Source organism: Mustela lutreola, chromosome 1 (genome assembly GCF_030435805.1).
Source record: "Mustela lutreola isolate mMusLut2 chromosome 1, mMusLut2.pri, whole genome shotgun sequence".
Lineage (NCBI taxonomy): Eukaryota > Metazoa > Chordata > Mammalia > Carnivora > Mustelidae > Mustela > Mustela lutreola.
This window is the reverse complement of record NC_081290.1, coordinates 154,294,618-154,438,796: the sequence shown is the minus strand read 5'-3', so window position 1 is coordinate 154,438,796 and position 144,179 is coordinate 154,294,618. Positions and strand designations below refer to the sequence as shown.

The following is a 144,179-nucleotide window of genomic DNA, read 5'->3' as shown; positions in this document are numbered from 1 at the left end:
TGTGATAATGGTAGCACAAAGTGACCGTCCTGGTAGATTACCAAGGGGAAAATTGGGGTCTGACGTGAGCTGAGTGATTCAGAACAGGACAGTGAATGGAAGAAGGGGAGGACATACCTGAAAGAAAACAGCATTACAGATGTCTGAAAGGACCTCTCTAAAGTCATGCCTAGATATCTAACCAGCTCTGGGTAAACAGGGTTGATGCTCCCTCATCCTTAACCATCCAATTAGCCACTGTTTATTGGATTGTTCACTGACTCTCATAGGTGACCCTTCGATATGTCCCTTCTAGGGCCTCTAAGGACACTGTCTGTACCTTTAGGGCTCAACTGCATTCTACTACAGATATTTTATGCATAATTAAATCCTTACTGACTCTAAAACCCCTTTTGGCCAAGGTAAGTCTGATTAATCTTTGTTTTCCCCAACAAGGCCTAACATGGTGCTTTGTTCTAAGAGGGTACTCATGAGGTGTTTATTCCGGGAATGACCATAACAGACAGGTTTAATCTGCAAGCAAGGTTTCACTGGGGGAAACACAATATGAACCTCACATGGCTTTAATGGGGTATCAAACACAGAAGCTTTAGGGATGATATAGGGCTTAGGACACTCCAATTCTAATTGTTTACTCTAGTCCCCGTAGTGACTGGGCCAGATGTGCACATGTGACCTGAGCAGAATCAATCAGAATCCTTCCTTGAGATTTGACACATGGACTCCAAAAAAATGTTTCTTCCTTTTGGATCATGAGCTGTAAGGACATGAGAACACTCAGAGGTTCCCAAAGCATATTTATTATCATGTTGAGACCCTTTTGTAAGAATCAAGACAAGTGTATGAGGAGGGCAAAGGCTGGATATGGAGAGAGAGACAAACAGAGCTTGATGGCATTGACATTGTGGTCTTGCCTGGAGTCATTACAGCTCAGACTCAGTAATTATAGGTTGAATAGTTTCCCTCTTTTCCCAGTTAGGTTGGTTTGAATTGGATTTTTTATTCATACCCAAGAGTCATGACTAATGTCATGTCTGGATCATTAGTGAGAGTAACTTATTCTGAACCTCACTTAGCAGTAGAAAGAATCTCGGGCAGATTCTATGGAGAACAGTAGTAATTTGGTATTATGTAGTCGTGAATTCCATACTCTCAGAGGTTAACTCAAAGCTTGGGCACTTGGGGAAGGCCAAAAGATGCTTAGGAGCTTGGGAGTCATAGATCAGCAAAATGCCTAAAGGACAGTGATGGAGTTAGCTTCAGCCATTGACATAGGGAGCGGAGGGAGAGATGGGGAGAATGAGAACACTGAATGGACCAGGATAATAAAGTCTCAGTATACATGGAAAGCAGGCCAATGTGGGCAGCAGAAAAAAGAAAATCATGCCAAAATGAGTAAGGATGGACAATGAGTAGACACTACACCAGACACCAGGATAGCATCTATCTCTCCCACCCTTCATCCACCCATTTTATATGCCAGGCATTATGTCACCTGTCAAGGTTATCCTAGTGACCATAATGACATAGCTCCAGCCCTCATAAAGTTTGTGCCTCGTAGAGAAGACAGATATTAAAGGAGTAATTATATAGCAGTCCACAGTGGTGGAGAGCAGGGAGCAGGGGCACCTAACCTAGTCAGGGAGTTGCAAGGAGGCTTCTCTGAAGGAGTTATCTTCAATCTATTTAAATTCGTTTGGATATAAAAAGTTTAGATGTGATAACCATACTTTAATCTATTTCTTGTTAAAAAAAAAGGGGGGTCTATAATCACAAGACGGCTCTTATTAGATACTGTGCTTGGTATACAGAAGACACTGAGGAAGTTTCATCTGTTCTTACTACCCAGAATTTCTGGATCAGTCAGAGAAGAAATGCAAATTCCCATCCATTTCTATGTCCGTAATTTTGCCTCACATTCTGCTTAAGACTGATTAAAGTGTTGGGGATGTAGAAAATAGGGTGTCCTTTGTCTTGTTGGGAGAATCCCTTCAGTTCTACAGATGTTCAGTGAGATGCATGGGGTGGCCACTCACTCTGACTGCTAGCAAATTATTTTTAAATGAAATATCTTTATCTTGGTATTTGAAGACATACTTTCGATTCTATGTAAACAGTTCTCTAACCACTTTTTAGATAAACCATACGTAGTCAGGGGCTACATATTTCAGTTTCATGAAAGAAGCTCAAGAGGCATTTTATTAGGTGCCAACTATATGCCAAGGCTGATTTAGGCACTAAAGATAGATTGAAGACACAGTGTTGCCTTGAGAAGATTGTGGGGAAGAAGGGAAACAACCTGAGCATTATAACACGGGGCAGTTTCAAGGGAGAGTAGATACTTTCAAGAGTTGTAGAAACAGAGGAAGGAGTGATGAACTCTTCCTAGGGAAAGGATAAGGAATAACAATAGGAGGACTATGACATCATCACCAAGGGGTGAAGGCATTCCAAGCCAAGGAGTACCACTGGCAAAAGTCTGGAGACTCAGTGGTGTCCTGTGGCTTCCAGTTGGGCTTTATGGGGAGGAGGTGGGAAAAAAGTTGGAGAAGCAGGTAGGGGGTAAATGCTCTAGAGTCTGGACTCTGACAGTAAGGAGGTCTTGACAGGATTTTTAAAAAAGATTTTATTTATGTATTTGAGAGAGAGAGCGTGAGAAGGAGGAGGGCAGAGGGAGAAGCAGACTCCCCACTGATACAGGGCTCAATCCTGGGACCCCAGGATCATGACCTGAGCTAAGGGCAGATGCCTAACAGACTGAACCACCCAGGTGTCCATCCTGAAACATTTTAATTAGGACCTGAGGTGACCAGAGTGGCATTCTGGAAAGATCACGCAGGCAGCCCTATGAAGGGTGGACTGGGGAAGGGACATGTTGGGGCTGAAGACCGCCTGAGGGTGATAGAAATAGCCTAGATGAGACCACCTAGATGGTGGCCTGTCCTAGGGTGGTAGCTGTGGGGATGTCGAGGGAGGCTTTAGTAAAATCGAGAAAGAGTGTTGCAAAAGTTTGGATGTAAGGCTGGAAGGAGTTGAGAATGGCTCACAGGCTTTTGGCTTAGTGACTTGGAGAACATGGTCAGGACATTGTGGAGGGTGTAGAAATGGGGCAGGGTGTAGGAAGAAGCCAGGCTGACTTTCCTGGTTGGGCTTCTGTTCACCTGGATTCCCTGGGTGCATACATGGAGGATGAAGGGTACTGGGGTAGTCACCAGAGTGTAGGTGATCCAGGCAGGCAGCGGTCTCAACAGGGGAGCCCCCTGTCCTAAAATAGCTCTAAGAGTCATATTGGGAGGGAAGCAAACCATCCAGGGCCAAGGAGGAATGGCCAGACCCTGACACATCTGCCGTGGGAGAGCATATGAGCTTTCCAAACCTGCGAGTACTTTCTTAGTGTGCTCGTATGAGCCCAGCTGTGGACATGGGCAGGGACACTGATCCTGGGAGTACTTTCAGGGACTGAGGAGGCTCGGAAAGTCCCATTGTTTTATCCACTTTCTCTCTCCGAATAAGAAACAAACGACAGATCATTTCAAGTGTGCCAAACAAAGCAATACATTTATATATTATAAAGGGATTCTATTTCCTGAGATCCAAAAAAAAAAAAAAAAAAAGATTACAAACTCTTCAATTACACCTTGTTCTCTAATTGTGCTGTTTTCCTTCAAAACTGACCACCACCAACCAGGCTAACTCAACACGCTTCAGCTCAAAGCTGAAGATTGGCTGAGCCTCTCTGGGAAGCTTCTTGCCTCAACTGAATGAATTTCCCTTGACCTAACCCTGTTTTATCACTAGTATTGCACTTTCATTTCTGTTTTCCATTTCATTAGGTAACATAATGAAGGAAAATATGCCAATATAATACAGATAATTGTGGTAACGTGCACGGCCAAACCGACAAAAATGGTGACCGGGCCAAGAGTCGTCTGCAGCCAGGCAGCATCCCCTCGCGAAACTCCAAGTTCTTTCAAGAAATACCATACAAACGTCCAAGATAGGCACAGGAAAAGACATTCTTAAGTATCTGTGTATGAAAGCATGGGGTATATGAGAGCCAAATATATAAAATTGAGGACCAATAAATTTACAGATTTATTTTTATAAAAATTTTTTCTTTTCCATCACTTAAAAAAACGAGTAGACTATCCAAGTCTCTCCTTTAAAGATTTTATTTATTTATTTGACAAACAGAGATCACAAGTAGGCAGAGGCAGGCAGAGAGAGAGGAGGAAGCAGGCTCCCTGTGGAGCAGAGAGCCAGGTGCAGGTGCAGAACACAATCCCAGGACCCTGAGATCATGACCTGAGCCGCAGGCAGAGGTTTAACCCACTGAGCCACCCAGGCGCCCCAAGTCTCTCCTTTATGCAGTTCATACTAAATGTCTTTTACCCTATTGTGATGTGTCAGTGGAGGGGGGGAAGGAAACAGAGGAAGGAATAGAAAGCAAAACACAGAGAGATGGAAGGGGGAAAGGAGACCAGGCACTTTCCCCACCAGCTGTGTTCTCTGTCAGAAAGGTCAAGGTCATGGACTGGACTCACCCTGGCCCAGTGCTGCTCCAGCCTCCTGTGAGGTCTAACACAAGTCATTTCTCTCTGGGTTCTTTTTTTGCCAAAGGAAGGATTTCCATTAGATCTTGGGCATAATCCTAGGACTTGCTATGTCCTAAATGGTATTTTAGGTGCTAAATAAAGTATTTTCTGGTGGAAACTGAACTGGGGAGGCCACTGATGCAGGGGCATCTGACAGAGTGGAAAATGGGTCTGAGGAATAGCCCTGACCATGAGGATAAGAAATTGGCAAACTGAATCATCAGACCCACATAAATGCCTTCCTCTGCCTCAATCCCATAAAGCAGGATCATCGTGTAGGTCCCAAGACAGAAGGTGGAGAAACTGACTAGGCCAAGAAAATGACCAAGTTCTCCCCCAGTCATCAGGTTGAAGCCCCACGGGACACAAGTCCCTTGTGCACTCAGAACTTCCAATGACACTTTAGTGACACAGCCAAAGATCACCACACATCTGAGGAAAGTTTCCAACCTCAGAAACAGAGACCAAGACAAACAGATACAACGAAGCTGAAAGTAAAAAGCAATGTGAGGAGCAGAAGAAAACTTTAAAAGAATTATAATTAATGTATTTTAGGTGATAAGATGTTGCCTTAATGAAATAAGACTAGAAGCTATGAAAAAGCAGGAATCAGAAAACAAGAAAGAGCTATTAGAAATTAAAATACAGAAGGAAAAAAAGGATTTTATAGGAGGGCATGAAGATGAAGTTGAAAAACAATTTCCCCAAAGGTGGAACAGAATGACAAAGAAATAGAAGGAAGCAGATGAGACATTTAGATTATCAGTTTTCCAATATCCAATTAATAGAGGTCCTAGAAAGAAGGAATAGAGAAGATGGGCAAGAGAAGAAATTAGCCAAGAAATAATAGGTGAATTTTCCCCAGAATTAAAGGTGGTGCTTTTCCAGATTAAAAGCCTGCTGTCTGGGGCACTTGGGTGCCTCAGTCTGTTAAGCTGCCTTTGGGTTAGGTCATGATCCCAGAGTCCTGGGATCCAGCCCCTCACTGGGCCTGTTTCTCCCTCTCCCTCTGCCACTCTCCCTGCTTGTGCTTCTCTCATGCTCTCTCTCTGTCAAATAAATAAATGAAATCTTAAAAAACAAAACAAAACAAAACAAAACCAGCCTATTGATAGATATCCAAGACAAGGAGTGAAAAGACACATTAAGAACTATCACCATGAAACATTCCAACAACAGGTATAGAGAGAATTTCCTAAGAGCCTCTGGTGACAAAACAAGACAAGGTCCCATACAGAGTCTCCGGATGAGGAACGTGTGTCTTGAGAAGTCTGACAAGGGAGCAATCCTTTCAAAGTACTCTGAAAAAAGGATTTCCAGTCTAGGCTTCAAATCTTACCAAATAAAAAAATGTGCCCTCTCTGAGGAAGGTACTGAAGGAAATGCTCCAGCAAGACAAAGGAAAACCTTAACAAAGTAGGGGAAACAGGGTCTAGGAAACAGCGTTACGGCAATATTTTTATTGTCAGAATAATCGCTGATAATTATTTTACTCTAATATAATTCTGTACAACTAGTGAAGGATGAGAGAGAGAAGGTAAAAGGGTTGTGCAAAGGTGCTAAGTTCTCATCTGCCATATGAAAAAGTCATTAGAGGATGTCTAAAATTGATCAATAGAAACAGCAGCATGGCACATTATTCAGAAACAGGCAAATGCCAGAAGCAGCCCTAGGAGTGGACCGGGGTTTGGCTGCCTCTGGGGAGCAGGACAGGGTACACGGACGGGATGGGGAGCAGGAAAGAAGTTTTGCTGTTGTTAAACATCCTTCCATTACTGATTGACTTAAAATATAAAAACTCTGTACGCGTATTATTTTGATAAAAAAAAAAAAAAAAAAAAAAAAAAAAACCAGTTCTGAGACTTGATGAAGCAAATACACCTATGAGCAATGAAGTCAGACAACACAGTGCCCCCGCCTGGAGAGAAGTGGGGGGCCACCCTGCATGCCCACCGCGCCTTCGGTGGGGGGCGGTGGTTCTCGGGCGGCAGGTCCGAGGCTGGTGAACACGCAGGTCCCGCCGCGGGGTTGCGGGCGTCTGCCAACCCGAGGCGGACCGGGGAAACTTGAACCGCCGCACTTGAACCTGCGCAGGGGCGGGGCGGTCTCCGCCACGAGCCACGCCCAGTGGCTCGGAGATCCCGAGACCCCAGTGCGTGCCGCCCGGAGCCAGCGCCGCAGTCGGGACTCCAGCCCGGCAGCCCGGCACCTCCCCGCCCCCCCGCGCCCCCGGGCCCCGCCCCTCCCCGCTCCCGCGGCGCCCTCCCCGCCGCAGCCTGTGGCCGCTGGAATCCCTGTCGCCCCGGGACTCAGCTGACAGCGGACAGACAATGGTATTTCCCATCAGCCTGGGTATCAGGAGCCGGCCTTATCCAGCGGTGTTTTTCTATTAGTCTAACACCCCATTGTCCACCCCTTATCACTGAAATGTTGATGTCATGCCTGGCTTGGAAGTGGTTTCTGCATCGCGGCGCTCGGAGAGCTCCGCTTTAATTGGGGGAGGGGGAGGGGTGGAGGAGCCCATTTATCAGAATTCTCACGAGAATTCGCCCCTTTCCTCCTTCCAGTGGGGCCGCTGAGGGCGCCACGGTGGGGTGGGTTCCCAGCCACAATTTCTGGCCTTTCTCTCTGTCCCTGCCTCCCGACCCCGCTGGCCTCCCTCAAAGCTGAAATGCTGAGGAGGGTGGCCAGGATGCTGTGGACCGCTTTTGTCCCTATATGCTTTGGGCTGTGAACCCCTCTAATGAGCTCTGGGTGGGGAGGGGCTGCCGCTCTTCTCTGAATCTCCTTGCAGCCCCGAAAGGTCCCCACGGAGCCCGTTCTTAGTAGGAGTCTTGGTAAATATCTGCAGAATTAAACCAAAGGGCAGCCAGCTGGGAGAGTCCAGTCTGCGAGCAGATAGAAAACTCAAGACCCCATCTCCCCTCATCCCAACAACTGTTGCCCCAGATTGTGCCAATTCCCGAGGAAAGTCTTAAAAATATGGTCTGCGCTGACCTTCCTGTGCTTAGTCCTTTTCTGAGTCTCTTTGTTCACAGTGGAGGCCTGAGCACAGGAGACTCTGTGTCTGTGTGGTGTGCTTGGTTGCTGCAAATCTGGTTAAGAGAGAAAGCGGGGAGCTCTGGGATGGGGTGGGCCCTGCTGTAGTCGGCTTGAGCAGATGACTTAACTTTTCCAAGACTCAGTCTCCTCACCCACTAAGCAGGTACTGCTCCAGGGATTGTCCTGAGGCTGGAACTGCAATAATCACGGGGCTTAGCTGGGGGCTTGCCACATGGTATGAGCACATTAAATGGCGTCTGTTATGAGTACAGCTGTTTGTAGACTTTGCACAATGGTGTGGGGACCTGCTGAGCAGGGCAGAGGAGAGGAGCCAGGGAGGGGAGTGAGAAGTTGTGCTCCTGGGTCCCTCCTTGGAGAGCTGGGGCAGAGAAGAGGAGGTGGGCTCCTGCCCTTGAGGCCAGCCTGCCGTGGGCTCCTGGAGAGCGAGATGAGCCCACAGGGCCTCCAGTTATTGCCTGGACTTTAAACAGAAACTGAATGCCTACCATAAGCATTTGGAGACTTCTGTCCTCCACGGAATCGAAATTTATATGTAAAAGATCTGTGTTGAAGTGCTCCTGAGAAAATGGAATTCGGAATGTGGTTGGCAAGCTCCAGGTAAAGGTAGTTTCTACCGGGGCACCTGCACCTGACTGGACACACACTCAAACCCTGTAAGCAGGTCCTGCTCTGTGCAAGAGCGCAGGGCTCAGTGCCTCCTGGATGACACTCAGGACATCACAGAGCTCTCAGGCCACCCAGAGGCCAGTCCCCTCCCCACAGCTTACCACAACTGTTGAAACTCTTCCCATCCCCCTACCTCCTCCCCTAGGCCAATACCCTAGAGCTCAGGGGGTCCATGTGGGAATACCGTTCCACTTGGCTGGTTCTGGCCAGACCTGTGAGGCGCACCAGGGAGGAATGCTGTGCGGATGTTCCACTAAGGAAGCTGGGCCCACAGAGAGCCCGAAGTCAATCCAAGGACTTTTGAGTCCATGTGAACTTAACTCACAAGGGGCTTGCTGGGGTCTCATGTGCACCGCCATCCTGGGGACATTGGCCCAGACATCAGGATGAAGGGGACCAGAAGGCCAGGGTAAGGGGTGCTCCTCCTCGACTGCAATTCCAGACCGCATGGTTTCTGCATTCTCTTTCCTGACAGGCCCCTCCTTTGGTAGGTCCAAAGGAGAGGGGGAGGAGGGATGGTCTGTGTGGATGGGAAACGGTGTTTGCAAGGGCTGCTTTAAGCCAAGTGAATCCTCTCGCCCCAGGGGATTTGAAGGGCTCCTCTATGTCTCAAATCTGTCTTTCAAGGACTGGGTAAAATTCCACCAAATTCCCTTTGTCCCATTTTAAGGGGCAAATATTTCCATATGGCCCAACACACAATGTCATCAACACTTTAGTGGGGTTGAGTAACTTCCATGCTGTCTTCTAAGAGTGCAGATGACGACTGTAAGTACTGAGGAGAGAGAGGGCACAAGAGAAAGTGGGGTATAGAAACAGGGCACAAGCTACCCACTTGGCAGTTCTTCCACACCTGTCACTTTTTTGTTGTTGTTGTTGTTGTTCATGGGTGGTTTCATTTGTGGCGCATGTATTCCTTTAGTTCCTTTGATTCAAGGCGACATTTCCTGGGTGTCTCTGTGCTCAGCCCAACACTGAGGCTCCCTGAGCTTTGAGGGTCTCAGTGTGTGGTTTTCAGGAGGTTTGAGGGTCTAACTGGGTTTCGTTGAAAATTCTCACATACTTTGAAGTGTCTCCTCCCTTTCCAGGTAAATGATAGCATTTAGAGAGTTATCAGGGCTTTACCAATAGCACGTTAGCATACAATGTCTGGTTCGTCCCCTTTCTCCTTTCCCCCTTCTGCCGGTCTTTCACCTTTCCCCTGTGTCCTTATGGCCTGCCCGTTTGCATGGTAAATCAAGACTCACCCAACAAGTAGGTGGCCTAGAGGAGGACATGCCGTATTCTGGCTCGATGGTGCACCCCCCTCCCCAATTTTTATCTTCCACAGAGCTTTTAACAACCCTTAGTGGACTTTGTTACTATCATTCGCTCTTGTCTCCACCTCTAGGTCGCAAGCTCGCTCAGGGCAGGGACACGTCACTCTCTGCTGTGTCCCCAGGTCTCATCAGGGGGCTGGCCCACAGAAGGTGTTCAAAAAATATGGGCTGAAGGAATGCCTAAGCTGATGAAGACCGGGGTGTTGTGCAAAGACCAACGATTCTAGGGGAGAAGGGATGGTGTCTGGAGTTTCGAAGGCAGGTTTCATAGGGAAGACAGAGCCGGTGTGAGCTTGAGCAGGGAGGGTGCGTGCTGCACAGCAAGGTGGCTTCTTTCTACATCACAGCCTCCCCCATCAGGAGCCAGAAGAGATGTTGGAGACGACCATCCCTGAAGCCACTTTCAGGGAAGGAGAGGAAAAGACCCTTTTACCTGATCACTAGTGGTGTACCAGCTGCTCACCCTGCTGCCTCTCAGCTCTCTTAGCCAACACAAGTGTGGCACGTTAGGTTTCTAATCACCCACCCTCCACCACCCCGTGTCTACCGCAGAGGAGACTGACACTCAGGGTGGTGAGGAACTTGCTGGAAAGTGTGGGGCTTGCCCTGGGCCTGAGAGACAGGTCAGCTCTCAGACCCCAAGGCCCCAGGCCAGCTCGACCTAAGTGGATGCTTGTCTCAGGGTCTCCAAGAGTCCTTTCTTCTCTCCCTGTTAGCACTTCCTCTGTGCTTCCGCCCCATCTTCCTCGTCAGTCCCTCCGGTGCTCCTCCCTGGCTCCGGGGGTCTGCTGCCTGGGGCCAGCCTCCCCTTTATCTTGTCTCCCCGTTTCCACCGCTATCAGCCATTATCTGGCGTTCTCCCACCCTGGCCGGGCAGGGCAGGAAGCCAGCCTGCGACTCTCCTCTCTTTGCTCTCCATCCTCTTCCTTCTCCAGAGACAAAAGCAAAAACAGCCTGTTAACAGATCGGCCATTTCCCTTGGCTCCTTGACTCCCATTTCCCACTCTCATTTTTTCAGTTTTCCAGCTCACTGTCGTGCTTCGGAGCTGCACCCTGAGGCCTCCAGGCCCAGGCCTGTCACTTCCTCTGGGACAGTCGGCCAGGAGGTCAGCACCACCGGACCCAAGGCTATCCCCTCTGCAAAGCCCCCTGCTCCCTCTTATCCTTGGTGAGATCAGCCCTGCCCCAGCTGGTCATCTGGCTGTCTGCGCCAAGGATGGGGCGGGACAGTGCTCTGGCCTTCCTCATTAGCAGGCTGGCTGGGGCTCTGATTATAGGCATGGGAGGGTTTTGTGTTTTCTTTTTTCTTTCTTTCTTTTTTTTTTGGTCAGAGAGCATCACGCATCCATTTATTATGTCGCCTGACTGTGCACTTCCTACGCGGCTGCTGGAGACCCAGAGAGGAGCAAAATACGACCTCTGCCCTCCCATAGTGTAGAATTTGTGGGAAGTGGGGCGGCCACTGGACTGAGATAGAGTGTTCTATCTAATGCACGGAGGCAATTGCTAAGTGCACCAAGAGGGGTGAAGGCGAGAGCACCCAGAAAGCTCAGAGGAGGGAGAGGTGGATACCAACCAGGATAGCTGGGGTTTATCAGCCCTTTCTCCATGGGCAGCCCCCCCAGCCAGTCACTGTGCTAAGCACTTCATAGTCGCCTCGTTTCCTCCTCATGGCAAATCTGTGCGGCAGGTGTGATGATCATCCTCATTTACAGACAAGAGCCTGAAGCTTAGGGTAGGGAAGTTAAGTAATGAGCCCAACAGCTGATTCATGGCTAGAGCCTCATTTTCCTTGAAGGCCCAGTTCAAATGCCTCCTTCCTACCAGCTTCATCCCCACCTCTCAAGCCCCTTGGTGTGTGTGTACAGCATGCTGAGCGGGAGAGGGAAGTCTGGAAAAATCTCCCGCTGAAGATGTATAAGTGCACTGAGTCTCTCTTTTCCGCATCTGTAACAGCACTTTCTCCTAGGTTCATTGTGAGTTTTGAACCATGCCTACAATGTGCTTAGCACAGTGACTGGCACAGACGATATACCAGATAAATATTAGCTGTGAGAATTTTGGTAATTATTATTCACATTACAGAAAAGGTATCAAGGGGAGATGATTCGACAGACAGGGATTTAGGAAGTGGATTGTTGGGGTTGATGCAACATCTGTGTTTCAAAGACCGTGCCATTTTTGCCCCGGGCGCCATCATCTCTGGCAAGAAGACCTGTCCTGGATACGATCCAGAATTTGTCTTCCCATTTTTCTCTCAAGTTAACCATAGGTCTCCCCAGTGATCAAAAGAAACCTGTTAGTTTCAAAGATGTCTGGGTCCTTAAGAACTCTGAGTCCCTTCTCCTGTGATGATTGAGCTTCCTTTTATCCCTTTTTTGTCTTATTCTCACAAAGTGCACATAACCTGAAACTTACCTCTTTAGTTATTTTAAAGTGTACAGTTCAATGGCATTAGGTACTCTCACATCCCCGTGCAACCATCACTGCTGTTTGTCTTTAGAACCTTCTTCAGCAGCACAAACTGAAAACCCATCCACATTGAACATAAACTCCCCACGCTCCCTCTTTCACAGAGGCCCTGCCCGCCCCCATACTGCTTTCTGCCTCTAAGAACTTGACGTCTCTGGGTACCTCATATACGTGGCGTCATATAGGATTTGTCCTTTGTGATTGGATTTGTCACTTTGCATCAACTTTCTCAAGGCACCTTCCTGTTGTAGCTTGTGTCATGATTTCCTTCCTTTCTAAGGCTGAATACTACTCCATTGTATGGACAGACCATACTTTGTCCGTTCATCTGTTCATAAGGAACACTTGGGTTGTCTGTACCTTTTGGCTCTTGTGAATATGGTATACAAGTATCTGTTCAGATCTGTGCTTTCGACTGTTCTATCGTATATCTAGAAGTAGAATTTCTGGGTCAAATGGTAATCTGACGTTTAAGGTTTTGAGTACCTATCATACTGCTTTCCATAGTGGTTGTACAATTTTATATTCAACCAGCAATGCACAGGGTTCCTGCGCACCCACGTCCTCGTCAGCTGCCTCAAAAGACAGTTTATTTTCTCTAGGGGTTGGTGTGCCAGTCTGATGGTCAGGAAGTTCTTTTATCCAGAGTTCAAATCCTCTTGTGTCCTTTACAACTGGCCTTTTGTGTTCTTTACAACTGACCCTGAGGATCAGCCAGTCTAAGGCGGTTCCTTCTTCCGCTAGGTGTCTGCCTTCAGAGGTCTGGACCAGCCACTGGCCTAGCCATCAGCACATGTACCCATGCCCTGTGCCTCACTGCCAGCCCCTGCCCTGCTCTAAAGGATGCTAATTGTGGGGTGTCCTCGCTGATGGCCTCTGAGGCGCCTCCTGCCCTGAGTGGGCGCAGATGCCGATAGGACAGGGGGACTTCACTCCCTTTCTCGGGGAGGGTGAGTTATTGGAGGGAATGCTGGCTCCTTGAGGACTTAAATCATCTCTTGACTCAGACAAGAGCCCTTTGCCCCCCAGGAGAGCATTACTCATCCCGGCACCCGCGGGACCAGGCTCTGTGTCAGGGGAAAGTGCTGCTCCTATTCCCCTCGCTCAGAAACTCATAAATCATCCCTATTAGAATTTCAGCTCTTCAGATAGAAAAGGAACAGCTGGCCAAGACAGGTCTCCCAAGTGCTCTAACAGTTTGTTTTGAGGGGTGGTGGGGGTTGCCCCAGAGGAACTGGTGACCCCAGGACTCTGCCAGGACTCTGCTTGGACTTCTGTCAAGGCCAGCCAATTCTCCCACTGCTGGTCCCAGGCAACCAGAAGGACTTTACGCCCAGCATCTCCCAGGACTTGAATGGCTATGGAGGGAGTTCATGGAAAGCCCAGGTGTTCTGTTCGTGGTCTAGCCTTTCTGCCCCTAGGCCAGCACTTACCTGGTCAAGGCCAGACTCAATATTTGTTGTACAAATGTTGAAAACCCCTGCTCTGAAATAACATGGTTCTCTCTGTGCCTCAGCATCCTCAACTGTAAAATGGAAGAAAGGCTGAATTATCTCCATGGCTCCTTCCAACTCTAACATTCATTGACACCAGCCATCCAAGAGTTCCTTGTGGATTGGCAACAGGTCAAAATCAGCTGGTGCTGAGGTTTGTTGGCTGTTTCAGTGGGAGCAGGAGATTGGATTCTCTGTGCTGGAAGGTCCATAAACTGTGAAGATAGCACCAAATGCATGTACAGCCACTTTACAGAACTGACCTGCTATGTGTTTTCAGAGATGCCCAGTGGGGATTCACAGAGAGATAAAGACCTTGTCCTAACAGTGTGAGTGTGTAGTGTGTCTGTTTAGTGTGTTTCTTTTGAGGCTCAGGAATTCCTGACCAGAGATACAGCTTAGTGTTCACACCATTGCTGGACTATTGAGAATACCGCTTCCAGCACACCTATGGATGTGTGGGGCAGGTTAGCCAGGTGCTCATGCAGAGTACTGTGGAGCCCCAGATTATAATCTTGACCATGGCTGCAGGCTGATCACACAATCAATTCTGGTTGATTTGTCTCCAGAACTCCTAAGGGACTGAAATAGCACAAATCATTCCCACCACCTAGTAAATAAGGTCTATCAGTGGGTCTGGGACTGTGAGCAGATGGAGGAGAAAAAAGTACTGGTTTAGAACCAGAATGCTCTAGTATTTACCCACTCACTGGCTGGGTGATTTGGTGAACAGGGTGGATGGATTCTGCCCAGCTGCTCCACACCTACTCCCCCTCTCCTGCCCCCAAACCCGCATGAGGTCCAGCAGTGTCTCATATCCCAAACATTTCACTTTTACTTCGCTTTGTCTGAGTTGGATTTTGGTCACTTGAAGCTAAAGGAGTTATGAAACAGAAGACCACATCACCTCTAGTACCTCATTGACTCGAAAATAAAGGTATTGAGGGGCACCTGGGTGGAGTGGTCGATTGGGCATCTGACTCTCGGTTTCGGTTCAGGTTGTGATCTCAGGGTTGTGAGATCAAGCCCTGCTTCGGGCTCCGTGCTCAATGTGGAGTCAGCCTGAGACTCTCTCTCCCTCTCCCTCTGCTTCTTTCTCCTGCGCACACACACACTCTCGTAAGTAAGTAAGTAAATAAATAAATCTTTAAAATAAAAGCATTGAAAGGGGTGATTACTGAAGTTTTCTCAGCTCTGTGATTCTACTTTTGCCTAAGACAAGGGAGAGAACATTGTCCATTTCACTTAAAGAACTTACAATTCAAATTTAAAAAATAAAAAATAAAATCATTTTTAAAAAGCTGGAAAAAAGGAAGAGAAAAAAAGGAAACTTACAAAAAATCTAAAAGCTAGGTCTTTTCTCCCCTCAAAATCTTGATATTTACTCCTAGGGGAAGGTAGACAAGGAGTTAACAATTGTTGAGTACTTACTATGTGCCAGGAACTTTTCACTCCTTTACAGTTCACCATAGCTATTTGAAGTAGCTGTTAGTCCTCCATTTCACAGATGGGGAGACCAAGGCACAGGGAGGTTATGTAACTGGCCCAGGACCATAGAATTAGTGAAAACCAGAGACAGGATTTATATTCTGAACTGTTTGATTCCAGGACTCTGGATTCTCTTCCTCATAGGGGATAAGGTTTTTAGTCACAAGTGATGCCACCAGCATTTTTATATTGGTAGGGAAGCACCCCACTGACCTGGTCTGATTCTGAAGGCAGGAAGTTTGGCCTGGATATACTGTCACTGAGTTCCTCATCAGCCCTTCTCAGAAGCTGTGCAGCAGTTGCTCTCCACAAATGCTAGATTTATTAGTGCATAAAGCAATTTTTAAGCAACTGAGTTCTTCTTCCACTGGCTTTTGAAAATCCTACTTCTGGCTCTCTCTTTTTATCACGTGGTACGATCCTGCCTGGACTTGAGCTTCAAACTTGGGTGAGATGTGGCAGGGATAAAAACTCTGGGAAGAAAGACAGTGCCACTTCCAAGAGGTGTGCGCTGGACCCCTGGTAAAACCCTAAGAAGGATGGAGAATGGCTTCTGTCCTACCATGATCCCACATGGAACTTCTGCTACATGCCAGGCACTTTGTGTAGCTTTACTAATCTTTTTGCAAGATGTTAATGTCCCCACTTTACAGGTGTCAAAATAGAGGCCCAAAGAAGCTCTGTTTTGAGATGGCTTCAAAGTCCATGCTCATTCTGACATACCATAGGTGCATCAGCATGGCCTGAGGATGCCTGGGAATTCCTGCATTGGTGAAGATTACCTCTTGCTCAAGATGTAGCCAGGGTCCAAAAACTGGAGCAGACAGGCCAGGTCAGTGATGGAGTCTGCACCTTTGGGTGTGGGAGATCTGGAACTTAGCTAAGGCCCCTCCTTTGACCACTGATTTCTCTGGTGCTTCATTGCGGTTTTCACAACCATCAGTCATGTCTACATAACATCTTAAACATGTTGAAAAAGCCACTACTTTTGGAAAATGTTTTCAGAGAGTACTAGTCTTCTGTTCTTCAAAATGAACACGTTAGGTCCACCATGATTGTGGACTTTTGTGGTCTTTTAAATCTCAGAGTTTCCTCTGAGAGGTCGCTCCAAATGTTCACCGTTGGGACTTGCAGGCTGAAAGTTCAGTCATCTAAAGCCCCTCAGCCCAGCCTCCTGTGGAGCTATCCAAGGTCCTGCAAATGCATTGACCTGTGCTCCGTTTAATCTACCTATGTTCTTGGGCTTCTTCCCTTTCTTGGCTTTGGACCTCATGAAACCTTTCCTGTATGGCTTATACTTACTTTCTAAGCCCTGCTGACATGAACTCACCTGACCCCATCCATGGTGGCCTTGACTCCCAGCCTCCAAGCCAGTCCAGGGTTCACTCTTAACTACCACAATCCCTGCTGATACTCAGTTGACCCAACTGCCCAGCACTGCGCACCATTCTATCCCCTACCTCCTCCCAAGACCACCTCGTTTTGTGGGTTGTCACATCTACTCTGTGTGTCTCAATACATATTGAGATAATTGATTCTTTAAGGAAAATCAGCTAGAAGAATGTGCTTCCATTGAAATACACAACCTTGTTTTCTCATGAGTACCAGAGCTCTGCTGTTCCGGTTTTGGCATTGCCCCAACCAGCTGTGTGACCTCAGGCAAGCCATTTAAGCCATGCATCTCTTTATACTTTTTGTCATTCATTTGCTTTCTCATCAAATATTTACTGACCATGTATCATGCATTATGCACTAAGCTAGGTGCTGGGGATCCTACAAGGAGAAAGATAGAGTTTTTGTCTTCAAAGAACATACAGTCTAATCCTGGAGACAAATATGTAAGTGGTTAAAGGAAAAGGAATGTGGTAAACTATTACAACAGTAGGAACAACGTGCTAAGGGTATGCACAGGCCAGATCTGCACTTGCTGTCCCCTCTGCTTGGAAGGATTTCTCCCAGACACGTGTATGACTCACATCCTCACTTCTGCCATTCTTTGGTCAATGTTTTGTTATCAGAGAGGACTTCCCTAACCACCCTATTTGAAAGAGGAAACCCACCCTCAGTGGGCACTTCCCTGAGTCTCTCTTTTGCTTTATTTTTCTCCATAGCATTTATCATCCTCTGGCAGGAAAGGGTGCTTTCATCTGTAAAGTGGAAGACTGAGCTATGGATCCCTGTAGTGGGTTGAATGGTGACCCCAAAAGAGATGTCCATGTCTTAGTGCCCAGAACCTGTGAACTCCCTTATTTGGAAAAAGGGTCTTTGCAGATATACTTAAGGATCTTGAGATGATGTCAACCTACAAGAGCTGGGTGGACCCTAAATCTGATGACAAGCATCCTTATGAAAGGGGGAAGAGAAGATATGGACACACAGAGGAGAAAGCCACATGAATGCAGAAGCAGAGAATGGAGTGATACAGGCACCAGCCAAGGAATATCTGGAGCCACCAGAAGCTGGAAAAAGCTGGGAGGGGTTCTCTTCTAGAGCCTCTAGAGATAGCATGGCTCTGCAGAAATACTGACTTCAGACTCTGACCTTTGTAGCTGTGGGAGAATAAGTTTCTGTTGGTTAAGTCACCAAGTTTGTGGTCATTTGTTACGGCAGTCACTGCATGGAAATCTGATGTCTATATATATATTATCTCTGTGATCATCTTGAGGCTAAATGGCCTGAAGCCTGAATAGTTATACTGGGCATGCCAATCGACAATACCAAGCCTTTAAATGATTCATCAGCTGTATTTGTGGAAGTAGACACTATTTCAAGAGGACATTGGGTGCTATTGGCCACCCACATGAGCCACCCTGGGCAAATATGCACAGCAAGTGGTGGTCTCTTGCTCTTCCCAGGATGAAAAGAAGGATACCTGGTCATCCGGCCTTGATGGGGACATGGATACCTACCAGTCTTACCTACAGATTAAAAAAGGGACACTTTAATTATAGCATGGTTTATATAGAAGAAAAAAAAAAAGAAAAACCTCCCTTAATTTCTATAAGCAAATAGTTATATAAACCATACAACATTCTTACTTTTGAAATCCTATGGAGGGACACCTGGGTTGTTCAGTTGGGTAAGGCTCTGACTCTTGGGTTCGGCTGAGGTCATGATCTCAGGGTCATGAGATGGACCCCCATTGTCAGGCTCTGCACTGGGTGTGGGGTCTGTTTAAGATTCTCTCACTCCTGGGTGGCTGGGTGGCTCGGTTGGTTAAGTGCCTGCCTTCACCTCAGGACGTGAATCCAGGGTCCTGAGTTCGAGTCCTGCATTGGGATCCTTGCTCAGCGAGGATCTCCCGCTCTCTATACCCTTTTCCTCCACTCATGTGCTCTCTCTCTCTCTTGCAAAAACGAAAAAATAAATAAAATCTTTAAAAAATTCTCTCTTCCTATGCTCCTCCTTCTGCTCTAAAATAAATAAAAAGTTTTTGAAAAAAATCCTATGCAAAAGTCTGTATTTCTAGTAGATGAGAATAGTATGTTAAAATAGCATATCCCCAGCATATTAGTATAGTATATTAGAAATACACTCTATTTCTAAATGTGTGCCTACATGCATGTAAATCCCTTGAAAAAGGTCTGTCAGAACACATGCTCAGCTGATAGCATCTGGCATCCTGGGGAGGGGACAAGATGGAGGGGAGCTCAAGAAGCATTTTTACTTCATCTGCTTGTTTGAATCTTTTAACAATGTTTCAAAGCATTAAAAAGTTCTTTTATTTCAACAACATCAAGAAGAAGTAAGAAAAGAAATGCACTCAGCTGAGAGCACGATGTTGTGATTACCTGTGGCCCTGCAGGCAGTGGGTGTGAGTGGGGTGGGACATGGGGTTTGTTGCTCTCTGACGCTACGGGCTCATACATTTTGCCGCCCCAGCGAGTTCTCTGGTTCCTCGTCATTCCGATGGTGCCTTAATGTGAAACCTGTGAAGGGACAGAGTCCTAGCACCTAGGACAGAGTCCTAGGACCTAGCGTCTTCTGGACGCAGAAGGCTGTTCCGGCAAGTCTGTGGGGCACTTTCCCTTCACCCTCCATTAGGCAGCCTGTGGATGTGCTTCCTGAAGCAGCCTGAAGCACCTGCAGAGACATTCCTCCACTCTAATGTTTATGAGGAACAGCCAGTAACAGTCCCACCAGAGCCCACTGCACTCCGGGGGGCACCCAGGTAGGTTTAGAGTGGAAGCATCTCATCTAACTAACCATGCGGCATTGGGTTGGACCCCGGGGGTAGTTACAGACGAGGGCCTCAAAGAGAATGGAAGCCACTGGGCATGCGCAGCTCTTGTCCTCTTCCTTCGTCCCATTGGGGCGCTGGGTTCCAGGGATGGAGTCAGCTCTTCACCTCTCCACCAGATGCCGACCTGAGGGTAGTCTGAGGATCACAGGACACCTGGACCACAGAAGCATTGCTGGGAAAACAGAAAAGACTCAGGCTGTCGCGGGGTGGGGGGGGCCTTTTTGAAATTGGGCATTGACTGATATAAATTGTTTATTATATTTTGAGACAAAAGATAAAATGAGCTGAGAATACCGCAAACGGTCTTCTTGGGTCTCCTTCAGTAAATAGAGAAGTCTCATTTGTAACCAATGTCTGTTGCTGATAAGCCACATGATACAACACTGAAAAAGATCACATTTTTCTCAGGAAATCTCCCAGCTCTTTCCCCCACTCTCTGCTTCCGTGCATTGGTACCTTTCTGAGCAAATGTTGTATGCCTGGAATAAAGAGTGGTCCACAGCCAAGAGGGGCTTAAAGAGACATGACAACTACATGCAATGTGGTATCTTGGACTGGAATGCTGGAGCAGAAGAAGGAGGTTAGGTAAAAACTAAGGAAATCTGAATAAATATGGACCTCAATTAATAATAATGTATCAATATCAGTTCTTTAATGGTACCAAGTGTATCATATTAATGTAAAATATTAACAATGAGGGAAACTGGGTAGGGCGGTGTATGGAAACTCTGTACGGTCATTGCAACTTCTCTGCAAATCTAAATCTATTCTAAATATTTAATTGTTATTATTTTTTTAATTAAAAAAATCAGGCCTGGCTGCCTGGGTGGTTCAGTCCATTGAGGGTCTCCCTTTGGCTCAGGTCATGATCCCACGATCAGTGGGGCGTCTGCTTCTCCCTCTCCCTCTGCCCTTCCTCCTGCTTGTGTCCTCTCTCACTTTCTCTCTTTCTCAATCATAAATAAATAAAATCTTAAAAAAAAATCAGGCCTGGCCTGATTTAATAGATGCCTACTTGAAGATTGCACATAATAGTAGGGCAAGGTGAGTAGAGTTGGAAATTGAAGGGGTTTATGATGAGTTTATTTGAAGTAAGCTTTGAGTGCTTTGCTCTAAACATTCTTTCTCCGTTGTAGTTGACTCCTATCAACTGTGTGAAATACTATTATTCCCAGTTTACCGATGAAGAAACTAAGCTCCCAGAGGTTACCTGGTTTCCCATCATCCGCCCCAGTTTGCGTTTCATCTGCTCCTGTAGTCTGGGTAATTTCCCAAATTTGCCATGTCCCTTCGTGTGTCAGTGTCTGCCAAGCCCTCAGTCCCTCTTCTTCCCTGCCTGGTCCAGCCTTTTCCATTATTTTAAAACTTCTTCAGGTGGGGCGCCTGGGTGGCTCAGTCAGTTGGACATCTGACTCTTGATTTTGGCTCAGGTCATGAACTCTGGGTTATGCAATCCAGTCTGCTTGTCCCTCTTCGTCTGCTCCTTCCCCCGTCACCCACCTCCCCTTCCAAATAAATAAATAAAATCTTAAAAAAAAAAAAAACCTTCTCAGTTTTCACCTCCTCTGAGAAGTCATCCTTGATGTTCCCATGTAACTCATCATCCCGTACTCTGTGCTCCTCCTGAACCCCACCCCCGTCAATGAATTCTTTCCTTGAAATGATCTGCCCTTGCCTTGGACTGTGAGCAACCTGAGGTCAGGGGCTGTGTGTCTTTCAGCTTCAGATCTGCACTGTGTGGCCCAGTACCTGGCAAACAAAGGCTGGGCCATCTGTAGCTCTTGAATTGAATGAAGCTACTCTGAAAGGATTATTGGTTTGCTCAGGCTGCTATAACAAATGACTACAGATGGGGGGGCCAGGGGGAAGGCTCAAACAATGGAAGTTTATTTTTTCCTAGTTCTGGGGGCTGGAAGCCCAAGAATAAGGGATCAACAGGCTTGGTTTCTTCTGAAACTTCTGTCTCTTGGCCTGAGAATGGTCACCTTTTGCTTGGGTCCTTGCATGGCTTTTTCTCTGTGCATGTTCATGTTCTCATCTTCTCTTCTGATCAAGACACTAGCCATATCAAATTAGGGCCATCCCATGACCTCACTGAATTTCAGTTACCCCTTTGAGGACCCTATCTTCAAATGCAGTTGTATTCTGAGTTACTGAGGGTTAGGATTTCAATGCAGGAACTTGGACGGGACGCACTCAGCCCGTAACTAAACCAGAGCAGGCTGTGGGGTTGGATGGTGGTGGGGAAGGATCTCAGGTGTCCGCTGTTTAAAAGACACAGGTGAAAGGTGGGCAAAGGCCTGAATGTCGCTCATCTGGAATCCAGAGGGCATTGGTGCTCTTCCAGGACAAAGGCTGTGAGAGGGGCTTATATTGGGAAGACCATCTGAGGTCATGAGCTGAAGGAGCTACAGAGCAGGCTTGTTTTTATTTATCACCACTAACAATTGCTTCAGCCAGAAGGGGGATCCTGGAAACCTTCAGTCTGCACTGTGCTTTCTGGCCTTGACCCCATGGCTATCGTGCTCACAGTCTCCTTCTCTCGCTCCCCTTTCTCTCGCACTGTTACTTTTGCCTGGTCCAGCCCACACAGCACGCAACATCTTCAAGGCCTCGCGCTCTGGGGCAGGAGGAGGCCCCGGAATGGAATTTCAGACAAAACTTGCATTAGCAAGCTACCTTCTCAAGGGCAGGGAGATGTCTCAGGCAGCAGCTGCGGCCGCCCAGGGAGAGATGGTCCCGACAAACCACCCAGTCTGAGGAAGGGTCCGAGAGCCTCGATCTCGAGGGTGCAATCATCTAGGACCCTGGGAATGCACAAGGATGTTTGCAGGACCAAGGGCAGCTGGCAGCATTTTGCAACTGCTGGTTTCGTGCCATTAACATTGTTACTAAGGAAGTTAAGTTTTGTTTTATGAGACCATGGTGATTTACGGAGCACGTGCAAAATGCCATCTGGTTGGTGCTTCCTAATCTAGAGTTGCCTCACAGACACCCCCCCCCCCATTTGGTCTGCACACTAAAGGGTGGGACAGATTTGATGGTCCACACCGTCAAACTGAAACTCAGCATAGTTGCTGAGCCTTGGGCAGGGTTGCTCCATTGTTGGGTGACACTTTTGCATCCGGGAGCAAGCCCTTTGGCTGCCAAGGTGGTGCTCTCGGCCTGCATGGGCTTCTTTGATCCCCTCTATAACCTTGACAGGTCATTCTGCTGCTTTTCGTTTCTCAGGTGAAGTTGATGTTTGGGGGTGACGTGGGACTCAGGACCATGAGGGTGGTTGGTGTCAGAGTTGACTTAAAGGGACTCTCCTGACTTCAGATCTCGAGCACTTTTTATTCCATCACACCACCATACCTGAATGGGACCCAGTGGGTCTGGGACCAAGCCCGCCCTCGGGGTAGTTACCATGTGGCTGCTTGAGATGATTGGTGACCAGAAGGAGGGGGAGTGTGCGTGGGAGAGTACACACTGGCCAGGGGACGAGCCCATCCAGCCCCTGACCCAGCTGCCACATCTCTTCAATGAGCTAGGGACTGTGCTGGCAGGAGCTGCTGGGCCCACAGACGTAGGAGATCCTTGCTTTCCCCCAACACCTGCTGCTGGGGTGACCACTCCTGGGAAGAGGCAGAGGTCAATGGAAAATAGAACATGGACTCAGGAGTCAGTCTGGCCCCAGTCCAAATTCTGAGGCTACCACCGATGAGCTGCTTCCCTCCTGGGCATTAGTTAATTGCGCCAAGCCTCAGTTTCCCCTCCTGTAAAATGAAGGCAACGATGACTACTTCTTGGGTCTGCTTTGGGGATGAAAATGGGATCACGTATATATCAATTATCCAGCTCTACACCTGATGTGTCGTTCGTTGAAGCTTAGTAATGGCAACTAACAATATATGACTAGCATGGGCAGGGGGGTGCTTCCCTGATGTACCGTCCTGAGAAAATGTGCTGGTGCCTGTGGCTCAGAATGAGCTCTCGGGTTGATGTGCATGCCTCTCTGTCCATCTGTCCTCCCTCCTTGCTGACCAAGCCCCAGAGGCTGTGCAAGCCCTGGTTATTAGCTGTGGGACCTCGGGCGAGCTACTCACTTCTCCGTCTCCTTTCCCTCATCTGCAAGATGAGAATGATGAAAGTCTTTGCCCCACAGAGTTTTAGGAACCAAATGAGGCCACACCTGTAGAAATTCGGCACAAAACAAGCTTCCAGTATCCATGTGAACCATCATGAGTCTCATTATTATTCGATGTGCTGACTCAGCAGTCTTTCCTGGGGTCAGGCTGAGAGGATCGGGGTGCCTTGTCTCTGTTCGGCTGCGGGGGTGGGATGGGGGTGCTGTCATTGATCGGTGAGGTGTGCTGAAATTGAGGGAGGAGCATGAAATCTCTAAGTCTCCCTTTCTGACGGAGGAGATCCGCAAGACCCTGTTCATCTAAAATGTGGCTATTTCATGGGTCTCCGTTGTCTTCTCTATCAGTGAGGGAGTTGAGCTGGCTGACCTCTGAATTCCTTTTCAGTTCCATCATTGTAGGACCCCAGCGACTCTGCGCTTTGGCTGAGCCAAACATCACCCCAAATGCTCCTCTACAAAAAGTTGGCTGCAGCTGGGAACAGGAAGGAAACCAGCTCCTGCCTGGCTCCTGCCTCTCAGGGTCCTCTGGGAAGCAGCTCCACGACTCAGCAAACAGTTCCTGATTGTCAGAAGGCTCCCTTCCAGCCTGCACACACACGCCTGGAGGGAGCCCTTCCCTGCTCCCTCTGCCCCCCATCCCGTCCACCCCCGGCCTGGGGGACCCAGCCCAGAGGTGAGCAGCAGGTGAGACTCCCTGCAGGGCCTCGAGAATCTGGTGGAATGAGGGAGGGCTGTTGAGTCTACCGGTGTGTCCATGAAACACGGTGCTCAGAACTGTGCAGACCTAAGGAGCCATGGACCTTGACTGCCAAAAGGGCCTGTGAACAGGCTTCCGTCATCTTCCCAGAGGAGAGAAACATGGAAAACGAAGCATGGTCTAGAGAAACAATGAACATCTGCTGAGCTTCCACTCTGTCGGCACGATGTGGTTTCTCAGAATACAAAGAGGGAGAAGACAAGGAGTCTACTGTCTAGGAGACAGACAAGTTGCTTATTTTTTAGAAAAAAATTTTTTTTTATGTTTGTTTCCTCCAGCTCGAATATTTGCTGCAGGAGAGCAGCGATTTCCTGCCTCCTGTTCGCCAGAATATTGTTTGGACCTGGCAGTGAGCCTTGCACGCGGCAGGCATGCAACAGATACCGATGAACTGAATGGAACGATGACAGTATTACAGAGTGAAAGTGAAAGTGTGATCAAGGTTCTGGGGGAGTAATGGAGAAGGTAAAAGCCAGAGAGGTGGCAATTGGACTGGGTTTTGAGGGATTAATAGGAGTTCATCAGGGAGTAAAAGTAACAAGAAAGTTTTTTTTTCTTTTTTTCTTTTCAGCTAGATTTCATGATGAACGTTCATTCTATCGATGATGCTTATGAGACCCTTCAAGTTATGATAGGAGGTAAAGGTGTGAGCCATAGAGAAATTAAAGTAAAGGAGGGAGGGATATTAACAGCATGCCTTCGACATGCCCAGAGCTGTGCTAGACACTTAATGCATGATATCTTACTTATTCCTTCTAGCCCTCCCATGAGATAGGCATTTGACGAATGGGAGTGCGAGCTCAGAGGCCTTTAGTAATTTGCACTGGGTCTTGGAGCTCACTAGGGCTGGAGGCTGGATTAGAGCCACAGCTTTGCACCTCCAAAACTCTTGTTCTTTCCTGGGGAGCCTGGCCTCCTTCGAGGCAGAGAATCTGGTCATCTTAACCATGGAGTGAATATATTAAATGCCCCACCAGAATCAGAGCTTTGTCTTAAAACTCTAGGGCCCCAAGTCCAGATCTGGAAAATAAACTCTAAAAATTTTTCATTGAAAATAAATGTTTTGTGAGCCTGTTGCCTTTCTATTCTGATTTCTTCCGGTCTGCTCCTCCCCCCGCACTGTTCTCCCACCAGCACAAGGGCTCAGAAACACTCAGAATCTCCAAAAGGAGGCTGGAGAAGCTATATCCATCAAGACCTTGAAAGGCCCCAGAGCAGGTTTGAGGGGCAGGAGAGAGGGTCAGGGGGAGCCTAGTTGTTCCAGAAGGCAATCACAGCCTGGAGGTCCCTAGCCCCATTTCCCTGGAGGGGAGGGCCCAAAGTATGGGGGTGGAAAGGGAGAGAGGAGTAGAGAAGGAGGGAAGATAAGCCAGTGGTCATTTGTCTTTTTAATTGGCTCAAATGCTGGAAGGGGAGCTGTGTTGTTATCCGGGCTCTGAGGCTGGACTGGGTCCAAGCGCCAGGCTTCGGGCCGGCGCAGTGGGAAGCTGCAGAGGGAGGCCCTGGTCTGCCCTTCACCCGGGAGGGGCCCCTCGGGGAGAAAGACTCAGGAGACAGGGTGGGAGGCAGCAACACGTGGTCAGAGGCGGCTTTTGCTTCTCTGGCATTTCAGAAATTTAAAACAGTAATTCAGGGACTGAAATAGACATATTTTAAAGAATCCATGGTATCTAAAGGCCCCTCCTACTTCATTCCTCTGCCTGTGGATGGAGCCTGTCCACTAGCTTGGTCTGGAGGTGTCTCTGGGGAGAGAGAGTTGGGGAGCAGTTTGGAACTTAAGAGTTTTCTGTTCCTAAAACTCCGACACAAAGTACCCAGGATAACAACAGTCCTCTCTCACTTTTGCCAGCTGACTTACACCTGCCATGCCCTGTTACTTTTCTTACCCCATCTGCGTCTCTGCCACAATCTGGTGAGAAAGGCGAGACAGGTATAGCTGTCCTGTTTCCCATGTCATGGTTGAGGGGACTAGAGCTCTGAGTGGCTAGGTGACATAGGCAAGGACACCCAGCATTGCAGCTGGGACTCAAATATAGGTTCTTCTAATTCTGCACCTGTGAGCTGGCTCTTCAAGGCTGTCCACCCCCCAGAGGAGGTACATGCTGGATGCCTATTGTGGTGTGATGGTCCCTAACGGTGGTGGTACAGCTTCTAGGGACAGATGGCTCAGTTCAAGTTTCCACTCAGAGCACATCTCAGCCTGCCAGGCATTGTGGCAGAAGGAAGGATGTCCCCGATGTAGGGAGGGAGGGGTTCCCAGGGGCATGATGGGTCTAGAGAGTGAGGCACATGGGCAGGGAGGGGACGGGGGAGATGATGGGGTGCTAGTTGGTATCAGGGTATTCAGAGAGCCAAGAAAGCAGATTGAGCTGGGTCTGAGTGGGTGTTTGTGTGCAAGGGCCCTCAGGAAGGTGAAGACTGCCTGTTGGACTGGGTCCTTCGAGGTCTTCCTTCAAGGAGACTTTATCCCATCTCTGGCTAAAGCATAGATCCATTGTCTCAGTACATTTAACCCCAAAGCACCCAATTCAAATCTCTGAATCCAAAGGAGAGAAGACCCTTTTACTTTCACAAGTGCTCCTGCCCCCTCGTCTGGTGAGCCAGCAGCTTCTGGCCAACTGGGAGTCCCTATACCTTCACGCTCCGGGCCCGGGCTTGGCTGGTCCGCTATCACCCGGATGAAACTCCTCCTGACTTCTGTTCCCCTACTGGTCAGCTGGCTTCCTGCTCCTGCACTTTGTCTTCCAGGGCACTGGGCCCAGGGAAAGGGGGTGGGGGGCAGAGCTCATCTCAAGATGGGGGAGAGTATGGCCCAAGGGAGTGGCCTGGCCCAAGAGAGGGGGCATGGATGTCTTCTGCTCCCGAGCTTCCGGAGGATGGGAGAAGAGGGAGTGAGAAGTGGAAGAAGGCGGCAGGTGGTGGGATGGTGTGCCTCGGCCTCCTGCCCACACTGCTCCTGCAGGGGCTGGCGAGTTAGGCAAGGACGGGATAAGGGCCTTGGCTCTGCCTCTTGTGTTGCCGCGGGAGGGACCGCCTCTCAGGGTGACGGACGAGGGAGCCAGCGTGGGGAAGGCACGTCAGAGAAAAACCTTTGCTGGCAGGAACGCTTAGCTGTGGAGAGGCTCTGGGTTAGTCCCGTGTGCTCTGGAAGGGACCCGGATGAGGGGGCTAGCTGAGAGCCCCAGGGGGTGGGTGACCCTCCGTGGAGGTGGCCCGGCTGAGGGAGCCAGACTCGCAGCCAGGACAAAGGTGGGGCCCCATCCACCCTGACCAGGCCCAGGAATGGAACGTTGGCTCGTCAGCCCCCACTCAGCTCTCCAATCCAAGGCGGGACCTGACCGGGGCAGACCCATGTGGAGACAGAGAGCCTACAGGACTCCAGACCCCACTGCAGGTTTCAAGGGCCCAGTACTCTCTCCTGGACACGACGTGCAAGGCACCTCCCTGTCCCCCCACCCCTCACCCCAACTCCTCCTCTCTCTACCTGATCTTTCTAGGAGCTGCCCTGTGTGTGGACTTCGGCTGCTTCTGTGCCCTCAGGCTTCTGCTGGGTTTGGGTTATGAGGGAAAGTTGCCCTGTCAGACAAAGTGGTTTCAGAGTTCAATACCAGGGCAAGGACGAGATATGTGCTGAGCGGATGGCATTTCTGTCCTGTCTTATTTACCCTCAGATCCAGGCCTTTGCTCCCTTGGAACAGGCCCATTGCATTCCGTATCCTCTGGATCTCTCTGGTTCCTGGGCTTCAGGAACACAGCCTGCTCCTCATGCCCCAGACCGAGGGTGGTGTCTTCCTGCGCTGCTTACTCTGGGGCCCTCCCTGCCCTTTGTTAGGCTGGGAGCAATTGCATCACCTAATTAACCACTCCTCAGTTTTAAACCCCACTAAAGCCTCAGAACAGATTTCTTCTTCCCCTGGTTCCCCTTCGCCTTGGATCCTGACTGGTGCATCCCCTGTGGGCAGTCAATGCGGATCCCAGTTTACAAATGACTTTAAGTGAAACTGAGGCGTTGAGTGACTTGATCAAGGTCACACAATCAGCTGTGGACACGTTGGGATGTGGACCTGGATCTGGGGAGTCTGCAGCTCAAGTCCTTGTCCTCACAGTGGCCGGCAACGGGGCCACCAACCCCCGGCCCCGCCCCTGCTCACGCTCCCGTGGTTTATAAAGCCCTTTTACAGAGGCTGTTCCCCTTGATCATCATGGTCTCTTTACAGGAGGGAATGGAGGGGGGATTAGTAGTGTCACACTCCACTGAGGACAAGGTAGAGGCTTAGACACGCAGGATGACTTGCCCTAGACGAGCGACCATAGGGAAGAATTCAAACTCTGCTTCCTGTTTGTGAGCGGAGAGAAGCCCCCACATGCCTCCACTCCGCCTCCTGAATGCAGTCCCCGCCCACCTCTGATCTCCAAATAAGCCCAACTTTTAAAAGATATTGTGGTAAAACATACACAAAATAAACTTGACATTTTGTCTCTTCCCGAGTGTCCAATTCCGTGGCAGTGAGAACATTCACAGTGTTGGATACCAGACCCCACGTCGGTGTCCAGACTGAGCCCATCTTCCCGAACTGAAACTCGGCCCCCATTAAACACTCATTCTCCTGGCTGCCTCCCCCAGCCCTTGGCAACCCTGTCCCACCTTCTGTCTCTCTGAGTTTGATTAGGAGGAGGAAATCTTGTAGTATTTGTTCTTTTGTGCCTGGCTTCTTTTATTTTGCCAAGGTCCTCAAAGTTCATCCATGTTGTAGCACGGGTGAGACTGTCCTTCTTTTGGAAGGCTGAATAATATTCTGTCATAAGGCTAGAGCACAGTTTGTTTCTCCATTCACCTAGTCATGGTAGCCTGACTTGTTTTCGCTTTGCCAGAGGTCACCTCCTCTAGAACCCCGCACTCTACACAGTTGCTGAATACGTTCGGGACTGGAGGATGAGAACTGCCCAGAAAGTTGCACTCCAGAAGCTGGCCCTCACCCATCCAGCATCCCCAGATGGCCTAAAATGGGACAGACAGCAAAGGTCTACCTGTTGCTCAAAGCTTCTGCCAAACTCGGGCGTGGAATATTGTATCCCTGTCGCTTAACATCATTGTTGGAAGTAACGGAACAAGTCAAACAGATAGAATGGCCTTTTCTGCCAAGAAGGAAATGTCTGTCTCGAGTCCAAGTCAGATACTCTACTGGGTCGGAAGCTGCTGGAGGGTGGGGCTGGGCCTCTTGCCCCCACATGGGTCCCCAGCTCAGCCCTCAGAACCTGAGGGAATGAGAAGACTGGGCTTGCCTCTCCTGCTTGCTCCTGGTGGCTCCTTTCCCATTTCTGGGAAAATGATAAAACCGGCTTGTTCTTTAGCAGGCGTCCATAATTCAGTATCACAGACTCCCTCCATCCAATCCTGAATGAAGCAGCAAGGGTTGGGGCCCGAGAATGAAGCACTAACATAGGAAAGAAGAGAAAAAAGGCAGAGCAACGAAAGAAAAAGGGGGTAAGAACAGGGGCTAAAAGCATCTGGAACTGTGAGATGCTTTCTGAAATTTAAGAGGATTGGTCTAGATACTTAAGAAATTTTTGTTTGTTCTTATAAAATAAATTTAAGAAATCACTTTGGCTTTAGATGACACATGATCAACCCCCTTCTTATGTTGAGCCTCCTGAACTTCCTTCTCCCATGCCAGAGCAAATCAAAGAAAACAAAACCTGTAGTCCGGGGGACGGCGGGGGGGGGGGTCTGGGGGGGTCTGGGGGTGCTGGGAGAGTGGGGCTCCGCAGTGAGTGGTGAGTCTATCCACTACGTGGAGTATTGTGCAGTCTTCCAGCAGGTGGCAGTATTGAGTCTGGGAGAAAGATGCCATTTTCTAACTTCTGTAAATACCCTGGGTGGGTTGGTCAGTAGCCTAGGGTTGGGTGAAGGGCAGCACTTAGACTTTACCTGATTTTACTTTGCCATTTGACAGACGTAACTTTTCAGTGAGTTAGGTGGAGGTAGATGACACTCTTTCTTCTCAGCACTAGAGATAAGGAGGAAGACCAAGGCGTAGATGGTAAGGGAAAACAAATTTTGGCCCAACACAGGAAGAGCTTTATAATAATCAAAGGTGCCAGTGATTTGTAGTAGGGAGGTACTCATCACCAGAAGTACTTGAGCTTAGGCAGATGGTTCTTAGTGATACTGCAGAAGATCCTCAAACCTTAGATGAGGTTGGGTCAGATGGTCCTTCAGGATCCTTCCAAACCAGAAAGCCCACAGTTATTTCCCTAAGAGGAAAATGATGGCAAAGTCCTGAGTTTATTGATGCCTCATTGACTCACTGTCCCTAGAACATATAGGCACATATGATAAATAGGTCAGTAGATCCAGTAGCCTTATGCAACAAATAAGGGTCAGAGAATTGGGATCAGAGCTGTTGCTTGCTCAGCTGAGCAACTTGTGAGGCCCCCCAGTCACCTGGCTGATGGTTAATGAAGCCCCTTCCCACCTCCCTGCTGCTTATCTCCTCCCCGTCTCTCTGCTGTTTCGTTACCCTTTCTCTGTTGTCATCTTGAAACTGGGTGTGCATTCAAAGAAACCCCACCCCCAAACACTGGCCAGCAGCACCCACCAGACAGAGGATGATCAGGGCAACAGTCCCCCAAACTCTCTTTTGCTGTTCCTTTCTCTCTCAGGAGATGGGGCAAAGCAGGAGTGACACTGAGGCTTCGTAACAGTCTGGAGAGCTGGCCTGAATCCAGCCAAGGACTCCAAGTGTCCTAAAAATACCAGTCCCCAGCCCCATGTCCTCTCCCAGCCCCCACGTCCAGAAATGCTGACAGTAACCATATGCCACCACCGAGTCAGTCAAAGCAACCTTGGCAAATGTCAGCCACAGTTCTCTGTAATCTTCAGGGAGGTAAGGCGGTGCCAGAAGTGATTGGTTTCTTTATCCACGTCACCCAGATATAAACAATATCGGGGAATCATGACAGGGAGATCCTTCTAGGCCAGTCTCCCTACACCATTTCTCCCTGAGTGAAGTTACCCTCTAGCTCCGGGCCCTAATGGCCCCTGGGGATTGCAGCTTATTACTCTTATCTGCTGGAGGCAAAAGCACCTCAGTGAAAGACATTTTCGGTGCCCTGTTCTGGATGTCTCGGTAATCCTCTCATTTATGTATGTAGACAAGGAGATCAAAGCCCCCTGGGGATGCATAAAACATGTCAGGGCTGGGAGCCGTACATCCATTAAAGCTGACAAATGCCTTGTCCAGTTGATGGGGAGCCAGATGTTTGCTCTGCGGGACAGGAGTGCCACAAGGAGCGAGGCAGGTGACTGCAGCATGCAGGGGTGGGACAGGGACCCAGAGACACAGGGGCTAAGAAGAGGACTGGAGCCAGGCCACGCCAGGGCGTGCGTGGGGCGGGGGGCAGCCTCCCCCAACCTCCACGGGAGTCCCTGGTCTTCGAGGCAACCTTAGGAAAAGTGCTGCGCAAAAGAGCCCAGAGACCCTTTACGTGGACCTTCCAGAATCAACAGGCATGGAATAGGGATGGGGAATCCTGAAACAAGAGAAGGTAGAGAAAATAAATAAGGAAGAAAGACAAGAAGAAGAAGAAAAAAAAAAACCCAATCTTAATGTCATTGCTATTCTCTTTCACAAATCACAAGAGCGTGGGGTTCGTTCGTGGTCCTGTGTGTCCCTGTGGTAGCTGCTGTCATGTATCCTGGTTTTTCTGCTCCAGGGCAAGAGTGTGGTCTCTGCAGCCCCACTGAGGAGAAGAGCCTTCCAAGAGTTTCCGCACAAGTGAAATTTGTCAGTTTGTTTTGGCTCTCTGGGAGGTCACTCTGCAAAGGCAAGAGCAGAGTGTCCCTGTGGGGGCTGGTGGCTCTTCTGTCCTTTGAAAGAACACAGGCTACTGTTCAGCCCCATATAAGGAGAGGTCTTAGGCAGGCATGTGTGTGCACGTGCATACACGGATACATACATGTATGTGTGTGTGTGCGTGTGCATGTGAGAGAGAGGCAGACAAGGCAGGGACAGACAGGCAGACACTGGCATCCAGGAGCCATAGCTGCTCCTACTCTCCCAGGACCAGGAGCACAGAAGACATCATTCATAGGTTTAGGAACCAGCAGTTGGAACTGTGGAGCTCTTCTGGTGCCTGCAAATATCATTCTGGCTTCATAACTCGTGTGCATTCTAGGGGAGCCTCCTAGTAACAGTTCAGTCTCTTTTGGCTAGCCAGACCTGGCTTCATGCTGCAAGTCTCACGTGGAAGTCCTACCTGTGGACCTGTCAGGGACGCCTTGCCTTTAGTTTGGCAGGTGCTCTGCCCATGATGTGAAGAGCACAGTCACTAGGAGTCATGGGTTTTCAAAATGCTCTGGCTTTGTCCTTGGTCCCTGGCTCCCTCTGTTTCATATAGGTATCCTTAGTATTTCTAGAAAGACAAATGCCATCAGTGAGTTCTCTGTCGTCTTCATGCAAAGCAGGCAGGATCTGCTGTCCCCAGTGTACTTACATCTGTGCCCATAGACCTTGTCTTAATCTTGAAGCTAAGGAACTAATGGCACAGGTAGCTGCTGCTTATGGATGGCTTCATCTGGAAATTGTAACACATTTCCCTGGAAAAACCCAGTAATACTTCCAATCCTCCCAAACCCCTGGATCTGTTAAACCCAGTGCCTCAAATGCCATGGTTTTGTAATGAAAAGTAAATGCTATTGCAAACCCATAATTTAAAGGAACAAAATGAAAAATTTGATAAAGAAGTCTGTTTCCTGCTGGGTCCTAAGGAGACATAGATTTAATCAGAAGTGGAGAGGTAGGTGGAGACCAATTAGTGCTCACCTGTGAAGATGGATGATATCGTTCTGTCTTATAAAATTATCCTTAATTCAAACCTCATACATTTTCCTTCCACTAATACAGACCCTTTGCTATCTTTTCCCAACTATGATTGGGATCATTTAAGAAAATGTCCTTCTGTCCCAAAGCAAAACGCAGAAAAAGAACAAGAGAAAATAAGATCAGAAACGGGGGAGGGAGATTTCCTCTGAGATAGCTTGGCAAGGGCTCAGGCGGAGATGCAGGGTTAAGAGAGGACAGAGGACGTAAACATGAGCAAGTGTCTGATCTGGAGTGAGCTAAGCTTTGGGTGGAGACTCAAAGAATGTTGCAAAGGGATGAGGGCACAGTGTTCATGCTTTCTTCAAAAGAGAAATAGGATAGGTGCCTGGGTGGCTTAGTCAGTTAAGCGTCTGCCTTTGGCTCAGGTCCTGATCCCAGGGTTCTGGGATCAAGTCCCAGATCAGGCTCTTTCTTCCTCTGCCCGCTGCTCCCCCTGTTTGTGTTCTCTTTCTTTGACAAATCAGTAAATAATTAAGAGAGAGAGAGAGAGAGAGAGAGAGAGAGAAAGAAAGAGCCGGTCTCCCAGTTTTTACTGTCAGCCACCAGATGGCAGCATAGACCAGAACAGTTTTGTTGCTTTCTTCCCAACCTGTGGAGGCTAAGGTGCCGCTCAGATCAGGACCTGCCTGATCTCCAGCATTCGTGAAGTTCCTCCACCTCTCAGCGAAGGCCGCTTAATCACCCCCTGAACCCCAAGCTTCAAAGTCCATCTTGATCTTAGTTACCAGAGTTTTAAGGAGCTCCGGTTTTCATGTTTACCCACTGATCTTATTACAGTATCACCAAAGCTTTTAATTTTTATCCTTGACACCAAGTTCTCACTTGTTCCCCAGTTTCCACTACCCTCTTTTACCTCCTCACCACTACTTCCTCTTTTTAAAAAAGCTTCCCTAGATTATTGTTGTATCTCCATGTCATCTCTCCTTCCTAGGAGAGGAACTTTCTGACGGTCACTCACTGCCTATGTAGGGAATGGTATCCATCGTGGGACTGTTGACTTCTCTGATAAAAATTGCTTGCCTGGATGCTGCCTTTGCCTGAAATGGTAGGTCTTGTCTCAAGTCCCTCCCATCCCCTATGCAGGATCGTCTCTTCAGCATCTGCTCTTCCCGATCTGCCTCCATGCAGACAAACATCTTGTGCTGTCAAGATCATGAGGCATGACAATTGCACGCTTAGAACCTCACTGCTGCTACATTACCTTTGGGGTGGAGCCCATGTTTCTTAAGATGGTGGATGCTATGATCTTTCCCCATCTTCTCCTCCAGCCATCCCTCTCCCCATTCCTTTGTGCACACCCTTTTCTCTAGTCATACAGAAACTCTTTTCTGTCTCCTGGGTAGGTTCTTTTTGCTTGTGTTTCCAAGTACCTCAAAAGCATTTCCTTCTTTCTAGAACATTCTTCTCCCCGTATAAGCCTGGCTGGTTCCCTACAGGAAGCCTTCCCTAATTGCCTACCTGGGGTAGGTGTGTCTCCTGCACCTTATGTTTTCTCTATTCCAACTCCTATTGAGTTGTTTCGTGAAATTACACAGCCCTTGCTAAGCCAGTAGCCCATAGCATGCAGCATGAGTTTCTGGTGGATGGGGACTGCTCTCCTGTGTTTCTGCATTCCTGGTGTCGGGACAGCAGAGTCCATCTTTGTGAATGGACATCAGCTGTTTAAGGAATCATGGGGGAGGTCAAGGGTATTTGAATGACATACTTAAACATTTTCCTAAATATATTCCAAGAAATTCTATTTCCATAGAATGATAGATAATGATGGACAGAGGCTTTTGTAGAAAATTAGTTTGGAGAAATGTTATATGGCAAAGTGAAACAGACTTCTTTATTAAAGTATTTTTTACATTTTTTAATATGCTAATATGTATTACTCTCTCAAGAAGTCTCTGATTCTATAGGGCTGTAGAGCACATCATTTGGGAATATCTGATATAATTCCTGTATCAATTCTCATACGAAATATACTAACTGGAAGACAGCAGTATGATTACTTTTGTGGGAATAAATTACCTGCCCATAGTGATATACATTCTGCTTATACGTTTAATTAACCATGTACCTACTACACATACTGTCTTCTTATAATGCCAGTTACTCATAATCTTTAAGATCTATGGAAAACTGATTAATCTTCAAATAAGGCAACAGAATACTAGGAGATCAGGCCATTTCAGCATTTGCTTATAGTTTCGACCAAACTATTCCCTCACTCAGGAACCCTCTTCCTTCTGGTTGCCAGAAAGAATTCATTTACTTAATTTGTGAGTTTTGACTATTTGTTCATATTTTACCATGGTGTCCTTTTGCTGCACAATTATTTCTCTGGGTCTCCAATGAGACTTAGTGGTCACTAACTGTCCTCCCTTTTTGACTCCTGGAAACACACGCTCATCAGAGAGAGGTTCCAAAATGGCAGCTCACACCACCCGGGCTCTTCAGAGCCATGTTCATTTGGCCTCACAGACTCTGAGAATTCCACGACTTGGAAAGGGGACTTCCTGAGGCCACACAATCCATCTCCAGCCTCAGGGAAGACCTCATCAATCCTCAGAATATTTTGTCTGGACTGACAGGACTTAAAAGGTGGCCGAGTCCTATTCTTACCCACTCTCTATCCTGAGCCGAGCGTGGCTCCCCCCACCTGCTTCTCCCAGTTGCCTCTCACATCTCTCAGGGGAAAAGAATGGGCTGGGTGGGTGTGGGAGGTTTAAATCAGAGCAGACTAAAGTGTGGAAGACTACCCCATCAATCAAAGAGCATTTAAAACGTAACCCTGGGGATTAGCGAGACCTCTTCCTTGGAGGCCTCTAAGAACACAGACACTGATTGTCTGAAACATATCTTACTACAGGAAGGAGCATGAACAAATGGCTTCTGATGGTCCCTTCCACATGGGTCATCAAGACCAAGGCAGCTAATCTCTGTTCTCTGATGAGGATGGGGAAGAGAAGTTGGTGGGAGGAGTGGGAGGTAGGAAAAAGGGCATATGGGGTTCCCACTGTGTCATTCATTCATTCATTTATACATTCATTCACTCATTCACTATTTTCTGAGGACCTGCCATGTGCCCAGCACTGCTTAAGGCCCAGTGAGCGAAGTGGCTGACTCACTCCAGACCTCTGGAAAGCTGTTCCAAATTCTGAAACAGAGATAACAGGTCCAACAAAAATTTTTAGGGCTACTACTTACCAACTTAGGTGCCAACTTTAAATTTTCTTTAGTTTTTTTATTGTGGCAAAATATATATAACATAAAACTTGCCCTTTTAACCATTGTTAAGTGCACAGTTCGGTGACATTGACATTGCTACGTAACCTTCACCACCAGCCATGTCCAGAGCTCTTCACCATCCCAAAGTGAAACTCTGTCCCCATTAAATAATAACTCCCCATCCACCCCCCTCCGCAGCCCTAGAAACCACAGTGTACTTCCTGTCTCTATGAATTGACTACTACAGCTGTAATGATACATTATTTGTCCTTTTGTGATTTGCTTCTTTCACTTAGCATAATGTTAGGATTCATGCATCAAAGGTTCAGCCCTATTCCAGCAGAACTGAGAGGCAGGAAATAGGAGGCAAGAGACCCCAAGGCAGATTCTGAACTCCTCTGAAGTGGGTCTTGCAAGTTCTGGGGAAGAGGTAGTCTAATGAAGGAAACAGGAAGTAGGACATGAAATTACCTTGACGCTCACTGTCTCCCCTCAAGGTGGGTGAGGCCAAATGAGCACAATATAGAACAGGAGCCCATGGGCAGGTGCAAGTCCACCCCTAGAGACCACCGAATTTCAGGTCTCACCTGGCTCCAACATTCTCACACAATGCAGTCTGCAAACCTGCTAGGCTAGCTGTTGTGAGCCTGGGAAACTCAGTCCTGATTATCAGATGGGGATTTTCCAGACCTCTCATTTTCCCATCCTAGAGTCTCTTTGCCTCTTCTTTGTTGCTTACTTTAAGACACATACAGAGGAAAAGAAATGAGAGGAAATGCAAACCGTTTCACGGAGATTCTTACAAACGGTTCTGACCAAGGTGAAGAGATTGAAATCAAGGAGACTGAATTAAGTATCTGAAGTTGTTGATTTCTTAATCCATCACTCGGCAATTATTTCCTGACTCTCCACGCTCTCAAAAGGAGGACTCTGGGTCAAAGAGCCTGGGATCCTGGGTCTGGTACAGGGGAAGTTCTGAGGCAGGGAGCAAGGCCAAGGCAGTATGAAGAAGTCCGGGGAAGTAGGCTAGGTGATGGGGAGAGAGGAGAAGACAAAGTTGGAGAAAGTCCTCGAGCCACTGGGCTCCAGAACAAACATGGTGGAGGGAAACAGGCGTAAAGAGCTTCAGATGTATTCATTTAACAAGTATTTGCTGAGAACTTACAATATGCCAAGCCCTGTTCTAGGCCAGGGAGCAAAACCAGCTGCTCTCACGGAGCTTCCATCCATGTAGTTTGCAAATGTTTAGAAAATGTGTGATGATTTCTAGAAGCCAAGATGGGTTCCCTCCGACCTGATGGGTCAGAATCTTTCCTTTCCCCCCTCCTTCTCTTTCTTCTCTTTCATGTATGAATTAAATGTAAACTAATTAATTGTTGGGTTGTTAAGTAGGTAGAGAAGACATTGATTTCTTCCTTGACATCATTGATTTCATGTGGGAATGGGAGGGAGAGGCCAGGAATCGAGAAGACACTGGCCTTGGGGTAGGATGCTCAGTGGGAAGTAGGGGTTGAACCTCTTTGTCACCACCATGACATTGATCTGGGTCGCCTAGGGCCTGGCTGATGCCAGAGCTCAGAAGTCAACAGGATCGTTCAGAGGAAAACTGAAGCAGCCTTACCTTGAAAGACTGCTCCATGTTGGTGGTTTACAATAAACAAGGCAGGGTTACACAGGGGTACAAAAAAAAACAAAAAGAATGGCTCAAAATTTTTAGAATTACAAGAAGCTGGAAGATGTGCATGGAGTGGAGGCTTAATTCACAGGATGAAGGAGATGGGAAGAGTATCTAGAAGAATGGTAAACAGAGGACAAGAATTCTGATGTCAGAAAGACCCACATTATGGTCCAATCTCAGCTGGTTGATTATTGGTCTAATGAGTCCTCAGTTGTCTCGTCTATGAAATGGGGATAGGAACATTCCCCACTGCAGAAGGGCAGCATTAGGTAATAGGACCAAGCTTCAAGGGTGTAGTAACCACTCAGGAAGTAGCAGGCACCATCATTTTCATGGTCACGGTTATAATTAAGTCATCTCCCCCGGTAGGCCGGGTCGTGTGTGACTGTCATATGACGTCATATAACACCTAGCATGCGCTGCACACAGGGAGCCTGGAAAAGGAAGTCAGGGCGTCTGCCTCGTGTGGATGTTGGAAAGAGGGTTACGAAGCCAAGCACGTGCGGGCTTGAGCATGCAGGATATGGGCCCCGCACGTCAGCTACTAGCACTGAAGGAGGAGCCGGAGGGATGGAGCCTGCCTTCAGCCCCAGGGCTGCACGGGCCCCCATCTGTGGACTTCCCACCTCACCCTTTCTGTGGACCAGGAAAGGGAGGCGGCCCGAAGGTCAGGCTGGGGTGAGTCCCAGCCCAAGCTACTTTGGGGAGACGCTTGGCTACTTGAACTTCTAAATGCAAATAACTAGTAGGAACCTTAAATTTGTGAAGCTTTTTCTTGTCCCTCACCTCATTTTTATGAGATTGGTGGTGCGGACATTGTCACTGTGCTCCACATGGAGACCAGGACATTGAGGCGTAGAGGCTGAGGGCCTGCTTCAAAGTGCACACGACTCAGAATTACAGATGTGACTAGCCTTTATAAAGTAGGAAAGTATGCCTGGGCCACTCGGCCACTCCAGCTCTGCAGGGACCTCTCAACTCCAAAGTTTTGTAATTCCATCATTTTCTCTTCACTGAGAGATGTCACAGACCAGGCTGCCTCCGTGGCCCAATGCAGGCACCCTAACATCTTGGGAAAGGATGTTTAGAGAGGGCAGAATCCCTCGCAGGATGATATTGACTGGTACTGACTGCTTCTCTGTGCTGGACACCACACAATCCAGTGCTCACCGTCCTTCCAGGCTAGGTACAGAAGGTGTATTATTCCCTATGTGCAGAGGAGGACCCTGACGGTCACAGTGGTCCCGAAGAACTCAAAGGAGTATATTAGAGGCGCAGTATTTTGGGGAAGGAGTCCTCGGAGAACATCCCTTAGCCCACCTTGGACACACCTGGGGGACACTGGGTCCTTGGCACAGGCTCTTCTATGACGGGATGTTACCATTCTCCGCCCGGCCCTCCTCCCCCAGGGACCGAGGCTTCCAGCAGAGGGCGACGTGCTTCCTGGCTCATCCAGATTTGCTGCGGTTGCTGCCGGTCCATCTCAGTGTTTACACCGCTGTCTCTGAGATGAGAGCCTCAAGCCTCCCGCACAGTCCCTCAGCAGCAGGGAGCGGGGAGAGATGGAAGATGCCTGCCCAGCTGCTGGCCCCAGGCTGACCCTCATGACCCCAGAGTTATCAACAGGGAGAAACTGCCACGGTGGGCCCAGGACCACCAACGATGAGGCCAAGACAAGGCGGCGATGGAGCAAAGGGGGAAGATAGGGGAGGATCACTCAGGCCCATGGACCCAGGCCTGGCTTCACATGAGCACTTTCTAAATGCCCACTGCCTTAAGGCACGCTACCCCAGACACTGGCAACCATCTACTGAGTGCTTGGCAAACATTTCTCCACTTACCCTCTCAACGGCCCTCAACAGTTGGTTGCCTTTATTAGCCAGATTCTGCAGCTGAGGGAACAGGCATGCGCATGCAGCAGAGCGATGGGGAACGCTTGCGTGGGGTCACGCCTGGGAAGTGACAGTGCTAGGATTTTAATCCCAGTGTGTTGGCCTTTACAGTGCTCACCTCACTCTCCTGCCCTGGACTGAAGCCCACACCAATTCCCACCAAGACTTGATTTGTATCAAAGTCTGGGGTCAGGAATCCTTGTGGGACACAAGGACCTCAGAGCGAGAGGGGAGGTAAAGATGGAGGGTTTTCAGTGTTGGTGAGTAGACTGCCCACCAGGGGTCCCACTCCAGCCCCACTCCCCAGGGAATCTCACCATCAACACACACCATGTTAGCATTATGGTTCTTCCAGCCACAGAGACTTGCCTGTGGTTCCCTAAGACTGTGCTTTTCCTCCTCTGGGTGATGGCAGGAATTGGGGTTGTAATATCTCTTGAGTCTCAACCTTCATCTTAATAAGACTGATCATAGTTGTGATTAAACTCAAGGGACAAGTCATAGAATCCTTGAGCTGGACAGAGGTCTTTCTTTCTCACCGTTGTTTCCACCGTTTTTTTTTTTTTTTTTTTTGGTTGTTGTTGTTGTTTGTTTGTTTGATTATATTTTAAGACTTTTCCAAATACTATTAGGTTGAGACCCATGAAATTGCTAATATTCGATTACTTTGAATATTAAATGGCAATTTCAAATAGTCCAACCTAAAATTTGAGAAGGTCACGCTGACCCAAAAGAATTTGCTGGGAGGTCCTTGACTGGAGTTCCGAAATCATATTTTCCTCTGAGTCCTTGCTCACCCACTGCCTCTGTGTTCGAGTCACAGTGTTCTCTGGAGCCAATTGTGTTGTGAGCAGCTGGGGGGCGGTCCCACAAAGGGGACTGGACAGGAAGTCTAAAACCATGCTGGACAAGTCACCCAACATTCCTGAACCTCAGTTTCTTCATCTGTGCCTTCTCACAGGGTTTCTAAAGGAGGAAACACAATGATACATGGGAAGTTTCTGGCTCCATGCCACGCACCCAGTTGTTAAGGGTGTGTTGGGTGAATCTGAGTCACCAAGAATAATGTTCAGCTTAGAAGACGCATACCCCAGAATGGACATTTTGGCGTCAATCTCCCCCACTCCCATTCCACTGCCGGAGGCCCTTTGTAGGTGCCTGAAACCATTGCTGGCTGCTGCCTCTGTCCACTCTAGCCTCTCTCCAACCATCTTTCCTTGCTTCATCTATTGCAGCAGCCCCCCTGGATGTTGTCTTACCAGAGACCTCACGAACATATCTGACCTGCTGGTGGGGACTCCTGGGTGAGGAGGCTGATGCCCTCTAAGACACACCTCCAGGATCCACCCATCCTTCCTTAGCCACCCCCAAAACATCCTCACACCATGACACCCCCACCTCCAATACACCGATTCTTCCATGAAACTCCAGTCCTCAAATCCCACGATGCCCAAGACATACCTGCCACTCTTTGACCTTCTTTCTGCACCCTGGGACAGGGTGCAGCACTTTCAGCCTCCCTGGGAAATGATCCTGGAAGAATGGCACACAGTCACCAAAGGCCTCTGGGAGAATGAAGGAGGTGGTGATATTTCCCCAATCAGTTCCTTTAAGTCTTGATCATCATCCTCAAGAGCTAGGGGATGCTGGATGAGGGCTTTCTCCAGGCCAGTCCTGTGCTCAGCATTCCCAGTAACCTCAAGAGGTGGGGCTGCTACAAATTGCCCAAGAGAAAACTGAGACACAGAGAATCTAGGTAATTTGCCAGCAATTGCTTGGGGGTTGGGCCCAGGCAGAAGAGATTAGGGGAACTCCATGCCTTTCCTGCTCTGATGGCATAAGGGTCCCTTCTGTGCTGAGGCCTCTAACAACTTTCTGCATGCCCAAATGGCGTCTCAACTTGGGAGAGAGCTGTGGTTTCACAAGTAGGGATGGGCCTAGAACAGGTAACCAGTTTCTGAAAATCCAGCTATCTTCTCCAAAGACCAGAAATTGCTGCTCCCTAAACTCACGAAGGGATTCTGTCCAGAATTTTCTAAAACTTTCCCAAAGCTCCCCAGATCCTAGACTCCCGCACACTTCCCTGAGATCCCACACAACGGGGTCCTTCTCCCATCCCATTGTACTAACCCTTTCCAGTGAAGGGAAGGTGAGCCTGACTCACAGAAGCACTGTGGTGGAAAGGTGAAGAGTTTGAAAGTAAGATTATCCTGATACGTTCAGGGATATAAAGTTACTTGAGGTGGGCAGGCTGATGGAGTTGCCAGGGAATTGCTTTCAGAGTAGAAGATCTGTGGTGAATGTGTTTGGTAGGTTTCCAGAGGTTCTTGGAAGCCTTATGCAAGTTGTTTCCTCAACTCGGAAGTATTTCCTCCGCAGTCTCACTTACTCTGGTTTGGCCAATCCTATTTTCTCATAGACGGTACCAAGAAAACTTCACCTTGGTCAGTCATGATTATAAATAGAGTTGGGAGAAACCTCAAAGATCATTTAACCTTTCCTCTTGACACCTATTTACTTGACACCCAAGAGCGTGATGTACATTAATGCCTCCTTTACCACCCCCGAGGTACTTTTATTATACCCATTTTACAGATGGGAAAACTGAAGCTGGCAAATGGCATGGCTGAGGTTCTGGGAGGCCTGCCAAGTGTCTGATCTTGTGAAGTGCTCTTTTTACTCCGCTCCTTCAAAATGCCAGAAGACAAATTCTTAATTAGCTGGGCTAAGTTCAATGACATTTGTGTGTGCTACCCCCAGTGGAGAGGGTCCCTTACCAACTTCGAAAGATAAGAAGGCAGGATGAGTCCCTGCTGGGATGAGGGGCACCTGGCGGTGACCAAGATCTAGAATAGATAAGGTCCACTCAACCTCCTGCTTTCTGGGCAGAAGTCCATACAGTGGCCTGGGTCGAAATTCTGGTTCTGTCCTATGTTCGGTGGTGGCTTTGGTCGCTTAGTATGTCTGAGAGTTTCCCCATCTGTGATGTGGACACCCTAGTACCTATCTGTTAGTGTGATGTCTATATTAAGAAGAAAAAAAGCACGCTCACTCCCTAACACAGGGCTGGTACCTAGTAGACATACAATCCACGTTAACTGCTGTAATAGGAAGAGACGGCTGTCTGAGGACTATCACAGGGATGCCCCAGTGGTAGAGAGAGGAGATGCTGCTGGTAGGGAGTTAATCCCCTACCCCCACGGCATTAGCTGCTGACCCAAGCCAAGAGGTGGGGGATTCCCACCATCTAGCAGCGCCAGTCTACTTCGGGTGAGGCGCAGTCTTGGACCTCCCACCCGCCCTGTTTTGGGCCAGGGACGATAAGCCGATAAGCCACGTGATGGCACATTAAAGGCGTGGTGCAGGGCTCAGAGCCGGATGATAACCTGGTGGAGGGCGCTATCTGGAGAGGAAATAGGCTGGAACTGGGTGGGGGGCGGGTGGGTAGGTAAGGGAGGCCCAACCCCAGGAGGCTGCTTACAGCCCCAGGGCTGGACCCAGCCCCAGGGGTCATGTCATCCATTCTCTGCCACCAGGCACAATTGCACTGACCAATCCATCACTGACCTCTGCCTGTCTTTTTTGTTTCTCCCAATGCATTAATGCATTCTCATACTAAAAGTCTGGAGCAATTCGGAAGAACAGCATAAGACGTGAGTGCCCTCCCTTATCCGCTTTTGTCCCATTAGTCGCGCCCCACCCCCCGGAGGTCACTCAGGGCTCTCCTGGGTGGGTATCACTTGGATCCCTTTGGGGCATATTTATAGACACATAAATGTGCATGTGTGATAAATATAAAATTGTGTGTATGTAGAGTCATGCCATATGTGAAGTTTTCCTCCACCTTTCTCCTCTCCTTGACATGTCTTGGCCATGTTTCTGTATCAGTAACTAGAGAAGTGCCCCATTCATTTTAATGCCAAAACAGTAGTTCATGAAATGAGTGTGTCCTCTTTGACTTATACCTTCCCCACTGCTGTGCCTTTAAGTTGTTCTCAGTGTTTGCTGTTTGGTCTGGCAAACATGTTGCTGTGAAGGGTATGGTACATGCATCTTTGGGGGCACGTTTTAGGGTAGGATAAACTTCTAGAAGGACAACTGCTTGATCACTGAGTATATACATCTCCAATTTGGGGTGGTGCTGTCGAAAATGCCCTCCCAAAAGACTTTATCCAATTACGCTTCCAACAACACTTGATGAGGAGGGGAACCATTCTCCCACATCATCCCCAATATGATTGAATATTAGCAGTATTGCCATTTTGCCATTTGGATGGCAAAAAAATATTGCATTGCTGTTTAATTTGCATTTTTCCATTTATTGCTGTGGTTGGGCACATTTTCCTATGTTTATTAGGTGTTTGAAGTTCTCTTTCCTGTGTCTTATCATTTGTCTATTTGTTTTAGGTTGTTGAGACCAGGAAGAGCTCCTTGTGTTTTCTTTGCAGAAATGCTTTTGATATAAGCATCACAAATATTTTCTCCTGTCTAATGCTTATTTTTAACTTGTTCCTATGTCCTTCATGAGGGTCTCCTCTGCATCCTATGTTTCTGGATGTTTAACCCACATTTCTCTGGGGGAAATCTGGTAAAAATATTAATGGTTACCCTATGTTGACTGTCCATCATGTAGAGGGCTAGAGAGGCACCGTCTCATCCACTTTGGGCAGGGGCCCTGACTGGTGGATGCACCTGATGGGTGAGGAATCAGTCACTCAGCTGAGCAGAATTTGAGCCTCTGGAGCCTTGACCACTGTGCTCTTTTCTTCCCAGTCTCAGCCTCCTTGGCTAACATGGCTCAAACCATCCTTGCCTGACTCTCATGGAGCATGTTTTGGCTTGTATGTTACTATCTAGGGGCATGTGGGCAAAGAGCAAAATTTCAACTTGCTCCCAATCATTCATATGTTTGACAAATATCCACTGTGCCCTTCCCATGTTCCCTATGCATTTTCCTGTGCCAGGAACTGGGGACGTGGTGGGAAATGACACAGCTCAGCCTAACAGAGGGGACTGTCTAGCCAAACCATTTTGTTTTTCTTTGTCATTTGCTCCCTCACTTAATAAGTATCTCCTGGGGTTCAGGTGTGGTGAAGTGAATAAGTGAATCTCCTGGGGTTCAGGTGTGGTGCATGTGGGTGGACTGGGCCTACTGTTGAAAGCTAGAACTATGCAGGAGTGAGATGATGTCACCAGATGTCACATGGGAGCCTTGGAAGTAAGAAATAAACAGCACAATCAAAGAATGATGCCAGGGGTGCCTGGGAGGCTCAGGTGGTTAAGCAGCCGACTCTTGATTTCAGCTCAGGTCATGATCTCAGGGTCCTGGGATGGAGCCCCATGTTGAGTTCTGCGCTCGGTGGGGAATCTGCTTGAGGATTCTCTCTCTCCCTCTCCTTCTAACCCCCATCCTCCACTCACTTTATCTCAAAAAAAAAAAAAAAAAAAGAATGATGCCAACGATGAGAAGCTTGCATGACTCTAGGGTTCAGACTTCTTCCTGGGTCCCCTGGTTTGGTTGGTTATATACGCCTGCACACATGTGTAAACACTCTCATGCACACACCCCACCTCCTGTCCAGTCTCCTGAATGGAAACAGGTGCCCTGTTTGCTCTCTGGAAAATAGAGGGCACAGCCCAGCCCCTATCTGTACAAGACCAAGTCCTGGTGGTTCATGGGAAAAGGCCATTCAGTCCAGAGTAATGAGCAGGAAGCTAATTTTAACCAAGAGATGCAGTGATCTTGGCACAGAAGGAAAGGTTCCAGCGGCGATGTCCCCAGATGGTACCCTTGTCCTTCCAGAAGACATCAGGTGAGATTAGGGAACCCCCTTACCCTCTTGCCTTCCCATCTTCCCAGGCAACTCTGTCAGCTCATGGCAGCTATCCCTCTTCACCTCATCAGTCCTCAGTAATCTGCCTTCAGACCCCTTGGGACTGGCTCCCATCAGGCCCTGTCAGTCTCTGCTAGCCACAGAGATGTGGTAGCCTTGGGGCTCAACTGCTGATTGGAGATGGAGGCAGATGGGGTGGGGGTGGGGAGGCAGGGCTCCCACACTGGCTCCCAGGTGACCCAGGGAGGACGCTGTCTGGCCTGAGCTCTAACAGGGGGATGGGAGCATGCATGTGTTGCTATCCTACTGTGGTCACAACCCTGTACCCACAGGTTCATGTACATTACCTCAGTTCATCCCGGCTTCCCTTTGAGGTATGTTTGTGTCCACTTTAAAGATGATGAAACTGAGTTTCAGAGAGTTTAAATAATTTGTCAGGGAATTCCATAGCCAGTACGAGGCAGAGCCAAGAGTTAAAGTGAACACACTGCCCAATTCTTCCAAAACCTCTCCGTCCACATGATTGGTGACTGGCATGAGAGAGAGGCCAAAGGGGTGTGGGCAAAGCCCCCACCAGTGGATTCTGGGGCCAGCTCCAGCTCTGCCTCCAGCTTGCTGTGCAGTGGGCAGCCTCAAAGCCTCAGCTCGCGCCCTCTCCTAGGGAATTCTAGCTGGGAGAGGCTCTGCTCAGAGGCTTGAGTCTTACTTAGTTGGGTGTTCTTGGGCTCAAGTCTTAGTTGCTTGTTCTTGGCAGATAACCTCACCCCCGAGAGCCTGAGAGCCTTGGTTTTCTTATTTATAAAAGGCGACTAGTATCAGAACCTGCTTCTGATGGTTGTCTTGTGGGCTAAATGAGTTTGTGAGTATAAAGCTTAAGGAGAGCTTAAGCCTGACATGTAACGTTGGTAAATGGCATTGCTACCAGCATCCTCAATCATGAGCACGAGTGGTTTGAGACTTAAGCTCCCATGGATGAGGGCAGACTTAAAGGTGATTTGGGTGTAGCTTCTCATCTTCCCCATTGCTGTATCCCTTCAGGGTCAAGAAAGGACCTGAAAGGTCACTAGTTCTCTGCAGGTGCCAGTGAGACATTTTCCATGTGCAGCCACTATTCTGCCCACAAATTTTGACTTTCTCCCATTATCTTCTGGACATTCTCTGGTGGCTATTTTTAGGTCTCTGGCTGATGTCAGGCGGAGTTGTTACTCTATGAATCACCAGCACAGTTCCTGACCTCATGCCTGGGGGCTGTGGCCACCTCACCTCTCTAGGGGCCACGTTGCTGTCTCAAGGATGAGAATCCATTAAGCCTGGTGGCCTCATCGGTGCCAGATGTTTCTTTCCCCTGCTTCTTTTCCACCAGGCATTCCCAAAACTTCCCTGTCATCCTCTTGGAACGTTTTGCTTAACCTTATTAAAAGGATTGCCCCTCAAGGGCCACTCAGCAGGCCCTGCACAGGCTGTGTCTGCCCTGTTCCTCACTTCTCAAGTGCACGTTTAATCTCAGTGCACTTGCTGGGTCCCTCAAGTGCTGGGCATGGAGCCAGGAGCCTGGGATTTGCGTTCCAGCCCCTCCACTCTCTCTGATGTGATGGCGGGGAATGTGCCAGCATCACTGCCTTCCTCTTGGCCTGAAGGAAGAGGAACCGGGGAAAACATGCCAGGCAACACAAAGCGAGTACACCCTTTTGTAAATGGCAAGTGTGTTTAAGGCTCTATGATCTGTTCCAAGAAATAAAGAGCTCTTCTGGCATGGCTACGGAATGGGGATTTCTAGGGAATCAACTAACCTGATTTGGAGAGTACTCAGATATGAGGATTTCTATTTTCAGAAAAATCCGGCGTCAACGAACATCTGCCCACCAGGAATCCGAGTGTGTTGGGTGGACAGGGAAATAACCCTTGTAGGGCAGCTGAACATGTGAAATAGATAGGAAGAGGGACCTTGGTGCCTGAAGTGGGTGAGTGGGGCCTTCTCAACTCCTACTTCCATCCTACTGGGAGCTTCCTACTCCCAAGACCCACCATAGATCCCCAAGGCTCCCAGGAACCCAGCTTGGAACATCTTGACCAGAGTCTTTCTGGAAGAATGGTTAAGTAGTGAGTCCTCATGCCACTACTTACCGGCTGTGTATCCTTGAACCAGTTACTTACCTCTCTGTGCCCCAGTCCCCTCATGTATAAAATGAGGATCATAGGATCTACTTTTCCAGGTTTTGATGGTACTTCAGACTCAATAAATGTTGACTGATCAGGAAAGTTTTGTTCAGCTCTCTAAGATTCTAAACATGGTATCAAGGTTGGCTGTCCATTCCAGAAAACTTGAAGAGCCCAGTTTGGCTACAGGATTCACCACAAGCCCGTTGGAGGTCCAGGTGTCTCTTGTCTTCCCTGATCTGCCTGGTGGCCGATACCTTCTGCTCTCTCTCCTACGGCCAAGTGTCCCAAGCTGGACATAGTTCATTCCAGTGAGGATGGAGATGCTGCGTGTCCTGCAAACCCTTGTGAACACCTTCACATGTGTCCACCATGGTGAAGGCCCACCTGGGGATGGCTGGTGAGAGCCTTGGGCAAGTCCAGGTCACCCTGAGGTGGTGCTGGGGTAGACTCCCCTGGAAGGAAGCTGAGAGGTTTTTTCCTCAAAATAGAGTGCTATTCCCTACCTCATGACATCCACTCACCTGGGACCTCTCAGCCAAGCCTACAAAGGCCCCTGAGCCACTGTGTCCTGTGGGAGACAGCAGAGGCACCATCCCAGAGTGGTTTGTCAAGCACACGCAGGGAATAACGCACCCCTAGAAACCCAGAGTCACCTGAGGGCCTGTCAGAAGGACCTGAGGTTCTGTGGGGCCCAGAGTCGAACGATATTGGGTGATTGCTGTTAAATGACAGCATCCACCTCACACCCAGTAAGATGGCTGGGTCAAAACAAGCAGAAGACATCAGTGGGGAGGAGTTGGAAGCCTTGTGCAGTGCTGCTGGGAACGCAGAACAGAGCAGCTGCTGTGATAACACTACAGCAGTTCTGTAAAAAATTAAAAATAGGGCGCCTGGGTGGCTCAGTCCATTAAGCATCTGACTCTAGGTTTTGGCTCAGGTTATGATGTCAGGGTCCTTGGCGGAGCTCCACCCTTGGCAGAGAGTCTGCTTAAGACCCCCTTTCTCCCTCTGCCCCACCCCTTACTCATGCACATGGGCTCTCTCTCTCTAAAAAAAAAAGAAAGAAAGAAAGAAAGGAAGGAAGGAAGAAAGGAAGGAAGAAAGAAAAATAGAACTACTCTATGGTCCTGACTTAGATCTTTTTTTTTCTTTTTAATATTTTATTCATTTACTTGAGAAAGAGTAAGAAAGAGAGAGCACACAAGATGGGGGAGGCTCAGCGGGAGAAGCAGACTCCACACTGAGCGAGGAGCCCGATGTGGGACTCAATCCCAAGACTCCGGTATCATGATCTGAGCCGAAGGCCGACACTGACTGAGCCACCCAGGCACCCCCAGGCTTGAATCTTGAAGAGATATTTGTACCCCATGTTCGTAACAGCATTATTCACAACAGCCAAGAGGTAGAAACAACCCAAGTACCCCTCAACAGATGAATGGATAAACAAAATGCAAGACAGACAACACACAGTGGAATCTCATTCAGTCTCAAAGGAGGGAATTCTGACACAGGCCACGGTACAGATGAACCTGAAGGCCACCACGCCGAATGAAATAAGTGGACACCAAAGGACACATGCTATAGGATTCAAATTTCCATTTACATGAGAACTTAGAACAGCCAAATCCCCAGAGACAGGAAGTAGAGTAGAATGAGAGCTTGGGGGGTGGTGGGGGGGACTGGGGAAGGGGAGGGGGGAGCTGGCATTCAGTGGAGACAGAGTTTCAGTTTGGGAAGATGAAGTTCTGGAGGTGGAGGGTGCTGGTGGCTGCATGGCAATGTGAGGGAACGGGACACCGCGGACCAGCACACTTGGAAAGTGCCTGGGCTGGTAGGGACATTTTATGTGAGGGGTGTTTGACCACAGCCAAAACCAAAACCGAGGACGACAGGAGGCTTGAGGAACCTCAAAGACTGCTTTTTAAAGTACCTGAAGGAATATGTGGTGGACCCTTCTATAAAATAAATCATTTCATTTTAAAGACAGATTTGTCTTTTGTGTAAATCTAGACCGTCCTACAGGAAGCCGGTGCTCTGCTGGGGCTCCTGGCTGGCTCAGTCGGTAGAGCAAGAAACTCTCGAACTAGGCTTGGAGTTCAAGTTGAGTGGAGAGATTACTTAAAAGCAAAACCTTAAAAAAAAAAAAAAAAAAAAAAAAGGAGCTGGTCCACTGGTGTTCCAGCTTCTCTGTGGATCTTACTTATTTGTAGATGAGAATTTTACCCACATCAAATAAGCTTGTTTCTGAAACAAGCATCCAAAGCTATGAGAAAAGACATTTCTGTGGCTGATGTCCCCCACTCTGTGGTACTTGTTCCGGCAGCCCAATCTACCATTCCATTTTTAAACTACTCTTTAAATCCTTAAAACAACCTTGCAAGGGAGTCATTGTTCTCACCTGTTCACAGACAAGGAAGTAGAGGCTCCGAGAACTTGAGTTATTTATCCAAGGTTGCACAGCCGGAAAGTGCTGCTAAACCTAGGTCCTTGACTTCAAATCCCATGTGTTCTTTTTGAAGTCCTTCCTCGAAGGTGGGAGGGGTGTGAGAGATGACAAAGAAAAATCACGGCAATGAGTGGAGAACAGAATACTGGTGGTATTAGAAGCCCAAGTCTGGAGACAGATCACAGAGGACAGGGAAACCCAGGTAAGGTGTTGGAGGTTGTGACTCAGTGTCTTTAAAGGCCTTTCTCTGGGGGCTATCCTAAGAATAATAATAAGAGCTAACATTTCTGGGGCGTCTGGGTGGCTCAGTGGGTAAAAGCCTCTGCTTTCTGCTTGGGTCATGATCTCAGGGTCCTGGGATCGAGCCCCACATCTGGCTCTCTGCTCTGCAGGGGGGCCTGCTTTCCTTCCTCTCTCTGCCTGCCTCTCTGCCTACTTGTGATCTCTGTCTGTCAAATAAATAAATAAATAAATAAATAATCTTAAAAAAAAAAAAAGAGCTAACATTTCTGAGCATTTGCAGAAGACAGGCACAATGATAAATGCCTCGTATGTACTATTTTGTCTAAACCTCGAAACAAGCCTATATTTTAGGTGTTTTTAAAAAAGATTATTCATCCATCCATCCATCCATCCACTCATTTATTTAGAGTGTGACTGGATGCTGGGAGAAGGAAAGGGAAGGAGAATCTCAAGCAGATTCTGTGTTAAACTTGTGAAGCCCAATGCCAGGCTGCTCAATGCCATGACACCAAGGTCATGACCTGAGCCAAAATCAAGAGTTGGAAGCTCAACCCACAGAGCCACCTAGGTGCCCCTCTTTTGGGTATTTTTATTTTATGTCCATTTTATAGATGAAGAAACTGAGGCTCAGAGAAATCAAGCCAAGGGTCCAAGGTCACAAATCCTGGGAAAGGAAGTGCTTGTATTTGAACCCAGGTCTATGTAACCCCAAAGATCTTGCCGTTCTTCATTTTCAAATGCTGCAGCAATTCCATTGCTGCACATGTGTCCTGCCTCTGTGGAGGAAGAGGGAAAGGAAGGCAGGGTTTCCATCACAGGCAGGGAGACGTCTGGGTCCAAGGCCGGGTGTGCTCCTCGCCAGAGCTCTGGGAGACGGGCAGCGATCAAATATCTCAGGCCCGGGTTCTCCCTGCGATTTCCTCCCACTCGCAGATCCTGGCAGGAGAATAGGACCTCCACAGCCCTGAGTGAGCAGCCCTCCCACTCGGAAGACAAATTCCCAGAGCAGGAAATGTCGCCTTTGCCCATTCAGGCTCTCTCGGTGTCTCTGTTTCTCTCCGTCTTGTCTCTCTCTGTATCTATCTCTGTCATGCTGCATCTCTCTCCACATCCTCTCACACTTCACTTTCTGGCTGGGAATTGAAAAGCTTCTGGGTCTTTATAAATTGAACGATTGTCCTAACAAAACCTCCTGGGGCACTCAGGCTCAGTTCTGGGCACCGCTGAGGCAAGGGCGCCCCCTGGTGGTGAAAAGTCTCTCTGGTCCCTCAAGGTTGGGCTCCAGCCTCACCTCCAGAAAACCTCTGTGAGCCTGACAAGGTGGGTCTGAGAAAACATTGGGCTCATGGGTTTCTTTTCTAGTTTCTGCAGGTTAGGACTTGCATTGAGAACTAGGAAAAGCAACAGACATGAACTGGTCTTGAAATTCCACGGCCTGAGCATCAGACTAGGAACCCCTGCTTTCTTGCAGCTTGCCCTCCTGGGAAGGGTCCTTCCCAACCCCATGCAGCCTAGCCCCATGGTTCCCAATCCTGGCTGAACTCTAGTATCAGCTGCAGACATCTAAAATGTGCCAATGGTCAGGCCCCTCCTGGAATCCTGGCACTGGTATTTTTAGATGTTCCTTCCCCTGTGTTATGGTCTAACCTTCACCGCACCATCATCTGAACTGCAGCCAGGGTTGAGAGCTCTGGGAAAGATGAGGTTTCCAGATCCCACCTTAGACCCGCTGGATCAGAATCCCAGAGAGCGACTAGAAGCCTGTCTTTTATTTATTATGTTCTCCTGAAGCTTTATTTATTTGAGAGAGGGAGAGAGAGAGAGAGCACCTTGGGAAGGGTGCAGAGGGAGAGAATCTCAGACACCCTGCTGAGCACTGAGCCTAGTGCTGGGCTCGATCTCACAACCCACGAGATCATGACCTGAGCTGAGACCAAGAGTCACTGAACTCACTGAGCTACTCAGGCACCCCAAGAAACCTGTTTTTCAAAACAAGGAGCTGAAGTGATTTTTAGAAGCAGTGCAGTTACAAAGCACCGAGAGAACCCACTTCATCTTTATGGGGAAGGTGGTGGGGTCCAGCGAGGTGACGAGCCAGCCCCAGGCCTTGCAGCTCTGGACAGCTGGATCCCAAGTTGCTGGAAACTACTTCAGAGGGGCCATGAGAGACAGGGAGGTGGTGCCCAGGCTGTAGGTCCAGGCTGCTAAGCAGGAAGGTGGGATTCATTTTCTGACTGATAGGATTCCTTCCAGTCCTCCCTCCAGAGTCACTCTTAGGTCCTCTCAGACCCTGCTCATCTGTAAGCCTTACGGGCTCAGATCTGTGTCTGGTGCCCTCCCCAACCCTCTACAGGTTACCCTGAATTCCAGCTTAGTTCCCTCCAGCCATGTTCCCTCATCTTGGGGTCTGGCCCTGACAGCCCCAATTCCCAGATATTCTGAGGAGATGGGGCATGGGCTCTAGGCCTCCTCCAGAGTGGGGGAGGCTGAGCTGTGAATTTTTTTTCTGAAAGACTCCGCAGTACTCTTGCCCAAAGTGCCCATGGCTCCTGGGGGAACTCAGAGGCGATTCTCTGCCCCTCCCTCTCCCCACTGCCCTGAGGACAAGGTTTCTTGTCCCTAGAGCCCTCTACCTCCCAAACCCTGGATGGCCTAGAGGAGATCTGTCCAAGCCCCAATCTGACCATGTTGCCTGCTTCACACACACTCACTAGGCTCCATGTGAGCCTGCCTCACCTCCGCGTACCAGCATCGCCTGCTCCTGGGAGTGTTGTGTTCACCTACGTAGTAGTTTGTGGAGAGGGACTGGGGGCAAAGAATGGGTTCAAATCTGGGGTCCAGCACTGGCCAGCTAAGAGCCTCTGAATAAGCTTCGTGGTGTGGAGCCTCTGTCGTTTATTTCTTGTATGGAAAGGAGTATAGGCTTGATAGCAATGGTGATGCCTCCCCAGAGCTGTTTGAGAATCCATAGACAGTATGGGAACACATACTAGAAATCCCAAGGACCTTACAGGAATGCATACTGGAAATCCCAAGGATGCAAACATACAGATGTTTGTTCTTCTTTGCCCAGTCACCTCTGTTCCCCTACAGGGGCAGCTCCTGCGGTGAGGTTGTCCCAGCCCAGCAGCTCCCGCCAAGACTCTGCTGCCATAGTCCAGCAGCTGTGCTCGCCTCCACAACCCCCTCCCACCACTAATAAGCAGTGTGACCTGGGAATACCACCCAATCTCTTTGTGCCTGCCTTTCTTCCTCTGTACACAACATCGTAATATTCCTTGGGTTACCAGGATCAGACGGGTCAAAACATGGCAAGTTGATGGCCAGGGGTTTAAAGGGGGGGAGGGATGAATAGAAGCATAAGGGATTTTTAGGGCATTGAAACTATTTTATATGATAGTGTAATGCTGGAGGCAAGTCATTATACATTGTCCAACACGCATACAATATAACACAAAGAGCGAATCCTAATGTAAACTAGGGGCTTTAGCTAGTAATGATGTGTTAATTTGGCCTGTCCAGTTGTAACAAATGAACCACACTATGGCAAGATGTTAATGATAGAGGAAATAGAGGGGCGGGGGTGAGGGGTAAATGGACATTCTTTATTCATTCCACTTATTTTTCATAAACCTAAATTCTCAAAAAAAATCTATCATAATAAATCTATTTAATAATAATCTATAATAATGAATCTATTATAAATAAAAACAACAACAACAACAAAAAAAAACCATGACAAATAGCGAGCCTCCTGAACAGTGTGAAGCCTTGAATGTTTCCTGGTGTTACCATCCCATCACCGTGCGCACCTCGTTGCTGCACCTGGTCGCAGGACTCAGAGCCCAGGGCGCTCGCTCCCCGTGCACGCACCCCCAACAAGTGCAGCTCGCACTCTCCCACTGCCAGGCCTCAGCAATGGGTCCTGGGCTCAGGCCAGAAGCCCAGGGATTTCTGAGGTGAGGGCGCCACCTGCCGGCCCCGCTCAAGCCTCCCCTAAAAGGCCATGACCCCTGGGTCTGCGGTGTTGTCCTTGAGGCCGGGCTCGGTTTCCACAAATCCGCGAGTCCCTTGCTGCGTCACTCATGCAAACCACCTGTGTCACGTAGCGAGGTCCAGGCTTGTCCCCAGTAACGACACGGCGAAGGTCAGATCTCGTGACTTTATTACGGAAAAGCCCCCAAAGCGCTGGACGCTTCTCTGAACAGACATCTCAGAGGACCCAGTCCTGCTTCTGGGATAGCAGAGAGCGAGCAGGACAGGGGCGCGGACGGCGCAGGTGGGAGCAGCCGGACTCCCCAGTCACCTGTAGCCGACTTCTTGCTTTTGGCACCAGCTCAGGGTTGTCACACGAACTCAAACGTTTAACGGTGTGCCAGGCGTTTGCCGGGCACTATTCTGAACATCTTACTGGGGTTAACGAATGTAATCCTCTCGAGGAACATACGAGGTAGGTACTATCATGGTTCTTCCCTCATTGTACAAGTAAGACAGCGGAGGAGCAGAGAGGCTGAGTGGCTCACCAAGGTCACACAGCCAGAGAAGGGGGGGGGGGGCTGCCATTGAATGTCCAGAGTCTGTGCTGTGTGATCCACCCGTCAGACCACCTCTACTTCTACTTTCCTCATCTGAGAAATGGGCATACCAATTCATCCCTGCCCTTCCTGGCTGGCTGTGGCTAGAATATAAGCTGCGAGGTGAACATGCCTGGTCAGTTCTACAGGATGGGTCGCAGATGTGAGCCAACCCCGGGCCTCGCGCGCCCTGGACGCGTGTCCCTGCGTCAGGGCCTAGGGCTGCAGCTCGTACTGCTGCTCGGTGGCTGTGTGGAAGTCCTCGAGCACTGACTGCAGGAACTCAAATGTGGGCCGCTCCTCTGGCCGGCTCCTCCAGCACTCAGCAATGACACCGCGGTACAGCTCCGGCGGGCACGAGTCGGGCCGCGGCATGCGGTAGCCGCGCTCCAGGCTGCGGATGACCTCGGGGTTGCTCATTCCTGCAGGCGGACGGGACGCAGAGCGCGGCTGAGGGGCGGCGGGAGCCGGTGAGGCCCAGACCACCGCATCCTCCCTCGCAGGTCACTGGGCTGCCCAGCTGGTGCCCCTGAGAAACAACCCTTTATTTACATGTCATTCCTCCGAGAACAGCTGGAGGGGAGGCTTGGGTTGTCTCCTTAGTGCGGGCAGTTCCTCCGTGTGTGGGACCCTGTCTTGCTTACCTGCCATGAGCACACAGCCCAAGTCCGTCACTCGCTGGCCATGTGCACCAGCCCGCGGAGGGAGACCACTGGCTGTAGGCTGCTGAGTTGGCCAAGCCCTTTAGTGGCCCAGTGGGGCGGGGGGAGGGCTGGGAAGTTGTACAGTCAGAACACGGCTTCCGGAACTACACCCAAGGTACAAGGCCAGAGGAGAGACAAGCTGTCCTCAAGTGAGAACCAGTTTGGAGTGAACTTGAGTTCAGACACTGACCTTCGCTTAATTCCTGGTTTGGGGGGTTACTGACCTCTCCTGAATGAAGGGGCACAGCCCTGTTGCCAAAGCAATGTTGAGGAAGGGGCCCAGAGCCTCTGTCTCCAGAGTGACATGCATGAGTCTCTGTTCTAACTGCGGGACCCCATTCTGACATAGATGTGGGCAGCTCCAGGCACCAAGGATGGGATATCTGTCATTGCAGTCATTTCTGGAAGGTAGGGAACCCATCTAATCACTGCGGGACCAAGCCGCCTACCTGGATAGGGTACGCGCCCATAAGTGACGATTTCCATCAGGAGGATTCCAAACGACCACACATCTGCTTTGATGGTGAACACCCCAAAATGGATGGCCTCTGGGGCAGTCCACTTGATGGGGAACTTGGCGCCTATGAGAAAAGCCACAGGCAGCTTTGTGAGGCCATGACAGACTGTCCCTATGCACCTTCCCTCCCCCTTTTTAGCAGGCCTTGGACCACCATCTCTGGTTGTGCTTCCAGAGAACCACTAAGACCCACTAGAACACATGAGTAGGCATGTTGAAGACTCTAGGGGTGCACAGCCCTAGAGTGCTTCCAGAAATGCTTCCAGAGAACCACTAAGACCCACTAGAACACATGAGTAGGCATGTTGAAGACTCTAGGGGTGCACAGCCCAAGAGACAACCTCTGTCACCCTGTTTGGGTCTTGGTTCCGTGGGCTTCACAAGGCAACCCATATGTGTTTCCACCTGGGACAGAAGAGTCATTTCCACCTCACGTGTTTAATAACAGAAATCCATCGTTTGGGCAATTCACCTTAACTGGTCCCTGCCTTTTAATCCCTACCTGCAAAATGGAACTGATGACAAGGGACTTGTGTGTCAGTCACCTAGGGTCACGGTGAGGAGGGCATTCCAATCCCGCTGTCCTGTGAAGCCCCCTGGGGTGCTGCAGCCTGGTTAGCATTTAGAGTAGACAGCATACAGCTCAGCATGGGATTACCTCCTTCCTTGTCCTGCTTTCTCGGTTTCCCCAGCCAGCCTGAAGCTTCCTCAGGGAACAAGCCCTATTGATCCTTCTCCTGTGCCAACTGATTAATATGCTCAGCTAATATTGCTTGCTAGCTTACTTGATACATGTATTTGACCATTTTAAATCTTTTCATGAAGTTTTTTTTTTTTTTTTTTTTTTTTTGTCTCATGAAGAAAAGCCGAGTGTTCTATGGAAACCCTAATTCAGGTATAAGCATTTACTGCCTATTCATGCTTCAAAAAAATGTTTTCCATAGTGTGTTCTGAGAAACCCTATATCTGTGGGAGGCTTACAGGAGCCAAGTGAAAAAGGTACCTTGGGCTCAAATTAGTTTTGGAGAGACAGGTGAAGCAAATATATGCTGTTTCTTTGCTGCAGGACTTGTCAGTGCCTTTCATATGTTGGTGTGCACCAGGAATCTCCAAAGAGGGTCTGAACAACCTATGCAGCATCTCCAAACCTACTTCATCACAAAACCATTCCTCATCAGACACTAGTGAAGCCCCTTTACAGAAACGCTGATCTACCTGGGAGTGAGGCCAGAATTGGGAAAAAACACAAAGCTCTTCTCTGAAGTGTCAAGGAGAAGCACAAGGGGGTTTAAGGAGTTGGGGAAGGTAAGGCCCAAGGTCTCCCTTGTAGATGGGGGCTCCGCCCACCTTCTTGAGCAGTGTATTCACTGTCAATGATGCGGGCCAAGCCGAAGTCCGCGATCTTGCAGCACAGGGTCTCAGACACCAGGATGTTGGCTGCTCTCAGGTCGCGGTGGATCGAATTCATTTGCTCGATGTATGCCATTCCTTCGGCAATCTGAGGGAACAAGCCACACAGTGAAGAACAGCGCAGGGACCTCCAGGCTCTGCCCTGCAGAGCCGCTATCAGGAGAGGAAGGACCTGCCCACCTATCTGGAGGGCTGTTCCTCACCCCCTCATAGCCTGGAAGGGGCAGGAACACTTGGAGGTCTGTGTTTGTGTTTGTTGGCAGATGCATAGGGGACGAGGAGTGCTGCTGGAGAAGGAGAAGGAGCAGATTCCTGAGTGGAGAAAACTGGCTTCCACCACTCTTCAGCTGAATAAGCCATAGACCGCAGCCCTCGAAAAGCCCAGAAAAGCAGAGACATGGATATCAGAGCCAGAGCTGCCTGAACCACTCACCCACTTCTCTGTCCTTCCAAGTGTTTGCAGGGAAGGAAGACAGCAGAATGAAAGCAGGAGAAGAAGGTCTTTTAAGGGGTCGGGGAAGAAAAGGTCAGGGAAGGAGGGAAGTCAGCAGCACTGTTCAAGAGCAGGGAGCCTTGGATTGGAGCTGCTTAAGCTCTCTAAGGGGTCTCTGTCCTGACCTGGAACATGAGGAAAGGGGTCTCCAGGGTGTGGAGTTGAAGTGGGCAATACACAAGACATGTGGCCAGGTGGCTAACTAGGCCCTCAGAGGGCATGCGCAGAATTCCAGTGGACCAGAGGCCGTTTCTGTTCCCCATCACCACCATTGGGCCAGGAATAGCTGCTCATGTGGCACTTGTGTCTTGTAGTCGAGGAAACTCATTGAGGCTTTATTCTTCCCACTCCTGCTTGATGGATGAAGGAACCGAGGCAGAGCATAAAATGCCAATGTACCCCCAGACCAGCGATGGCAAGAAGGCAGCACTGGACTTCATCCTACTCCATAAGCGTCCCTCTGCCCTGGTTTATTCATGAATCCATTCACTTAGTCATTCATTTATTCCTTTGCTAAATCATACATTTATTGGTATGTTACTGTGGGGGCTAGAAAGCTGAATACCAAATATCTTGGATCTGGATAACATTTACCAGCACTCCTCCCATTAACAAATGCATACTGAGAAGTACTAGAAATCATACCAAAGGTGGGGGGGTTTGCGGGGGAACCAGATGGGCTTTCAAGACGACTACACCACACACAGTGCTAACTAAAACTCGTGCAGAAAGTGTTCTCTGCCCCTTTCCCATCCAGAGAAATCTGAATTGAATTTAACTTGGGTCTTGAATGTCGGTTAGGATTTTGCCCAGGCATTCTGGGTGAAAGGGGCAGCCTGAGTGAGGGCTCAGGGGTGTGACAGGACATGTGGGGGGGGTGCTGTGGGGCTGCAAAGTAGGGCACATAGATGACGGTTATAGGCGGGATTTGCATTTCATCCTGCAAAGCAGGAAAAGGAGTGCCCAGAAGGGTCGTGTGTATGTGTGTGTGTGTGTCCACACACGTATGTGCTGAGACGCAAGCATGACTAGAATGGGGTGTAGAAGCTGTTCACTTGGAAGGTTCTGATTTTCTGGTTTCCTAACCCTTAGATTCTTGGCCACCCCTAGGTATACATGCAGGTGGCTTTTCATATCCTTTGCCCCTGGGAAGACCCAAGATTTCCCCAGGAACTGAGAAAGAGACAGGGGAGAGTGAGAAAGGCAAAGAAAGAAAGAAAGAAGGGGTGGCCACTCTTAACACCATTTTGTGGTTTGAGGCTGGTTACCAGTGTTAATTTTCCGAGACCACTCAGCACCCTACCCAAACCCAGGTGCATTAACCTTAGTGGAAAAAGGGCATGGTGACATCAGTTCCTGCACTGATACTAATAACAGATAATACCAGACAAGGTGGGGATGGGGTGGTGGTGTGGGGTGAGGGGGAGGTTTCCTCTCTGGAGGCGGATGTGTGTGTGTTTTTGGGTCTCACCGGCTGACCACAGACCAGAGCTCTTCTGCTGAGAGTTCCAGTTTTAGCAGACACACACACTCAGGGCCATCAGGTGTGTTTCCCTGCCAGTTAGAACCCTCAGCTAACATCCCCGGGGAGGAACGACCCCTTCTCTCCCTTTTGCTCTTCACCTCATGAAGCCTGGACTGTGATTCATCTGCTGGAAGAGGCATTTGTGGGCATAATCTGAGGAAGAAAGGAGGTCATGACACGCCTGCCTACACTGTCACATGGAATTCAGGTGAACTCTCCGGGTTCCCCGCACCATCCGTTCTCCTTCTCTTCAGGAATAATTGGACTCACCTCACTTCATCCCAACGGCCCAGAATAAAGACTGCATTTCCCAACCTCCTTCGCAGCCTGGGTGTGGCCAGGTGACATGATTGGGGGCAAGGAAAGAAATGTCAAAGTAAGGATAGTAGGTGACTTCAGGGACATGTCTCTAGAAGGAGGAAGGTGGGAAGCCTGAGTGGCTCAGCTGTTAGAAGGGAGAAGGTAGGCTTAAATGACATGCTAAGTGCCGAGCAGATGGAAGAAATGTGGGTCCCTGTGTCTTTGGGGGAAAGACCCACTTACTTGCCCCCACACAAAACACCTCTGGATATTTACAAATTTAAACCGTTATTACTCTGTTTTCTGCCCTTCCCAGCCCAGCCTAAATTGAGTGGCTACAACCTCTGAATAGTCAGTTTCATGAAGCCACAAGGCACAGAGGAGAGGGTGGGGTTCTGAGTCCACTTGGTCATCACTACTCTTGGGCTTTGTTATAGTTGATAGCTCACAAACCTGGGCTGACATGTCGATCAGTCTGGGGAGGGACAATCTGCTACCTTCATCTGTCTTCAGGAAATCCAGTAAGCATCCTAAGGAAAGAGAAGTTGCAACTGCTCTTGTGCAAAATGAGCCAACCCCGGCTGTGCCGGTCCCTCCCATGTGTGCGCTGCCCCCAACCTGGTGTCAGGAAACATGGGGCACCCTGTCAGATCTCCGGTACACAGAGAACAAAACCACCCACAGCTGCAGAGTAGAGTGCTTTATGCTTTACAGAAATTCTAGTCTCGGTCATCAGAGCATCCCAGGAGGCAGCCACTGTGCTCCCAGCTGCTCAGAGGAAGTTCAGTTTCTGCAAGGGTCAGAGCCACCCAGCCGGGAAGCCAGGAGCAGAACCTGATCTCCCGACTCTGTATCAGTGCCTGTTCTTGGCATGATGTCCTACAGCGTCTTCCTGTCCCCTTCACCCTTTGTTGGCAGAGATTCTGTCTCTGAGGACCAAAGGTGCAAAAAATGCCAGCACGGAGACCCCTGCCTCCTGGGGTTTGGTGCGGGGGACAAATGCAGCTCCACTGTGACATCTAAGAACGGGGAGGGATGGTCACCTAAGGGGGGGCTGGTGGGCGGTGGAGGCATTGAATTCCCAGCTCAATGTGGGGCCCCCTTGAGGATGATTTCTAAGGAGTTAGGTTAACATGGCAGGTTAGGATCCTACAGAAGTGTTGGGCAATCAGGGTCACAGGAAGAGTGGGAAGGAGCTCACAGGCTGACCCCCACCCACTGCCCCATGAGATCTTGGCTTCACTGTGGACTTCCATGGCCAGCTGGCCTGATCTCTCTTTTCATCCATGATGTCATTTATGGTTTTCAGAAGTCCATGGCTAGTGAGTGTCATAACTGGGACCAGAACCATCTCTGGATGCCCAGTCGAGCACTCTTGGCAGTGCTCTGCCCTCCCTAGTGAGCATCAGACAGTGCTGGGCATAGAAGGTGCCCTCCAAAAATGTTGCCTGAAGTGTGTCTGAATGGGGACACAGCTCTGAAAGAACCACTGACCCATATTTTTCCCACCATCCTTCCTTCCTGCCCCTCAGTCCCACGGAAAACCTTAGATCTGTAGGATATTGGCTAATTGGTGGGGCCCATGGCCCAGGGATCCCCCACGGAGGTCCGCTCACTGGCAAACCCACTGCAGCAGATCAGCCTCAGCCTTCTGGGCTCCTCATGCCTTGACCCTGCCCCTCCCCACCCCTGTCTGACGATGCAGCCCCATGCAGGGCACCACCTCTGGCCATGTACTCGGTCACGATGTAAATGGGTTCCTTGGTGACCACGGCATAGAGACGAACTAGCCTCTCATGCTGGAGAGTTTTCATCATGTTGGCCTCTGCCAGGAAGGCTTCCGGAGACATGGTTCCCTCCTTTAAGGTCTTGATGGCCACTTTCACATTGTTCTTGTAATAACCTGAGCCAGGTCGGGGAGAGAATAAAGAAACCATTTAGAAGACCTGGACACTGTGGGAGGTGATCCCTTCACTAAAATATCTATAAGCTTCCAGGAGCCACCCTTATTCTATAGGTGGAGGACTGAGGTCAGAACTGCCCCCCTAGGATGGAGCCCTGGGCTCGGATGTTCGGGTCCTATAGGTGACAGATGAGCTGGCTTTTCCTGTAGGATGCCAGCCTATCTCAGCCTCTTGTGCCCGACTGGAGCCTCAGGGAGTTGAGAAACTTCCCTGCCTGGAGGGAGGCTGCTTTACCTCCTCGCCCCTGCGCCAGGTCTGTCCTGGTGTGTCGTGTCCCTTCTGTCCTTCCTATAGCCTGCTCCTCTCCCGACGCGAGTCTCTTCTACCACACGATACCTTCAGCCTGGAAATGGGCATCACAGCCCATGGCAACACTGCCGAGGAGGCAGAGGTGGCTTGTAGACCTCTTTCCCTCCTTTCTGTGCCCTGCAAGTTTCCTTCCCCTGTACCTCCACATTCTCCCCCACCCACATTTTCCTCCAACCACGTTCTCCTCCATCAAGCTCCCCCATCCACCCTGAAAGGTAAAAGATAAATAATAATTGACACACCCTTCTCAGGAGATCTTTGCAAGGACCTATGTAGGGCTCCGCACATAGGTGTTTCAGGCATCAGTCCCGGTTGCTGGAGGAGGGTTTGGGGACACAGGTGGATCTCACCTGGGGATCATGCCCCAGAGCTATGGACTGGTCCAGGAATAAAATAAAGCACTGCCTTTCATAGTCTGCTAGTGCTCTTGGTGAGTACAAGAGTGGTCGTCCGCTACACGTACAGGGACTGGAGAGCTCAGTGACCTCGCTTGTCACCCAGCTACAAGCAGTGGCTTGGTCTATTATTAGACTTCTGGAGCTCCTGGGTCACCATTGACCATGTTGAGCAGGTCATTTCCATCTGGCAAACCAAAGCTAAGAGGAGTTAGCCAGATGTTCAAGTTCACAGACCAGTCCATCCATGGCAGACTAGCCCCAGGCAGTGAAGAGTGAGGGAAGGAACCAACTAAGGTGTTGGGAGAGCTGGAGTCTGTTCCTACAGCACCACCATGGTGTCCTGACAGTGGAGGCCAAGTCACTGCAGTGTCTTAGGATTGCCTTCATTACCTCATCTGTGAAATGGGTACCATCGCCTCTGGCCCTTCTCCCAAACAAGCTTTCTGGGGAAGCACAATACAGTGTGCATACCCTGAGCCTTCTGTGCTTCAGGACACAGGGCAGGGAGAGAGAGGCTTCTGGCCACATACTCACCCATCCAGACATCGCCAAACTGCCCAGACCCGAGTTTCCTGACCAGCTTGAGAGACTGCCGGGGGATTTCCCATTCATCCTGGGCCCAGGGGTTTTGGGGAGCCAGACTCACACAGGGTTGGGTCAGCCTCTGGCATAAACCATCCCCTTTCTCTGCATTAGGGAAGAAGAGATGGAGCTGGAGATTACCAGAGTAGCCTAATCACAGGTCTCCCTCGGGAACCATATTCTTCCCAGCTGTGTCCCTTTCTTGTTTTTGCCAACCACACTCCCATGTCCAAGTACACATATGCCTGTGTTCACATTTGCTGTACACACTCTCTGCATTTGCATTCATTTTGCATAAAGCAAGGCATGCTGTCATTGACCTGCTCTAAGACTGAAAATCCTCGTTATGCTCCAAGTGGTCACACGATGAGTGAGCCAGTAGAAGGGATTAGGGAAATCGACTTTGAATCACTGTGCCGATACTTGTCCAGCTTTGGGATAGCCCCCTCCCCTACGATGGCACCAGTGATTCACATGATCTTGAGATCTAGTGATAGATCGAAGGGCTCCTCTGCACCCCGGTCACATCCTCCCCTCTTACGAGAATAATGCTGCACCAAAGCCTGGAGTGTAGGGAAGGTGATGCGGGGGGAGATGTAATAGCCCCCTTCATCCAGGGAGCGGATCTTGTAGTGTTTGATCATCTCCCCCTGGGTGGTCACATCCTTCACAGTCAAGGAAAAGGCACCTAGAGGAGTAATAAAGTGATAAGGCATACAGAGGGGAAAATCAGGGTTGAGATTTGGGCTTCATTTCAAAACCACCCAAATTCTGCCCTCCACTTTAACTCTTCCCACCATAAGTTACCTTTCTTTCATCTCAACCTCAGCCCTCCAGAAAGCCTCCCCTATCCTCGCCACCCAACTCAGACCTTGATGTTTCTCTCCAAGCCAGGGAATCCCAGAACTCTGAAGCAAACATGCTGTCCCCTACTTGGACATCTGGTCATCCAGGGACCCCCCTTTGCCATGGACTATTTATTGAGAAATGTAGAGTTATTGAAGGAACTAGAGGATTGATTGATTCCTGGATTCATTCAACTCACTCATTCTAGCTGAAAAGGCTGGCGCTGCTCCCACAAGGAATAGCAAACACCAAACTTAAGCACTCATGTCCGTGGAGGAGAATATAATAACCTATTTCCCAGGAATTCTGTTCAAATTTATAAACATCTCTGTACCTTGTCATGTATATTACTGTCTGCCTGCAGACAAGGATAGCAGATGCTAAAGGTTAAGAGCAATTTAGGGGGCAAGAGTTTCCACTGGAGAAACGTCTTTCCACGACTTGATGTTCTCATAAAATGTCTCTGTCCAGCTCACTGGGTAACACGCCCGCTACTCTTAATGGGAAGATGAGGAAACTGAGGTCAGGAAGGGGAATGCTAGTGGCCAGCTGAGGGTTCCCCCCTCCGATAGGAAGCTTTTACAAAGCTCCACCGCTAGGTGTCAGGCTCGGACGCCTCTTCTTCTGGGTGTGCACGCCTGGTTTTTCCGCGGTGCTGTTTGTCTCCCTCACAAACCACCTTTCCCTCTCCCCTCCCTTAGCTATTGCGCCTCTCATCACCTACTTACAAACCATGCAAGATGTGTGTGTGCATCTTGCTGTCGCCAGGCCCATCCCACGTCCGCGACCGCAGCTCCACCCTGCTCGCTGCAAACTGTCTCCCCTGCCTTGCCCCGGTAAGTGCAACCTGAGAGTGGCTCTAATGAGTTCATGGAACCTTGCACCACCCCGGTAGTGAGGAAGAGGGCCTTTCTTCCCCCCTCCTCTTTTTTTTTTTTTTTTTTTTTTTTCTTTTCAGCTGGACATCGTGTAGGCTGCATCATAAGAAGCCTAGGAGACCCTGCTCTCTTCCCCACGATGCTGCTACCAGAGCTCATGATTTAGGGCTTCTAGCTTGCCTGGGGTTCATCCAAGGGCCTGTCCCCCATTTCTTTTCACAGTTTAATATTCTTCTTATTGTTATTCCTCCAAATACTTTCAACTGCTGGTTCAGGGCTCCCAGAGATTGAGATTTAATGCCCGCAGAACTGTCTGCCTTCAGACTGGGAAACTAGCTGATCCTCACCCAGGTACCCATAAACAGAGGTTTGAGAGGCTAAGAGAATGACAGAGGCAATACAGGGTGAGAATTCATTTCCCCGGCTTCTGTGGGCAGCGTTCCTTCCCTGTCTTCCATCCGCTGGCTGCAGTTTTCAGATGCAGAGGGAGGGCACTTGCTTCGGAGTTCTGAGGAGCATGTGTGCAAATGTGTCTGTGTCCGTCTATGTGTGTGGGCTTGATGATGCTGAGGTAGTCCTGCAGCCCTGCCTCAAACTGGCCAATTTCCAGCTTGGACTAGCTTCCCCATGGTGGGCAAGGACAAGAGGGATACCCCCACCTTTAGAGCACCCCTTCCTCCATCCTGAGGTTAGGGGGTCCCTCTCTTCCAGAAGGCACCTTAGCAATAGACAATGACTAAGACATCATGTCCAGGGCGAGATCACATGATTCTGGGACTTGTGTCAACATAGTAGGGGTGGGTGGGAATATACAGAAAATAGGATTGACTGAGACATCACTGTCCAAGCAGAATGTGGGCACAAGGGGTTCCATCATACTCTTCTCTCTACTTCTGTACATATTTGAAATATTCTCTAAAAACAAAACAGGTATGTCATCTCCAGTGATTCCCATATCGCTTCTTGGTCAAAAGTGCTTTGCCAAAATGGAGTAGTGGCAATATGGCAATATCCATATATAGATATATATGGATTTAATTCATCCACTGGTACAGTTCCGGAAATTTTATATAGAACACCCAACTGACCAATGCACCCCCCACCTCCTCAACCTGGCCCTGACCCTTTGAAGGGCAGGGAGGCTTCGGGATCTCCCCTGAGCCTCCCAGGGTATAATGAGCAGCTCTCTTTGCCCCTTGTTTGCTGCTCTGGGGCTTCCGCTCGCTGTGGTTCTCAAGCTGTGATGGAGCTGGAGGACGAGGCTGGCGGGGTGCTCCCACTAAGCAGAACCTCTGTCTCCTCTCATTGCCCCAACCACAGGGAACCAGCTTGCAGCCCAGCCATCATCTCTTCCCTTCCTCCTCTGATGTCACTGTCACCACCTCTCCTCCAGTTAAAAATTGGCCACAAGGGCGTAAGAGGTCCTTATGTGCCACATCATGATGAACAAAGGCTTCCTTCATCTTACTCAGGGATATTCACCTCCATCAGCTCACGACAGGCCTGCCAGACGCACTGTAGACCTTGTAAAGTCTCTTAGATGACTTGGGCTCTGATCCTCTGATCCCTGTTCACTGTTGGCCTCATGGGAGTCATTTCTTCCCTTAGGGACTCAGTTTCCTCATCTTTCAAATGGGGCTATTGGCTCAGCATCCCAAAGATGGCAAATATGTACCAGGAAGCATATATAATAAGGTCCAGAGCAACCCGTTCATAATAGCTGCAAGCTGGAAACAGTGTATGTCTCCCAACATCAGAAAGGAGGAACAGCTTACAGAATATTCATATGCTGGGTTCTGTAGAGCAGTGAATGTGAACGGACCACTCCTCAACAACATGAGGGTACCTGTTATGGGCTGAATTGTGTCCCTCAAAATTCCTATGTTGAAGTCCTCCAGTAGCTCAGAATGTGACTCTATTTGGAGATGGGAGCTTTAAAGAGGTAACTACTGAAGTCATTGGTGGGGAGACAGGTTGACTAATCCAACATGACTGGTGCCCTTATTAGAAAAGGAGATTAGGAAACAGACTGAGGACAGACCAGGTCAGGAGGTCTGTCAGGTAGAAGGTGACTATCTACAAGCCAAGGAGAGAAGCCTCAGAAGAAACCAATCCTGCCACCAACTCTATCTAGGACTGCCAGCCTCCAGCACCATGACACAGTTTCTTTCTGTGAAGCCGTCCACCCCAGTTTCTGGTACTTTATGACAGCAGGCCTAGTAAATTAATATAGACTGTAACAAACAATGTCAAGTGGAAGGGACAAGACATATAAAAATAAAAATAGTATGATTCCACTTGCATCAAGTTGAAGAATATGGGAACCATGGGTGGTAAAGCCATAAGGAAAGGCAAGAAAGGATTTCCCTAAAAGTTGGGGTCCCTGGGTGGCTCAGTCAGTTAAACATCTGCCTTCAGCTCAGGTCACAATCCCAAGGTCCAGGGATAGAACTAGCATTGGGCTCCCTGCTCAGTGGGGAGTCTGCTTCTCCTTCTGTCCTTCCCTCTGTTTGTGAGCACTCTCCCTCTCAAATAAATAAATAAAATCTTTAAAAAAATAAGAAAAAGAAAAGAGAATTTCTTTAAGAGTTGAGATAGCCATGATTTCTCTTGGGGGAGGGGTAGGTTGAGTCACACAAGTGGAGTGGTGAGAAGGGCTGTGGATGTCTGGAATGTTCGCGCTCCTGTGGCTGCACAGGTGTTTCCTGTAATTATACGCTCACTTATAATTTATGCAAGTTTTGTATGCTTTATATGTCATAACAAAGGGAACTTTAAGAAGGAAAGAAGGAGAGAAAACCAAATGAAAGAGAAAGAGAAAGCCCGGTGGCCTGCGGGCGGTGGCAGAAATGTTTTGGTCAATCGGGGGGTTTGAATCCATGCGTGCTCCCCATTCTCCACAATGGCCACCCCAGTCTTTCATACCCAGCCACGGGCCTTTCTCCAAACTCTGTCACCTTCCAGGTGCCTGTAAGTGCCTCGGCTGAGATGATTTCTAAGCGGTCTATGGGCTCCCAAATCCTTTGGTTCCAAAACGTGGCTCTGGGTCTCTCCCTCTCTTCAGACCTCACCAGCCTCAGTGTCCCCACTGAGCCAGAGACGATGCACAGTGGCCTGGACGGGAGCAGCTCTCTAGCTGCCTCTCTTACCTGCACCCTATTCATGTCCAGCCCAGCCAATGGACACCTGTTGGCACCATAGCCTCACACTCAGCTTCTGGACACTAGATTGGCTGGCCAGGCAGGGCCTGAACTGAAAGGGAGACAGGAGACCCGGAAGCCTCTAGGTTCCCCTGGCTGGCATTCCCAGAAGCAGCCTCGGGGGTGGGAGGGGGCTTCCTGGGGACTGCACTGGGCACCATGCTTACCTTTGTTGGTTTCACTCTCTCTGATAAGAAAGGAGCCCGCCTTATTGATTGGAGCCAGAAGCTGCCTCTCAGCATCTTTCCGGCTAATTGATCTAAAGAACCATCTGGGAAAGAGAAAAGGCAGGCAGATCTCAGAGGCTGAACATACTCCTTGGAATACTCTTATCCATGCCCCCCTTCTAAGCTGTACACCCCCCTGCCCCCCAAAATAGCGTTTTCCTGTTTTCAGGTTAACCCTGAAATAACAACACTCCTCACATCTTGATTCATGAAATGCCCTTTGGCCCCTGGGCCTCCTTTTCTTTTTATTTGCCATCAGCGGATGGACTTACTGCTTTCTTGAACTGAGAACATTTTTGGGTGCTCTTTGTTTGATCCTCCTTGAGGTCAAGTCTGAATTCCACAAAGTGCTGAGACCCTCAGAGCACAGATTCCCGCCATGTTCCTCTCAAGCAGGGACCAATCAGTGTGGAAGTTAGTGTCCATGACCCCATACACTCTTCCAGGGAGAGGTGCAGGCCTGGCAGTGCCAGACAGAACATCCTCCCAAGGGCGACCATCGCTGGATGAGGGATACCAGGTAAGGCCACTAACCCAGTTCCAGCACTTTGCTCACGAGTTTAACAGACTCTCAGCTCTTTCAGGGAAAAAGCCCCATCTTACTCATTTCTACAGCTTTCTCCACATGTGGACAGAGTCAGAGTCTGGGTTCTGTTTGTTCAGTGCATGTTGTAGGAGGGAATGAGTGACTGGTACTGTGCAGAAGTGGGTTATGAGGGTTCTGAGGAGTACTGCTTTCTGGAGGCCAATTCTGAGCGAGGCCACCACGCTGTGAGTACCCCTGAGTCCTGCCTGTCGGAGGCCCTGAAGGAGAGGGGGCTGATCATCGTGCCTCAAGGTTAGCTTGCAAGGTCATGGGCCTGTAGGGACGTTTACATCCAAATAAATCAGGGGAGGAGCAGTTCCATTTCACAGATGGGAAGAGTGAGGTGAGCACAGAGAAGTAGTTCCCTGAGCACCAGGCTGTCTGGGTCTGTGGATAATACTTCCCCAGCAGCCCCTTTCTAGCTCCCTCCATGCTATGCTCCCAGAGGCTCACCTTTCAGTCCCTTTCCGACCCCTCCCTGCCCAGCAGCCCCCAGGGGGGAAGCAAAAAGTGGGCCTCGGCTTTGAAGGGCCCTCCGTGTGTCCACCTACTTTTCCACTTCCAAGGTCTCCACTCGGGCCACAAAGTTGCTGGGCACATAGCCTTCTCTTCCAGTGATGAGAGACCTGGCCAACCACCAGTCTCCAACTCTACAGAGAAGGGAAAACCAAAATGGCATAGTGACTCCTGTGGGTATCTCTGGGGGGCGCTCACAGCCCTTCCCCAACTCCAATCTCATCCCTGAGGCAGAGGATGCAGAGGGCAGATGAGAAGGAACTGGTATGAGTTGCTCAGTGGGGAGGTGCTAACTTGTTGAGCATCTCACAGACTGGTCCAGGGAGGAAGGGGTTGGTGAAGACTCCAGAGGAAGAGTTTGTCCAGACAGCCTGACCACGCCAGAGGGCCCCTGTCTTCCGTGAGTAGCCTTCCTCTTGGTTAATGGGACAGATTGAGAGTTTAGTGAGTGCGTCGGGACCAGAGAGGAAAGACAATAGCAGGAGGAGAGATGCTGCCCAAAGGAGGAGCCGGGCAGCCCACGTGTGCCTAGAAGGTCGAGGCTTTTGTGCTTTGGGCTCAAGGCCATCGCAGAACTTCAAGAACAAAAGCAGAACCTCCAGGCTCCACAGAACAAGCCCAACGTTAGAGAGAGAGCAGACTTTGGAGGAGTTTCTGAGAGGGAGCCCTAGAAATTAAGTAAAGATGATTTCATGAGCAGAATCCTGTGCGAGGTTCTGGCTGGCAAGGGAGACACACAAACCTGTGGCAGAGCAGCCAGGCAAGCGCTGTGCCCATCAGGAGGGCTTCATGGAGGAGGTGATGTTGGAGGTAGTTTTGAAGGAGAAGTATGATTTTGACAGTGAAGTGGGAGATAGTGAGTGGAAGCCACCTTGTGAGAAAGACTGTGGAATGGTAGATCGAAGGAGAAAACTGGGTCAAGGTAAAAAGAAATGGTGGGTGACTGGACTGGACGGCTGGGTGGCTGTCCCACTGTGATAGGGAGCCTCAGAGTCCCCTGACCACAGGACCGCATTCCAGGAACTTACTCCTTCAGTATCTGCAGCTTCTCCCCCTTCAGCATCTGCAGGTCCCTGTCATTCACCGAGCTGTAGTCATACAGGGCCACCACGAAGTGCTCCTCTAGAGGGAACAAGGAAGAGATGTGCACCGCTTGGGCCCAGCAGAGTGAGGGCAGGGGCTGGGTGAGTCTGTGCTGTGGGCCATCTCTGGCTGCCATGAGGTCAGGAGGACACAGGGACAGAGGGAAAGCTGTGGTGTGCTTTCTCCCTCACCGAGGCAGCAGGGGAATCTCCTGTCTACCAGACTGACCTTCTAACTTTGCTGCCGGGAATAAGGGCAGGCTGCCCCTAGAGTCCATCCTGTCATCCCTTCTGGTCTCCACATGAAAGCCCTAAGGCCCAGAGCTACCCTCTCAGGGATTGGCTAGCCCAAGATTTAGGGAGATTGGCTGCACTGGGCTGAAGGCTGCCATCCCAAGTTTGGGAATGAGTGTTGGCTGATTCCTTATTGCTTCAAAGTCACATCAGCTTCTCTTCTCTTCCTCTTTGCCAGCTGCCCCTCCCCACCTCTATTCCAAAGAGGGTAGTGGTCTTGGGAATGTGGCTGCTATAACCTTGACCTGTAACTGTGGCCTTGTGCTCCTGGAAGGTGGTACCCTGACTTGCTGCTAGTCCCAGGAATGGACATCCGAATGGCCACTGTGAGTAAGGAGGTCTTTCCTGCTAGCTCTGGGGAGCCAAGAGCCACTGGAAAAGTTCACTTGGAGACCACCTCGCTCACCTGGGAGCAGGTGACTCAACTTTGTCACCGATGTGTGGTGTGATGGCTAGTCACTTCCCCATGGGGGGAAGAGGGGATTGGAATAGATGACGATGCCCCCCACCTCCAGTTCTAAGATTCAAGTCTTTGCATCAAAGGTTGTTAGTTTATTGCTTTGCCCAGGGCTTCCTTGCTGGGGCCGTGAACCGCCAACCCCCCTCCCCCCAAGTAGGAAATGAAGGATGAGCCTTGTGGTAATCAGTCGTGAGTCCCAGCAGGATGAGAAACACCAAGATGAGAAACATCTGGTTTCAGCATTTTGTTTGGGAGCTTGACAGACTCTGAGCTCTCTCAGGTTGAGGAGCCACGTCTTACTCAATTTTATAGCCTCCCCAGTATTTGGACAGAGTGGGTACTGTTTGCTTAGTGCATGCCAGGTGAGACAATGAGGGACCCAGGCTGTCAGAGCTCCTCATGCTCCTGCAAGCCAGTTCTGAAGGAAGGGACCGTCCTGTGAGTCACACCCGCCCCCCCAGGCTCCAAATCCCTGACCCAGGAGGGCCATGGTCACTCATTACACAATCCCCCACTGTCCTACCCACCAGAGTGGCAGTAGAGACGGGGTGAGGGAGGGTGGCGTCAGTGGTCAGAAGGCCAGCAGCAGCTTTGGAAAGTGGGGAAGTTGCGGAGAAAGATAAAGCTTTCTATCTTTCTCGGAACAGACTCAGGGCAGGAGGGAATATGTAGACCCATCGGCCCTCACCCTTTGAGGGTGGGGCTTTAGAATCTTTGAAAACTTGGTTTTGGGGGCACCTGGGTGGCTCAGTGGGTTAAAGCCTCTGCCTTCGGCTCAGGTCATGATCCCAGGGCCCTGGGATCGAGTTCCGCATCAGGCTCTCTGCTCAGCAGGGAGCCTGCTTCCCCCTCTTTTTCTCTGCCTGCCTCTCTGCCCACTTGTGATCTCTGTCTGCCAAATAAATAAATAAAATCTTAAAAAAAAAAAAAAAAGAAAGCTTAGTTTTGTTTTTTATGCTGTTTGTATTTATTGTAACATTTTTCTTTTTGTCTCATTTATAGTTTGTAGTTCTTATTTGAAAAACAAAACACAAAAAAACACCCAGGCTCAGATACAGGAACTGGGTCTTGATTCCTGGAGGGGGCCCCCCCTCCGTGGGCAGCTGAAGCCTGGGGCAGAGTTGGGCCACACCCCTCGCTATGCTTGGTTTAGTGCCTCCCCCCATAGCCTCTGCCTCTCTGACCCTGGAGGGCCTCCCCTGTCCTCTCCAGGAAGCTTCTCCCAGCTGAGCCCCTGTTCTGCCTGCACAGACCTGGGCCCAGAGCAGATGGCCTGGAGAGCCTCGGCTTCAAAAGCAACCCCTTCTTACCTTGGTCTGGACACGTGTCCGGAGGTGCAGGAGCCAGATGGTTAAACAGCACCTGCAGCAGAAACACACACACACACACACACACACACACACACACACGCTGCAGTAGTTCCACACCCCCCAAACCCAAGGCCTGGGCTGGGAGGCTGTTGCACCTGTCACCCAGGGGCTTTGTAGGGCGTATTTCCCTAAAACTCAACAAATACATCCCTAGGTATACACCCTGTAGAGAAACTTCTGTAGTGTATCAGGAACCATGCACAAGAATGCTCCCAGCAAAACTACAATAATACATAAGAATTGTAAAATGTGGAAATTGTCCTTAGGACTAATGACAGAAAAATAGGCAAACTGGGGCACAGTCATGCAAGGAAATGCTACGCCGCTGTGGCAACTTCTGAGCCCAGATATGCGCATCAACGTGGATGAAGGTCACAGATGTAATGGGAGATCTGACAACCACGTCTCAGAAGAATACAGGCTGTTTGATTCGATCAAAAGTTCACAACCGGCAGAAGAAACTAAACAGTCTTTAGGAGTATATGCACATGTGATGATACAAAACGGTAAGCTAAGGAATGATGGACACATTCAGGTAGGGGCCTGGGGTGAGGGATGGACTTGGGTGGGGACAATGGTCACTGCTCCTGAAGACCAAAGGGGCTGTGCTGGGTATTCATTTCATTATCCTTTTAATCTGATGGACATGTTATGAGTATTTTTTGTTTGTCTTCCATATTTATTGAACACAATTTTCAAGCAGCATTTTGCCACATGGTACATACAGTATGGCTCCATTGAAAATATAAACATGTCATATAAATAACATCGACAATAGGGTCTGGGAACAGGGGTTCTGTAGCACTAACTCTAGGTATCACTGGCTAGTGGGATAACGAGTGTTTATAATTTTTCTCCACAATTAGAATATGTCATATGATTTTTTTTTTTAGTTAAAAACTCTGGGGCACCTGGGTGGTTCAGTCAGTTGAACATCTGCCATCGACTGGGGTCGTGATCCTGGGGTCCTGGGATCGAGTCCCATGTCAGGCTCCCTGCTCAACGGGGAGTCTGCTTCTTCCTCTCCCTCTGACCCTTGCCCCTGCTCATGCTTGCGCGCTCTCTCTCTCAAATAAATAAATAGTCTTTTTTAAAAAAATAAAGTTTAAAATATTCCAGCCTCTATAACTTATTACCATGTAACTTTGGCGATATTACTCAGTCTAAGTCATCAAGCCATCATTCACTCATTCAGTGTTCTGTGTTAAGTTGAGACACAGATAAAATGCCTTGTTTGTCTAAGAAATGGGATTAGCAATCCTACGTCCCATTAGGTCACCATTGGACTAAATTGATGAACAGTTAATGTGCCCCCCGAGGCAGAGAGCAAGAGAGCAGGTTCCAGGCATGACTCCCAACTGCCCCCAACCAAAAAGGGATAGGTGGCCAGGTGGGGAAGGGGAGTGTCACAAATAGACATCTAAAAATGCCTCTTTGGAATGTAGTACCCTCTGTGGAAGGGTTCTAAGTGTTCTGTAAACAAGCCAGAACAGCATCTCAGGTTCCACGGGAAGCTGAGGGTTTGCTGGAGAGATGTGGCTAGTCTTAGGGTTCCTCATTCCTGGAGAGTAACTCCTTGGAAGGTGGGCAGCAGTGCTAGGAAGGGGACTGTTGTCCAGGAGCTTCTGGGTAGGGGTGGGGGCAGCAGACGTTGCTAAGTGCCTCAGACCCATTCCCACCACACCCTCTTCTCGATCTTTTTGATTTCTTTTTCTCTTCAAGGCTGCCCTTGTGAAATAAGAACCGGCTAAGAATTACTGGGGACTACACATGCCCGGTTCTGTTCGAAGGGTAGTATGTTATGGAATTGCATGGTTGTATATACATCCCATGTTGTTACCTCCCTATCAGAAAGGCACTTTCACTATACCCATTTTACAGATGCGGAAACTGAGGCATAGGGGAGTTAAGTAACCTGCTTCAAAGCACACAGCTATTCAGGGTAAACATGGCACTCTGGCTGTTAAACATCTCCTACTATATTGCCACACCAGCATGAGGTGGCTACCACTTTTGGTGGCAGGGGCAAGGGGCAGATTTTTCAGAGCCCTGAATTATTTAGAGATGGCCCTGGTGCTGGCTGGAGACAAGCATGTGCTCTCTGCTCTTCTTCCTCCCCCTCCGTTTCCAGCTGGGAACAGCCATCACTCACCAAGGGTGGCAGTGGTGGGGGATCTTTGCTCTGGGTGTTGACCTTCACAGGACTCCATCGGGCCTTACTCTTCTCCTTCACCTGCTTTTTGCTGCTCACCACTCCCATCCTGTCGGAGAACACACAGCAGACTGGTGACGTGAGTAGGCCTTCAGAGCCTCAGTACAGAAGAGCTCCCCCAGCCCCTTCGGGATGGCCAATTAGAGAGAAGAGGAGGAGGGATGGAAGTGGGAGGGCAATGAAAGTCAAAATCAGAACATGGAATCCGTTTAGGGGATCTGGCAGGCTAAGCTGGCATTGTCTTTTTCCCCCCAGAGCAGGAAGAAGTGGTCCAGAGAGAAGGAATGACTGGGTTTAGGACACAGAGATCATCTGCCTGAGCAAACTGCCAGAAACTGCTGGGGTGGACCCCAGTGCCCTCGGGACAGGAGCCCTGGCATCCGGAAAGTGTCCGATGATGATTCTGGTGGGCTGGGTTCTAGTCTTCACTTTGCCACAGTCTGCATTACATGGGAAGGTCACGTCCCTGTCCCAGCCCGTGTAAGAACATGGCTGAGGTTCTTTCCATCTCAGATTTTCAGGTGAGAGGCTATAAATTCAGGCCCCAGGGATGGTTCAGGCATCTGAGGCCAACTGCCTCTTCTCAGGAATCTCAGAGAAACTTCCTTAGAGGTGAGAGAAATACAGCCAAGATTCTTCTTGGGTAAAGGATCATAGAACGACGGAAGTGGGAAAGATGCTAGAGACCACAGGCAGCGTCACCAGGACATCAGCACTGCCTCCGTTCCAGGGCTGGTTCTTTAAGAGGAGCTTACACTTGACCGGGAACTTCCCAAACCCTGTCTCCGTCATCCTTTCCACTTTAAAGTAAGCGTAAATAGGCGTGATCACTGTCCCAGACTGAAGTTTGACATGTTCCATAGCTGGTTCATGGTCACTTAACCTTTGAAGAGCCAACTCTGGAGTCCTGGTTGACCACTGGCTACTCCACTCCACCTCACACCTGGCCCATCCCCAACAGGCAGACATTTAGAGGAAAGGACCTTGAGTTCCTGCTCTTGTCTGAAGGGCCGTGCAGTTGGTGGAGGGTTCCTGACTGCTTTTGGAGGTGTTCATAGCATTTCTTTGATTCCAAGATGCACCCCACCTTTTTTTCTTTTTCACATTTCAGTATCTCTGAAACCATGATGTGTTTTACAACTAGTGATGGTTCATAAAGTAATTAGCAGCATCTTTTTTTCCCTATGTCAGTCATACATAAAATAAATGCTAGCCTTCCAAAGAGTGGTGTCTTAGATTTAATGAAATGCAGTGGTGCTTTTCTTCCAGAAAGGTGAAAGCACATGTCTCATATTACTTTTCCTCAAACTCTCCTTGAAGAAAAGGAAGACTATAATAATCTTAAATACAGGACAGAGAGCCACAATAAATTATCCATGAATACTTAGTTGAGGTATGCTTTGGGTAAAGGCCTTGCAATACTTCACATTTGTAAAGAATGGGACTTTTTAAATGAAATTTGTACCAAAGTTATGGGCCAACATTTCAGTTTTTAGAGATTTTTTTTTGGTATTAGAATTTTGCACAAGGGATTATGGGTTTTTATTAAGAATTGATACTGAGCCTCATGTCACATCGGGCTCTCTGTTCAGCAGATGGTCTGCTTCTCCCTCTCACTCTTCTTCTGTACTCTCCCTATCTCTCTCTCAGATAAGTAAATAAAATCTTTAAAGAGAAAAAAAAAGAATTGATATTAAATTTTATCAGGTACTTATTGAGTATCTTTTAATATGATAATTTAATATGTTGATGTGATGAATTCTGTTGATAAATTTTCTGCTACTGAAACTTCTTTTCATTCTGAAATAAAAGCTGTTTGGTTACAGTTCACTAGTCTTTTTGATACATGGATGGATCCTATTTGCCAATATTTTATTTCAAATGAGAATCAATATTCCTGAACGGGTTCTGTGTATGAGGAGTTAGCACCAAGATAATGCTGGCTTTATAACATACAAGGGAACTGTCCACCTTTTTCCTATGGTCTTGAACTGTTTAATAACCTTGGGACTCTCTTCTTTAAAGGCTATTTAGAACTCCAAGGGGTCCTTTTATAAAAAGTAGGTCCTTAAGTAGATTTCCAATTTCTTCTACAAGAATTTGTCAGTTCCCATTTTTCCTCTCCCTTGCACCATTTTGATGATTTATATGATTTATAGATCTTTGATTTCCTCCACATTTTCCAGTTTGTTGCCATAAAGTTTTATGTAGTATTGTCTTGTAATTATTTCAACATCGTCTCTTTCTTATGTCCTCTTTCTTGTTCCTAATATAATTAAATTAGCTTTTTTAAAAAGATTTATTTATTTATTTATTTATTTATTTGACAGACAGAGATCAGAAGTAGGCAGAGAGGCAGGCAGAGAGTGAGAAGGAAGCAGGCTCCCTGCTGAGCAGAGATCCAGATGTGGGACTCCATCCCAGGACCCTGGGATCATGACCTGAGCCGAAAGCAGAGGCTTTAACCCACTGAGCCACCCAGGTGCCCAACAATTACAATTTTTAATTGGATAAAATTATCTGAAATTTTCTTTGACCAAATAAAGTTTTAATCTAGCTTTAAAATAATGATAAAGTAGACTGTAATCAAAACAGCATAAAATTGGAATAAGAACAGACATATTATCAATGGAGCAGAATAATAAGCATGCAAACAGATTATAGAGCATTTGGAATTATATATATGAAAAAGATACATTTTACTTCACAGGAGAACTGATGGTTGATTTTAATAAGTGACATTTAACAAGTGGCTGTCTACCTAGAAGAAAAAGCAATCGAACCCCTACCTCACACCATATTAAAAAATAAATTCCACATGTACTGAAAAAATATTAAAAAGTTAAAAAAAATTTAATTGAAAGAAAATTTAGGAGACTATATATTTGACCCAGAGTTTGGAAATAACAATGAACAATGAAGGGTAGTCAGATGCTGAAAGGACAAAAAGACATACTGATAGCAAAAATACAAATTTATAAAAGCGAAAGGTATTCTATAGTTAAAGAAATTATTATGAAGTCAGTACCTGAGCAATAGATTGGGAAAATGGCTTGCAAGGCATACTGCAGATAAATGTGTATTTATAATATACACAGAGCTCATGTAATTAAACAAGAATATGGTCTAGCATATGACCCACTCAATAAAAAAAAGGAATAAAGATTGTGAATGTCAGTTCATCCAACACAAATCCCACTAGATAAACAAACATGAAAAATGTTAAATTAAATGCAAATTAAGAAATGCAACTTAAGATAAAATATTCACATTACATCAATAAGATTGGGGAAAAAACAAAAGGAATGATAATACCAATTGTTGATGGGAAAGCAAGGGAGAATTACATTTTCATACATTCCTGGTACAAAAGTATTTAATATAATTACTGTTCTTTCATTCATCTCTTCTTACCCATTGTATTTCTAGGATCAACCCTCAGTGAAGGCTGGGATCTTTATCTTAACTCATTTTTTAATCCAAATTGCCTGGCAAGGAGTAAGGACTTAATAGATATTTATCAGACAAATAAAATATGAAATATTATTGTGTAGAAATTTTTCCAGTTTTATTAGAATTAAAGAATACATATATCTTTAAATTTACAATACCATTTCTGGGAATCTCAGAGACTAATCAAACATCATTATGTAGGAATATATGCAGTATAAAAATGTTTATTGCAGCAATACTGGTAGCTACAAAAGGCAAAACAAAAAAACTCTGTAACTGCTCACCATTTGGGGAATTGTTGAATAAAAATGCACTCTAAAATCTCTAATATATTATACAACTCTTAAAAAGAATGTACTACATCTTTACAAGTGAAGCTAAAAGGACTTTTCTAGAACATGCTGTTACATGAGAAAAGCAAGATGCACAGAGGTGCATAAAATTATTCAATATTTGGAAATACCAAAGAATGAGAAAAGAAACCTCTATGCAGACATGCATACATTTTTATGTTACATGAAGAGAGGTTTAGGAGGATGAACGCAAAGTTGTTTACTTTCATTATTGGTGGGGGAGGTAGAGACAGACAAGGGAGGCGGAAAATGAGAAAAACAAAACAAAAGCAAATTACAAAAATTCTGTGTGTGTGTGTGTGCGTGTGTGCGTGCGCGCACACGCACATATTGTGGCCCCAAAAGATATTTCTTAAAATGTTAATGTTGTTTATTTCAAGTGATAGGACTTCATGTAACTTATTACCTTCTTTCATATAATTTTACATGTTCCTTGAATTCTTTAATAGGAAGCATATATTATTTGTACCAGCAAAAAAAAAGAGAATACCAGTGCCTGGACCAGCAACAGAGAGGCATGAGGCCTGGAGCCAGGGTCATCCCCAGTTCTTTAAGAACAGCCACTGAGTAGCCATGAGGGCTGCCTGAGCCTCATGCCTTTCCTAACTTCTCCCGACCTGGCTCAATGAAGGGTCAGCAGGCAGCAGCTTCTAGAATTTTTCCAACTTGGACTTCTGCTTCTGCCACGGCCCAAATGATCAGCCGTATCTGGTCAGTCATATTGCCACCAATTTTAAACTTCCTGACAAACATTTTCGTCCACTTAAACAACATAATTGAATGTTTAAACAACTTGACAGAAAGTAAAATTCCTGAAATCAAATTACCCACTACTCGTACTTCTTTGTCCTTCACCTCCTTAGCGGTGTATATACAGATGACTTTCCACGGTTTCTGTACATACATAGGTTCTCTATGGGTCCCTCTACCCCAGTGACTCTGACTGGGGACTAGAGCTACTCAGGATGCCTTGTGACGATTAGAGCTGTGTCTGGGGGCTGGGGCTGCCCCCCTGCTGTGATATTTTAACAGTTTCAGGCTGGGCGGAGCCAGGAAATGCAGAAGTCCATGCAAAACCAAAGTGTAACACATGCGTGTCCTGGGTGGCTCCAGGTGGTTTTCTTGCACTGAGAAGACACTGGCCTCCTTTCCAGTGGTGAAGGACAGAGGATGGGTGGAAGAAATGTGTGAGTCTATGTGTCTGTGTGGGTGTGAGAGAGAGACACAGAGAGGGAGAGAAGGTGAGAGGGTGTACACATGTGCACCGGTGCATGTATCAATGTCGCGAGTGTGCCCATATGTGTGTGTTGTGTATGTGTGTGTAGTGAGGGACGGCTAGCAAGAGGAGGGGAAGGTGAGGCAAGGAATTTCTGTTTGTTTATTTGGAATGGATTCAAGCCCCCCCGTGCAGAATTTGACCAGAGCAGGAAGGTCAGTGTTTGCCCCAGGGGAGATGCTCAAAGCCTGACAGGCCCACAGCCTCAGCCTGACAGGGGATGTGGTGCAGGGAGCAACTAAAAATAGAGATATTAGAAACCCTGTATTTACAGTTGCCCAGCAGTCCACAGGTGGAAAAACACTTGGCGTATATGATTTATTTGATATTCATGAAAACATCGATAGGCTGGTTACAAATATCCTCATTTTATGGCTGAAGATAAGAGTGGTGAGGTGGCTTGCTAAGGTCACACTGAGGTGGAAGGGCCAGAAGCTGGAGGCTGTTCTCTGCCTGGTACTGTCTGGAACTCACTGCTCAAAGCAGGTGCACAAGTGGCCCTACCTGAAGCTCCCTCACCCTTAACCCATAGTTCAGGTTTAGGTTCAGATACCCTATCGTCTTTTCCGTGGGGGCTGCCAGGTGCCTCAGAAGCCCTCCATCCAGAGGAGAAACCTCTGTGGTTGCTACCGGAGTGGAGAGGTCTGGGGGCTGTGTGCCCCTCTGGAGTTTGGGCACACTCAGGCAGATTTCTCCCAACTCCCTGGTGCAGTGCAGGTAGCTGGGGGTTCGAGGAACCTGGGCTCAAAACTACCTATATATGGCCGTGTGAACTTGGGGAAACCCCTTTATCTCTCTGAGTCTCAGTCTCCTTATCTATAAGGGGAGGTATGAAACTTTTCCTTGTTTCATAAATAAAGGTTTCCTGAAAAAGCATACTCAATGGTGAATGCTGAAAAAAAAAAATCAAACAATTGACTTTGTTGTTTTGTGGGTAAAGAGCAGTTGTCTGCAGAATTAAGCCATGTTATGAAATTCTCAATTATGTCTTGTCTATTTGGCATATCTTCACCATCTATTTTCAGCCTCTCATAGATGTTTTTAAATTAGGAGCTCACCCATCATTATGGATGCAATTTCTATGACTATTTGTGTTAAATTAGAGAAAAATGCACCAAAGTATTAAACCAATTGTGCAAACACTACTATCCAGGCAAAAATGGTTGCTCTGCCAAGACTGAGCTTTTAGCAGGCGGTCACCGGCCCCCGTGATGCTGAGAACGTTCTTTCAACCAGCTGACGTGCTCAAGCTCCAATGCAACATATGGAAAATGTTTTGGGATAGTGAAACACAAATATGTAGGTTTTCTAAAGGTCAAGACTAACAGCTTGCACATAACTTTCATGGTTGTCATGCAAACCAACAAGATGAGAGCAGGAAAAGAACAGAGGATAGAGAGTGCTAAATAAATATTAACTAGAAGACGCCTAGAGCAACTTGGGTGACACTTTCACTCTCCAGAGCCTTATGATGCCCAAAGATGGCCCTGGGATGCACTGGGATTACCACCTCTTTTTAGGAGGGGTTTCTGAGGCCCTGGTGTTGGAAGCCAAGGTGTTTGGTGGGGAGGGGTGCACAAAGCCAATGGAGATGGTGGCTGTTGTGTGGTCCAGAAGAGTGTTGATGACTCTGAGTCCCTCCACCTACACTTGTTGCTCCAGAAGCCCAGACATGTTATTTTAGAGGCAGGGGGATGATTTGGTTGGAAAAAAAAAAAAAAGTCTCATGCATGAAGTTGTCAGATTGACTCTGGTTTACATTTTTAAATAGCAAATACTATAACGTCTTAAGTATTTCCCGGGTGCCAGACACTAAGCCAGACATGCTACATTTGTTGTCATGTTTGAGGGAGACCACACAGCACAGGGGAAAAGAATACTGAGCTCTGAATCCTGGTTTTGCTATCTCCTATTTGTGTATCCTTGGGAAAGTTGCTCAACTTTTCTGTCTCTTAGTTTTGTGAGAATAACTACTTACAACAGAGTGTTGCAAGGATTAAATTAGTTATTACAGGCTCTTAGGCCATCTCAGAAAGTGTCTGGTCTCAAGTCAGTGTCTGATAAATGATTTACTATTTTTCCGCATATACAATTTATCAATAATAATCTCTTCAGTAACAGTGTGGGATAGGCACTGCTACTTTCCTTCTATAGAGAGATGAACTTGGGACATGAAAGCGTCTGTCCAGGTCAAGCTGTGGGGTGGGCCTTACATGCAGTTCTGACTGGCTCCTAAGTCTGCAGTCTGGAAACCTTGCCTTGTTATTTGCTAAAAACTTTACCTTTCTGACTTGATCTGTCAGGCATGGGTGGGCAGCATCAAGGGGGAAGAGGTGAGCCTATCTGCAAAGCCAGGGCTCAGCCCAGGTGTTCGCCACCATGACGAGATATTGGCTTCCCTTCAGTGAGTTCTCTCTTCCTTTATGTCTTTTCCAACATGTAGGAATTCCAAGTCCTGCCCCCATGATGTCATTAGTGCTTCATCCCTTTCCTAGTTGAGAAAAGTATAGTAATGGCCCTGTGACTCTGAATCAGTAAAGGAGCCAAAGAACTTGAATTGAAACCCATTTTCCGAGTCTCAACTTCAAATAACTCAGCTTGAATGAGGCTGCCTCATATTTCCCTCCACATGTGAACGTGAAATAGCAGTAGTGCTGGCTCTTAGAGCTCTATATTCTTGTGTTCATTCAGTTGCTGTCAACCATGTACTGTGTCAGGCAAAGACGGAGAGAGGAAATAATGACAGAGTCCGTCCTTGTGGCAGGATAGAGGTGAGACATATACCCAAGTTACAAATTCAATGTAGACAGAATTACATACTGAAAAGATGTTTTTTGAGCTCAGCAAGAAGAAATCACTTCCACGTGGAAGGAAACACAAGCTAGATCTTAAAGGACAATTCAAATGTAATTTTTAAAGATTAGAATGATTTTTTAAAGATTTTATTTTGTTTATTATTTTGACAAACAGAGATCAGAAGCAGGCAGAGAGGCAGGCAGAGAGAGAGGGAGGAAGCAGGCTCCCTGCTGAGCAGAGAGCCTGACGCAGGACTCCATCCCAGGACCCTGAGATCATGACTTGAGCTGAAGGTAGAGGCTTAATCCACTGAGCCACCCAGGCGCCCCAAGATTAAAATGATTTTTAATGAAAATTCTCAAAGTATAAAAAATATGGAGAATAGTGAACACCCACATATTCATCACCCAATTCCATAATTGTACATTACTTTCTTGACATTAAGACAAATCATTTAATAAATAAAGGATTGAAACTTTCTGAAATGAAATGAAACAAATGGCTTGAAACATGCCATGTCACTTTCACATACTTTGCATACATCACTAAAATGTGGAGACATTTCTCACATAACCATAATGTCATTATCAACCTAATGAAGCTGGCAATAATTCCATGGTATTATCTAACAGCCTATCTGTATTCATATTTCCCCCAATTGTCTCAAAAATGGCTTCTTGCTGTTGGTTTGTCCTATTTGGGATTCAAACAAACTTCATACATAACATATGATTGTTCTGTCTCTCTCTCTACTAGAGTAGCCCACATCCCCCGTTTTAGTTAGTTTCATGCCATCATTTGTAAAAACCAGGTTGGTGGTCCTATAGAATATTCTGGATGTTGGATTTTGCTCCCTTATAATGACTTGTTTCTCTATCTCCCTATTCCTTGTACATAGAGTTAACTCAGTGGGTTCCATTAGATCCAGGTTCATCTTTCTCTCGTAGAGATGCCTTATGGAAGGACTATGTGCTCCACATTGCATACTATCAGGAGGCTTACACTGTCTGGCTATGCCACTTTAATAATGCTAGCGTAGATCTGGGTTCAAGTGATGTTGGTCTGATCTCTCCATTGCCAACTTCCTCATCAACACTTCAACTAATGTTTCTATTAAGGGCTACTAAATATTACTAAATACTGATGCTCTAATTCCAACATTCCTTCCACATTTGTTAGTAGGGAGTCGAGAAATTAAAGGATCAGAAAGAAAAAAAATGCCATGTAGAGTTCTACCAGTGTTGGGTTGTATTTGGATATAAAGAAATAGTGCTTTTCCAGAGATAAAGAGATAGAAACCTTGCTCAAGAAAGAGTATTTTCCACTGGCTGGATTGTAGAGGGTATGATGGAATTATTCAAGAAACCGCAGTTACCACCTTGGGTGATACCTTTAAATACTAGTAGCATATTTATCCAGTACTGGTATAGGACCCGATACAGAGCTGTGACACCTGGCTGAGCACGTAGAGCCCCTACAGCGCGGACGAACCCCTGCCAGGGGCAAGCTAGAAGTGATTAAACTTGCAACGTAGTTGTGCTCTTGGTCAAACTGACTGCCAATTCAGGCACATTGAGGAGACACACATGTGGCTATTTCAACTTTGTAGAGTAAAAATGTTTCCACAGTGGAAATTTACTCCCCACTGTGGTAGGGTTAATAGAAAAGATTTTTGAGTGGTAAAATGTTTGAGGGTGCTGAGCAAGCTTCAGGAAGGAAGACAGCATTCTTGTGAATCTGTGTTAAGTAAAATATAGACACATGTTGACTGAGTCACCCACATCTGATTCTGCTGACATGGAGAACCTTGAAATTTGGTAGACATTTATGAGGAAAAATGGCATCGTGTTGATATCTAAATTCTTGTTATAATTCCTAGCCTGTGAATAAAATTCCCTTATTTGGAGACAGCATGCAAATTTATATTTTTAAAAAACCCACAGTAATGATAATTAAAACATGTCTCTGTTATCCCAAAACAGAAATACAACTACTGTTGCACTTTGTATTGATGGGACTATGGGTCTTAATCTACTTTTTAATTTCTAAATTTTTTGGCATTGTTTTCTTTAAAAAAATTGAACAAGAGATCAAATCATGAGTTCACTACTGCCTGATGGAGTCAATCATGCTTCCTTAGCACAACTGTACTCAACATTGGTTTGCAGTACAACCAACTGGGAGTTTTCAAATTCCCAAGGCCTAGCCCTAGCTAGCAGTTCTGATATTTGGGCCAGGGTGGGGTGCCAGGGTCTCCATTTTTTTTTTTTTAAGATTTTATTTATTTATTTGAAAGAGATCACAAGTAGGCAGAGAAGCAGACAGAGAGAGAGGAGGAAGCAGGTTCCCCACTGAGCAGAGAGCCTGATGTGGGGCTCGATCCCAGGACCAAGGGATCATGACCTGAGCCGAAGGCAGAGGCTTTAACCCACTGAGCCACCCAGACGCCCCGGGGGTCTCCATTTTTAACAAGTATCCCCAGTGATACTGATGCAGACAGGTTCACCAACCCCACTTCACAAAGACCCTTTCTTTATTTGGCTGCACTTTTGTAGTATTACTTGTAAAAAAGATTAAAAAGATGGCCTGCTTGGGTATTTCTTCATATGAACCCTTCATAAATAATGCTTGTAGTTTTCCTGTCGGTGATCTTGTTTTTATTTATTTATTTATTTTTAGATTTTTTATTTTTTATTTTATTTTTTTTAAGATTTTATTTATTTATTTGACAGACAAAGATCACAAGTAGACAGAGAGGCAGGCAGAGAGAGAGAGGAGGAAGCAGGTTCCCCGCTGAGCAGAGAGCCTGATGCGGGGCTCTATCCCAGGACCCCGGGATCATGACCCAAGCCGAAGGCAGAGGCCTTAAACCACTGAGCCACCCAGGCGCCCCGGTGATCTTGTTTTTAAATGAAATGAATTTTTTTCTATCTTCCCTACAAATATTGTTTATGTATTATCATATTTTTGCAAGTTTTTGACATGGGGAAATAATTCCTTTTCTGTAATAACAGCTAGCCTCCCTATGGTACTTGCCAGTTTGTAAAAGCATTTTCACACTCTGTACCTTAGAAACTTGAAAATGATCCTGTGAGCTGAACAGAATCACCATCATCCTCCTCGTCCTCAGACAGGACACTGAGGGCAGGGGGGTAAAGAAACTGAGGTGCAGAACAAGGATTTGAGTCTCATCTCTGTCTTCAAAGATTTGTTCTCTCTTACTGAGTTCACAGGTATTTTCCCAGGTCTGTCTATTCATGACTTGGACTGCTTCTTTTTTTTTTTTTTTTTTTTTTTTTTTAGATTTTATTTATTTATTTGACAGAGATCACAAGTAGGCAGAGAAGCAGGCAGAGAGAGAGGAGGAAGCAGGCTTCTCACTGAGCAGAGAGCCCGATGCGGGGCTCCATCCCAGGACCCTGGGATCATGACCTGAGCCGAAGGCAGAGGCTTTAACCCCCTGAACCACCCAGGCACCCCTTTGACTTGGATTTCTTTAAAAAGACACTATCTGGGGCCTCCTGGGTGGCTCAGTTGGTTAAGCGTTCAACTCCTTGATTTGGGCTCAGGTTATGATCTGAGGGTTGTATAATCTAGCCCTGCATTGGGCTCTGTGCTCAGTGTGAAGTCTGCATAAGATTCTCTCCCTCTCCCTCTGCCCTTCCGAACCTCCCCACCCCATTCCCACTTGTGCATGCACATACACACACACACTCTCTCTCTCAAAAAAAAAAAAGACACTATCCATCATTCAGTCTTTTTGAGCCATCTCTCCCTCTCCCTCTGCCCTTCCGAACCTCCCCACCCCATTCCCACTTGTGCATGCACATACATACACACTCTCTCTCAAAAAAAAAAAAAAGACACTATCCATCATTCAGTCTTTTTGAGCCATATTTCCAACATTTATTAAACACAATCCAGAGATGGAATGTGTAAACAGAAGGGAAGGTTGTGCAGAGAAGCACCTTTATCTACCAGGTTTTAGGGGGCAAGGAGCACATACTTGAACTGGAAAAAATTGGCTTTATTTTATGCTTTCAAAGATGAAGCTGGAAAAGATTAAAGACAGAAAAAGAAACGAAGAAAAAAGTCTCAGATCCCTGATGTTTTGGGGTCAATTGTGATTATTGAATGGGTTTAGAGACACAGATGCCCAGAGACACAGAGATTTAAAATTAATATATAAAACTCTTTGTTGTAGGATTTGCCTATTACATGAACATATGTACTAGCACAGTGCCTAGTACTCCTTCTTCCTCAAGGTTGGAGGCTATGCCATGTGCTTTATATGTAGTATGTCTATGCCTGACAGCAGACATATTTCCTCCCATTTTACATACAGAGCAACTGAGGTTCAGTGAGGTTTAAGGACTTGCCCAAGACCATACAGGGAACCACATATTTAAAGATTTTATTTACCTATTTGTCAGAAATCACAAGTAGGCAGAAAGGCAGGCAGAGAGCGAGAGGAAGAAGCAGGCTCCCTGCTGAGCAGAGAGCCTGATGCAGGGCTCAATCCCAGGACCCTAAGATCATGACCTGAGCCGAAGGTAGAGGCTTGACCCTCTGAGCCACCCAGGTGCCCCATTGGAGCCACATATTTAAAAACCAATTCTACCTGGCTTTGAAGTCTGACTGATCCCATTCTGTTCCAAAGCATGGAAAGTAATAAAAATAAGACACTTGTGATGAGATTTTTCAAGTTATTCATTTATTTATAATTCCTGTTGTAAGTCTCATTCTGGGCAAGGTTTGTTATTCCAGGGCCAGGCAAATTTGTCTAAGTAAGCTACCTTACTGAGTAGTGCTAAATAACAGATAAATCTCACATCGAGGAAGGACTATAGTGGCATGCTTCAGGGTTCTAACTTCAGCATTTTTTAGTCAATATTTTCTCAGCAATATGCAGACTCAAAAATTTTGTTCATTAGATAATCAGAACATATAAAATGAGGGGGAAAACTAACAGAGTCAGATTAAAAAAAAAAAATCCCTCAGGAATGAAAGCCTGAAACAAACAAGTTGAATTAAAATAAAAGGAAAAAAGCATGCAATTAAGGCTCAAAAAATCAACCAGTGAGGCATCATAGCGGAAAGGCCAGACTCTGTAATAGTGTGTGAGGGACAACACAGTGGTGTGGTGGAGAGAGCACTTTCTGACTTTGGGAACTCACAGAAATGTGTGGAATTCTGGCTTTGCTGCTTAATAGCTGTTTGAAAGGCAATGTGATTTATTTACTCCAAACCTGTTTTCCCATCTGCATAGTGGAAATAGTATGCTTACCTTGAATAATTACTGTAAAGAATAAAGACAGTATATATACAAGGTTGGCATGTAGATTGGGCTACATAAAAATAGTAATTTTTGCCTGGAAAAGATTTAGATGTTCTAGTAGGTATGAAGTTCACAAATCTAGATACAACCACCATCACTACCACCATGGCCAATAATAGCAACTAATATGATTATTGGTCCCAGGCAGTACAACTAGCTTTACAAACCTTGTATCACTTTTTAAGGGAGCCAGTCTTATTACCTTCTTACTTATTTCTTGCACCTTCAGAAGACCCCACACAACTTAATCAAAATGCACAGTCTGTCATTCTATTCAGGGAACCGGTCAATGGAGAAACAGTCTCACATAGCTACAGAGGAAAGCTATATCAACTATCAATACAGAACAATGTCATTTATGCATAAATATAAACAGTCAACCAAGTGTCAAAAGAATCAGAAGAAATTGAGCAATATTGAAGAGAGGGTTAATAATAAACAAATGGAATAATTCAGGAGAAAGCAGAGATAGAGTGCAGAAAATATCTTTTTTTTTTTTAAAGATTTTATTTATTTATTTGACAGAGAGAAATCACAAGTAGATGGAGAGGCAGGCAGAGAGAGAGAGAGGGAAGCAGGCTCCCTGCTGAGCAGAGAGCCCGATACAGGCCTCGATCCCAGGACCCTGAGATCATGACCTGAGCCGAAGGCAGCGGCTTAACCCACTGAGCCACCCAGGTGCCCGAGTGCAGAAAATATCTTTTAAGAAAACCTATAATTAGTGTCCTCAAAGAAATTATACATGATATTGTATAAATTTAAAAGGAATATGTTGATGTGAAAATGAAAAATCAGAAAAAAAGGAGTTCTTATGAATTAAAAATGTGATTGAAAAATATTAAGATGGATACAGTGGGAGTTCCAAGTTAATGATCTAGATTATAATGTCAAGCAGCATCCTAGAAAACAGCAAACAGTCAAGAATGTTCACTGTTACCATTCCCATTCAACACCATACTGTAAGTCTAAGCTAATGCAGTAAGATAAGAAAAGAAAATAAAAGGCTAACAGGTTGAGAAGGAAGAAAGACAACTGTTCACAGATGACATGACTGTCTATGTAGAAAATCCAAAAGAATCAACAACCAAAAAAAACCCCTTGGAACTAATAAGTGATTATAGCAAGGTTGCAGAATAAAGATTAATATAGAAAAGACATTTGCTTTTTTTTTTTTAAGATTTATTTATTTATTTGACAGAAAGAGATCACAAGTAGGCAGAGAGGCAGGCAGAGAGGGGAAGCAGCTCCCCACTGAGCAGACAGCCTGATGTGGGGCTTGAATCCCAGGACCCTGGGATCATGACCTGAGCCAAAGGCAGAGGCTTTAACCCACGGAGCCACCCTGGCAACCTGTCATTTGCTTTCTTATATAACAGCAATAAAGCATTGAAATTTGAAATTACAAACATAATACCATTTACCTCAAACAAATGAAAGAATAAAGTATAAATTGAGCAAAATATGAACAAGATGTATATGAAGAAAGCTAAAATATTCTGATGAAAGAAATAAAAAAAATCTAAATAATAAATAAATAAATAAAGATATGTTTCATTTACAATGACAGGAAGACTAATATTATTATCATCTCAGTTCTTTCCAACATGATTTACAGATTTAAAGCAATCCCAATTAACAGAACAGGGTACCAAGAAACAGTGAAATAGATGACCACAAATATAGCTAACTAGTCATTGACAAAGGTGCCCAGGCAATTCAGTTAAGAAACTATATTCTCTTCAACAAACAATGCTGGAACAAATGGCCATCCACACAACCAATAAATAAATAAATAAATAAATAATACATAGACCTATACCTTTCACATTATATAATTAGCTAAAAATGGATCATGACCTAAGCATAAAACATGAAATTATAAACTCCTAGAAGATAATGTAGAAGAAAATCCAGTTGACCTCGGTTTGGTGATGACTTTTTTTTTTTTTTTGGTTCCAAATGATGATTTTATTTCTATCTTTAATGCTAGCAGAGGAGTCCAAAACAGACTGATGTACATTGATATGATTTCTAAGAATCAAAAAAGCAAGCCTTGAAATGATCAGTTTGATCCGTAAGAGACTTAATAGTGTGCCATAATGAAGAATAACACTCTCTAAAGGAACAACAATATTCAACTTCATTATAAAAATCAGTATCTGGCACCCAATAAAAATTAGTAGGCACACCATCTGCAACAACATAGAGGGATCTAGAGGGTATAATGCTTTGTGAAATAAGTCAGTTAGGAAAAGATAAATACCATTTGATTTCACTCATATGTGGAATTTAAGAAACAAAACAAATGAACCAAAGGAAAAAGCAGACTCTTAAATACAAAGAACAAACTGGTGGTTACCAGAGGGGAGGTCGGTGGGGGATGGGTGAAATAGGTAATGGGGATTAAGAGCACACTTATCTTGATGAGCACTGGGTAATGTACAGAATTGTTGAATCATTAGTTGTACACTTGAAACTAATATAACCCTGTATTTTAATTATACAATTTCAAAAAAAGAAAAAATTACTAAGCCTGCAAGGAAATAGAAAAACATAACTTGTAACCAGGAGAAACACAAATCAACAGGAATAGAACCAGAAAGCAAGTCTATATAATTAGTTGACAAGAACCTTAATACAGCCATTACAAATTATATAGATAGATTGGGGTGTATAATTGAAAATCATGATATATGGGGCTCCTGGGTGGCTCACTTGGTTAAGTCTCTGACTTCAACTCAGGTCATGATCTCAGGGTTCTGGAATTGAGCCCCACATCGGGCTCCCTGCTCAGTGCGAAGCCTGCTACCTCCTCTCTCTCTGCCTGCCTTTCTGCCTACTTGTGATCTCTCTCTCTGTCAAATAAATAAATAAAATCTTTTTAAAAATAAAATCATGAAATAGAATAAGAGAAAAAAAAAAGATAAAAAGGACGCAAATCAACCGTCTAGAGATGAAAAATGTGATCTGTAAAACAGACCAAAAAACACCTCTAGTAGGTAACAATAGCACATTATATCCTGTAGAAGAAAGACCAGTGAGCTTGTGGGCACAACAATAGAAACTATCCGCAGTGAAGCACAGAGAGATACAAAACTGGGAAAAGGGAATTGGGCTCTAGTGAGCAATGAGATAGTATTAAGTGGCCAAAAAAGGTAATTGGATTATCAGAAAGGGGCTGGAAGAGAAAAAGAAATCTTTGAGGATATGAAAGATGGAAATTCCAAGTGTGTGAAAACCATAAACCCAAAGACTCAAGAAAGTCAATCAGCCTCATGTATGGAGAAAATGACATCAAGTTATATCATCATCAAATCGCTAAAACCCAGTCAAAAAGAAAAAAAAATCATAAAAGTTGCTAAAAATGGATATGTTATATTTCTAGAAAAATACCATAGCAGAAAATCTTTGTGATTTTGCTTAGTTAAAAAAATCTTTTGGAATAAAAACCATACATTATAGGGATGCCTGGGTGGCTCAGTCAGTTAAGCATCTGCCTTCAGCTCAGGTCATGATCTCAGGGTCTGAGTCTTGCATTGGGCTTCTTGCTCAGCAGGGGGTCTACTTCTCTCTCTCTCTGCCTGCTGCTACCCCTGCTTGTGCTCTCTATCTCACTCCCTGACAAATAAATAAATAATTTTTTTTTGGTAAAGATTTTATTTATTTATTTGACACAGACAGAGAGATCACAAGTAGGCAAAGAGGCAGGGAGAGAGAAAGGGGGAAGCAGGCTCCCTGCTGAGCAGAGAGCCTATGTGGGTCTCTATCCCAGGACCCTGAGATCATGACCTGAGCCGAAAGGAGAGGCTTTAACCCACTGAGCCACCCAGGCTCCAATAAATTAAAATTTTTAAAAAATACACAAAAAACCCCATAAACGGTAAAAGAAAAATTGATGGATTTTTCAAAGTTAAAAGTTTGTACATTTTAAAAGATACTATTATTGGGGGCGCCTGGGTGGCTCAGTGGATTAAGCCGCTGCCTTCGGCTCAGGTCATGATTTCAGGGTCCTGGGATCAAGTCCCGCATCGGGCTCTCTGCTCAGCAGGGAGCCTGCTTCCCTCTCTCTCTCTGGCTGCCTCTCTGTCTACTTGTGATTTCTCTCTGTCAAATAAATAAATCTTTAAAAAAAAAAAAAAGATACTATTATTGGGGCACCTGGGTGACTCAGTCAGTTTAGCATCCAACTCCTGATTTCAGCTCAGGTCATGATCTCATGGTCATGAGATGGAGCCCCATGTTGGGCTCTGTGCTGAGTATGGAACCTGCTTAAGATTCTCTCTCTCCTTCTCCCTGTGGCCCCCCAGCCCCACTTGTGCACACACTCTCTAAAAAAAAAGAAACTTACATATGCATACATATATATGTGTATATATATGTATGTGCATATATATATATATAGAGAGAGAGACAGGGAGAGAGGATTATTATGGAAATGAATATGTAAACCGCAGACTGGGAAAATATTTGAAATATATATATCTGATATAAGAATATGTAAATAAATTTTATAACTTCATAAAAGAAGACAAAAGTTCAATTGAATAAATACTAGAACAGAGAAGATAGATGAATGGCAAGCAAGCACATGAAAAGGTGCTTAATAGTATCTACTTTTACGAGAATGACATTTAAAAATCACAGTGGGCTATCCCTACACACCTGCGAGAATGGCTAATATCAAAAGACTGATCACTTCAAGTGTCAGCAAGGCTGTGGAAAAACTGCCACTTTCTTACAATGTCAACGGTAAGGTGAAATGGAACGGTAACTTCGGAAAACAGTCTGGGAAATTCTTATCTTCTGGCCCAGAGATTTCATTTCTAGTTATTATTCAAAGAGAAATGCAACCCTATGACCGCAGAGACTTGTATGCATCGGTTCTTAGGAGCTTTACTCTTATTAGCTCCCAACTGAAAACAACTGAAACATGCATTAGCTGATGAATGGATTTAAAACATTTAAGGTTGTAACAGACAACTGATACCTATAAGAACCTGTTTGAATCTCAAGAGCATTGTGCTACGACAAAGAAGCCAAACACACATGCAAAAACATGCTGTATGTTTCCATGTATATGAAGCTCTGTATGAGGCAAAACTACAGTAACCGAAAGCTGATCGGTGGTTCTCAGGGACAAGGGGATGGTGTCAAGGGATTGAACAAAATGGGCCTTGGGAAAACTTTTGGGGGTGATGGAAATAGCCCACATTTTGACTGTGGTCTTTACCCAAAGGCATATATTTGTAAACCTCATAATTCTACACTTAAAATGGGCAAATGTCATTTATACCTCATTAAAGCCGATTTTTAAAAAAGAGCATTTGGAGGCCATTGAAGGGTGTTGAGTTGCATATTCCATGGTGTGTTGAGTTCTTAGCATGGTGGAAAAGATTTATTCCTGTTCTGGCATCTTAAGTTAAGCCTTAAGAGCATGAAATCTCCCCTCGTATACATGCACAAGGCACACACACCCACAGGGGAAAATTAATGATGCTATTAGGCATGAAACAAATGACTCTAGAAAAAATGGGGGGAAATATCCAAAAAAGAGGATGGCATGTGAGATAAAAGAAATAGTGACAGACGGGCACCTGGCTGGCTCAGTCCATAGAGCATGTGACTCTTTTTTTTTTTTTTTTAAGATTATTTATTTATTTATTTGACAGACAGAGATCACAAGTAGGCAGAGAGGCAGGCAGAGAGAGAGAGAGAGAAGAGAAAGTAGGCTCCTGCTGAGTAGAGAGCCTGATGCAGGGCTCGATCCCAAGACCCTGAAACCATGACCTGAGCCGAAGGCAGAGGCTTTAACCCACTGAGCCACCCAGGCGCCCCGAGCATGTGACTCTTGATCCCAAGGTCATGAGTTTGAGTCCTACATTCGGTGTAAAGATTATTTAAAAAATTAATTAAAAAAACTTTTAAAAAAAGAGAGAGAGAAATAGTAGCAACTGAGTGTGACTCCAAATACATAAGGGAAAATAAAAAAGGCTTCTGGCTGGGGCACCTGAGTGGCTCAGTGGGTTAAGGCCTCTGCCTTCGGCTCAGGTCATGGTCTCAGGGTCCTGGGATCAAGCCCCGCATCGGGCTCTCTGCTCAGCAGGGAACCTGCTTCCCTTCCTCTCTCTCTGCCTGCCTCTCTGCCTACTTGTGACTTCTGTCAAATAAATAAATAAAATCTTAAACAAACAACAAGAAAAAGGTTTCTGACAAAGGAAAAGGCCCAGAATACATGCTTGTGAAGTGGAAGAGCAAATTGCAGGAGCTTTGTATAATATGATCTCTGTTGGGTTGATCTTTGTTGGCGGGGGTGGGGGGGGGTGCAGAGGCAGGCAGTGTATAAATATATCTGCAAATGAAAAGAAAATGTCTGGAAGCCCTTCATATAAATGAAACTGCTAACAGAGCCACTTCTTGGGAATGAAATTCACAAGCCAAAGGATTGGAGGACTTTACTTTTTTTCTTTTTCTTTTTTTAATGTTTATTTATCTATTCTATAGAGAGGGAAAGAGAGAGAGAACAAGTGGGAAGAGCAGAGGGAGAGAGAATCTCATGCAGATTCCCCAAGCATGGAGCCCAATGCAGTGCTCAGAGGAGGCTCGATCTCAGGACCCAAAACCAAGAGTCCCGGGCTTAACAGACTGCACCACCCAGGTGCCCCAGACTTTACATTTTTGTTTTACATACCTCAGTGCGATTTGGATTAAACACAAAGCAACATGCTCAAATACATAATACCGTTAAATATTATTTTAAAATGTGAAGTTAAAAAAAAAAGAAACTAGACAATTATCTACAAAAAATAAAATACATGGGAACATGTGCCCTTGAGCAGCGTTAGAAAGCATGAATGATGTGATGGAATTCTGTCCTTTCTGTGTTCCATCCAAGCTTGGAGGACTCGCTCTCCTCTTATGAATCACATTAAATATGCTTTTCTCTTTACACAAGGAATCTGCTTCTGTTATAGGAAATCCAGAAAGTAGAGAGGAAGACAGAAATTACTTATAACACCGTCATCCAGAGAGATAACCACTGTGAACATTCTGGTACATAATTTTCCATTGCCATTTGAAAAAAAAAAAAAAAAGCAGAGCTGGGATCATTATCTACATCCTGTTTGGTGGTGACCTGCTTTTAAAAGAGTGTATCATGTCCATCTGTTCCTGGCATTACCCATTCTGCCCGTAGTATACATTACAAGGCTGCGAGGCATCTGATCAGTAAGTTGTACCGTACTTATTTTACCCACTGCTTTTGTACACACCCAAGCTGTTTCCATCTTTTAGTATCAGAAGGAATGCAGCAAGGGTGCCCTTTGCTCGTGTACTTATCCTTGTTCATGTCCCCCGTTAATCTTGGTTGAGGTTAAAAGTTCTGGAAGTGAGATTGCTAGGTGTAAGGTCGTAACATTTTGAAGTCTTCTGATCTATTTTGCCAAATCGGCCTTTAGGCATTTCATACCACAGTATATGAGTATGTATTTCCCTGTACTTTCTCTGAAAAATGTTATTATGCTCTTCATACTAAGTTAACTTATTTTTTAAAAATTTTCCTTTACTTTTTAACCTAATTTTTCATAGGCAGGTAATACATACCTGTTGAAAGTCAGAAAAATTCAGATCCATGCAAAGAACAAAATAAAAATCACCTGTAATCTTACCACATATGGAGAATCACTATGAACACTGGAGTTTTTATAGAGTTTTTTATAGATGTATCTACACTTTTTAAAAACCAGGGCCCAGGGCACCTGAGTGGCTCAGTTGGTTAAGCATCTGACTCTTGGTTTCTGCTCAGGTTATGATTTTGCTGGGTCGTGAGATTGAGCCGCCCATGGGGCTCCGTGCTCAGTGGGGAGTCTGTTAAAGATTCTCTCCCTCTTGCTCTCTCTTCAAAACAAATATTTAAATCTTAAAAAAATAGGGCCAAACTGTGTATACAGTATTATAATACAGTTATTTCAGTAAAGAGTACGGTAAACTACATATAAATAAATGCAATTTTGGAGCCAATATTAGTAGCTACATGCCATGGTGCAGACTCAACATTAATTTATTTAACCACTATTGGTCAAATAAGTTATTTGCAACCTTTTATCATTACAAATAAACCCATAATAAACATCTTTGTAAAATATGTATTTAGTCGTTGGTCCAATATTTTTAAAGCTGTTTTTCTGTAAGTGGAACTACTAAATCAAGGAAGATACATAGATGTCAGGATCTTCGTCTCTGATGCTGGATTGATCTCTACGAAGGTAATGCTCATTTACATTCTCACAGCGATGAAGGAAGCCCATTTGTCTGGCCTTTCGTCAGTGGTTTTTATCAAATTTTAAAGAAATCTTTGTCAAACTGCTCAACTCACAGTTGAAATTTAAAATTTAAATTGAGAGTTTTGGAAGGGAGGACGGTAGGGGGATGGGTGAGTCTGGTGGTGGGTATCAAGCAGGGCACATACTATGTGGAGCACTGGGTGTGATGCACAAATAATGAATCTTGGAATGCTGGAAGAATAAAATAAAATTTAAAAAAAGAGATAGAAAAGAGGAAAAGCTTTTCATAGTTTTTTGACTAAAACTAAAAAAACCCCCATAATTTTAATTTCATTTTCTAATAATATTTATCCTGTATTTATCAAACTCACTTTCACACTGAGGTGTTTATCATTTTCTTAATGATATACAGAATCCCTTTCCATGATAAATATATTTAACTCATATATTACTTTGTCATGTATATTGTAAATATTTTTCTCAACTTATCTTCTGCTTTCTTATTTATGGTATTTATTGTACATAGAAGGATAAAATCTTTATCCAGTCCATCTATTCAACTTACCAATTTTTACCTTGGGTGTTCACACTTAGAAATATCTTTCCCACCCCAAGATGAAAGAAATATACAACTAGTTTATATTTTTTCACTATTATTTATGAATATTTCATGTATTTGCAAAGCGCACTAATGTAATAGGACTAATATCAAACAGATACTTATATGATGTACATCTACATCAGTTCCCTTTCCTTCCTCCCTTCTCTTTTTATGTCACAGATAAAACTAAAGCTTGATCATTATTTTCCTCTTCCTTTGTCTCCAAAAAAAATAATTATCTTGAAGTCAGTGAATGCTATTGCCATGTGCGAGTTTATATGTTTGTGACATATGGATAAACAGCCACAAACATTCTATACTTTTGTTTGGTATGTTTTGCAAAAGTGACTTTATAATGCGTGTCGCCATTTTGCATTTTTTTTTACCCCAAACTGTGTTTTTAAGGTTAGTTCATTTTGCTACATAGATCTCTAGGTCTTCTATTTTTTTTTTAATCTTATTCCATTAGTGAATAAACCTCATTTTATATAACCACTTATTCATTTTTTAAAAGATTTTATTTATTTATTTGACAGACAGAGATCACAAGTAGGCAGAGAGGCAGGCAGAAAGAGGGGGGGAAGCAGACTCCCTGCCAAGCATAGAGCCCGATGCGGGGCTCAATCCCAGGACCCTGAGATCATGACCTGAGCCGAAGGCAGAGGCTTAACCCACTGAGCCACCCAGGTGCCTCCCGTTTATTCATTTTTTACTGAAGAGAGGTTGTCTCCACTTTTTCATGATGACAAATTGCACGATGATGATCATGATCCCTTGTGCCCATCTGTGAGAATTTCTCTCAACAACAAAGCTTTGATTGATTTTGTGGACTTAGAGGGCAGTAAGGCGAGCTCCTTCCTCTCTACTGTGAATTCCCAAAATGGGCTTCGATCGGGTCCTGATCCCAGTGTCCTAAGATGAATCCCCTCACTGGGCTCCCTGCTTAGCGGAGAGCCTGCTTCTCCTTCTTCCTCTGCTGCTCCCCCTGCTTGTGTTCTCTCTCTCAAATAAATAAATAAATAAATAGATAGATAGATAGATAGATAGATAAATAAAATAAAATTTTACCCATGAGCAAAGACCCAAAACAGGAAATATATCCCTGAAGAAAAAGAATAAGGTAGAAGATCCCTATGAGATACAAAGGCTTATTAAAAACTGTGGCAATTAAGAGTGGAGGCGTAGGAATAGAACAAGGAAGTGGAATAGAGAGACCCAAGCTGACCTTTACCCATTTGGAAAATAGAACATTCCAGAAGAGATATAGAAGATTAGCAAGAAAATGATGAGCCATTCAATGCATGATGCCAGGACAACTGGTTTTCCATACAGAAAAAAACATGAAATTCTATCCTTACTTTACAATTGCTCTCAACTGTCCAGTTCAAATGGACGGAAGAACTAAATGTCAAGGGCAAAAATTAAATTTTTTGAAAAATATATAGAATATTTCAGGAATGAAGAGAAACATTTTTGTTGACAAATCAAATACTATATGATGAATTAAAAGAAAATACATCTTTCTTGGGGCACCTGTGGGTGGCTCAGTCCATTAAATGCCTGATTCTTGATTTCGGCTCATGTCACGATCTCAGGGTCGTGGGATCAAGGCCGGCATCAGACTCAGTTCGGAGTCTGCTGGGGACTCTTTCCCGACCTCTCCCTATGCACCCACCCCTGCTTCTGCATTCTCATTCTCTCTCTCTCCAAACAAATTAGTATTTTTAAAAACCCATCTTTCTCCATAATTTGAAATGCTTGCTTGTCCAATATTCAATTTCCACGTATTCATGGGCTTGTTTCTGGACTCTATTTGTTCCTGTGTAATTACTTCAGTTTAATAATGCAGTTCAATTTCTTCTTTTAAAGACTTTCTTTCTTTCTCACTTTTCTGATATAATTTAAGAATAATTTTGACAAGTTAAAAATGGCCATGCTAATTTTTGTTGGTGTTACATTTAAATCCATGCATTAATTTTGGAACATGGGTTTGTTAATGTTATTATTGAAGAAAGAAATCTATTGGTGTTTTTGTATTTGAGTTATTTTATTAATTCTGATAGTTTTTCCATTACTTGTCTTAGATTTCTCAGGAAGACAAATATGTCATCTGTTACATCTTTTCCTTAAATATGTAATTTTACTGCTTTGTCTTGTTACATTATACAGGGTAAAATTTCCAAAACAAAGCTAACTGATATCAATATTAGGCCCGTCTCATTTATCTTGAATTTGGCTGTTGGCTTTCAATAGATATCTGGAAACTTTACCTTTTCTCTAGGTTACAAGAAGCTTTCACAGGAATGTCACTGAATTCTGTATAATGTCTTTCAAAATATCAATCTGGACAATTATCAACAATTACGTTTCTATTTTGACTTGATGTGACAGATTAATATTTTTCTTAATGTTGAATTCTCTCATGATGGAATGAGCTTCACTTAGTGACAATATATGAAATATCATATTTGACTCGAATCTCTTTTTTAAAAATATTTTTGCTTCTATATTGATAAGCCAAATTTATGTATAGCTTTATGTGTGACAACTTATTTTTTAATAAAATGATAAACTTTGTATGAAAATAATATGTACTCATTATAGCAACAAATTTAAATATAAGACTTTAAAAAGTAGAAAGTTTCCTATAACCTGTACCCCTGGGGATAAAAATATATGTTTATAAAAAATTAAAAAGAAAGTTTCCTATAATCCCAACATGCAGAGACAACCTCTATTAATAATTTGGGGTATTTTATCTTACATCTTTTTTGGGCATGGGGGAGGGCGCTTTTCCAAAGCTGAAACCAGTATGGAGCATGGTTGAAAATGGAATCTTTGAAATGGACTTAAATCCTGACTTCATGATTTATAAACTATACCACATTCATCAGTATCTTTGATTTTTTGAAATCTCATTTTCCCAGGCTGTAAAATAATAACAGCCTCACGGGGAAAGAGGAGAAAGGCAGGAGGTAGAAGCAAAGTGTGCAGTGCCTGGAGCAAATAGTCTCTAAATACATTTTAGCTATGATCCGGCTGTACATACAGTTTTGTATTCCTCTTGTCACTAAACACTACACCAGAGGCTTTTTTCATCATTTAGACTTAAAGTAAACACAATTTTATAATTTTGCCCTACCGTCTGTATGTGTGTGCACACATACATACATGGACAGCTTTATCTAATATTTGTGCAAAAATTGCTCCCTACATTTTGTGTTTCTTCCACCTCAGTGTAGGCTCTCAGAAGGAACACTAATTTGGACCAATACTGTGTGCGGCTGTTTCAGGATCCTGATCCAAACTGTCGGATTGCTTTCCAGAAAGAGTGTGACAATGTGGGTTCCCAGCAGCTGTGTGGGACAAGGAGCTCCACCTGACTGCACCCAGGGCAACCCAGAGCCATCTCTCCTCCACGTGAGGACCTATTCTGTCCCCAGCAAAGAACTTTCTGCACAGACCCTGGGCTGTGCTGCGGGGTGAATGCCAGCCACTCACATGACAGCCCAGGTTCCCCCTCCAGAGCTCGCTTTCGTTGACCAGTGGCCGGTGAAGGAGAGCAAGTAAGGAAATGACCAACCGTTTCCCAAAGAGGTAAGTGCTGCGCAGAAAGTAGAGGACAGTGTGATAGAATTATCTCAGATGCACTGGGTTACTCAGATGGTGAGGAAAGACCTTTCCCAGAGGGTGACATTTTTAAACTGAGGCAACAGCTCTGCAGAGGTTGGGAAGGGCAGTGGGAACAGCGGTGGGGAAGGCTCGGAGGACAGCACGCACTTGGCACATTCTAGGAGCAGGAGGGGGTCTGTGTGCTTGGAACAGGGTGAGCAGGAAGGCCGGGTAGGCGAAGGCAAAGAAGGGGGGGCAGGCCAAGAAGGAGTTGGGTTTTCTTTCAAAATACCACATTAAAGTATTTTAAACAAGGCTGACTTACCTTTTAGAAAGATCGCTGCAGCCGCTGTGTGGAGGAGACAGTGGGGTGGGAGCCCAGAAGAAGGGTCGCTCAGGAGGAGACAACCCAAGAGGCACAGTGACGAGTGGGGGGACCGGGGTGTTGTCAGGGGAACTGGGGGAAGTGCATAGAAACGGTGAGGTGCCAGTGAAAAGGTGAGGACCTTCAGATGTGGTGGGGAGGGGAGAGGAAAGAGATACCCCTCCAACCTCCTGAAGAGTCAGAACCTTCTGCTGCACCCCCTGCCCCCTGCTGTGGGACGTCTGCAAAAGTAGAACCCAGTGTCCAGCAGGGATTTGGCAGGTCCATTTTTAAACACTGAGCGCACTGACTAAACACACGGGAAGATGGGTACTTGATCGGGGAAGACGATCGAGAGCCTTAGCTAGAGCCTGAATTTGGATGGAAGTTGGTATGTGCCTTGTGGACACAGGGCCCCCAGGGGCTGTGTGAGGCCACAGGGCTGCTCAGTGGGGGGTTGCCATGTCTTCAGCAACTAGGAGAACCAGGTTCTAGACCTGATGATCTTCAAAGGGCTGTGGGCCCTGCGCATTCCCTTGCCCTCTGTTTCCCCTTCTATAATGTGAGCTTTGAGAGCCTGACTGAAGGTCAGTCATCTGAGGATGGTCAGCCATCTGAGGATGCCTGGCTCCCATATACTTTTGATAACTTTTCCTGGGGGCTTCCTTACCCCGCCAGCCCCCACTGTGGTCATGGGGCTGAGCTGCTCTTGATGCTTCCTCTATGGAGAAATTCAGGGAAAAGGTACTTCTCTGGCTTTCCAGGAGTCACTCTCAGCTCTGAGAGGGAGCCCCTGACTCAGAGGGGTCCAGTTCTTGGGGCCTTGGGGAATAAGACCCCACCAGGTCAAGGGGCCAAGAGCTATGACTGCAGAACAGGGCTGCACAGGAAAGGGGGCAGGGGTGAGGGGGTTCTTCTGGGCTACTGGCTCGGCCGGGTAAGGAGCATGGTCTCCAGGAGCTGGGTGGTGAGCTTCTATCCCTACAAGGTGCCACTCACTCCCACAGGCCCAAGAGAAACTCTCAAATACACTCTGAAAGCAGGTGAAGCACGGAGGAGCAAGGCATAAGCAGTGACGGCAGGAGGTGCTCCAGATTCTAGAGGTGTCTGGAAGGTCTGGGTGTGCTTGGAGGCTGGGAGGTTCATGACAGTCATGGGTCGCACAACAATGGGAATGTACTTAGTGTCACTGAACTGTGCATTTAACATGGTCAGTTTTGTGTGATGTATATTTTACTGTGTGCATCACGCATGCACACACACACACACGCACATGCATGTGCACACTTCCCATCCCCCAAAGTCCACAGATATCAGACAAAGCCCATGAGCCACACCCTTCTCTTCTCCCTCCTGGTCTCCTTCCGCTATCCCTGCACCCACTCTGCTTCCAGCACACGGACTTCCCTCTTGGGAGTTCAAAAAACCCACACACTCCCACCTTCAAGCACTCATACTCATTCTTCCTCTGCCTGCAATATCCTTCCCCAGACATTGCTGGCTCCTTTGACCCTCTTCTGGCTCTGCTCAAATGTCCCCTGAGTAGCAGTGGGACCTTCCCTGCTCTCTGAAGATAACACAAGCCTCGTCTATGCCCAACCCAGGCACTTCAGTAGGATTTATTTTGCTCCGTAGCCCCGATCGCCCCTTGATGGTGTATAGGTGCAGATTTGTTCAGTATCCTCTTCTCCCACCGGAAGATAAGCCGCATGAGGCTAGGCCTTTGTTTTTCCCATGGGCGTAACCCCACTCCCTGCATATAGCCACCGTGCATGATGTTTCTGAGTGAGTGAATGGATGGCCTCTCTCCTAACACGGCACCCGTCCTAATATCTACAACGGCAATGGAAGGTGTCATGGAATATGGTCTTTGCAGCAGCCTTGTGAGGCTTTGGAGATGAGGGTGCTGAGGTTGGTGTGATGTGGTGATGCGTCAGGAATCCCACCCCACCCCGACTCTAAACCTTGGCTTTTCTCTTCACCTCATGGGCCAGACCAGTGTTGTCACTTTCCCTGTCGTAGCAGGAAGAGTGAGAATTGTGAATCACAGTGAATCCATTTCAGCCCCAGCTCTGTGTCTTCTTGGCAGGACTCTTGCTCTACTCATCTGGGAGCTAGTCGGAGAGCTTCTGGCACCTTCTGTATGCAGCACTCTACAGAAGCTATAGACCACGTTCTGATGGTAGCTGCTTTATTAAACACACACTCCACACTTTCACTTTCAATAGGTGCCCCTCCATAGTTGCCGGAGACAAAAGAATGTCTCCCTTTGGGCGTACTGGTAGGGCAGCTGAGCCACTCTTGTTCCCCAAGAAGAGACCTCCTGTGTATGCCTTGAAGGCCCAGCAGCGTGGAGTGCTTCTCCCCCACAAACCAGACCTGAGATTTCAGGACCCCTTGTTCCGCCTTCCTTCTGGGAAGGCTTTCAGTGAGCCTCTGAGCTTCCTGAGGGTAGAGAGGGTTTACCTAAAACCTGCAAGCCTGGGAAATCTAGACCAATCCGTCTTTATTGCCCCCCATTTCCTTCCTTCTGTAGTTCCTTCCTCCCGTCCTCCCCCCCCCCCATTCCCTTCACAGTTACTGAGTGTGCTAACTACTCGTCATTTCTTTACCCTTCCACACCCATCGAGCGTTCGGATTTTAGTTCTTGGGGAAAATGGAAGAAGATGAAGAATGTACAAGATCCACTAGATGATCTTTTTCTCCATAGATATCAATAAGTGTTTCTAGTGCAGATCGGGAAGACCCTGGAAAGCGACGGAAGATTAGGAGCAGCCCTTCTTCTGACGGCTCTGAGCTCCGCCACACAGGGAGGGGACATCTCTCCAAACAGACTGCTGGTGTCCTTCCCACGCTCTGTGGTCTGAGGTCGTCCACAGCAGTGTTTGTCAAAACTCTTTTTCTTGTTCACCGTGACCCTCAGTAAGAAATACTGTACATCTGTAAGCCAGGACATGCCCAGCCACGCATGTGCACACACACCCCTGCCACCATGAAGCAAAGGTTCAGGAAACACTTTTTACCCTTACTGCAAGCAATGAGAGTGGATCTTTTCTAGTCTGTTCTACTACATTTCTTTTTAAAGATTTAACTGTGGTAAAATAGGCATAACATAAAATTTACCGTCTTAAGTTTTAAGTGTGATGTTCAGTGATGTTAAATAGATTCACATTGTTGTGGAACCAGTTCCAGAACTTTTTCTTCTTGCAGTATTGAAACTCTGTATCTGTTAAAGAGCAACTCCCCATTCCTCCTCTACCAGCCCCAACCACCACTCTACTTTCTGTCTTGATGAATTTCACTACTGTAGGTACTTCACGTAAGTAGAACCATTCAGAATTTGTCCTTTTCTGATGGGCTCATTTCATTTAGCAAAGGTTCTCCAGGTTAATCCAGGTTTTGGCATGTGTTTGAATTTCCTTCCTTTGAAGGTTGAATAATATTCCATTGCACGAATAGGCAACAATTTGCTTGCCCATTGTTTATCCCTTCAAATATGGCAACTAGGAACAAGCCACTCTGAAAATGAAGATGCAGACATTTCTTTGAGACACTTTCAATGGGGGGCATATACCTAGATGTGCAATTGCGGCATCATGGGGTCATTCTATTTTTAATTTTTGAGGAAGTGCCACACCATTCTCCAGAGTGGCTGCACCACTTTACATTCCCACCAACAGTGCACATGTGTCACCCTTCTCCGCATCCTTGCCAACACGTGTTTTCTATTTTTTTGTTAGTGGCCATCCTAAGGAGTGGGAGGTGATAACTCATTGGCCATTGACTTGTACTTCTCCCAGTAATTAGTAATGCTGAGCATCTTTTATATGCTGGCTGATTTGTCTATCTCCTTTGGGAAAATGTCCATTTAAGTTCTTTGCCCATTTTTAAATTAGGTTGTTTTTTTTTAGTTCTTTAGTTGTAGGAGTTCTTTATATACTCTGGATATTAATCCTTTATCAGATAGATGATTTGCAAATATTTTCTCCTATTCTCTGTGTTTTTTTTTTCATATTTTAAAGGCTGTGACAATCCACTGAGTAGATTTTATGAACAACTAAAGGGCCATGATTTCTCATTTGAAACCACTGCTCTAAAGAAAAGAGGTGAACGAAGCAGCTCAGGAAGTTGATGTCCCACCAGCTCCCTGCCTCTTACAACATGACTGTGTAGAGTACAAGGTAGAAAGGATTGTCCTTCTAAGGAAAAATTATATTTTAAATGCATATACTATTATTTGGAACGACAAGAACCTGCGAACGAAAGAGGTAAGAAGGAAAAGAATGAAGTTAAAGAAAATGGAAGGGTAGAAGAAACAAAATACACAGATTAGGGCAACAGGAAACAAAGAAGCAACAGAGAGGAAAGTTATGTTGTGAGAAATATGTCAAGTTAGAAGGACCAAGAGGAGAACCCGTGGGTCCCAGGACCTACTTGCTCTGGGCACTCTGCCAGACCCTGGGGACGTGGTGTTAAGCCACTGACAAGCTCCCTGGGTTCACACTATGTTCCAGCTTCTATTTAATCCTCACCCACAACCCCCTTTGCCTCTGCATAGGGAGGCACTGATGACCCCACTTTACAAAGTTAAAAAAAAAATGGGGATGACAGAGGCAAGATTTGCTTGCGATCCCTCATCCAGGTGTGGAGTTCAGTAGGGCTACAAACCGGGCTTATCTGCTTTCATTCCTCTGCTATGGCCACCTCCTAAATATTTCCCTCAGAAAACACCAATGAGTTAAATACTCTGGGAGGCATAGGCTTTTCCATTTTGGTAAACTCTGAGACCCAGCCTGGCTGGCTGGTGGACTGTGCTGGTTACCCCAAGTTTTGCTAACACACAGCCTCCACATACAATATAAGATACATGGTCTGCCAACTGACCAAGTTTAAATAACGTGGAATTTAACAAATGTTCCCAACCTGTTGCAAGCATGTCCTACCTCTTTCTGAGTATTCAGAAGGCACTTTAACATCCCATCATGCCTTCAGGGAGTCCCTGGGTCATTCAGTATCCCATTTAGTAACCCATGGCGCAGTCTCCAGCCAGTCAGTCACCTCACCTCTTTGCTTCCACCTCCTCATCCGTGAGATGAGGGCTTTAGAAGGATGATCACCAAAACAAACAAACAAACAAACAAACAAATAAATATGATTACCACATGGCCCTCAATCTTCACATGGGAAGGCCCTCAACCTTCAGTGGGCCGCAATTCCACTGAAGATTTCTGGAGATGCAGAGGAACAGAGGGATCTGGGGGGAACCCAGGCTTTGCTGACGGCTCCCAAAATGAGGATGGAATACAGAGATGGTCCAGCCCCTGCATTCTCACTGCCCAATGGAGCCCAAGGTGGTGACTCAGAGATCCCACAGGAAATGTTTCTCTGGTTTCTCTCCCACTCTCAACTCCGGCTGCCCTCATCATGATCCAGGAATCACAGGGTCTTTTTTCAGCTGCCCTCTGGCTCTCTCCCCTGCCTTGGGCAGCTTCACCTCCCAACTTCTTAATACTCACTCTAAGATTCAGAGTCCTGGTTCCTGAAACAACCACTCAATGATCAGCAGCCTCAGCCAGGCCCAGGGTGTGGACATCAGGGCTTAATCCAGGCAGTGGGTATGGAGGGAAAGGATGAGGTAGATTGTGATAAAATGTGAAAAGAAATACTCTTACCGAGGGCCAAAAAATTTTGAGAACCTTCTTGTCTTCCTTGAATAAGTAAGTTTTTAGAAAGGCAATCATGTTATGTTGCCCAGAAAACTTTATTAAGTGAATCATCTAGATTCATCTGTAAGATGAGGCAAAGGCCAAAAATGCTTTTATGCAGGGAAGTTCCTGGATGACTTTATATTAAGATGAAATATGTAAAGTACTTAGAATAATACCATACCACACAGTAAGTGTTAAATAAATGTCAGTTGTTGTTATTATTATTATTATTATTATTATTACACGGCACAGGAATAGTAGTGACTCCAAACCATCAAGAAACCATAATATTTATTTATTTAGAAGTCTGTATGATTTGGGACAAGAATTTTTTTTTTTAAATTTTAGAGAGAGAGCATGTGTGGGGGAGGGGGAAGGACAGAGAGAGAGAGAGAATTTTAAGCAGGCTCCATACCCAACACAGCCCCATGTGAGGCTCAATCTCACAGCCCCGAGATCATGACATCAAGAGTAGGGCACTTAACCAAGCCAACCAGGCACCCCTGGGAAGAGATTTTTAAATCTCTTCTGACCTCAGAGATCACTTTATCTGTACAATGGTGCTAGGACTAGGGTTCCCCACTTGCCTTAAAGGATCAAATGAAATCATTAAGTAATTTTAAACTATAAAGTAACATGGAAAAATGTCTGTTGAGACCACAGTTACAAAGCCTAAAAGTTCAGAACCATCAGTCTTCAGACTATCTGAAAGATAGTCTGATAACGGACGTGTCGGCAGGTTGATTTCAGCGCAGCGTTGAGAATGAGGATTTCATGCTAATGATCTTGACTAGAACATGTCAAGAAATGACAGCAGGTTCTGGGAAAGAGCTGAAGAACACCCAGCATGACTTTCATGCATGTCGTTCCCTGGGTCTGATTCATTTAAGACTTAGTTGAGGCATCACCAGGCTTTCCTGGCACTCTGTCCCATCACCTGCCCGTTTTCTAAATCAGACCCCTTGTGAGTGCCTCAAGGGAAGGGAGGGTTTTTGTTTGTTTGTTTGTTTTCAATCTTTGTATCTTCAGGACCATTCTCAGCATTTGGAACATATGAGATATGCAATAAATCTTTCTTATTTTGAATGGGAGTGAATTAATTAGATAAACCCAAACATCAGAAAATGCCTTTTTATCCAGCCTGCACCGTGAAGAGTAAACAGTTTAATTCACCAGGACAACGGTAGGAAAATGTCCTTTATACCAAAGCCATTGTTATTCTAAATGCTGATTACTGATCATTAACCAACACTTTGGGACCAAGAAAGCATGCTGATCTAATGTTTAATGTTGTATTACATCTAAGATGCCCAAATTAAATTATAATTTCCTTTCTTTGACTGCATAATTATTTCCCATATTTCAGGAAGTCTCCCCCTCACCTCTTTTTTTTTTTAAATAGAAGTATAGTTGACATACAACGTTACATTAGTTTCAGGTGTACAACACAGTGATCTGACAAGTCTATGTGTTCTGGGCTCATGACAAGTCTAGCTTCTATCTGTCACCATGCAATGCTATTACAGTATCAGTGAAGAAGACTTTCCCCTTTAAGGGCTGCCAATTTTCAGTAATAAGAAGTGGCTAACTTAGCAGAGATTTCCAGAGGAAGCCAGGAGAGTGAAATTAAATCACGCCCCACCTTCTTTGCCTCCAGCTAGCCCTGGAGCTTGAGGAGATTTGGCACAGGAATACTAAGAGAAAGAAAACCAAAGTCACTTACTGTGTCCAATAGTTTGTTGTTAATAAAAACATCTCTTTGAAAGGGCCTATGATATTCAGGGAATCACAAGCCGAAATCTCCCACCCTGTTTGTTGGATTGAACGGACAGATCTGGTCTCTTGAATTTCAGTTTCTTTGGCTCCTTAAGCCTTGAGTGAGAACATTTCAGTTTGATCAACACAGTTCACCTCCTGTGGTTAATGCTTGTAGCAGGAAAGAACAATTAACCAACTACAAATATTTCTGTATCAGCCAGACTTCCTGGAGAAAAATGCAAGGTTTTTTTTTTGTTTGTTTTGTTTTTTTAAAGCCAAAATATTTCTTTTAGCTAAGCACCATGGTTGGCCACAATCACAGCAGAATCTCTCACTAACACATTAGCAATTAGCTTTGGTTAAAGTAATAAAAATAGAAACAATTCTCCTAACCATAAGGCACTCACTTTAGCATAATGGGTATGCATATACAGACTTGCTGGTGAAACAGACATGGGTTCAAATCCAAGGTTCCCCACATGCTAGGTGTATGCTCTTAGAAGAATTTCTGAGCCTCAGTTTTCTCATCCTTGAAATGGGAATAATGTGTTCTCTGTCCCATGACTAGACCTCCGTTTAAAGACACAGATCTTTAGGATCCTTTCATTTTAATCCCACTCTTCCAAAAGGAGCTGTGGGGAGTATGTGGCGGGGGGGCGGGGAGAAAGAGAGAGATCAGTTGTCTTTTAAAACAGTTTTGGAGTCACAGCCTTCTTTGAGAACCTGGTGAAAGTATAGCTTTTCCCCAGAAAATACACTTTCATACAAACATGTGCCCTTTCCCCTAAAAAAACCCACAGCAATTAACGGACCTCTGATTAAGACCTTTGGGACAGATGAGACCAAACTCTTGGGTTTTGCTTCTTCATTTTTTTTTTTTTTTTAAGATTTATTTATTTGAGAGGGAGAGAGAGAGTGAGGAGATATGGGGGGGAGGGACAGAGGGAGAAGCAGACTCCCCACTGAGCACAGAGCCCTGTAGGAGGATCGCTTCACAACACTGAGATCATGACCTGAGTCAAAATCAAGAGTCCAACGTTTAAGCAACTGAGCCATCCAGGCGCTCTGGTTTTGTTTCTTCATGAGTCTTTTCATTTCACAGAGAGGAAAGCCTGTTCTCTAGCCAAAGACCACATGGGTCACCCTCGCTGGCAAACACGATTGCCCACCACAAGAAGCTGGATGGGAGAGGATGAAGTGCTCAGGCCACTATCGCCATGACGGAAAACGCAGTTCAAAGTTCACCCGACTCCACCCTCAAAATGAGCAATTTGCCTCCCTGGATAATTGGCATTTCTTGGAGAGATTAGGAAAGAATAGCCTTCAGGGGCATCATGGGGCTCAGCATAGCTTTGCAAACTACATGTTATTTTGTTTTTAATCATAGCCCTCTATAATGTAAAAAAAGAAGCAGCAGCAGCAGCAGCAGCCAACCAAATGTCCAGGAGAAATGGTGAAGCAGAGTTAACACAATGAAACGTTATACAGCCACAAAAATGACCATCGTGAAAGCTTATGTTATGATGAAAAAAAGGAAGGAAGGAAGGAAGAAAAGTGGAACCCCTTATAATTCTAGCCATTAAAAGCTGTACCATATGAACAAGATAAGTAGTTCTTGGGAAAAAATGTGAGGTTAGTAGAATTATTGATGGTTTGTATCTGCTTTCAAATTTGGGGGGTATTATGTAATGTTTACAGTTGTCAAGTAAGGAAATAAATGATAAATCTGTACAAAATCAGCCTGTTCTTCCACTTGGCTGCAGCCCTGTCCTGCCTCCAAATAGTGGCTCCTTCCGGGGCTTCCCGCCTGAGTAGGCGGAGAAGGCAGACAGGGTGGGCAGACCCGGTCAGAGTTTTCCCAGACTTCCCCCAACCCCCAAAACCAAGCCTGCCACTGAAAGCAGTGGGAACACATTCATTGTCCCTACCCTCCATCACCCTGGCGGACCCTTTACTGTTTAGGTCAGCATCCGAGTCTAGCCAACGAGGAGACAGGTTCATGCAAGCAGCCTGAGGCCATTCGTGTCTAAATCCAGGTGAGCCTGTGGTGTTCCCATGTGCCATGCACAGGTGGGCTGACCCAGAGAGTCAGAGGTAAATGACTTGTCTGACGCTTGCTGGTGCTGGAAACAGACACGGGGGTTACCATGGGTTTCCCATGAGTGCTGGGAGGTTGGCTGCTCTCACAACAATCACGAAGAGACAATTACAGTAAAGCTTTCTGGGGATGCCTGGGTGGCTCAGTTGGTTAAGTGTCTGCCTTGGGTCTGGTCATAATCCTAGCGTCCTGGGATCCAGCCCTGTATCGGGCTCCCTGCTCAGTGGGGAGTCTGTTTCTCCCTCTCCCTCTGTCCTTTTACTCCCTTCCTGCTTGTGCTCTTGCTCTCTCAAATAAATAAATAAATAAAATCTTTAAAAAAAGAGAGAGAGAGAAGAAGGAGGAGGAGGAGGAGAAAGGAAGGAAGAAAGGAAGAAAGACAGACAGAAAGAAAAAGCTTCCTGCAGTGCAGCTTGCCGGAGGGAGGGCAGCAGCTCCAGCCATCAGGAGGCCAGTGGATCTTAAAGGTCACGGTCAGCACACTGCTCATTAGGACCGAGCCTCCCAAGGAAAAGCAGCTCGTGCTCTGGCTCCCTTATCCCAGACTAAGCGCCTAGCTGCCTCCCTGTCCCAGAGATGCCTGCGGCTGGGGGGACGGCTGCGGTACACGAGCAGTAGGCGCAGAAACCCTCCCACAACACCCCTCCCACAGCAACCTGCCTCCCTCCCCAGCCCTCCGCCCTCCGCCCTCCACCCTTTTCCCACTAGCCGCAGCACTGCACATCCAGCGTTTCCTTCTCAAACCCTCCGCGGGGGTCTGATCTCTTGGGCCTGGTGAAACCAGCTTCTTCCTGAAGCTCCTCCATTGCGGCTCTTCCGGCCCCTGGATCAATGAGTGGCTCCCTCATCGGATGGCCCCAAAGCTCATGGCAGGACCTCAGGAACAGATTAGTGTGGGGAGGATGGTGGCACATGCTTGACTTCAGCAACTCTCACGTTGTGTCCTTCGTGCCTAGCATGCGTCTGGCTGAGTAGCGCATGTCACAGTAAGTAACGATGGGCAACTGACAGTTCCAGGGCGGGGAGACCATGGGGTGGGGGAAATTTCAGGAGACGATGGATCCCCAAGGGTGGATGGATGTCAGAGCAACAGAGAAATGAGCGGCAATGTCAAGGAGGTTTGAGCTACTGAGTAGACAAGGGGTGATGAGGGGTGATGGTACCCAGATGAGAAAAGCCAAGCTGGCAGGTGCTGACCTGGCCTGCAGGACAAGAGAGGCATTGTCTGGAGGGCCATTTCTTCAGGCGAGCTGGTGCTAGCTGCCGCCTCAGGTGGGGGTTTCTTGGAGGCTGAGTGAGCGCCACCCTGCACTCCTCCACCCTCCGCTGTCCATTTCTGCTCAGCTGCCGTGTGTGGTTCTGCAAGCTGCAATTTCACAGCGTGCATTTAGCCTTTGCCTTGACCTGGGTGCCAAGCTTCTCCTATCCTTACTGGAGGCCTGGCTTAGGGCTCTGCTCACAGCAGGCAGCTGACAAACCAAATAATGAGGAGCTAAGAGCCCTGGTTTTGGAGTCTCACAGACCTGAGTCTGCATCTGGGCTCTGGCCTTCTAGCCCCCCAGGGCCGTTGTGAGTTCCTGATGATATCACAGGGCTTTTTGTGGGAATTGGGATCGTGGCGGAAGGCACCTGACACACTTCTTAGCACTCACGTACCGCATGAGTGATATGTACCACATCTACCTGATATGTATAATGTGCCAAGTAGACAAGCAAAGGGTTGACTGGAAGGAAGGCTCAGAGCCCACTTATTTGGCAGAGTCAGAACCTGAAGCCCAGAGAGAGAAGTCCCCCAGCCAAGATGGCGAGGCAAGCACCCAGTTATAGAAACGCAGTCTCGGGGACAGAACTAGCTTGGTATAGCCTGGCCCTCTTGGCCAGCCATTCTCTTCTCATCTCTCCTGGTTTCTTCCCCCTCTTGATCTCAGGCTCCTCCTCCAGTGCTAATTTGAGGTCACCGTCCTGTCTTACTAAAGTCCTCTGTACCCCTAATGCCTGGTTGAGCTTTGGCACCTTTTCAGCTTTGTCTTCACATGTACCCTTGTATCCCCTCCCCAAACTCTCAAGTCTGCCTCCTGGAATTCCCTGATTGGGTCTTTCTGGATTCCAAGTACTGGCTGGCCCCCTGACCTGGATCTTTTATTTCTACTGGAGTCACCAACCAGGCTTCTGTCCTTTTAAAGTATCTTTAGAACGTTGATTTCCCTTCCTCTGAGACATAGGTGCTGTCTTCCCCTCCAACCAGGGCAATCTGCCCTCCTCAGAGGCAGTGACAGGCCCCACATCTGCAGGATCCATCAGCACCCACTTGCATCTCAACATCCTCCTGGTGATCTAGGCCACACTCAAAGGATCTAGGATCATTCCCGGGGGGGTCTGCCACAGGTAGGAAGCAGGGCTCTCTGCTTCCTTCTCTCTAAGTTCCTGTGTCCATTCTTCCCATAGCTAGAACTGGTTGGCAAGCTGTCCTCCCTTCTTTCACCTGCCTCAGTTCCTTTTCCCTTTGTTTTTCCTGATCAACAGGAGCTCTCACAGCTCCCCAAGTCTGTAGACACCATTTAAAAATATATTCTATGTTGGCAAAAAAAAAAAAAAAAAATCAAAACAACAACTCCAGTGTTGCTTAGCCATGGTTTCTGTCAGCAGGTAGAGCATACACGTGTTTTTTGAGATAAGAATGGATTTCTTTTCTTCTTTTATTCACTTAATATTTTTTCCCTCACCCATGTTGAAGCCATCGCCACAGGGAGATAAAGTAGAAATAAGAGAATTCTCTTGGCTCAGATTGAGAGAAATGCGGTGAGCCAATCTGGGCAGACAGGAGCTCAGGGCATCTCAACGAGAGTCCCTCAGTCCAGAGTGGCACAGAAGTGGTGTCATGATTCCCCCAACCCATCATGTGGCACAGAAATCCTGGAAGAAGGCTAGACCTGGGTCAGAGACTGGCATGAGACATCCTGGCAGTGGCTGCTGTGAATTTCTGATGAAGACCAGATGGGCTCCCCCAAAGAATTAAGCCCCATGAGCCCCACCCCAGAACTGTGGCCCAACCCTGGAGAAAGGAGGAGACTGCTGAGCTCACTGGGGTTATTTCCCAACACCCAGCAGAAATCAAGATGCTCAGATTAGATATTCTATTTTTGTACACTAAGTGTGGACCAAAATGCATATTCACACCACACAGATCTACTCTGTTATAACTTCCTTGAGCCCTCCGGATGTTCTTCCACAGGAATAGGACCACCTTCATAATAAACTCACTCAACCCACTCTTCTACCTTCTGTGAAGCTGATGTCCCTGTCAACAATTTCAAAGATTTCTCCTTAGCCTCTTTGTTCTCACAAACAGCAATTCTCTCTCTTTTTTTAAATGAATGATAAATGAGCCAAATACATATTTCTGTGTGTGACCCTGGGAAGGTAAAAGAGAATAAAGCCAAGGGACAAATTCAGCTGTGTGTTGTCTACCCCTTAGGTTTGCAAAAAGGTCATGGGAGAGCTTCAAGGTCGTTTCACAGATGCCTTAGAGAGACACCCCATAGTGTGGCCAGGCAGAGTGAGGCGTTAGGAGGTCTGGCCTGAGGGTTAGGTGGGTTGCTGCTTATCTGTGTGACCACAGAAAAGGGATTCTGCCCTCTGGGTGTGTTACTGGGAACTGGGGATACAACCTGATGATGGTGCACCTGGAGAACAAACGCAAGAGCCGCGTTCACCTAGCATGAAGCTTGAGGCTGTTGCTATGCTAACCCCCTGCTGGGCCCTGTGGCAGAAGTGGTGAGCCATGCCTGTTGGTGCCTGGGTCAGGGTGCGTGGGACATAGGAAGGCTCGCAAAGGCTGAGACCTTGAGATTGGAACTTTAAGGATGCCCGGGAGCTCTCCTCAGGCAGATGGGCATTTGAAACAGAGAAGAGGGCTCAGCACAAGCTCTGAGGTGTGATGGGCAACAGGGAGTTGTTGGAGACAGGACTACTGGGCCCCATGCATCTGAAGAAGGATGACAAGAGGGAAACTGGGATGGTAGACCAGATGGCTGGTCCCTCGAGGCCTAGGGTTTGTTCGATGAAGAGTCAATGAAGATTTTTACCCTGGGGGTGATAGGGCCACATTTGAGCTTCAGACACATCTTTCCAGCAACAGAGAGGAAAGACTTCAATGTGGGTCACTGTAGGCAGAGGCAGGAGCTCTAATGATACGGCAGTCATCCAGTCTAAAGGCAAGAGGGTCTGAACTAAAGCAGTGGAGATCTGGGGACAAATCTGAGAAAGGAGGGGACAAATGTTACCACAGCATTGCCCTCACTCAGGGAAACTGGTGTGTGTGCTCGCTCACCCTCTGGCCTTTGCTAAGACTCCCACTTTGGCCATGTTTTAGTTTTTTTTCTGCGGGGAACAGAGCCTCCTCCTAGAGATGCCAGGGGACTTAGTCACCCTTAGCAGGGCGGTGAAAGACCAGGCAGGGATCCTGAGGATTTTAGGCAGACCTGGAGTCTCCTTCATCTCTTTCCTCTACTGCTCCATGGCCCCTCTTGTGACACCCGGACGTCCCCCAACCCTGTGGTCCTGTCAACCTGCTGGCCACCAACACACCAGTCTGAGCCCTGAGGTGAGGGGAGTAGGAAGGGGATGTTCCCTCCCTTCTCAGGACCTGCTTGGACTAGAAGATAGACATTGTTTGCCATCTGACAGCAGAAAACTCTGTTCAATGACAAGAACGAATGAGAAGAACTTTAGGGAAGATGGTGCTTTAGCAACTGGATTTCTACCACATGGATAAAACCTGGGAACCTCTTTATGGGGCAGATTTATTCCTTCACTTTGTTGCAACAGCATTTGTGATGATGGGTTTTGTGATGTTTTGTTGTTGATGATAGGTATGTGGGTGTGTTTTCTCTGTGTATGTGCCTGCATACATCCGTGCTTGTGTGTGTGAGTCTGTGTGTGTCTGTGTTCATGTGTGTGCATGGACCTGTGAATCTGTGTGTCTGTGTCTGTGTATATGAGAGACAGACAGAGAAAATAACCTATATCTCCTTCCCTTAAGAGATTTTCTTTTTGCCTCTCTAGTTATAAAATCCTTAAAATAAAATCCAAAATGGATGGCTTCCCCCGAACTCCACATGCCAGAAAGCTCTAGGATATCCAAGGCTAAAATCACAAACACTCCCTTCTCAGGCTGAATCTCACAGAGTTGGGAGATGCAGGACACCCTCAGTCACTCGGCTGACCTCCAACAGCAAACCACCACACTGGAGAGTTTTGGGCACGTGTTTGGTGGAGACCAGCTAGCAGCCACTCCCACCTGCAAGGAGTTAAAAGCATATAACCATGGAGATTCAAAGACAATCTTAACTATCAAAAGCTTATGGCAATAGCATATATGGGCAAAACCAGCTCCCAAGGGCCCGTGGTTCTTACCACTCTGCTCATGCCTTTACTTCATTCAGTTGTCAAGGGGCTTTCCAATCAATAGGAAAAGAAGGACCAAACACGGAGGTGTGGTTTTGCTTACATGTAGTCTGTCTTTCCGTGGCAGGTTTGACAACACACGAATGAATCGGAGGTGGGGAAGGAACCAGGAGGAGGGTGGAGGTCACATCCTAATAGTGGCTTTATGTGCAAGCAGCCATTAGAGGAAGGTGATTTGAAAGCAGAAGGTTCCAAACCCACCTGCATGAATGTTACACTGTCATTTGGCAGCAGTGAAGTGAAGGTGGCATTGCCCTCACTTTGTGCCTCACTCTCCCTCACTGAGGGGCCTCCTGCAGGAAGCTTTTAAACCCTTCTCCTATGCCACAAAGAAGTGTGACCTTTCTGCGAGGAAACTATCATACAAGTCAATGAGATCTTTCTAGAGGTCAGGGTTCTAGCTTGGAGGAAGACATCAGTCACAGGGCCTGTCCCCTGTGATGTCTGAGCCAGGAGTCCCTCTGGGGTATTATTTTTACTTCCCATTTGCTGGTTCTCAGAGGCCACTTGACTTGTTTGACAGGGTGGAGCAAAGGAGCCTGGGAAGATTTATTTGACCAGAAAGACAGAGTAAGAACTGGCTCTTTTCTCTGACAGCCCAGGAGGCAAGCAGCTTCAGCTAAGATAAGGCTCTGGCAGAAATCAAGGTACAAGGGACACCCCACTTTACCTCCCCCACACCTGTGATAGAGCCACCAGGCCTGCTTGTCAAGACAGTTGGAAACAGGTGTTGTCCCACCAATCTCAGCCTCTGGCAATTGCCAACAACGAGCCCTCTGTACTTCACTGAGCCCTGATCCACTTGAAGAAATACCTCTACTTTGTACATCTATCTGGCACTGGTGGTGAAGTCTTCCCAGGAGTCATTCTTGGAGCGGAAAGAGCATCCCATGTTGACCCATGTTCTCATGACATGAGAAAGCTGCATTCACCCCTTGGCAGCTCAAGAAGTCAATCTTTTTGGTGCCAGCAGTCCCAACCCCTCCTGAGTTGATGAAATCTGTTGAAAGATCTTTGCAGAAATGATCTTTGCAGAGGGTTGCTCATGTCCTCCACAACAGCTAGCATGCAAGTTTTTTGTTCTTTGTTTTAAGATTTTATTTGCTGGAGAGCACACATGAGCACAAGCAGAGAGAGAAGCAGAGGAAGAAGCAGATTCCCTGCTAAGCAGGGAGCCTATGTGGAGCTCAATCCCAGGACCCTGGGATCCTGACCTGAGCCAAAGGCAGAGGCTTAAACAACAGAGCCACCCAGATGCCCCGCTTGCATGCAAGTTTAAGAAGCTCATAAGCTCCAGGAAACTCATCAGGGGTCTATGGTCTCCAAAAGTTAGGTCACCAGCAGCCAGAACTGGTGCAGGGACATGACCCTTGTAGGGAAAACCTCTCTATCCAGCACCATGCATACCCCTCCTGCCACCAAGCACACAGCAGGATTCCCTGGGTATCTAGACCTACTTTGAAAGGCTCAAGACTCAGGAAATCCCAAGAGGCAGGCTCTTCTCCACGTGTCCCTGCTTTGCAAAGCCAGATGCAGACAGGATGCTGATCTGTGGTTCGAAACTGATATAGTCAGCTTCTCATCAGCAGTGTGCTGGGGCCAACTTGTATAGGTTTGTGGGAGTCAACTGCTAAATTTTGGGGAATTTTGTGAGCCATTTGCTAAGCACATCACTATTCAAAATTAAACCATACAAAATTAAAATTACATAAAATGGTAAATTATATAAAATATAATTAAGTGAATTATTCTAGAAATGAAGGTAATAACCACTCAAATGTCACCATTCCCTGGTTATTTCACTACATTTCACTATTATCTCTGCTCTTGAGGTTGTTTACATCAGTCACATCTGTGGGATGGAAATACTGTCTGACTGTGTGACTATTGGGTGTCTCTTCCCAGCCCCTTGTGCAGCCAGGTCATGTGAGCAGCTTGAAGTTGGCTCTCTAGGAGTGTTTACACCACAGGAATAGGCAGGAACTTTAAACCTGGGGCTGATTTGTTTTTGTTGTTGCTGTTGTTGATTTTCTGGACTTAATACGGTGACAGAAAAAATGCCCATAATGTAGGTTCAACTTTAAAATGTGTCCTGTTCATAGCCGTTAACAGCACAAAAAATTGAGAAAATTTTTTTGAGTAATTAAAAACTATTATCCAGTTTAGCAAAGAAGCCAGTGACATTGCTACCTATGCCCAGCATGCGTGGCTGATATGTCTCTGTCACTTTGGTCTTCTTAACATAAATGAAACTATCAAGGACATCCATGCCACCCCTCTACTTGTGTGTCAGCTGGAACTACAGCTTGACCATGGACACAAGAATTTGGCGAAAGTCAGCAAAAGCACTCTATGGTGAATCGATGTCTCTATGGTATCCATAGAGATAACCTTAAAAGCTAACCTTAGAAAAGAATATTGCATATTTTGTTATTATTTGTGAATTATGTGTTACATATTCTTTATACCAGTACAGTTTATAATTAACTTACATGTGTATATGTGTGTATATTTGTTTCCCAGAAAGCTGGTTGTTGAACGTTTATCAGCATTACCAGAATACCACTGCTCTCAGTCTATAAGATACCTATCTTAACCTAATCTCTCTCATCTCCCCTACCCAACACTGCACTGACAGATGCCAGGGAACCCATCAGACAGACAGATACCACAACATGGAAATGATTCCTTTCCACGTGAATGCATAGGGAAAAGAGATTTGAGTCTTTCCCATAGAGCCGCCCAAACAGAATCATGAAATGGATTATCACTTTTAATCCCATCTCCAAATGCAGTCTTTAAAAAAAAAAAAAAAAAACAACAATTTTCTTTGGGGGCACCTGGGTGGCTCAGTAGCTTTAATGCCTGACTCTTGATTTCAACTCAGGTCGTGATCTCTGGGTCTTGAGGTCAAGCCCCGCGTCAGCCCCATGCTGTGCATGGAGGTTCCTTAAGAATCTCTCTCCCTCCCCCTTTGCCCCTTCCCCACTCCAACCCTTCCAACTCATGTTCCTCCTCAACCTGAGCACATGTTCTATAAGTAAGTAAGTAAGTAAATAAATAAATAAATAAATTTCTTTGAAAAAATCTGATTGTACTATAGAAATGGCAGGAATAAAAGGAATTGTTTTTTTAATTACATAACTTTTAGTACTTTTACTAACTTATTGATTATAAATTATTAACAGAAACAGTATTTTTGTAGATGTTTATTTTTTCTTTAAGATTTTATTTATTTATCAGACAGAGGGCGAGCACAGGCAGACAGAATGGCAGGCAGAGGCAGAGGGAGAAGCAGGCTCCCTGCCGAGCAAGGAGCCTGATGTGGGACTCGATCCCAGGACGCCGGGATCATGACCTGAGCCGAAGGCAGCCGCTCAACCAACTGAGCCACCTAGGTTCCCTCTGAAAGAGTTACAATAGTACAAAGGTACAAACAAATTTGTACAAAGTATTTTACAGACCTTAGAAAACTTTGCTTAGGAATAAAGGGAATATATATTTTTTAACGTATAATGTATTATTTGCCCCAGGGGTACAGGTCTGTGAATCATCAGGTTTACACAATTCACAGCACTCACCATAGCACATACCCTCCCCAATGTCCATAATCTAGCCAACCTCTCCCTCCCTACCCACCCCCTCAGTTTGTTTCCAGAGATTAACAGTCTCTTATGGTTTGTCTCCCTCCTAATCCCATCTTGTTCCATTTTTTTCCCACCCTGCCTCTTAATTTCCTCATATCAGAGAGATCATGTGATAATTGTCTTTCTCTGATTGGCTTATTCTGCTCAGCATAATACACTTCAGTTCCATCCATGTCATTGCAAATGGTAAGATTTTGTTTTTGTTTTTGTTTTGATGGCTGTATATTAAGGAATAAAAGGAAAACTTAACATGAAATAACTATGTATAATCTTTGCTACAGTTCAAGGTGGAACATCTAAAAATAGGTAGTGTAACAAGCTGTTTATGCACATATTATAGATTCACAGCTGAGCATTTCACCATAGGTTGACCCCTTTGGCAAAACAAACAAACAATTGGTTTCTGTTTTGTACACAGAAAGGGAACTAATTCTTACTGAGCACCCACACTAGGCACCAAGCTCTTTCAAAAATGCTATTCTGATTTTGTTTATTTATTCATTTTCTGGGGCTTCCAAAAAGATTTGAAGCCACTTTTGAAAGCAAACATGAAACAATAGGAGAGAAAAAGAGATGAATAAATCAAGACCAAAGGGTAAATTAGGGTAGAGAAACAAATTTGAGGGTAAAGTTGGTTACAAAGAACCAACATGAGATGGGGCTACCCAATTGCTAGTGGTTAGATGCAAATTAGGCTCTAAGTGTGCTGTAGTCCAAAGCACAGAATGGGTAATCATTTGTTGGAGGAAAAAGTGTCTTTAGGATATCCATTGCTCCAGAGAAGCATGGATTTCCCAAGTCTGGAGCCTGACAGAAATTCTCCTGCAACTCTTAGGGTGGTCCTGAGAGGAACGGTGAACAGCGGTCTTAGTGGCATCACAGTTACAATGACACAGTTCCCTACCTTACTTCTTACAGCAACCTTTGGCTCAAGCCTAGGACGACATGCCCTCACCAGGAAAGTGTGCCAGAGCCTGATTCTGGAATGCAATCCCTTGAACACCCCATGCATCTTGGACTGACTAGCTTGATGGTGGGGAAGGAAGGGGAGGGGGCACACCCAAAATATCTGGATTCATTTCTCAGTCATATTAAATGCATTTCCTCTTTGAGAAACATAACAAAACCATGGTCTCTCTTCTGAAACTTCAAAATAAATATTGTACATAAAAACTAATTTAAAAAGTTACAACATGCAAAGTGCTCTTTGCAAGCCATAGGGACTCTTCTGGTGATCCTCACATGGAGAACTGGATAGAATGGATAGAATCTAGATGGAAATATTGTATACTTTTCAGTTTCAACTGTTACTAACTAATGAAGAAGTAAGACTCCAGGGTAAAATTAACCTACCTGAGTTATGTCAGTATGGACTGAGGATGAACTACTGTTTTTCACAAGGACACTTGGTGACTTGTCCAAGTCACAGTCAGAAAGCTGCAGGGCAACACCTTGAACTGAAGCGCTCTGGTCCACAGGCTGGCCATCCAACCTCTATCCTAGAGAACCTTTCAGCCGTAGCTGCCTTGTTGTACCCCTATGCCCACGTTTTTTCTAATTCCTGGAATCCACAACACACTGAGAGCTAAAATTAAATTATTATTACTAAATATTGGACATGGTGATTCCAAATATTTGGAGTTGGTGGATCCTTTTGGGAATGTGATAGAAGCCGGGCGGGCATGGTGTGGGAGTGTACATGTTCGTAAAACCTTGCAGACAAGTTCAGAGAGCTCTTAGACCCCATGAACTCATCAAGGGTCTGCGGTCTTGGAGGTCTGAACTCCTGACCTCATCCATTAAGCGCAGACCACCTTGCATCATTTTAGACACTACAGAAACCTGCACAAACATTTCCTGAGCCCGAGCAACCCTGAGACTGAGGATTTTCTTAAACTCTGTACCCCAGGTGACTCGCTCGCCTCACCCTGGTCCTAACCTAGCAGTTCAGATACCAAGGTATGTGAAGAAGCCTGCAGAAAGAGGTAAGGACAAGGCACCCAAGAGAACCTCTTTATATGACATGGTTTTGAGCATCAGCCCTCTGGTGAGAAAGCACACAGTGGCCTGAGGTGAGCCGAGGTCCTGCAGGGTCAGCAGGGACCAATGCAGAGCCTCTTCTTTGCTCTAATCATCCTGCTGTATCTAGTTCTCATATCTGGGCTTAAAGCAGAGTGCACCTGCTCCCAACTTACAGAGACTTGGGTCCTTTGCTCATGTTCATCTAGCTGGAAGTGGCAGAACCAGGTCCTAGAGAAAAACTGGCTGGCCCCAAGGCCTATCGTCTTCCTCTGGACGGTACTGCACCTTGCAGCTAGTGGAACACACCAGAGACCTAGTGACAACCACCTTCTTCCACAAGGGCCCCCAATAAAACCCTGGGTGTGGTGATGGCACCGAAGCTCACTGTGCCTAAGGGTGGTCACTGCACCTAAGGGTGGTCACTGTGCCTAAGGGTGGTCACTGCGCCTAAGGGTGGTCATTAAGTCTTATGTGCATTTCTGCCTTCAAGTTTTCTTCCTCCTGTCTTAATCTTGGCTGGCACTCCAGAACTTGCCCTTGTTGTTTCCCTCAAGAACCATTTCACAGGGCATCCACCCTGCTCCAGATACTTTCCTGTGCTCTGGGACCCAGGGGAGGATGTAAGAGGCCCACCTCCCTATTCTGAGGGAGCACAGATCCAGAATTCCTGCAAACAAGGAACCCTCAGCATCTGTTGGAAGTTCACGGGGACATAGGGTTGGATTTGGGCACTGGGAACGAAGAGAAGGCAGTGGCTTTGGTCCCAGGAGTTAGAACAGGAGGGGCTTGCCCTGATGAGAAGGTAGGGAGGGGGCCTCAGGCTGAGGGAACAGTAGGAGCATGGTCTGGACCTTTCCAGAGCAGCACAGGGCTGACTTAAAGCAGATGGGCTGCTAGTAGAGTAACAGGAACTGTGACAGGAAAAGGACCCGAGACCCAGTGGTAATCACTGCTCTCCCTACTGATCTTCATCTAACTCTTGTGATTTTCATCTAAGTGCTGTCTTCCTACAGCTTCATGATTCTTTCTTCTTTCTTTAATCTGGCTGGGACATCACCCGTGAACCAGAGCACACCTGCTCTGCTGGGCCTGTCGGGTGGGTGGGGGTGGGTAAGGGATGTGTTGCGGGGGGTGGAGTTGCTCTGGCTCCCCTGCTACCTCCCCACACACGTAACCCTTACAAGCAAGGATGCTGGCCTCTGGTGGCTCTGTTGGGCTGCTGCAGACTTGAGGGTGGCACAGTGGGCTCCCAGGGAATTAGTTCCCAGCTTGGCTCCCAGCTTCTTGGCTGGCCACAGGTTCTGTGGGGATCACTGGGCCCAGAGGATGGCAGATTCCATCCTGGTATTCCACACAGGGTCAGGGCCCTCACTTGCTTCCGTTCTGGCCTTCTGCTTCATCACCAAGGAGGAGGTCAGGTTTGGGTATACTTAGAGGACTGTGAGCCTGAACCAGCACAGTGAGCACTGCTGGGCAGACAGAGCAGGGAGCACTTGGCCCTAAAGTCCCTGACATGCAGTAAGGGCTCAAAAACTGTTCTGAATAAAAGAATACATGAATGATGAGAAATGCCACAAAGAGAGAGAAATATAAGGGCACCTGAGTGGTTCAGCTGGCTAGGCCTCTGCTTTCGGCTCACGTCATGATCTTAGGGTCTCAGGATTGAACCCTGCATTGGACTCTCTTCTTCCTCTCCCTCTGTGTGCTCTCTCTCAAATAAATAAATAAAATCTTTAAAAAGAGAGAGAGAGAGAGAGAAATATAGAACTTTCTAGGACTAAAGTGGAGGTTGGGGGAGACAATGGTAAAAAATGCAAAAGTCCTGTTGTGTTCCAGAAAGTTCAAAGAGAGGGCAGGAACCACCATGTCATGGATTCCAGTTTTCCCAAAGCAAGCTCACCTTTTGACCACATCTGCTCTGAGGCAGGATGAGTATAATCTTTTTTAGCTTTTTATTTTGGAATAATTTTAGGTTTACAGAAAAGTTACAAAGATAGCCTGGAGACTTCATATATGCCCTGCACTCAGTTCCCCCTAATATTACCATCTTACTTAACCATGGTACATTTGCCAGAACGAGGAAACCCATTTTGACACAATGGTATTAAACTCCAGACTTTATTTAGATTTTACCTACTTTTTCATTAATAACTTTTTCCCCCTAGGACCCACTCCAATCCCAGATGTGAGTTTTGAATTTAGTTGTCATGTCTCTTTACTCTCCTCTGACGTGTAAGAGTCTCTCCATATTTCCTCCTTTTCCATAACCTTGACAATGGCAAAGGTCAAGTATTCTGTAGATTTTCCCTCACTTTGGGTTTGTTTGGTGTTTTTTCATTATGAGATCAGGGCTAAGGGTTTGGGGGAAGAACAGCACAGAGGGGAAGTACTTTCTCTTTGCACCATAACCAAAGTTATATAATACAACACGATTTATCCCTCGAGACGTTAACCTTGATTCACCTGATTCAGGTGGTGTCTGCCAGCATTCTCCATTATGGAGTTCCTGTTCTTCCATTTCCATATTTTATTCTAACTCTCTTCGGCACCAAAGGTGAGCGGAATCAAACTCCATCCAGGAAGGAGAAGTATCTACATATATCATGCACAATTTTTCTCTCTAACTGTGGCAGCACGATGATAACCATTCTATAGTCCTTTGATTGTGTGGACAGTTGATGGTGAAAGCAGTGGCCAATTAGCAAATGACTGGAACAGTTGTTAAAACCCTAGAATTTGAAAAACCCTCCCAAAATGTGTTGTCAACTGTTCATTCCTTCTCAGAAACTGATCGCTTAGCCCAAAAAGTAATCATTAAACCTATTCTATCACGCTACCCCTGATGTCTGAAAAATGGAAAACCATGGAAATTATTTGTCTTGAGGCAGACACTCCCCATACATCCCTGCTAGCCTCTGCCACGTCTGCCTCTTAGGTACCATTACCCTTGTTTATAGAGATGCTGAATAACTTGTCAGGAGCCCCACGACCTGTATGCATGTGCCCACCCCCTTTCCTACCCCACAGTCTTCTCCTGTCTTTCCTCTGTGGCACATTCACTGGCTTTTCCAGCTTAGAAAGCCCAAGAAACAAGATCTCCTTGGATGGATGAGCTTTTATAAATCAAAAACAAAACAAAACAAAGATGCAGTCTTACCTTGGTAAGGCTCAGTAGCTTGTCACCATAGCTTTTTCAATCCCAGCACCCTCATGATGCCGCAGCCTTCTAGTGATAACCAGCAACTCCTGATACAATCCCAAAGAAAAAGCCCATCGTGGTTATCTCATTCAGCTCCCATAGCTTGTGGCTTCCTGCTGTTGGCAAGCACCAGCAGAGGTGGCGGGCTCCCCGGTCTGTGGTCAGAGCTTCACCAGCTTCCTCCAAGGAGCCCCGCCCCTCCCATGGAACACTCTGAAGGCGTCTGTGGTCTCACTGGGTCCAGTGGGCACTGCTGACCCAGAAAAGCTTGGGAGGAAGGACCACAAGCAGCTGGTCTTTCTCAGGCCCTGGGCCACACTGGTTCCAATGACCCTCTGCTACTAGAAAGTTTTCTCATGGGGGTTTGGTTTAATGACATGGATGGTGCTTTCCCGCACCAGACTTGGCAGAGTTAGTAAACCTCCAAGCTAACTCTACAAGGTATTTCTCTCTGCCTTGTAGCATTTATCTGCAAGACAAGAAAGAGGTTGGTCTCTGCTGTCTTGTGCCATCTGTGTGAGCCTGGGCAGCTGTTCTCTCAGCCTTGTTGGTTTTGTCTTGTCTTCCAAATAGTGCTGATAATACCTAGCCCAGAGATACCATGGGCACAAATGACAGAATGGGTGTGACGGGCACAGAATTGCCTCTCAACAAATGCTAATTCTCATTTAAAAAAAAAATAGCAGTCTAACCAGTCATTGATTCTGATCACAGAGCTTCTTCCATTGTCCCACTGCACTTGGCTCTGAAAACTCAGGGGTGCAGAGAATGATAGAAGTGATTGGGAAAGGACCCTATCATCTGGAGTGGTGAGGTGCTGTCCCGTACTACACCAGCTGAGGAAACAACAGGACCAAGAAGATTGCTGAGACAACCTTAGGAGAACTGCTGGTCCAGCCAGACATGGTAAGCCGCTGGTCACTTGCTTTCTGATCGAGGGACCAAAGGGAGCCCATGGACTTGATCCTCTCCTGGCTTTATGTCTGGGAACATTGGCAGGGATGGAGTTCAGACAGGCTTGCTTCTACTCCTGGCGTGGAATCACAGTCCAGAATCTCAGTTTCCTAATGGATTTTAGGACTAAGACAGTAATTTGCTGAGAGTTTTGGGTAAGAAAGAGCTTTTTGCAGATGTTCATAGCAACAGCAGCAGCAACACGGAGTTTTGGGTTCCACGGCTCTTTGAAAACAACCTACCTGATTTCCCCAAAAGTTTTTTGCACAGTAAATGGATTAGCGCATAAAAATTTGTATTACGGTGTTTAGTACATAATAAACTCTACATAACTTGTAGCTGATGTGAATATTTCTAATCTAAGTCCCAAACTTAATTCTTAACACTGCTTTGTCTTCTTCTGTCCTTGGTAGTGAAGAGCCTGGAACAGTGTCCCGAACGAGTTGTGCTCAGTGAATCATAGCTCTTATTAATTTATTATTATATTCATCTCCTGACACCTGAGAGTCGGATCTAAGCATTAAATACAACTTGAAAGAATCCCAAACTCCTTAAACTCTTGATCTAAAGACTTGCTGACTTGAGATGAGATTATTTAGCTTTGTTATTTCAATTCAATTAACACAACAAACTTTTGTGAATGTTTGCTCAGTGTTAAGCACATGCCAGAGGTTTGGGGTTGAGGTATAAATAAGCATGATCTTCCCTTGAGGGAGTCAGCCTAGGGAGACTGGAAAGGATGTCTGGTAGATAGACATAATACTGCGGGGTGGGAAATGGGGCAACAGAATCCCAACAAGGCACAGTTTTAGAACAGGGGCAAAAGCAATAGGAACATCAGGGATTATTAGAAGAAGTTACCAAGCAGATGGCTTTGAACATGGTTTGTGACTAAGAATTTTTCAAACTCTCAGAGGCAGGTACTTAGGTTGAATCTTTTACTGAACAAGCATCCAAATGATGCTGCCCGAGTTATGTACCATTATGTCTAATTAAATAAATGACTAAATAAGTGACTTTTGGACAAATTATATACTTGCACCTGAGCATATTAAAAGTGTCGTGGGGAGCAGGAAATCTACCTTCCTAAGGAGAAAAGCTATTTTCCTCTGACTCTGGCTCATCTGTTCAAAATTGGAGCTCAAGGGGAGGTGAATGACTACAGGAAAGGGAGGGTAAGCTAGCCTTTGTGTGGTCTGGAAAAAAAGTGTCACCTTTCTATCTATGTCCAATAGACAGGGGTCGGAAAAAAACAAAAATGGATTCTAGCAGTCACTCAGAAAAGAACGAGGAAATGACCTTGCTCTTGGGTTTCACTTGTCTGAGCAGAAGTGAAAGTTAATTTCAGCCATTTTCACCCTCCCAGAGTCATAAAATCCATGAGAAAGGCAGAGAGGAGGCGGGGACAGGACCCAAGGGAGAAGATAGGAAGCTGTGAAATGTGTAAGGTGAGGCTAGGAGTATCCTTTTTAGACACGTTTGTTAAAGAACCTTAGAGAGGACTCTTATGGCTACACCAAGATTGGACTCTGAAACCCCAGTTTAATGTTCAGCCTCATTGGCTCTCCCATTTATTTTTGCACTTTTGAGGTGACTTATGCAAAATTTGGAGCTCTCCTTCCATGTTGGTTGAGCCAACCTCTTGACACCAGTACATTTCTGATCAAAATCAAAACCAAGGGTAGTAAAATATTTGAGTAGAAGAAACATTAAAGTAATCTAGTTGAAAATTCACTGGAGGAGTGATGGTGTGAGAAGCAATCACCCTTTGAAGAAAACAAGCAAAAAACTAGACAAAGATGTCAAAACCAACCATTTCAAAGCACTAGAAAATGACCAAAGCCAAACAACAAATGAAGAAATGTTTAGTGTTGAAAAACTGCTACTGCATTAGAATGGCCATGAGTTTGTGGCCTTCTTGCTTACAGGTTCAAACCCCTCCTCCCATCCCTTAGCCTGAGTGGTGAGAATCACAGCTTTTCCAATGGGAATGAACAGTGGGCTTGGTTTGAGAGCTGTTAGTTAGTGAAAACCAGTTGGCTTACCAGCTAGTGGTGACAGCTATGTCTGTGATGGGAAGATGAAAACCTGCAGTTTTATGGGCTAAAGGTCATGGAATCAGTTCTAGATAGGAAGTGAAAATCTGCTTTACTTGCTTGAGGTTATAGCCTCTGTTCAGAGTAGGCAGAAAATCACCCAGAAAGATAACGAGGGAGATCCTGAAAGTAAGAGAGTCATGAAAGGGCTGAGCTAATAAACACTCTGTACCTCTTTTACTGACTGATATAATATGCATGAGTTGGGAAGAACCAAGAGAGAGAAGCAGAAAGTGAAAACTAAGGGAAACCTAAGGGCTAACTGTAGATTTGAATTTGTTCCTCCAACCACATGAAGTTTAGGCAGCAGAAGGTGGAGGGTTTGCTTTTTCAAAGTGTCTGAGCATAACTTACATTCAAATAACTGCCTGACTATTAAACAATGCAGAACCAGGGGATACCCTTAGAAAGCCAGAGTAAAAATCAAAGTAGAAGACTAAGAGATAAAAACTTCACAGTGATATTAGTTGCTGCACACCATAGAGGAAAACAATCGAGGTATAGATAAATTAGTAAAACAAAACAAAACAAAAATCAACAACTTTCAGGAAAATAACAAAATTCAGAGTTACTACAATACCCAATTTTCTTTTTTTTTTTTTTTTTTTTTAAGATTTTATTTATTTATTTGACAGAGAGAAATCACAAGTAGATGGAGAGGCAGGCAGAGAGAGAGAGAGGAGGAAGCAGACTCCCTGCCGAGCAGAGAGCCCGATGCGGGACTCGATCCCAGGATCCTGAGATCATGACCTGAGCCGAAGGCAGCGGCTTAACCCACTGAGCCACCCAGGCGCCCCAATACCCAATTTTCAACTAAAAATTATCATACATGCCACGAAACAGGAAACTGTGACCAGATTTAAAAAAAAGTCACTAGATTCTGATTCCAAATGGGCCCAGATGTTCAATTTGGCCGACGGACCTCAAAGCAAATGTTACAGTTATGTTCAAGGAATTAAAGGACAATATGCTCAAAAAATGAAAGGAAATTACATTAAAGAGCCAACAAAAATAGAATCTCAACGGAGAAGTGGAAATTCTAAAAAAAAAGAATTGATGATTTTCTAGAGCTGAAAACTACAAAACTAACATTGAAAATTCACTAGATAGGTTCAACAGCAGATCTGAGATGACAGAAGAAAGAGTTTGAATTTGAAGATAGAGCAATCAATAGTAATCCAATCTAAAAGATACCAAAAAAAATTAAGAAAAATGAGCAGAGTTTTAGAAACCTGCCAGACAATGTAGAGTGTTCTAGTATAAATATAATAGGAGCCCCAAAGGAGAGGAAAAAAAAAAGACACAGAAAAATAATTTGAAGAAAACATAGTTGAAATTTCTCCACCAATAGTAAATAACATTTGCTTAAAGATTCAATGTTACCATCTGAGTGGTAACACTCAGGTAACACTCATGGGAGTGGTAACATTCACGTCTCAAAGTGCTTGTGTCTCCCCAAATTTCATTCGATGAAACCTAGTGCCCAGAATGATGGTATAAAGAGGTGGGGCTTTTGGGGGTGATTAGGTCAAGAGAGTGGAGCCTCATGTAAATTGGGTAGAATAAAATTGTCTCAGTAGTATTTATCTGGAAAACAATGAAAATTAGTGCCCAAGAATAAAACAGGCCCCAAAGAGCCCCCATCCTCCCCTCTACCATGTGAGGTTACAGCGAAAACATAACCATCTATGAAGAGGGTTCTCACTAGACACCAAACCTGCTGGCACATTAATCTTGGACTTTATAGCCCCTAGAAGAATAGGAAATAAATTTATGTTGTTATAAGCCCCCGAGTCTATGGTAACATAAATACAAAGAGAACCACACCTTGATATCATGGTCAAAATACAGAAAACCAAAGAAAAGAGATAATTTTGCAAGCAGCAAGAGGAAAAATAATGCATCATATGTATGGCAACAACAAAACAACTCAAGATTGACTTCTAATTGGGAAAACTAGATGCTGGAGGGCGGTGGAATATATATTTGAAGTCTTAAAAGAAAAAAAAAAAACTGAAGGATTGTCACCTAAGAATTTACTATCAAATAAAACTATCTTTAAAAATGGAGGTAAAATGAATCCTTTTCCATGTTAAAAAACCTGAGAGAATTTGTTTTTATCTGACTTAAGCTATGGAAGAAATAAGGAAAAGGAAAGAAAGAAAGAAAGAAAGAAAGAAAGAAAGAAAGAAAGAAAGAAATTCTTTTAGCTGAAAGGAAATAGCACCAGATGGTAACCAGTTCACAAAAGGGAATGAAAATTTCTGGGAATGGCAAGCATGAAGGTAAATAAAAAATACATATATAAAAATATAAATATATAGTACTCTTTCTCCTCATAATTTGAAAAAAAACATATAGGATTATTTAAAGCAAGAATGATAACATCACACTGGGGGTTTATAACACATATAAATGTATATGAAAATAATAATGTGGGAGGAAAGAAGAAATGGAACTATACCAGTGCAAAGTTTCCTTTATCACCAAAAAAAAATCATTTTTAATTTGAAGTAAATTGTGATAAATTGAAGGTGCAATTTTAATGCCCAAGACAGTAACTAAAGAAAATAAATTCAAAGGAACTTAGTTTTAATTTAATTTATTTAAGAGACACACAGAGAGAAAGGATGAGTGGGGGGACGGGCAGGCAGAGGAAGAGGGAGAAGCAGTTTCCTCACTGAGCAAGGAGCTGGTTGCAGGGCTTCATCTCAGGACCCTGGAACCATGACCTGAGTTGAGGGCAGATGCTTAACCAATTGAGCCACCCAGGCATCCCTCAAAGGAACTTAGTTAAAAGGTAAAGATGAAAAGTGATCTTCGCAAGTTAGTAGATTAGGCAATCCTAGTACTTCTCCCTCCCATTAAAAAAAAAGTAATGAATAAAGGACTATGAACAGATGAAAAAAGCACTGAGAGACCTTTAAATATAATTAAGAACTTGCAGCAACTCAGTAGAACACAAAACCAAGAATGGCTGCATAGAAAAGCATATAAGGTATCTTATCTAGACCATCATATGCCCCACTCTGATATAACTTGGTACCAAGAGAGTCCCTCAGCATGACCTCCTCACCTGGGGAAAAAGGAGATCCAGAGGACTGCAGTAGCCCTTACCACTCCTACAGCCACCCAAAAGCTGTCATCACCAAAGGCTCCCACAGTATTTTATTGGTGCTAACTTCAGATGATGAAGCTCCCTGGAGTTGATACTGCTGTGCCCTCCACCCAAAGAAGAAGCCGCTATTATGCCTTTCTCCTACCCCCAAAACCCTACTGTACTGCCCTGGGGGATACACCCCCTGGAGCATCCCTGCCCCACCAACTCCCCCTCCCCAACAACTGCACATATGCCTCAGCAGCTCCTCCACGTAAATCATGCCCCAGACAATGGCAGGACCACAACAAGTGCACCTGTGTTGTTGATTCCAGAGCCATGGTCACTTGACATTTGCCTACATCTTAGACACCAGTGCTCCTGCTGCACCAAGCCTGTCTGTACCCCAGACTCTGGAGCTACATTTGCTCTACACATGGTTGTGCACCAGACCTGGCACTATGACCACTTCGTTGTGCTCAGACACCAGTGCTACCTCTACAGTGAGCACAACTGCATGCCAAATCCAGCACCAAGAAAGATCTTGGCCATAACATTCCCCTGTGGGGAATGAAGGGAACAGGAGGATCCCAACAGCCTTTGCCAACAGGGAACATCAATGCATAAGGATCCATCACCATCACTAGGGACACCTGCAGGCTTGGCTGCTAAGGACCTCCACAGTCTTTGCTAATGCTGACCTCAGCTGCTGGAGCTGTACAGAGAGTATATCATTGTGTCTTGTCCAGTTCTAGAGCTAAAGCTACACCCCCCCCCCCCCACCAAGATCTGGATCCACAGTCCTTCACCCAGTCAATGCCCTAGAACCCCCCTAACAGGTGAAGCTCTTTCTTCACCAAAGCCAGTTTGTAAAGTCTGGAAGAGGTTGTGGATTTCTTAAATGTGCAGACATCAACACAAGGCTATAAGGAAAATGAAATATCAAGAAAACATGACATTATGAAAGGAACACAAAAATTTCTCAATAACCAACCACAAAAAAATGGAAATCTATGAATCTATGATAATGCAATGATTGTTTTGAGGAAGCTTAGCAAGTCATAGAAAATACAGATAGATAACTCAGTAAAATCAGGAAAGCAGCACATGAATAAAATGAGAAGTTTAACAAAGAGAAAGAAATCATTAAAAAACAACTGAACAGCTGAAGAATATAATTAATAAAATGAAAAATGCAATAGGCAGCTTCAACAGCAGACTTGACCAAGCAGAAAAATTTTCAAACTCAAAGACTCAACTATTTGTAATTATCTAGTTAGAGAAGAAAAAGGAATGAGAAAGAGTGAAGAAAGCTTACATGATTTATGGGAAATTAACAAATTAATCAATTTATGCATTATAGGATTTCTGGAAAGAGAAGTGAGAGGACTTATTTTAAAATGCAATGGCTAGAAAATTCCCAAATCTTGGGAGGAAAAAGGACATCCAGATTCATGAAGTTCAAAAGTTCCTAAATAGGATTAGCCTAAAAGTGACTACATCAAGACATAATATACTCAAACTATCAAAAGTCAAGGTCAAAGAGAACTCTGAAAGCAGCAAGAGAAAAAAAAAAACTCATTACATACAAGGAAATCCCCATAAGACTATCAGTGGATTTCTCACCAGAAATCTTGCACTCCTGTAAATCTGGAATAGTGTCTTTCTGCTCCAGAGAGACTGGAATAATATATTTAAAGTATTGAAAGAAAAATCTACCAACCAAGGCTACTATAACCAACAAAATTATCCATTAATATTGAAGGAAAGGTAGTTTTCCCCAGACAAACAAGAACTAAGAGAGTTTATCACCACTACACATGATTTACAGTAATGCTCCAACTCTTCAGAATGAAAGGAAAGATGCTAAATAGGATGGCATCAAATGAAAAAAGCATCTGTGCAGAAAAGGATAAAATCAGTGAAATTAAAAGGTAACCTATGGAATGGATGAAAATATTCACAAACTGTGTCTGATAAGTAGATAGTATCCGAAATATATAAGGAACTCATACAACTCATCAACAAAACAAAACAAGAAAGCAAAAAACAAATGGGCAAAGATTTGAATAGACATTTCTCAAAAGAAGACATACAAATGGCCAACAGGTACATAAAAAGGTGCTCAACTTCACTAGTTATCAGGAAAATGAAAATCAAAACCACCCTGAAGTATTATTTCACATCTGTTAAAATGATTATCAGAGAGACTAAAAATAACAAGTTGGCAAGGATATAGAGGAAAAGGAATCTTTTTTAAAGATTTATTTATTTACAGGCACCCGGGTGGCTCAGTCATTAAGCATCTGTCTTCAGCTCAGGTCATGATTCATGATCCCAGGGTCCTGGGATTGAGCCCCACATGAGGCTCCCTGCTCAGCGGGAAGCCTGCTTCTCCCTCTCCCACTCTCTCTGCTTGTGTTCTCTCTCTCATTGTGTCTCACTCTGTCAAATAAATAAAATATTTAAAAAGGAGATGTATTTATTTATTTTTAGAGAGAGAGTGAGTGGGAGAGGAAAGGGAGAGGGAAAAAGTCCTCAAGCAAGCTACTCACTGAGCACAGAGTCCAACTCAGAACTGGATCCCAGGACCCTTAGGTCATGTCTGAGCCAAAATCAAGAGTTGGCTACTCAACTGACTATGAAGCACCCAGGCACCCAGAAAAGGAATCTTTCTACACTATTGGTGAGACAGTAAATTAGTACAGGCATTATGTAAAAGAGTGTGGAGGTTTCTTAAAGAATAAAAAAATCAAATTACATTATGATCCCACTTCTGGGCATATATCTCAAGGAAATGAAATTGGTTTCTCAAAGAGGTCTTCGCTCCCATGTTGAGTTCAGCATTATTCACTATAGCTAGGATATGGAAACAATATGTCTGTTGAATTGAATGGATAAATATTTATATATATATATATATGTTTATATATATATATATTTATATTTATCCATTCAATTCAACAGACATATCACCACTCAGCATATTCTCTTCCAGTCCCATCCATGTTGCTACAAAAGTTGGGTATGCATCCTTTCTGATGGAGGCATAATACTCCATAGTGTATATGGACCACATCTTCCTTATCCAAGGAATATATATATATATATATATATATATATATATATATATATACCTTTATATATATTTATAAAGTATATATATGAAAACTTATATATATATATAATATTCAGTCTTTAAAAAGAAGGAAATCCTGCCATTTGTGACAACATGGTAATAAATAAATAAATAGCTAAATAAAGCTGATGGAAAAAGTAAAGAGGAATTAAAATGGTATACCAAAAAATATTTTTTAATAAAAAGGTAATAAAGGATGAACAGAAGAACAAAATAGAGATGAGACATGTAAAAAACAAATGGTAATGTCATAGATCTAAATATAAACATAAATAATTACATCAAATATAAATGGATTAAACACTCCAATCAAAAGGCAAAGATTGTCTCAGACTGAAAAAAAAAAAAAAGCAAAATCCAACCTCATTCTGGGTACAAAACATGCACTCTAAATTCAGAGCAACATTAAGTGTTCTTAAGTGGCTCAGTGGCTTGAGCATCTGACTTCTTATTTTAGCTCAAGTCATGATCTCAGGGTCATGACATCGAGCCCTGCATTGGGGTCCAGGCTCCATGCTCAGTGTAGAGTCTGCTTGAGATTCTTTCCTTTTCCCTTTGCCCCTCAAAACTCCCCCCTAAAATAAATACACAAAATCTTTAAAAATAAATAAATACATGTGTTGAAGGGGATGTGGAGAAAGGGGAACCCTCTTCCACTGTTGGTGGGAATGCAAGTTGGTGCAGCCTCTTTGTAGAACAGTGTGGAGATTCCTCAAGAAATTAAAAATAGAACTTCCCTATGACCCTGCAATTGCACTACTGGGTATTTACCCCAAAGATACAGATGTAGTGAAAAGAAGATGTAGTGAAAAACATCTGTACCCCAATGTTTATAGCAGCAATGGCCACAGTCGCCAAACTGTGGAAAGAACCAAGATGCCCTTCAACAGATGAATGGATAAGGAAGATGTGGTCCATATACACTATGGAGTATTATGCCTCCATCAGAAAGGATGCATACCCAACTTTTGTAGCAACATGGATGGGACTGGAAGAGATTATGCTGAGTGAAGTAGGTCAAGCAGAGAGAGTCAATTATCATATGGTTTCACTTATTTGTGGAGCATAACAAATAGCATGGAGGACAAGGGGAAATAGAGAGGAGAAGGGAGTTGGGGGAAATTGGAAGGGGAGGTGAACCATGAGAGACTATGGACTCTGAAAAACAATCTGAGGGTTTTGAAGGGGCGGGGGGTGGGAGGTTGAGGTACCAGGTGGTGGGTATTATAGAGGGCATGGATTGCATGGAGCACTGGGTGTGGTACAAAAACAATGAATACTGTTATGCTGAAAATAAATTTAAAAATTAACAAACAAACAAATAAATAAATAAATTCAAACCAACTTTGAAGCTAGATCAACAAATAAAGTGAAAGAAAATCTATATGATGCTAACAATAAATATAAATGGATGGAGTGTCTATATGAATATCAGACAAAATAGACTTTAAGATGAGCTATCACTGAGAAAAGGGAATTATTTCATAATAACAAAAGATCAATAAAACTATATATATATATATATATTTACTATATATCATAAAAAACTATAAATGTGCATGACCTTAAAAAACAACAAAATCCTTGAAGTATGTGAAGTAAAAACTGACAGAATTAAAAAGTGTAGTTTAGGGGCACCTGGCTAACTCAATTAGTTCGTGATTTCTGCCTGGATCATGATCTCAGGGTCCTGGGATCTAGCTCTGCATCAGACTGCGTGCTCAGTGGAGAGTCTGTTTGAGTATTCTCTCTCTCCCTCTCTTCCCACCCCTCCCTTCACTCACATGTTCTCTCTCTCTGTCTCTCAAATAAATAAATAAATTTTAAAGAAGATGTAGTTTATAATCCAAAAATTATTGTTAGGATTTTGATAGTCTCCTATCAGGAACTGATAGTATAAGTAGAAAGAAAATCAGTAAGTTTGAAGATCTGAGAAATGTTAACAACGAACTCAATTTATCTGACATATAAACACTCCACCCAGCAACATCAGAATACCCATTCTTTTCAAGTCTATATGGGACATTTACCAGGATAGACCCTATGCTAGGCCTTAAAAGAAGCCCCCCAAAATGTGAAAAGAATGAAATTAATCAAGTACATTCTCCAACTGCAAAGGATATTACACTAGAAATCAATAATAGAAATAAATCTGATAAATCTCTAAATATGTGGAAATAGAACAGCACATTTCTAAATAACCTCAAAAAAGGGAAATTAGGAAATATCTTAACCTGAATCAAAATTTTTAGAAAGCACATCAAAATTTATGGCAGCAAAAAAAAAAAAATAGTACTTCGAGAGTAATTTATAGCTTTAAATGTCAGCATAAGAAAATAACAAAAGAAATGCCTAAAATCAATGAATAAGAAGAGCAAATCAAATGTGATGTAAGTGGAAGAAAGGAAATAATAGAGTAGGGATCAAAGAAATAGAAGGCAAACAAACCAACAAAAAGAGAAAATCAATGAGACCAAAAGACAGTTTTGATAAATCTTTAGCTAAACCAACCAATAAAGAAAAAAAAAAGACCCCATTTTCAACATAGAATCTCCAGAAGATTCAGGAATTTAAAAGGAGGATAAAAGGAAGCTAAAAACAGACTAATTGATGAAAGTTTATTTAAAAAGCAGTTAGAGTCCACCCCATTGCTTTTTGACTCCTACTCAGCACACACTGGCATTTGCCCCCTCCTCATCCCAGCAGAAGCCTGGAGGTTTATTCCTGGTCAAAGTTACAACAGAGGAACTCTGTACTGGGAGACTCCAGGCACAACTGAAGACACAGCTATATACTAATCTCAGAGGGAGTAAATGAAATTTGTTTACTGAAGATTGAGAACTGCCAACCTTAGTTTTATTTCCGACTCTGTATCCAAAGCACAGGCATCCAGTCCTGTGCTTCCAAGTTGGAGAGTAGAAAGGTCTTCTTTGAGCACTCTGACTAGCCCAGAGTCTAAAGATGCTAGCATGGGAGTTTCTATGGGAACAGCTCACATGGTATCACTCTCTAAGAAGAACAGTTGACAGTCCCAACCCGTGGGCTCAAAGTTTCCAAAAAGAATTTTGAGTACACCAGTCTGTAATATGAGCAACCAGTCAAGAATAAGTATTTTTTTAAAAAAGCCTTTACTACATCAGGCAGAGGCAAAGCAAACAGGAGGGGGAAAAAACAACTCGGAGAAAACAGAACCTATACAGGAAAGGACAACTTCAAAAAGACTATTACTGATATTCTTAGAGAGTCAGCAAATAATATTGAACCACAAAACAAGAAAAACAGGATGTTTAAGAAAGAAGAAACAGAGACTTAAAAAATAAAAAGAGTCTTAGGGATCAACAAGAAATGGAAGGACTAAAAAATAAAGCTGAAGAAATCTCAAAGAAATAGAGAAAAAGAGAGATAGAGAAAAGAAATGCAAATTAACTGACAAGAAGGTCCAAACTTTAAATAAAATGAGAACAAAAACCTTACAGAGATAGAAAAATAAAAGAGAAAGGAGGAAATTAACCAAGAACTAGTTAAAGGAAAATGTCTGAGTTGAAAAATGTTAAGTTTCCAGATTGAAAAGCCCCACTGCATGGTCAGCACAATGGATAAAGATTAACCTACACTAATGCACTACAGCATAAAATCTCAGATCAATGAAGTAAAAGGAATATCTATGCATTTCCAGAGTGAACAGAGGATCAGTGGCCAAAACAGCTTCAGACTCTTTAAAGAAACTAGAAAGTGCTGTAATGTGTCTTCAAAGGTCCAAAGGAAACTTATTTCCAACTTAGAATTCTGTCTTAAGCCAAACTATTAATTATGGTGAGAGTAGAATAAAGACATTTAAGGGTCATGCAACATTTTAAAATATTGATTTTTAAGAGAGGTACAGTTTCCTATTCAACCCATACACTTTGGAGCAGGTCCGAGTCTCTGGGGGATGTCTTCAGTAAGGCAGTATTACCACATTGCTTGTTGTATCTGAATGCTTTGAGAAGAGATTTACACAACCAGAAACAACTGGTTTGGGGCAAAGGGTTGAATTAGCGATAAACACATAGATAATTAAGCAAATGAGAAATCAAGTCAATTATATCAAGGGAAAACTTAATTTATGTTTGAAAAAATAAACATAGTATATGGTATATTTCAGCTATATTAGATTGTATAATCATAATACAAACAATGAACATTTATCTAATAAAAATTATTATATACCTATATAGGAAAGATGAGTAGGGTGTCTCAAAGAGACTGAAAAAGAGCTAAATTTATTTTACAGTAAGAAATAAAAAGATCTTGTCTAAAGTTGAAAAATCAAGAAGTAGCAATCTAAGTGTGTTATTTGGCAAAATGGAGGTAAATGTCCCAAGTATCAGTTGGAAAAGCTAAGGCTCTGGGAAGCAGAAAAGGGCAGGCAGTTGGCAAAGGCAAAAAAAGCCCTTTGTTTTCATAGCAAGCCTCTTTGAGTCTTTAAATCACATGCATGTATGACCTTGGTAGACCCTAACACTAGATCTTTTTAAAAGAATAAGAATCAAAAGAGAGACCCTCTTCTCTCTAGGATATGGGAAGGAAACGTTCTCTGCCCACAGGTGGAATACTACCCAGATACAAAGGAGATTCTGGGACTGTGGCTCTGAGAGAAACCTCAGAGTGCTCGATGGAAGAGACACGAAGGAAATGTGGTTTGTTTGTTTGTTTGTTTGCTGGTTTGTTGGTTTAAAGATTTATTTATTTGAGATAGAGAGTATGGGCACATGTGCTTGCACGAGTTGGGGGAGGCGCAGAGGGAGAAGGAGAGAAATCCTCAAGCAGACTCCTCCCCTCACTTAGTGGGGACCCCAAAGCAGGGACTGGTCCATGACCTTGAGATCATGACCTGAACCTAAATCAAGAGTCCAAAGCTCAATGAACGGAGCCACCCAGGTGTCCTGTAAAGGTGTTTTTTTAGCAGCCATCCCAAAGTTGACCAAAATGGTCCCTAATCCTTGGGAACTCCAACAGGAAATGGACTTGTTTTTTCAGAAATAGCTCAGTTCAAAACTGGAGCAGGGACAGGGCCTATCATAAATATCATCACCGCCTGGGCCCTAGAGGAGATGCCTGTGAACAAAGGGTCAGGAGAGCACAGACCAATATGTTTTTTATTCTGACCCAGAGTTTACATTACAGCTCAGTATACACGTGAATTACTAAATGCCGAGTTTCACCAAAAAATACTTGTTATTTTTGATATTTTCTATTCTATTCTATCTTACTGTATTCTATTTTTATCTCTTCTCTTTTCTTCTGCGTGCTTTATTCTTTTTCTGTTCTATTTCCGTTCTTTATTTTTATTTTTTTTAAAGAGTTAAAAAATTTATTTGACAGAGAGAAAGTGAGAGAGAGTACAAGCAAGGAGAGCGGCAGGCAGAGGGAGCAGCAGGCTCCCCGCTGAGCAGGGAGCCTGATGCAGAGCTTGATCCCAGGACTCCAGAAACATGACCTGAGCTGAAGGCAGATGCTTAACCAGCTGAGCCACCCAGGGGTCCCTATTTCACTTTTTTAAATGCTGGTTTTGATGTACTAAATTGATTTTGACCACCATTCAGGCAACAAGCCCCACAGAGTCAAAAACTTGACATAAAGCCCCTCAAAGGGACTTTTGGGAGCCTAGGAAGCAACTGGATCAAGAGTGCCAAGCACAGGCTTGACCAATGCACAGCTTGAAGGTGAAATCCCCAGTTTTATAGACTCACCATCTGGGAGAATCTAGCGTGTCACCTAATTGCCCCCAGCATCAACTTTGCCATCTCTAAAACTAAAAGAACAAAACCCAACCCTGAGGCTTCTTGAGTACCAGATATGCAAAGTGCCTAGCCCTGACAAGGCACTCAGAAAATGTTCATTATCTTTTCTTTTAATCAAAGGCACAATGTCTCAAGAATGTGGGTCCTTACAGGTGAGTCTCATGGATCTCTAAAATAGCTTAGTGGCTAAGATCTTGGAGTCTGGAACAAGGCTATCTGGGTCTAATCTTGCCATAGATACTTAAGAGCCCCGAGAACTTGGGCAAGTGTCTAACCTAGCGGGGGGGGGGGGGATCGGTTTCTTTGCCTTAAAATGCCTTAGGGTCTCTTAGGGTTTTGTGAGGATTCAGTGAGCTGACAGTACAAAGCATTTAGAAAGATTCATGACATACAGATCCCATACAGACATTGACCATCATCACTGTAATGAGACATGAATCCCGTGTAGACATTTATCATCTCCATGGTAGCAATACTTGAAGGCTGTGTAGAATCTTACCATCATCGCTGTAATTGTGCTGGTGGATTCATGAAACAAGTGACATTGAGGGTGGATCCAAGTTTCCCCAGGGAGGGCAGGGAGCACTCAACGTCTGGCACATCCATGTTGGCATAGCTGCACTGACAGTTTGCAGCCAAACTCTATATTGACTTGTCGGTGTTAAATCTTTTAAAAGCAGTGTAGTTGTACTATTTGCTCAGAATGGCCTCTTAACACCCTCAGCCTGCCTCTCCCTGCTACAGAGGAGAGAGCTGCACATGAGGCAATACCTAATTTGGAGTAAATACAAAAACAAGGCTGGGCAGAGCCTGGATGTGGTTGTTTAGGATTTTCAGGGTGCTCAGAATGTCCTAGGATCTGAACTATAGTATGAATTTGTGCCGTTGGCCCACTCATGCATCAGAACTAGGCAAGAAATGAGTGGCAGGTGTAGAGTACATACAAGACATTCATCAAAGCTTTCTGCCAGGGAGAACTGAGAAGGGTTTGGAGAAAAATTTGCACTTATATGTTTCTCACACCCGAAAGAGAGGGGTGAGGACTCCCATCGTTGCCGGACTGCCAGGACTGGGCAGCTGAGAGTTGGAAAATGTCGTAAGATCTGCTTCCCCCTTTTCATAAAACTCAGATTTTCAGGGATCCTCTCCTCTCCCTTTCAAGTCCAAGTGATCTGAGGAAATCTGGCCTCAAACTACCCGGGTACAGATCAATATATCCCATCCCTGAGGCCGTAGCTGCAAATCATTCTAAGTGGTTCCAACCAGTGTGAATAACAGAGCTCATGTCTGGAATTATAAGATAGGACAGCATGATTTGAACTTCCTACTTTCTCTAGTTACAACTCTCTATGCAGTGTGGTCTGGGAGCTCCTGGTAGCTACTCGAGGATCATAGAGAAGCAGGAGTAGGGCAAAGGCAACACTGCAACTGGAAGAACAGAAAAGTGTGAAGGAACCAGTCCTTTGCAATGTTGTTGGCTTGTTGGGTTAAATGAAGCCTGGAGTCTGTCCTACTTGTAGACTTTCCAGTTTTGTGAGGTTGTAAATTTCCTACAGTAGAGTTTTCAGTTATTTTCTGTAGGAAGTCTTGACTAAAAAACAAAACTAACTGAACAAGGATTTCTGGGGGGACCGGGGTGGATGCAGGATAAAGATGACTGGCAAATGTTCAAGTCTTCATGTGATATTGTGAAATATATATTTATTTGGTCTTCATCCCAGTTTTTGTCACAGGCTCCTAAAATCCTTAAACTTTCTTAAGCTGGGCCATGACAAAGTTGTCTTTTGTTATGTTAATAAGATGGCTTTTAGAAAGCCCCTAGATAACCTAAGGGTGGGGTCTGGTTGCACAGGAAACCAACCACCTGATTACAGAGTTGGAACTTCCAGCCACACCACCCAAACTATGGGACATGGAGAGGGAATGAAGATGGAGTTCCATCACCAATGGCCAGCAATGTAATCAATCATGCCTGTGTAAAGATGCCTCCTTTAAAAAACAAAAGGACGTGCTTCTGAATTCTTCTCCCATAAATGAACACGTGGAGATTTGAGTAGAGTATGGCATTAGGGACGGTATGGAAGCTCCAACCCCTTTCACCATATTTGACCCTGTGCATCTCTTCCATCTGGCTATTCCTGAGTTCCTGCTGGTGATTTGTGAAAACTTCCTCAAGTATGTGTGTGTATTCTATATATCTCAGAAGTCTGTGGATGGAGTTAGTTCTAGGCTGACTTATGCCCCCCTCTAAGTTTATATGTTGAAACTCAAATATCTAGCACCTCAGAATGTGAGTGTGTTTGGGGATAGGGCCTTTAAAGAAGTGATTAAGATGAGGCCATTGAAGTGGGCCCTAATCCAATCTGACTGGCATCCTTATAAGACATGGAAATTGGAACACACAGGGGTACCTGAGTGGCTCAGCTGGATGCCTGTCTGACTGTTGATTCTGGCTCATGTCGTGATCTCAGGGTCCTGGGATTGAGCCACCACTGGGCTCCATGTCCAACTGGGAATCTATTGGAGATTCTCTCTCTCCTTTTCTGTCTGCTCTTCTCCCCACTTGCGCATGCTGGTGCTCTCTCTCTCTCTCTCTATCAAATAAATAAATAAACTTAAAAAAAAAAGAAATTTGAACACACAAAAGAGACACAGGACATGCAAATGAACAAAGGAAAGATCATGTGAAGACACAGGATAAAGGTGGCCATCTGCAAGCGAAGGAGGGAGGCCTTGAAACCAAAACCTGCTAACAACTTAAGCTTGGATTTCCACCCTCCAGAACTATGAGATAAATGTCTGTTATATAAACCTTCCATCTTGTGGTGTTTTGTTATGGCAGCCCTAGCTAACCAATACAAAGTTCCATAACACTCAACTCTGGATGGACCCCCACAGGCTAAATGCTGCAGAAGTGTTCATTTCAGTTGATTACTACTACTCCCTAAGACAGTAGAAAAAAAAATGGGGGCAATCTATGGAAGATTGTAGAAGTTGTTATTTTTGTTTTGCTTTGATTTTTGTTTTGTTCTGTTGGATTTTTCTATCTCCCTTTCAAAATTTCCCATCCCTCTATTTCTGGTAGGAGACATGCTCCTTGGTCTCAGAGAAGGGCAATGACCCAGGGCCTGACTAGCAATAATACCCTATTTCTCTGACAACAAGGATTGGTCTTAGACCCCAGCCTGGCCAACAAGAGCCCTTTGATTGCTGTAGAGATGACAGTAATGACAGCTAACTTTGATTGCTCCTACTATGTCCACCCCCTGTTTTAAGCTCTTTATGGGTATTATCTCCTTTAGTTCTCAAATAACTCTTAGAATGGTTTCTTTCACTATTCCCTGAGAAGTTAAGTGACTTACCCAAAGATACAAGATCAGCAAAAGGATGAGCTGAATAGATACCCAGAGTCTGGCTCTAGCACCCATGCTGTCTGCAGGGGTCAGTAAGCTAGAGACACTGGGTGCGTGTTTTCTCCACCAGGCAGGGGATGAAGAAGCTTGGTCATTCAGTGTCATCGTGCCCAAAGGATGAGGCGACAGAGACACTGTACTTGAAAATCATACCTGTAACGCTGGTGTCCTCTACTCTCCACTGGCCTCCTTTGGCAGCACAGAGATGGCGCTAGCCCCTGAGTCCCACTTCAGTCCTGAGCATGAACTGTTCTCTGCTAGACCCCTGGGCAGGTCAGAGCTCACCTGCCCTCTTGCAAAGATCCCAGGCCTTGTCCAGTGGGTGAGGTAAAGATTCTAACTTGGCCAAGAGCCCCAGGTCTCTTCCTAATGAACCATCCTGCCCCTCAGTTGTAAATAGAGATGCCAATATCTACTGAACAACTGTATTATGGGGTTCAGAAAGAATTAGCAGAGAAGAGGATCTCATATTGGGCAAGGAACAGAAGTTCATGGGGTACCCCTATCACTTTAGTATAATTTGGAAACAATGGAGATTATTATCTGTAGAGTTGCTAAAATGTTTCCTTATTCCAGAGTTAGCCCAAACCTATAATTTCCATGCCTGATGCAAGGATGAGAGCTGCCTCGTGGGGTCTTTGGGGTACCCCTTTACCAGGAGCCAGCAGCCTTTTTATCTTCTAAAGTTCTCTGAGGGAAAG

General features: G+C 45.7%; 1 protein-coding gene across 2 annotated transcripts; it reads right to left on the bottom strand.

The window, feature by feature from the left end:
• Positions 1–54,727: 54,727 nt before the first annotated feature.
• Positions 54,728–125,300, bottom strand: BLK (BLK proto-oncogene, Src family tyrosine kinase). Of its 2 annotated transcripts, XM_059177314.1 has the most exons (13): positions 124,955–125,298; positions 74,967–75,075; positions 72,755–72,806; positions 70,637–70,730; positions 69,644–69,742; positions 68,447–68,550; positions 63,897–64,043; positions 63,308–63,460; positions 61,826–62,005; positions 60,556–60,632; positions 57,722–57,872; positions 56,307–56,438; positions 54,728–55,575 (listed from the first exon to the last, which is right to left on the bottom strand). In XM_059177314.1, the coding sequence occupies exons 2-13, from the start codon at positions 75,072–75,074 to the stop codon at positions 55,370–55,372; spliced, it is 1,503 nt and encodes a 500-aa protein (XP_059033297.1). In that variant the 5' UTR covers position 75,075; positions 124,955–125,298; the 3' UTR covers positions 54,728–55,369. The 2 variants fall into 2 exon arrangements, with proteins under 2 accessions (XP_059033297.1, XP_059033307.1); XM_059177324.1 differs by lacking the exon at positions 63,897–64,043 and having other exon boundaries at positions 124,955–125,300.
• Between the last annotated feature and the right edge of the window lie 18,879 nt (positions 125,301–144,179).

Coding starts and splice junctions, on each gene's coding strand:
- BLK (XM_059177314.1), bottom strand. CDS start 75,074: ATGGGAGTGGTGAGCAGCAAAAAGCAGGTGAAGGAGAAGAGTAAGGCC. Junction 64,044..68,446: donor AGAGAGTGAAACCAACAAAG/GTAAGCATGGTG, acceptor TTACTCCTCTAG/GTGCCTTTTCCTTGACTGTG. Junction 55,576..56,306: donor TGGGCGCGTACCCTATCCAG/GTAGGCGGCTTG, acceptor GTCCGCCTGCAG/GAATGAGCAACCCCGAGGTC.